At 44.3% G+C, this 131,744-nt stretch overlaps 4 protein-coding genes across 4 annotated transcripts; 3 read left to right on the top strand and 1 right to left on the bottom strand.

The window, feature by feature from the left end:
• Positions 1-1,647: 1,647 nt before the first annotated feature.
• galk2 (galactokinase 2) lies at positions 1,648-5,099 on the top strand. Its single transcript, XM_056282185.1, has 10 exons — positions 1,648-1,822; positions 1,940-2,028; positions 2,111-2,234; positions 2,392-2,482; positions 2,679-2,825; positions 2,931-3,029; positions 3,231-3,383; positions 3,617-3,827; positions 3,946-4,147; positions 4,800-5,099. Exons 1-10 carry the CDS (start codon positions 1,773-1,775, stop codon positions 5,005-5,007), a joined length of 1,374 nt encoding a protein of 457 aa, XP_056138160.1. The 5' UTR covers positions 1,648-1,772; the 3' UTR covers positions 5,008-5,099.
• Positions 5,100-10,899: 5,800 nt separating this feature from the next.
• Positions 10,900-55,019, top strand: dhtkd1 (dehydrogenase E1 and transketolase domain containing 1). The gene is made up of 17 exons (XM_056282685.1): positions 10,900-11,062; positions 18,812-18,964; positions 27,947-28,158; positions 29,269-29,463; positions 31,615-31,884; positions 38,891-39,062; positions 43,040-43,238; positions 46,578-46,890; positions 47,008-47,092; positions 47,706-47,845; positions 48,508-48,658; positions 49,319-49,425; positions 49,734-49,898; positions 50,121-50,203; positions 50,627-50,793; positions 51,003-51,088; positions 54,575-55,019. Exons 1-17 carry the CDS (start codon positions 10,900-10,902, stop codon positions 54,674-54,676), a joined length of 2,763 nt encoding a protein of 920 aa, XP_056138660.1. The 3' UTR covers positions 54,677-55,019.
• An 11,183-nt stretch (positions 55,020-66,202) lies between these two features.
• Positions 66,203-117,672, top strand: camk1db (calcium/calmodulin-dependent protein kinase 1Db). Its single transcript, XM_056282683.1, has 11 exons — positions 66,203-66,641; positions 93,182-93,313; positions 102,257-102,331; positions 103,424-103,562; positions 104,570-104,696; positions 105,354-105,429; positions 106,552-106,664; positions 106,857-106,935; positions 109,379-109,466; positions 114,924-115,086; positions 116,467-117,672. Exons 1-11 carry the CDS (start codon positions 66,547-66,549, stop codon positions 116,613-116,615), a joined length of 1,236 nt encoding a protein of 411 aa, XP_056138658.1. The 5' UTR covers positions 66,203-66,546; the 3' UTR covers positions 116,616-117,672.
• A 1,572-nt stretch (positions 117,673-119,244) lies between these two features.
• Positions 119,245-128,293, bottom strand: ucmab (upper zone of growth plate and cartilage matrix associated b). Its single transcript, XM_056282620.1, has 5 exons — positions 128,236-128,293; positions 127,946-128,017; positions 127,757-127,852; positions 121,939-122,037; positions 119,245-119,931 (listed from the first exon to the last, which is right to left on the bottom strand). Exons 1-5 carry the CDS (start codon positions 128,291-128,293, stop codon positions 119,834-119,836), a joined length of 423 nt encoding a protein of 140 aa, XP_056138595.1. The 3' UTR covers positions 119,245-119,833.
• Positions 128,294-131,744: the final 3,451 nt, after the last annotated feature.

The raw sequence follows: 131,744 nt of genomic DNA, 5'->3' as shown, positions 1-131,744 counted from the left end.
GGGGGAGGTCGACGCTTTGAAATCTCGCGCGCACGAACAGCGCCAAATGAAAACACCCGGAAGTCAGTGTTTCTACCGGACCGATGGGAACCACTTCCTGTATTGGGGAACTATGATTACTTACGTTAACCCCAGTGCGACCTCGCCATTTATTATAAATGACACAGGGAAAATGCGCTTTTTGGGTTCACTTTACTTTCGCTTTGACAAATGTCAGAAACTTCATCCGTCTCACGCACGTTTTTGGTTTCTTGAGGAAGTGCAAGTCCGTGTATAAAGAACCGTGAAAATATCAGAACAACACAATAACAGATTAACGTCAGTGCCGTGTCCATATTTCCAGAGGCTCCTGAAAGCAGCGTATCGAGCCGGCGCTGTATTGGATTTTGGCCCGGCTGGTGATTGTGCTGATCAGACGATTCATAACTACACTACTACCACCTCCCTGTCCGGGCATGGATAAGAAGACACGCTGGCCGCTAGTTTGCGAGTCTGACCCTTTAGTCGAGCGGTTAGCGATGCCTCCTGCGGTGCGGGCGATACGGGTTCGCTTCTCGGCCGCGGCAGTTCCTGTGGTTGCGTTGTCCCCCGAAATCGTTACAATACCATAGTCGCCATGTCCAATTATTATAAGCAAAGTTGGCCTTTTTCCCCAGAGTGAATATCTTGACAATATTTCCCGCCACAGGTTGCAGGTTCAGATTTCTAGGCTTGTTTTCACACTGAAGAGTGTTTTAGGCTTAATGGTGTTTGACTAAGCACAGAAGCAAGAGTGAATCTGTTGCAGACGAAATATAAGATGTCAAACATCCCCATCTGCTGTCCAGTTCTATTCACTGCATAAAAATACAACCCCCCCCCCAGAATTTACATCAGTCGCTTCAGATTTTATTAGCTACCGCTAGCATGCTTCCGTTTAGATGATGCGAACAAAACGGGCTCTGTCCTGCCTTTGTTTTTAACACTGTAATACATATTATTGAGACCCTGTTTTTCATCTAGTAGGCTGTTTGTTGTTGTTTGTTATCACTTTGTGTTTGTCTGATGCTACCTACTTTGGCCAGGGCGCTCTTGTAAAAGAGGGTTTCAATCTCAGTGAGTTTCTCCCCTGGTTAAGTAAAGGTTAATTAAATATAATAAAACTTGAAGACATGTGTTGCCTCAGCCCGATCATTAAATACAGGTTCATCTCCAATCGTGCATGACATTTAATGAGACGTGACTAAACACATGGACAATGACTATCATCAGGGTACAAGTGGTTTGTGGCGCAAGCTGCCCCCGTTTGGGTGGTTTCAGGATGCATCTGAAGCATTTTACTGAATTTATGCGCTCCGACAAAACTACCGTACCAAAACTCTATAGACTAATATAAAAAGTGCAAGCCAAAAATGTGCATCCTGTAGAGTAACCTATAATTATTATACGGCCATATTAATTAGCCTTTTCCCCCATAACATTTGCTTGCGCAGTTCAGCTCATGCTAACTTTAAAACAAACTGCACACCCGACATAACGCCACCCAAAGCCTGCACTTCCCTGCGCAAGCTGATTCTTCTGAACTACTCACGTTGAGCGCTTCCGCATCTGCTGAGCACGGTGTTTTTCATTGGGTCATCGTTTCCCCGAGCGCGACCCGAGCCCCGTACAGCAACATCCGGGATCGTCTTGTGACAGTCTGCTGTCCGGTCTTGGTCACGATAGTCGGTGACGTCTACTTTACTTGTCTGACAATAAGAAGTGAACGAATGATATTCTAACTCAGTATAGCGATGACGACGAACCCACCTAAGTTAAAAACCACCGTTGCTGCGAATGAAAGGTCAGGAATAACAGGCTTGGGAGATTTATAGGGAACCGCTTTCAGTACCAGGCGGATGCTTGCTTACTTCTGAGTTATCTTGTCTTGCCACTGTGTTTGTTCTCTACTCTTCCGCAGGGTGCAGAAATTGAAAAATGCACATGAGCAAAAATATGGAAAATCTCCTCTCTTCTATGCATATGCCCCCGGAAGGGTAAATCTAATAGGTAATCACTTTAGATAACATACATTTGTGGAAATAATACAAATGGCATAGTATCTTTGTCATAACTTTTGTTCCATTTACAGGAGAACATATTGACTACTGTGGCTATTCTGTACTTCCAATGGCCATCGAACAGAATATCCTTGCGACTGTCTCAGTCAATGATGCAGGAACAATCCAGCTGGCCAACACAAATCCTCATTACAAGTGAGCCTTGAAAACTGGTCCTAGCACTTGAATGTTCACATTTGCTCTCAAAGTTCATCCACATGAGAATATTGTGCTCTGTCAGCTGCTGCGCCTCATTAGTACAGTTTTTGAATGCTGCTTAGAGCTGTTGTGGTTTTGGGGGTTTATTTTGCAGGGATTTCACTGTGTCTTGCGCTGACATCAAAATCGACAGAGACGATCCACAGTGGTATTATTATTTTCTCTGTGGGGTCAAAGGTATCCAGGTAATAGCCTTCATCTTTACTGGTGAAGTAATTCATTCGTTGGTCACAAGAGCAGAACATGTTCAAAGTTTGCAATCCCTTATACATAGTAATAACACGACATTTTGACAAGTTGTATTGAGATTTTGTTGTGATCCCACCAATGTCATGTTCACAGAATAAATCTTTTGTTGTCTTTCAATACTGTTTTTATCAGGAGAACTTTGGGATCTCTCATTTGGCTGGGATGCAATGTGTTCTAGATGGTACCATTCCCCCAAGCTCTGGCCTTTCTAGTTCTAGTGCCTTAGTTTGTTGTGCTGGGCTTTTAACCATGGAGGCAAACAACAAGTCCCTCTCTAAGGTGATATTTTACACAGCTGCAAAGTGTTAATTCAATGCACTTTACCATACCAATAGTTTTTATGTCATTGGTAAGTGCAGTGGATGAATAATGCTCTCTTTCCAGGTGGCGATAGCTGAGATTTGTGCCAAATGTGAGCATTACATTGGGACTGAGGGAGGGGGCATGGACCAGTCAATATCATTTATGGCAGAAGAAGGAACAGTATGTCCTTAAATAGCACTTTTTTTTCTAAACAAACAAAAAAGAAGCTAACCAGCTTTACATGCAAAGCCCTTACCGTGTCTGGTTCAAATAATAAATTGTCAGAAAAGTCGGTGCTGATGGTGCATTTCTTATGCAGTAAAGAGTTTACTCTCGGAATAGCTTATTTAACTCATGCCTTGATTTTATTTGTTATGACAGGCAAAGCTAATCGAGTTCAACCCTCTGCGAGCAATTGATGTCAAGCTTCCTGATGGGGCAGTGTTTGTGATCTCAAACTGCTGCGTGGAGATGAACAAAGCTGCCTCGTCTCACTTCAACATCCGTGTGGTGGAATGTCGAATAGCCACAAAGGTACAGTTTGTGAAATGGCCCTTGGCCTTTAAAATCATGGCTATCAACTTTTAGATATAGTCAATATCATACTGATGTCAATGAAATATTGTAAGAGGATAAAAAAACAAAAACAAATGAATTCATCACATTGTTCGATGGAGTACACCAGATGGGAAGTGTGTCTATTGAATATACATTAGATAAAACCTGGTGTTAATCAATTGAAGTGAGATGTAAGGGTGTGAACTCAGATGCTAGCCAAGGCCCGGAATCTGGAGTGGAGCAGGTTGTTTAAGCTGGCCCAGGTTCAGGCAGAGCTGAAAGTCTCACTGGGAGAGATGCTGAGTTTAGTGGATGAGGTGCTCCATACCGAGCCATACAGTCGAGAGGAGATCTGCAAAACCCTGGGCATAACCCCTGAGGAACTTTGCACAGACCTGCTCAGCGCCAACACCCAGCATGGTGAGGGGCTAGATGGAAACGGCGATAAAGTTTTTGTATTTCTCATCTGAAGTATTAATCAATACCATTATTACCATTGGATGTAAAAGACATGCACACCCTCTCCTCTTCCTTGCAGTCACCCACTTCAAGCTGCACCAGCGTGCCAGGCATGTCTACGGTGAGGCTGAGCGAGTCCTGCAGTTTGAGAGCGTGTGTGATTCTGAACCAGCTGAGTCCATTCAGCTTTTAGGGGACCTGATGAATCAGAGCCATGCCAGTTGTAGAAACCTGTATGAATGCAGTTGCCCTGAACTTGACCAGCTGGTGGATATTTGTCTGTGAGTACAACAAAGTCACAGTCCAACTCCTTGTTACATTTAATTGATTTACATTCATAAAAGATTACCGGCATCCGGGTAGCGTAGTGGTCTATTCCGTTGCCTACCAACACAGGGATCGCTGGATCGAATCTCCATGTTACCTCCGGCTTGGTCGGGCGTCCCTACAGACACAATTGGCCGTGTCTGCGAGTGGGAAGACAGACGTAGGCTTGTGTCCTGGTTGCTGTACTAGCGCCTCCTCTGGTCGGTCGGGACGCCTGTTTGGGGCACCTGTCTGGGGGGAGGGGGAACTGGGGGGAATAGCGTGACACTCCCACGTGCTACATCCCCCTGGCGAAACTCCTCACTGTCAGGTGAAAAGAAGTGGCTGGCAACTCCACATGCATCGGAGGAGGCATGTGGTAGTCTGCAACCCTCCCCAGATCAGCAGAGAGGGTGGCGCAGCGACCGGGACGGCTTGGAAAATAGGGTAATTGGCCAAGTACAATTGGAAAGAAAAAGAGAGTGAAAAAAGCCAATAAAAATAAATAAATAAAATATTACCAAGGCGTTTCAAGCCGTTGGCTATTAGGGAGTCTTCAAGTTAATGGTGCACATACTTGGAACAGCAGCACACTTAATGGGCACACTACAACTGTTTGCTTTATAGGAAGTCAGGAGCTGTGGGCTCCCGGCTGACAGGTGCAGGATGGGGAGGCTGTGCTGTCTCTATGGTTCCCACTGAGAAGATGGACTCTTTCTTACAAGCAGTGAGGAAGGCATTCTACGCTCCTGATCCACGGAAAACCACCATGGAAAAACAAAGTCTCTTCATGTCAAAGCCAGGTGGAGGAGCGGCCATTTTAATTGAGGAATGAACCATGTTCTCATGCTTGATGTCTTTTGATACAATCAATAAATTTCAAATTTTTTGAGGCGTTTACACTATGGATTATTCTGAAATAAGAGGGCCAAACCATGATAGCTAGTGCATAATATACAGTTTAATAGAAGGACTTCGACTCTAAATAGTACTAAGGAAATATACCTTTGGCATAGCTCTGAGTTCTGTTAGTCTTATGGCATTATAAGTGTTGAAAAGTATAATGAAAATTGTCATTATTGGAGAGTGATCCAAGGGCTCATTACATTATGTCCAAATCCAAATAATGTTATCTAGATAATTGATATCCTATTATTTTCATATGCACACACACACACACACACACACACACATATATATATATACACACACACACACATATATATATTTATATACACACACACATATAGTATGTGTGTGTGTATACATATATATGTGTGTGTGTGTGTGTGTGTATATATATAAAACTTTGTTGAATGAAACACTCAACGGTAGGGAAAGTGCTCAACAAATAAGGAGCAAAATAATCCAGTGAATCACTGGATTATAGATATATATACACACACACACACACACACACACACATATATATATATATATGTGTGTGTGTGTGTGTGTGTGCACATACATACATACATATATACACACATACATATATACATACACACACACATACATATATATATCTATATATATATAGATATATATAGCGTTTTTTTCCGAAACCGTCAATGGTGTTGAGTGCTCGACTAATGAGGAGCGGAATATCAACACGGATACAGGAAAAAAGATTTGAATGCATAGCAGTACAGGCCTGTTTCGTGATAAGGGATTATAAATCAGAAGTAGTCGTTCCTACAAGAGATCAGTTGGTGGTGGTAACGCACCATATTTTTGTTTGTCAAAAGGAGACGTACAAGAGTTGTTCTGTCTACTTTCATATAAATAATTGCAGTAGCTGGGTATATGCTAAAGCCATTGTGTCTGTTTACTGGCATATAGGACTGCACCATGTATCATTTTTGATGTTATTGCAGAAGGAACTTCCACAATAAATACATTTCAAAGGGCCATGATATGAAAACGGCTGAGATTCATAAAGCCTGGAAGTTGAGGTAACAAATGAAAAGAGAAATGCTAAGTGGCTAATGATAATTTCTGGGGTTTAGGCATTGTGACCCTTGCTGATCGCAGACAGTCTGCAGTGATTGTGACATTTAAAGTCCAACTGAAATTTGTAATCTCACTTTCACTGTAAAAAATGTATATATCAAAGTGTCGAATTTATTGTGACTGTTTATATTTTTAAAAAGAAGACAACGCTGAAATGACATCTCGACCTGATATCGCTGAGTAGCCATGCCCATTGTATGTTTGAGTGACAGTTGAAAACCATGTTCTTGGGAGACGCTCTGTCAACTTCCCTGGTTATACAGCTATGAATGATGTTGCTTATGAAGCAATAGATGGCACACTTTTTATTATTTAATACTTATTCTCTGGAACTTAGCATGGTGAATTCTGAGAAATAACAACATTCAACTTCTGGAAGGACCAATTATGGAATTTGCTATTAAGTTTGTATACCCCTCAGACAGCAACCGCACCCAAAACTTTTTCAACTTTAGTTATTGCTACTTTTTATGGTGATATTAATCAGCAGAGGTGTGGATTTAAGTCACGTGACTTGGACCCAAGTCAGACTTGTCACAGATTTGATGACTGAAGACTTGGCTTGACAAAGCTGAAAAAGACTTGCAATCTGACTTTGATTTTAACACCAATGACTAACGACTTCACTTGGACTTGAGCTTTTTGACTCGAAAGACTTGATACCTTCTCCAAACCAGTGGCGAACTGCTTTTAAAGTGTGCAGCCAATCAACTCTTCATTTCCATAATTACAGATCCCCTTTGAACTAATGCAACTTTTAAAAAGTATCCATGATTGACAAAAAATAGTATATTAACTATTATGTTGTAAAAATGTTTATGGCATTAAATTTGATGAATGCATTATGACTTGTGTAGGACTTGTTTGGGACTTAAACTCAAAGTTTAGGACTTGGGACTTGTCAGTCTTGACTTGGGACTTGAGTGCCAAGACTTGAGTCTTACTTGTGACTTCGAATGCAATGTCTTGGGGGCACCCCGGTGGCTCATTTGGTAGAGCACATACCACATATAAGGCTGAGTCCTTACTGCAGCAGCCTGGGTTTGTACCCGGCCCGGGTCCCTTGCTGCATGTCATCCCCTCGCTCTCCCGTGCCTTTCTTGTCCCTCTCGACTGTCACTATCCAATAAAGGCGGAAAATGCTAAAAAGATAATCTTGAAAACAATATCTTGGTACCACCACTGTTAATCAGTAATATTATATATTAAAATCACATATTCAAAGTCTTACTTGTGCAGCCATAGGCATTTGTAGGGAAATCCCCTGGTTTCAAAAACAGCCTCAAACCAAACATGCCGTTTCTCGCCTGCCCCAGGTGATAAATGCAGCTAGCTTAAACTTGGTAATAGCTACACATTTTGGCTAGTTGCTCTAAAAGCTATTAATATTAGCCTCACTAAACAACAATAAATCACTATCAGTTTGCTTTCTGAAAATGTTTCCTTTTTACTCACTTTTCTTTCTTATTTAACACAGACGTGTTATATGAATTCAAGCCTTCAAAGTCTCTTGATATTGAAAACCTTCAATCAGGAGATTGATCGGCAGCAGAAGGTTTGGCGTTCTGTCAACACCTCTAGACTCATCAGGTATACACACACACACACACACACACACACACACACACACACACACCATCATCGGCGGTCACTCGGGGTCAAGTGTGACCGTCCTCCTTCTTGGTCCTTGTGGGTCTTCAGGTGGGTGAACAGGCCGATCCTGGAGCCGCATATGTTGGTGCAGTGTGGGCAGGGGTGGGTGGTGGTAGTCGTGGGATTGGTTTGGGCCTTTTTGGTGGAAACTCCCTCCTTTCTGAGTCTGCACTTGTCTTCTGCAGCACGGTGGAGATCATTATTATATGGTGCAGCTCCTTCCCGGACTAGTTTTCTCCAGGCCGCCCTGTTGGTTGCTGTGTCCTCCCAGGTCTTAGGGTCTATGTGGCATTTTTTGATGTTCGCTTGGACGTTATCCTTATACCTTTTCTTTTGACCTCCCGGGGCACGTTGTCCTGTGAGAAGCTGGGAGTATAGGACTTGTTTTGGAAGGCGAGAGTCAGGCATACGGGTGACATGGCCAGTCCATCTGAGCTGGTGATGGGCGATGGTGGCAGTGATGGCGGGAATGTTAGCCTCCTCCAGGACGCTGGCGTTGGTGGGTCTATCTTCCCAGGTGATCTTGAGGATTTTCCGGAGGCACCTCTGATGATGTGCCTCTAGTGCCTTCGGGTGCCTGCTGTATGTGGTCCAGGATTCTGATCCATACAGTAGGGGTGGGCAACACTACCGCTCTGTAGACCGGAATTTTTGTCCTGGCCTGGAGGTCGCGGTTTTCAAAGACCCTTTCCCTCAGTCTTGAGAAAACCCCACTGGCACAACTGAGGCGGTGGTGTATTTCCTCATCAATATTAGCTTTGGAGGATAGGAGGCTTCTGAGGTATGTAAAGTGGTCCACATTTTCCAGTCTGGTTTTGTAAACATAGATAGTTGGGGGTGGAGCAGGGTTATTTGTGTTGGGTGGTGGCTGGTAGAGGATCTGGGTCTTTTTTATGTTAAGGGCCAGACCAAGCTGCTTGTATGCCTTGGCAAAAGCATCCAGAATGCGCTGTAGGTCCTCTTCTGAATGGGCCACAAGAGCATTGTCGTCGGCATTCTGCAGCTCCATGATGGATATGGTTGTGGTTCTGCTTTTAGCCCTGACTCTGTTGATGTTCAGGAGTTGTCCATCGGTTCTGTACATGATTCTGACTCCTTGTGGCAGGTGTTTACCCATAAGATGGAGGATAGCAGAAATGAAAATGGAGAACGGGGAAGAGGCAATGACACAGCCCTGCTTGACTCCAGCGTGAACCCTGAAGGGTTCTGTTTCATCTCCACTGCCACTGAGTACTGTGGCTGACATATGGTCATGCAATAGTCTCAGTATCTGGATGTATTTGTCCGGGCAGCCAATTTTTGCCAGAACCAGCCAGAGAGTCTGACGGTTCACAGAGTCAAAGGCTTTGGTGAGGTCTATGAAGGCCATGTTTAGTGGTTGATTTTGTTCCCGGCATTTTTCTTGTAGTTGGCAAGCAATGAAAATCATGTCCATGGCACCTCTATTTGGGCGAAATCCACTCTGAGACTCAGGGAGAATGTTTTCTGACAGGGGGAGGAGTGTATTAGCCAAAATCCAGGCGAGCATTTTCCCAGTGGTGGATAGGAGGGAGATGTCACGGTAATTTCCGCAGTCTGCCTTGTTTCCCTTCTTAAAGATGGAGACAATGACGGCATCCCTAAGTTGTGCAGGGATTTCCTCCTTTTCCCATATTTTGAGGAGCAGGGCGTGGATGTGACTAAGGAGACACACACACACACACACGCTGAACCTCCATGGTCACAATCCCGATTAAGTCAGTGACTTTGAGGCTGTTTGACACTGGTCAATAAAACACGACCGGCTATCTTGTCTCTTCTCATTTCCCTCCTCTAGCGGCTTTGTGGCTATGAGACAGTCTTGTCACACCGACAACTGGCGCCACAAATGGAGCGTTCTCGAAGCTTTTAAGAGGATGGTCTCAGCCAAAGCCCCCGAGTTCAAGGACAATCGACAAAATGTCAGAAACTTCACATGTTCATCTAATAGACTGACAGACTTGTAGTTAAAAAGCATCCCAGCTTTAAACCGATGGACTTTAAGAAATATCTTTACCTCTAAAGTAGTTGTCATTTTTAATTTTCCAGTATTCAGATGATGCTTTTTCACCACGTGTTTTGTTTTATATGCATGCTGCTTTGTATTTAAATGTGTGTTTTGGTATCTGTATGTTTGTACAGGATGCCCATGAGTTCCTCGTCTATTTGCTGCAGCAGATGAGGTCTCTGTAACCAATTCTGAAAGGTGTAGCAGAGAACATGGGCAGAACCTACACCTGCCCTGTTCAAACTAATTTCGCCTTACGGATGCAGAGCACCAGGACCTGCAAGGGGTAGGATCACATTGCCAAACACGACACAGACTGAAAGCGTGACTAAACTCCAGACCATTTTAGTAGGTTTGCTGACGTCTGCAGGTTAAAAACCACATAAAAGGTTAAAAGCATGCCAGGCTGGTCTTGGTACTCTGTGGTGTAAGCATAGCAGGATAAACACAGCTGCAGCTAATAACATTAATAATGGATCTATTTAATGTAGGTGTACCAGCACACCTATCAGCACTGACAGACAGACAGATATCTATAACAGCTGTCAATAGTACTTTTAATGCTGGTTCATCCAACAGCTCCATTAATAATTGCAACAGGTGTGACGAAGAAAGAAGGGAACTGATACCAGTACTAAATGATGGGAAACGATATTACACCGGGGAATCTACTAGTAAAGAAACCACGCACCGTACGCGGTCTTCTAATTAATTACTTAAGCGTAACAGGAATAGAGAATTTAATTTGGGGGCAGGGGGGTTCTGCCAATCTAGCGCTCCACACTCTAGTCCAGTAGGTGGCGATAATGCATTTATAAGCTATTTTGCCGAACGCCGTTAAAACTCAAGGAAGAAGAGGAAGCGGAGTAGGAGAAGAAGAAGTGGGAGCGCCGCGTCTCAGCCAATGAGGCGGCGGTGCGGCGTCACCTCCCATCGCCGCTTTCCACATGCAGTATGGTGGCCAACCTGTAGTGAGTGTACGGCGGTACGTGTCGCGTTTTAAGTTAAGTCCATATTTAACTTTTCCCCCCGACCATGTCAGCGGCGCTTTTCCTGAGAAACGTGCCCCGGATCAGCAGACTGCCGCCGGGTATTGCGCGGCAGGCGGCCGGTTGTCTGTATCACACGGCGAAAGGTGTGTACGGATACCGGCCGAAAGAAAACGAGAGGGACCACAAGTTACAGACACTTATTGAAGGTCAGTGTCTGCAAATAAACTGATTTTGCAGGATCTCTTACAGCTAGTTTTAGTGTGTAGCCGCCGCGGTTCTGACCTACTACACCCAAGTTCGCCTGCATCATGTCTCTGTTGTCTTTTACTTTAACATTGTGACACATGCAAATGCTTCCAATTATGTGCCCGGTGTGCAAAGCATCATTCATTCGTCATACATACTTAATCCGTTAAAAATGTCTCAGCGTAACTAGTCCCGCAGCTTTAAGAGAGAATTAGAGAGAGAAAACCCATAAAAACGTGCACTTTGAACGTGTACTATGAGTTTTCTTAGCGATTCGAGTAACCATGGCGACGAAAATCGCAAAAAAAAAATTCCCATAGAAAACCAATGGTAAATCGTGAAAACGATCAAACTAATCCCTCTTCGGAACCATGTTACTTCGTCGTAGTTTAACGTAGAAACATGGTTGACATTTTAAACGGGTGACAAGACTTCAGACTTTGTTGAGCTAAATCGATATTTCGATATCTAGTACGGTTTTTGCGAAGTCATAGTTTAAAGTTTTATGCTTTTTTGGGGCGTTTGAGATAGGGGTCAAAATATATCGAACATTTACCTGCATCGCGATATCAACACACGCGATGTACGGTATCGCAGAAGACTGCTTGAACTGCGATAAGTGGTATATGCAGTTTGTGTTGACTTTGGTGCCCCCTTCTGGAAAAAAGGCGGTAGTGTCACTTGGCTGATTTCGCCTCAGTAACAAATTATGTAAAAAATAAAATTCTAACATTAGTTACTCACTCGGCAAAACTGGTAAGACATCAGTTTTAAATCGAGACTGTTACATAGTTATTTATAATATAAACTCCTAGTAGCTGCTTTAAGTAGCCCTAGTTTGAGAGTTTATAAATATTGGGTGGAATGTTCAAAGATGGAGTGCGCCACATGACCCACATTCTACTGCCATCCCTGAACATTTTCCCAAAAAACTCTTAACCTCTTAACTCCCACAATTTCCAGTCGTTAGGGGCAATTTATATGTCAAAACATAGAGAATTTTGTCTTCTCTCACCCAGTGTGACTCATTGTGACTTGGTTTACGGCTTCAAATCGCAGGCCCTTAGCCTAATCGTTATTTTGCTGTGACGTAAGCTCACAGATCTGTACTTTTTTATTTTGGCTAGGTAAAAGTAGTCAACTTCCTAGTTGTTTTTTGTTTATAAGTCAGCAGAAGTACCTTGAAGTCTGATCTAACATGGGTAGGAAGCCAGTGAAGGGAGGCAAGAATTGGTGTAATATGGTCAAATTTCATAGATTTAGTTAGGAATCTAGCTGCAGCATTCTGAACCATCTGAAGACTTTTAGTACTAGCATGTCGCAGACCTGAAAACAGAACATTACAGTAATCAAGTCTAGATGAAACAAATGCATGTATTATGCCCCTTTTCCACTGCGTGGTACTGGCTCAACTCGACTCTATTCGACTCTATTCGCTTTACTTTTTGGGATTTCGATTTTGTTTTCCACTGCAGATAGTGTCCCCTCACGGCGATGCCCCGCTGGTCATTTGTGGGTATGCTGACTAGTTTTTTTTTTAAAGATTTCATTTATATTTAAATAAATATAAATAAATGTACATATATTTATATTTATTTTTATTGTATTTATTTATTTATTTGTAGTGGTATTTTCATGTCACCTTTTAGTATCGGCTCAGCTCACTTGGAACCTCGACGGAGGTGGTACCAAAAAAAGTACCTGGGTCCAGGCACTATCCATAACTTTTACCCAATAGATAACCAGAAAAAGTGAGTAGAGTTGAGTTGAGTCAAGCCAGTACCATGCAGTGTGGAAAAGGGGCATTAGAGTCTCTGTATCAGCCATGGACAGGAAAGACAGAATTTTAGCTGTGTTATGTAAGTGAAAAAAGGCAGTCTTGGTGATTTTTTTAATGTGCTTATCAAAGGAAAGATTTTTGGCTGCCACACTTTGTGAAATCACAGACTTGTCGATTGTTATCATTACTTGATCAAATTGGTGTCTGTGTCTAGCAGGGCCAATTACCAGCATCTCGGTTTTATCCAAATTTAAAAGCAGAAAGTTTAGTGACATCCAATTTTTCACAGCAGCCAAGCAGGCCTCTAAATTAGTCATTTGAGTATGCTCATCAGCCCTTATAGACACATACATATACATATATATATTCCATAATTGCATATAATTTGGCCAAGAGGTGAAATATAAAGAGAGAAAAGTAGAGGGCAAAGAACTAAGCTCTGAGGTACACCATATTTAACGTCAGAGAATTTTGATGTAATATTACTATAGCAGACACAATGTGTTCTTCCAGATAAGTAGGACTTAAGCCAAGAGAGAGCTAAGCCAGAGAGAGAATTTTGATGTAATATTATTATAGCAGACACAATGTGTTCTTCCAGATAAATAGGATTTAAGCCAAGAGAGCTAAGCCAGAGACACCAAAATTACAATTTCATCTGTCTAATAGTATACAGTTATCAATGGTGTCAAAGGCTGCACCGAGGTCCAGTAGTAGAAGCACAGAAGTGGAATCAGAGTCCATAGCTAGTAAAAGGCCATTCACCACTCTGGTCAGAGCAGTTTCAGTGGAGTAACAGGCCCTGAAAGCCGATTGAAAAGATTCATATAGATGGTTCTCTTCTGTACGGGTTGAAAGTTGTCGATACACAACTCTCTAGTACTTTAGAAAAGAATTGAAGATTAGAGACTGGTCGCTAGTTATTAAGAGACCCTGGATCGAGGTGTGGTTTCTTAAGTAGAGGTATGACCACAGCTGTCTTAAAACTGCTGGGAACTGTGCCAGTAGTAAGTGATGAATTAACAATGTCCAACACTGTAGGTCCCAGGAAAGGCCAGAGGTCTTTAAAAAGTTTTGCTGGCCGGTCTGATGGCCGAGTGGGATAAACCACCGTTCTTGCAATCCGTTCGTCATGTGGCTGGGAGGTTTGTATCCCAGACTCGCTGTAACCGGTCACGGCCAGAGCGTTCGCGGGGTAAGGCATTCATTAGGCCACCCTTACCCGAGGGATAGTGGGTGTAGATCGGTGTAGTGTTCGGGGACTCGTTGTTCTCCAGCGGCCCCTCTGGCCCATCCAGGCACCTGCAGCCAAGCAACCGAAAGCATTCTCCCCACATCTCCTTCGCGGCCTGAGGGTAATGCAATCCGTGCGAGGCTTCAGCGTGTAAAATAGCGATATCAGCCGACACAAGTTTGAAGGAAGCTGGTGTTACGACTATCTCCTTCCTGTGGAAACGTGAGCCAGGGGAGTTATTCGACAAGAGTTCCGGCCATATGCCATTGGGTTAATTGGGTGGGATAAGGGGAAAAACTAGAAATAAATTTAGAAAAGAAAAAATTTATGCTGGTAAGGGGTCAGATAGACAAGTAGTTGGTTTAGAAGCTGACATAAGCTTAGTTAAAGTATCAAGAGAGATGGAGCAGTGACCGAGACGGCTCGGAAGAGGGGGGTAATTAGCCAGATACAATTGGGGAGAAAAGGGGGGGGGGGAATCCACAAAAAAAAAGAGAATATGTACAGCTTCTCCATTTGAAAGTGACTGGTGCATCTACCAAAAGGTTTTTTAACTGCATTCCACTCAATGGCCAAACAGTCCTTTTTCCTGCTTTTATTTTGGCAGGTTCAGCAACTAGTTCAGTTAGTTAGCTCCATTAGTTTCATCAGGCATTAAGCATTAAGTGAAAAACCTTTGAATAGGAAAAAAAAACAGAAAAGAAATATATGTACATGTATGCTATTCCAAATAAATGTAAATGGGCAACAAAAAAATATACGCATTTGTAAATATTGCAAGAAAACAATCATTAGACATCTGTACCTTATTTTCCTTAATTTATACGTTTTCTCACATCAAATGCAAATAAAGCTAGTACTCAATGTTGTCATAACTCTTGGCTCAACATCAGATAATGTATGTATTTTACCGCATTTTAACATAAAGCGTCTTACAATCATATTTAAAGTAATATTAAATTATGCAGTCCTTTTAAACAACCTAAGTCTTTTGAAGCCATCATAAAGCCATAATATGCTTCAGCTAAAAGCTTATGCAACTAACTACTACCCATAGTTTTATCATTCATTGTTTCATCACGTTTGAGACCAAAAGACACCAGAATGTGCTTCAGATGCAATTAACAAACAACCAACACTATTTTTTTCCATCTCCATTCCCCGTGCTTCTACTTGACAGGCATCATCGGATTGGCAAACAGATTTACAACCAATAGAAGCTAGATTATAGAAAATAGACAAACCAACCTGCACGCATGAATATTAAAGAGTTTAACTATCGAACCATATGTTAATGGGCTACTGAGCCCCATGGCATAAAGCTAATACAAACCCAAACTAGTTTGGCAGCAGCAGTACTCTTCGCTAGGTAAACAGTCTTTCAAATTATTATTAAGTGCAGCATCTTACTGGCTGCCTCTCTGTATTTTGTGCAGGTCTGATACACCTACAAACTTTGTCTATTATAACAGATGTCTGAAATTCAGATTTGACCAGAAATGTAAAGCGTTTTGAGTGGCTGTTGCAGCTAGAAAAGCGCTATATAAAATGCAACTTGATTAATTGATTGGTTGATTGATCTTTCCACAGATCACAATACTGTTAAGATTTTTTTTTAAAGTTTCTTCCCCTAGCGCAGTGTTTTTAGCGTGGTGTTCGTTCACTTCCGTTTTTCAAGTCAAACATATCTAGCTATCTATCTATGTTTTATATATATATACACTACCGTTCAAAAGTTTGGGATCACCCAAACAATTTCGTGTTTTCCATGAAAAGTCACACTTATTCACCACCATATGTTGTGAAATGAATAGAAAATAGAGTCAAGACATTGACAAGGTTAGAAATAATGATTTGTATTTGAAATAAGATTTTTTTTACATCAAACTTTGCTTTCGTCAAAGAATCCTCCATTTGCAGCAATTACAGCATTGCAGACCTTTGGCATTCTAGCTGTTAATTTGTTGAGGTAATCTGGAGAAATTGCACCCCACACTTCCAGAAGCAGCTCCCACAAGTTGGATTGGTTGGATGGGCACTTCTTTGAGCAGATTGAGTTTCTGGAGCATCACATTTGTGGGGTCAATTAAACGCTCAAAATGGCCAGAAAAAGAGAACTTTCATCTGAAACTCGACAGTCTATTCTTGTTCTTAGAAATGAAGGCTATTCCATGCGAGAAATTGCTAAGAAATTGAAGATTTCCTACACCGGTGTGTACTACTCCCTTCAGAGGACAGCACAAACAGGCTCTAACAGGTACTATTTAATGAAGATGCCAGTGGGGGACCTGTGAGGCGTCTGTTTCTCAAACTAGAGACTCTAATGTACTTATCTTCTTGCTCAGTTGTGCAACGCGGCCTCCCACTTCTTTTTCTACTCTGGTTAGAGCCTGTTTGTGCTGTCCTCTGAAGGGAGTAGTACACACCGGTGTAGGAAATCTTCAATTTCTTAGCAATTTCTCGCATGGAATAGCCTTCATTTCTAAGAACAAGAATAGACTGTCGAGTTTCAGATGAAAGTTCTCTTTTTCTGGCCATTTTGAGCGTTTAATTGACCCCACAAATGTGATGCTCCAGAAACTCAATCTGCTCAAAGAAGTGCCCATCCAACCAATCCAACTTGTGGGAGCTGCTTCTGGAAGCGTGGGGTGCAATTTCTCCAGATTACCTCAACAAATTAACAGCTAGAATGCCAAAGGTCTGCAATGCTGTAATTGCTGCAAATGGAGGATTCTTTGACGAAAGCAAAGTTTGATGTAAAAAAAATCTTATTTCAAATACAAATCATTATTTCTAACCTTGTCAATGTCTTGACTCTATTTTCTATTCATTTCACAACATATGGTGGTGAATAAGTGTGACTTTTCATGGAAAACACAAAATTGTTTGGGTGATCCCAAACTTTTGAACGGTAGTGTATATATGTATATATACGTATATAAAACTTAAATACATTTCGGTTCAAGTCTGTTTCGTGCATCATACACTCATCAGCTGCCAATGTGGTTAAACAACAAAGAAAAAACACACGGCCAATAAATACTATGTTGTCCCGCATCACGCCCCTAGTTACGGTGCACAGCAACCAATGGGAGGATAGAAAACATTTTTAAAAAATAACATCAGAAACTTTACAACCAATGGGGTAAGTAGATACGATGCACAGCAACCAATGGGAGGATAGAAAACATTTGAAAAATAACATCAGAAACATTACAACCAATAGGGTAGGGACTGGGGCTTGTTTTGAAAAAGCAAGGACTTAAAGGGCCGGGACACTGTTAAAAAAGCATACATTTAAAATATAACAAAATAACATCCAATCTTGTACTTTACATATATCATATAGAGGCGTGGTGCTGGAACACAGTTGGAAGAGCACACAGTTAAAATATAAAAATATAACACCTGATAAAGGTCATCACATATATATATCATCTAATTGGGAGGGGGGATAATAAAGACACTGGTCTACTTGATATGTTTTTCTGGGTCTACAGCTGGTGGCCAATTCATTTCTACTGTTCAAGGTAGACATACGTATATATCAAGCTTGCAAATAATATAATATTTCTCTACCAAGCATAGGTTACATCTTTTGTTGTTAATTGAATATGCATTGTTCTTGGTGAGGATTTTCCATGAGCAAGAGTAACCAATATTCTTGTCCACCAATGACCAAATGCGGTGGTGGCCAAATGCTGTGGCATGCAGCTGTAGCTAATTGTTGCATGCCAAATGTTCAGCGGGTTATATCATCCCACAACACAAGCATCATGACCAAGGCACAGACCCCCTCAACGCAGCCAAACACCACCAACTGCAACTGCCGTGCTAAGGCATTGTGCCCTCTTGAAGGAAAATGCCAGACAGAGGGAGTCATCTACCAGCCATCAGTGACAAGACAACTGCAAAGTGGACACTTACATTGGACTAAAAGAGGGCTCTTTTAAAATGAGGTTTAACGCCCATATGAGTAGCTTCAGGAATGAGCATGCAAGAAATACAACGGCCTTAAGCCACCACATTTGGTCATTGGTGGACATTGGTTACTCTATCTAACCAGTAATTACTGGTTAATAGCGCGTTCATTAATTTGTCATAAATACTAGTAATCAGATGTTATAATGCATTAATAACATTTCTTGGTTGCCAGGTTGGGAGCCCACATTTCATCAACACAAGAATCTCTTTAGACATTCTCTGTAAAACCACCTGACCAGTGAGGACCTCACCTGAAAATGTCATGCAAAGCATAAGTAAAAGTTGGATATTGAACGGTAACGATGAGAGCTGCAGTGGTTAGGTTTAGGGTTAAGGTTGGATAGTGGTTAAGTTTAAAACTAAGGTTAAGTAACGGTTCGGGGCTTTGCAAGCTTCATCCAATCACCTGGTTTCTGAGAGAATGTCATAATTGGTTGTAGCAACTTATTACTGATTTATAGCACATTAATAAATGGGTTAATTATTTATAAAGGAATTAGTCACCTTTGCGTCACAGTACCACTCATTGTAACTGGATTTGTTTGTTAAATCTCCATTTCTTCTGTTGGGACTAATTAAACAACATGCCAGTACTTATGAGTGTTAAGAGTTGCAGTTAAGTTTCTCCGTCAACCCACACATAGATGTTGAGGCACACTGGTTTTGGGGTCTATTTAACAGTAAGAAGGGCTTGTTTTGCTTTTTACTCAGACCATGCTCTTGCCCGTTTGGTGGAGGCATACCGAGCCCATGGACACAAGGCTGCTAAAATTAACCCCTTGTTGCCTCATAAGCCTGTGGCAGATTCCATACCAGAGATCAACCTGTTGACTGGAGCAATACAAGGACAACTCAACACCTCAGGTAAATATACCTGTATCTGGTCGTAGGTACATGTCTGTGAATGTTCTCATTCATCCAGGTCATGGTTATCCAAAAGGAGTTGAATCAATTGCAACTGGACTTGGTATATATCCGTGAAGACGTTTCGCCTCTCATCCAAGAGGCTTCCTCAGTTCGTGCCTTTCTGACTAGACCAAGCTAGTCTGACTGGCTGGTGATGAGACTCAGTATTTATCCTTTAGGAGTCGTTGTCAGAGCTATTGATATGCGTGGCTCTCCTGTGCTCCGGCTGGACATCGTCGCCGTCGCTGATGGCAACGGGTGCGGCTGGACATCGGAGCACAGGAGAGCCACGCATATCAATAGCTCTGACAACGACTCCTAAAGGATAAATACTGAGTCTCATCACCAGCCAGTCAAACTAGCTTGGTCTAGTCAGAAAGGCACGAACTGAGGAAGCCTCTTGGATGAGAGGCGAAACGTCTTCACGGATATATACCAAGTCCAGTTGCAATTGATTCAACTCCTTTTGGAGTCGTAGGTACAGGTCTATAGCCTGCAAAACAGCTTGCTTTGGCTGGACTTTTGTCACCTCTGCCATAGCAACGTTCACAAAATATGCTAAAAGTCTTTGTCAATATCACTGTACCCCATATCCCGCTGAATATCATGTACTTATGTTCATAGTATGCAGTTGTTCCTGTGTATCCATGTGTGAGTGCATGGATATCTTTCTATTTATCCATCTATCCATACATTCTAGATACATACATTCTACAGTCTAACACACACCACTGTCACTGTCCTCTTCATCTACACCCCTTGTTATGATTTTATACATGTGAGTAGGCAGAGAGAGACTTAAGGCAAGACATGTTTTTTATATAGCACATTTCAAACATAATGGCAAGAGCTTTACATAAATAAAGACATGAAAAGACATTAAAGACAAAATACAGATACATAAAGAGATTAGATAAGAATATTAAATAGGGATGTCCCGATCAAGTTTTTTGGGCCCCGATCCGATTTCGATCATTTAATATTGCTATCTGCCAATACCAATCTGATCCGATACATTTTCCTAGAATAACCAATCCAATATATATGCTTGACAGTTGAATAGCTCTGCAATGCATTAAGAAAGAAAATGCCGGCATCCAAGCTGTTCTTTAATGGGTTTTTATTTATTTTCAAAATAAACAGTATAAATATGCCTCTTCTCACAAGTCCACTTGTAGTGCAGCACTGGTTTTAATTTGGTCTTTAACAAAATAGCCAAGTAATTGTAAACAAACTAAAATATATAGCTTATTCCACTGAGTGCAAATAGTCACAAAATGCTTGTCTATTTCTCACATGTTCAGCATCTGCTCAATTGCCTGTTTGACATGCTCTGCTGTATGAGTAGGGCCCTACCAAATTCACGGTACATTTCGCTCAATTTCACGGACCTAGTTTCTCGAAAATCACAGATTTCACGGAATCTATAAGAAAAATGCGACATTTCACGGCAATTATTAAATTACACTTTTTATTCACACAGGGCCTGAATAGCCCAGCCTACTGTACACAGCATAACCGTACTGGTGGTTTAATGTAAGCACTGAGCATCCTGCGATGGTGCTTGGCTTCATGCTCTGTCTCTGCGATGAAAATACTTGTCCGTGTTTTGACACGGCCCTCTCCGCGTCCAAAGAGTTCGTCGGGATTGACAGACAGCGCCACGCTACTTTAGCAAGATGTGGTAGCCTAGATTCGGAGGATTTCCAAAAAGCTAGCGCTAGTAAAGTTGTGTCCACCTCTTGTGCGATGTGTTTGTAGTTCGGCAATTCCAGCCTACAGTTTTTGTCAAATCCAGGAATGTCCGTGCTGAGTGAGTTTAAATCCACCGTCAAAATAAGTATTTGTGCAGGGTCAAAAATGCGCACTGCTTTCAGGAATTCGGCCGCTGGTTGTTTAAATCTACTTTGCGTAATGTTCTCGTTTGACTCGTCTCCGAACCACCTTGTGGTTCTTTTTCGGCAGCCCTCTTTTTGTTTCACTTTCCAAGTGACGCTGAATCGTTGCTCGTCGACTGTGATCTAACGAGATATTACAACTCGTACAAAATAATTTCCCGCCATCAGCGTGTAAAATATGTTTTCCAAACTCAATTACTCTGTCGTCTGCAGTCGTGTTTTTTTAGGCTTTAGATTTCGACATCTTCAGTACGTTAGGGCCTAAGCTAACATGCTGGCGACAGCTAACTCAAACTATGCTAGTAACAACAATGATCATTGCGACCACCCCGGATGCTCATTTAACCAATCAATGTCTTAGACACGTGAATGCTTTTATTCGCGCATCCAAAATGTCAATCATGTCAGCACAGTATTTTCTCAAACTGGTTGCGCACTTAAATTCTGCATTTCACTGCATTTCACGGCAAATGGTCAATTACACGGGAAGAGGCTGATTTCACGGTCCGTGACGCGATTTTCACGGCCGTGAATTTGGTAGGGCCCTATGTATGAGACTCACAAAACGGATGCGCATGCAATACCGCAGACTTTAACTCAAAAGCGGAGTCGATCCAGTGTGCAGTGACATAGGGCTAACATCTGAACTCCAAATTTCTGTAGTAAATGCAATAGCCGTCACATCTGATAAAAAGACCTCGTAGGTGGTCACGAACCTTGTTGCACAGCTCCGGCAGGGCTGTGCATGACATGTAGCGTCAGGAGGGTAGGACATAACGGGACTCCAACAGCTCCAAAAGACGGTGAAAACCAGTGTCCTCTACCACAGCGATGGGCTGGTCATCCAAAGCGATAAATTCAGATACTCTTTCAGTGATCTTTTTGGCCTTGTCGCTACCGGGAGGAATTTTCTCTCTTTTTAAAAGTGCCCTCCAGTGTGAGTTGCGTCGGTATAGCCTTCGCCTTGGTTAGCTGAGTGAACTCATTAAATTTTGTTTCATGTTTTTTCAGGTGCCTAATCAAGTTAGTGGTATTGTACGCAGCTCTACAAAAACCGCCCCGTGAAATGCTTGCATTGCAAGCATTGCAAGTGGCTGTTGGGCTATTTTCCGTTTCTATTTTAAAATAATGCCACACTTCAGACATTTTAGCTGTGTCCTGGTCATGCCTGATTCTCCCGCAAATTGTGCTCCCCATTTACAACAGCTGCGTGACAGCGGACTGAACGGAGGTGTCGCAGAACAAAACAAAAGATCGGACTTATTTTCTGCTCAATCCGATCCAATCTCTTAAAAAATGCCTGGATCGGCCCCGATCCTGATCCTTAAGATCGGATTGGGACATCCCTAATATTAAAAGAATGAAAAAGATTTTTTGAAATTAAAGGACATAGGAATATAAAAAATAATAAATATGTATCAAGTAAAAGGTAATACAGATGAGAAGATTAAAATCAGTTTTAATCAAAAGCTAAATCAAAAAGACATTTTAAACCTTCCAAAGAATAAAAAGGGTTAGGAGGATCATAGTGCAAAGTGTAAAAATGGTCAGTGCAAAGTGTCAGTTAGCTGAAGTTTCAGTTAAAGACAATGGCACACATAACTTTTTTTTACTCTAGTTTAAAAGTGGTCAAAGTTGGGGCAAATCTTATCTTCATTCTATACATCCACAGTCTTGTTTTACATACAAAACTGTAGTGATACTTTGACTGTTGACAAACATATCAGATGCTTTCCAAACAATAAACCATGGATGACAAGGGATGTGAAGCTGCTGCTGAGTGACTGTGACACAGCCTACAGGTCTGGCAATGCTGAACTATACAGCATTGCCAGGTCCAACCTGAAGAGAGCCATCAAGGAGGCAAAAGCAGCTCACAGGCAGAAAATTTAAGGATATTTCAGTGAGAGCGACCCCCAGCATGTATGGTAAGGCATTCATCAAATCACAAACTACAAAGGCAGCAAAGACCCAACCAGCACCAGCAGCGACTCACTAGCTGAGGAACTCAACCACTTCTTTACCCGTTTTGAGGTGAATGAAGTGTATGAGACTGGGACTGCACTGACACCAACCACAAACTGCCTGGCACTTCATGTGAGCACAGATGATGTCAGGAGAGTGCTCTGCAGTGTCAATCCCAGGAAGGCCGCTGGACCAGACGGCATTCCAGGGAGGGCACTCAAATACAGTGTGGGTCAGCTGGCAGAGGCTTTCAGCAACATCTTTAACCTTTCCTTGTCATTATGTACTGTCCCCAAATGCTTTAAGTCTGCCACTATTGTGCCTGTCCCTAAGAAAACATCTGTCAGCAGCCTTAATGACTACAGACCTGTGGCAATCACCTCCACTGTAATGAAGTGTTTTGAGAGGCTGGTCCTAAAACACATTAAATCTGCACTTCCACCCACTCTTGCGGAGAACGCCATTAACACAGCTCACCATACTGCATTGACACATCTGGAGCACCTGGGAACATATGCGAGGATGTTGTTTGTAGACTTTAGCTCTGCATTCAACACAATAATCCCCAGCAGAATGGTGATCAAGCTGCTCGAGCTGGGTGTCAGCCAGTCCACCTGCAGATGGATAAAAGACTTTTTAACAAATCGTCCACAGACTATCAGGCTGGGTACACCAATCAACGACCCTGACACTCAGCACTGGTGCTCCACAGGGCTGCGTACTGAGTCCCCGTCTCTATTCACTTTACACACAACTGCACACCAACCCACAGTACAAATACCATAGGAAAATTTGCAAATGACATTACTGTGGTGGGACGAATACAGAATGGCAATGAGTCTGCCTACAGGGATGAGGTCCACAAACTGTCAGTATGCTGCTCCAGTAACAACTTGTCACTCAACACCTCCAAAACAAAGGAAATCATCATCAACTTTAGGAAACAGGAAGAGGAACCTGCTCCCTTATTCATTGGCGGAGACATGGTGGAGAAGGTGACCAGCTTCAAATCCCACACATCTCCCAGGACCTCACATGGACTGTCAATACAACTTCCCTAGTGAAGAAGGCACAGCAGCGGCTTTACTTTATAAGGGCACTGAGGAGAGCTAATTTGTCCCAGCTGCTGCTGGTGTCCTTCTATCACTGCTCCGTAGAAAGCAGGCTCACATATGGCATCTTAGTGTGGTATGCCAGTTGCCCTGTGGCTGATAAGAAAGCTCTGCAGAGAGTGATTAAGTCAGCACAGAAAACCATTGGCGCACAGCTACCTTCACTTGAGGACATATACAGATCCCGCTGCCTACGTTGGACCACAAACAAAATCAAGGACTCTTCTCACCCAGGCAACCACCTTCTCACTCTGCTGCCCTCTGGGAGGTGCTATAGGTCTTTCAAGACCCGTACTTCCAGACTTTTGAACAGTTTCTACCCAAGTGCCATTAAAGAACTGAACTGTGATAACAAACTCTAAGGTTACAATGATATTGTGAAACTGCAATCACACCTGTACATTTGGCATGTGCAAAAAAAAAATATAATGGATATTACACTTATTTTTACACTTATGCATACATTATTTGTTGATTGTGCTCAAATGTGTGTCTATTTGTATTTTATTTGTGTGTGTGTGTGTGTATGTATATATATATATATATATATATATATATATACACTGCTCAAAAAAATAAAGGGAACAAATAAGCAATGCAATGTAGCTCCAAGTCAATCACACTTTTGAGATATCAACCTGTCCAGTTAGGAAGCAACACTGATTTGTGAATTAATTTCACCCGTTGGTAAAGTGTCTAATTTCCACCAGGTGGAAATTAGACAATTTGCAAGACAATCCCTATAACAGGAATGGATTTGCAGGTGGTGGCCACAGACCATTTGCCTGTCCTCATCTTTTCTGGCCGATCTTTGGTTAGTTTTTCATTTTGCTAGTGCCCTCACCACTAGAGGTGGCATGAGGCGGTATCTGCAACCTACAGAAGTTGCTCAGATAGTGCAGCTCATCCAGGATGGCACATCAATGCATGCTGTGGCAAGAAGATTTGATGTGTCTCCCAGCACAGTGTCCAGAGCATGGAGGAGGTACCAGGAGACAGGCCAGTACACCAGGAGATGTGGAGGGGGCCGCAGGAGGACAACAACCCCGCAGCAGGACCTCTATCTGGTCCTTTGTGCAAGGAGGAACAGGAGGAGCACTGCCGGAGCCCTACAAAACGACCTTCAACAGGCCACTAATGTGCAGGTTTCTGCTCAAACAGTGAGAAACAGAATGCATGAGGATGGTATGAGGGCCCGACGTCCACAATTGGGGTCGTGCTCACAGCCCAACACCGTGCAGCCCGATTGACCTTTGCCAGAGAACATCTTGGTTGGCAGATTTGCCATTGGCGCCCTGTGCTCTTCACAGGTGAGAGCAGGTTCACACTGAACACATGTGACAGACGTGAGAGAGTCTGGAGACGCTGTGGAGAACGTTCTGCTGCCTGCAACATCCTCCAACATGACCGGTTTGGCGGTGGGTCGGTGATGGTCTGGGGAGGCATATCCTTGGAGGGCCGCACAGACCTCTACGTGCTAGCCAGAGGTACCATGACTGCCATTAGGTACCGGGATGAGATCCTCAGACCCATTGTCAGACCATATGCTGGTGCAGTGGGCCCTGGGTTCCTGCTCATGCAGGACAATGCTCGTCCTCATGTGGCCAGAGTGTGTCAGCAGTTCCTGTATGTCGAGAGCATTGATGCTATGGACTGGCCTGCACGTTCCCCAGACCTGAATCCAATCGAGCACCTCTGGGACATCATGTCTCGTACCATCCGCCAACGCGATGTCACACCACAGACTGTCCAGGAGTTGACCGATGCCCTGATCCAGGTCTGGGAGGAGATCCCTCAGGAGACCATCCGTCGTCTCATCAGGAGCATGCCCAGACGTTGTAGGGAGTGCATACAGGCACGTGGAGGCCACACACACTACTGAGCCTCATTTTGAATCGTCTTGAAGAATTTCCACAGAAGTTGGATCAGCCTATGTTCTCATTTTCCACTTTGATTTTGAGTATGATTCTGAATCCAGACCTTAATGGGCTAATGATTTTGATTTCCATTGATCATTCTTAGGTTATTTTGCTCAACACATTCCTCTGTCTAATAAATAAAGATTTTCAGCTGAAATATTTCATTCATCGAGGTCTATATTGTGTTTTTAGGTGTTCCCTTTATTTTTTTGAGCAGTGTATATATATATATATATATATATATATAATTTTTGTACCACTGGGGAGTTGCACTTAATTTCGCTGTGCAATGACAAATAAAGGCATTAATTCATTCATCATTCATTCATTCCAGCATTGTGTAGCACAATAACAACATGCTGCTTCACCGTGTTTTGTTTTGATGTGGTAATAGTTAGCAGACCATTCCCAGATGATCTGAGAGGTCGAGAAGGTTCATATGGTAAAAACAAGTCAGAGATGTGATTTGGTGCTAAAACATTGAGAGCTTTGTTGACAAACAACAGAAGTAAAATCAATTTTATTTGTGTAGCCCAGTATCACAAATTAAAAATTTTCCTCAGTGGGCTTTACAGCAATACAAAATCCTGCCTTTAGACCCTAACAAACCCTTTAGCGGGGAGAAAAAGTAGGAAGAAACCTCAGGGAGAGTAACAGAGGAGGGATTACTTCCCCAAAATGAACAGATGGATGTTTTATGTACAGCAGATAACTCAATTTACAGAATACAAATTGAAAGAGGAAAACGGAACTATAATGGATTTATAAGTTACATAAAGAACATGATGAGGAGGATCCCAAGCAACATCCAGATGCCACTGGAACAGCCTAGGATCTGAGCCACGTGACCACCCTCACCATGGAGACCTGGCAGGAGGACAGACTACACATAAAAAGAGGGGAGACTTACATCACACCATTTACATACACAGGAGATGAGACGAGAAAAGACGTTAGTCACATATCAGAACGAGAGAATGATACAACATTTAAACAGGATAACAAACCTGTGATGGCCTGGCGGCCTGTCCAGGGTGTCTCCCTGCCTGCCGCCCAATGACTGCTGGGATAGGCTCCAGCATCCTCGCGACCCTGACAGCAGATAAGTGGTTTGGATAATGGATGGATAGATGAATAAAGAAAGTGTTGAGGGGGACGCCAAGCAGCGTTCAGTTGGCGACCACCATCACCATGGATACCTGGCTGGAGGACAGACTACACATTAGGGATGCTCTGATCAGTTGGCCGCCATCATTATCAGCCGATTTTCCTTCTAAATAGTTTGATCGGAGCGCTCTATAAAGGCCGATCAGAAGAGCTGATCAGATGACGCAAGATACGTGAGACAATTCTCTGTGCGTGGCAAAAGAAGCTCGTTAAAATGGCTTCACGGGTCTGGCAATTCTACAAGGTGTCTGAAAAAGACAATAAAATCACGATATGCAGTGAAGCAGAAATCCTTCATGGTGAAACGCAACAACGACATTTTAATACCGCAAACTTCATTAGACATTTGAGAATTTGTCATGTCAAAGAATACGGCGAGTATGAAAGGCAAGCCAGCACAAAGTCAGTAAAGCGAGTTAACCCTTTAGCAACTCAGTCTTCCGTCACTCGGTTATCAGTTAGGGAGACATTTAAACAGCAGGAACCCTATAGCAGTGACAGTAAGAAGTCAAAAGAAATATCAGCCAAGATAATGGAATTAATTGGCCTTGATCAGCAGCCTCTTTCTGTAGGGGAAGATGAAGGGTTTCGACGACTTATTACCTACTTGGATCCACGCTATATCCTTCCAGCTTGTAAATATTTCATGGATGTATGCCTGCTGCAGTTATACCAAATAGTGTATACACATATTGATAACATTTTAAAGGACAATGTCACATCAATTAGTTTTACAAGGGACATCTGGAGTTCGAGTGCATATCCCATGTCCCTGTTAAGCTTAACGGCGCAATTTATTGATCAAAACTTCAAACAACACGGGACGTCCAGGTACCGTTAGGATCTAATCCATTGTCTACCAATGTTGCATGCTTCCAGGGCTACGACATTTTGGCAAGGCGGAAGCTTCCGTGGAAGAGGTGCTAGCCTACTTGGAGGACACTTACTGCGGCCACCTCTCAGTGGAGACCAGCCACCTGACCAGCCTAGAGGAGAGGGAATGGTTTGCCAGCCGCTTTGAGGAACTGAAGAAGGAGAAGTTCTCCACTAAGGAGCGGAGACAGCTGGCCCAGCTCATGTTGGAGTCCCAGGTAGGATCCCAGGGGGCTGAAAAGGTTGATTTTCATTCAGCACAGCCTAAGATTGATAAAAGAGGGGGCATTGTATCATTGAACATAATGGTATGACGCTGTATTTATCCTCAACACACACATATTTGTGTTCACGTATTTTGTATATACTGTTAATGCTTGTTTTTTTTCCTTCTCATGTACAATACATGTGTAAAGTTAAGAAATTAATTTTACAGGGCATCCGGGTAGTGTAGCGATCTATTTCGTTGCCTACCAACATGGGGGTCTCCAGGTCAAATCCCCATGTTACCTCCGGCTTGGTTGGGTGTCCCTACAGACACAATTGGCCATGTCTGCGGGTCGGAAGCCGGATGTGGTTATGTGTCCTGGTCGCTGCACTAGCGCCTCCTCTGGTTGATTGGGGCACCTGTTCGGGGGGGAGGGGGAATTGGGGGGAATACTATGATCCTCCCATGCGCTACGTCCCCCGGGTGAAGCAGCTGGCGACTCCACATGTATCAGAGGAGGCATGTGGTAGTCTGCAGCCCTCCCCGACTCGGCAGAGGGGGTGCAGCAGAGACCGAGATGGCTCGAAAGAGTGGGATAATTGGTCGGATACAGTTGGGGAGAAAAAGGGGAAAAAATCCTAAAAAATAAAATAAGATGAAGTGTTGTTGGGAAAATTGGATGGAGTACAAGCATTAAGGATATGTAATGGGGCTTTTAGAACAACATCTGTGACAGGATTGCTGGTAAAACTGAGGGGAAATGCCGTTGGAGTTAAGAACACAGCACATTATGATGATATATTGGCTCAAAAGAGTGGGGTAATTGGCCGGGTACAATTGGGGAGAAAAACAGAGAACCCCCCCCCCCCGCCAAAAAAAAGAAAAAAGAATTTTACGGTAAAATTTTTGTCTTATTTCCTTTGTTTCCAGTGAGCTCATAGACACATCTCATTGCCAGCAATAACCTTCTGTTGTACTTTTACTGTGTAATACTAATAGTAGTGATATTATATAAATAATGTTTGATTGATTGAGAATATGTCTCAGTAATTGTGAGGAACACCAACACGGCTGGTGGCATAGCATATCTAACCCGAACTTTCTTTCTTAAAAACTCCAGGAATTTGACCATTTCCTTGCCACCAAGTTTGCCACTGTGAAGCGCTACGGAGGAGAGGGAGCAGAGAGCATGATGGGATTTTTCTATGAGCTTTTCCACCAGTCTTCCCACAGCGGAGTGACTGACATTATCATCGGGATGCCCCACAGAGGCCGACTGAACCTCTTGACGGGGCTCCTCAAATTCCCACCAGAGGTCAGAGAGCAAAATCTCAATTATTTTTCCCCTCTTAGTCTGACTGTGTCCAAAACCAGATAAACTCTCTCCATAAGGAAATCACAGGTAGATATGGAAAGGTGAAAAAGTTCAACAAATGCAGTTCAAATCATACCAAGGAAGAAATGTAACACATACAGACATTACAGATGGTACAGAGTGATATTTAGTTTTTACTGTCGGCCAAGTAAGTTTGCACATACAAAGAATTTGACGAGGAGGAAGGCTCGCAAAAAAAGACCCGGGGGACATGACAACATATGCATGATGGAGAAAACTATGAAAATGAGACGTAGTTTGTCAAAAAAAAAAGAAAGAAAAGAAATTATATATATATAAAACTTCGTTAAAAGAAACACTCAGCGGTAGGAAAAGTGCCCAACAAACAAGGAGCAAAATAATTCAGTGATTCAAGTAAATTCTTTCTGAAACAGTACAAGCCTGTTTCATGCCATAAGCAATCATCAGCTGTCGAATCAGTGAATTATATATTAAGTGTGTGTATATAGTATATATATATATATAAAATCCAGTGAGTCAAGTAAATTCTTTATGAGACAGTACAAGCCTGTTTCATGCCATAAGCAATCATCAGTAAGCAATCGTCAATAATGCTACTCGGGAAAGAACATACCTTTTACTGCCTCGTCATGCACATCACGTGCACAACGTCCAATGGGGGAGGGAGAGGTGCGACGTTCAAAAATGCAAAAACATGATCGCTAACATTCCAATGGGGGTGGAGGGTGGGGTGGGGGGGTTGGTATTTGTCTATTGGCATGATTTATTTATAATTACAAAATAGGTGCTTATATCTATGTCTGCAACTGCTGGCCAATTCATTCCTGTTATTCAATATGGACATTTTTGGTTTGCAAATGATAAAATATTTTTCAGTTAGACATAGATTGCACATTTTACTACTGGTTGAATATGCTTTGTTCTTTGAGAGGATTTTCCAGGTGGTTGAATAATCCTCTCAAATCCTCCGGGTGCTCCAGTTTCCTCCCACCATCAAAAAGACATGCACGTTAGGGTTAATACTCCTGCCTGTGCCCCTGACCAAGGCAGTAGGAAAAAGAACTGGAGTTGGTCCCTGGTTGCTACACCACAGCTGCCAACTGTTCTTATACAATAGGATGGATTAAATGCAGAAAACAAATTTAATTGTACCCGAAAAACTGCACATTGACCAAATAAGTTGGCTGTCTTCTTCTTCTATATGCTTTTATATCAGAACATCAAAGAACAGATCCACAAAAACAGACAAGATTGGAGAGAGAGGCAGGAGAGAAAGATCTCATAGGATTTCATCTTCAATACCTTCATCTCCTAACGGAGGATTCTGAACCACCTAGGCAATATCCTACAGTTTCACTTTAATGCCTTAAGAGCTTCTAGTACTTTTTCCCAAGGGAGCTTTGTATAGACAGGATAACCTAGTGTCAATTAACTCATCCAATGACGGTCACAAGCAAGGTTTGTGTTAGTCCTCTGAGAAAGTGTTGAGAAAAGGGTTAGGCTTTCTGTATTACTACTTTATTTGAAGAAAAGTTAGATGGGGACAATGGGAAGCCTAATCTTTTTCTACTTCTTGTAATTCTTCTAATTTTTCTTTTAATTATTTTTCTTCTCCTAACTCTAATTCCAGTTCTGTTTTTCCTTCTAATTATTTTTCTAATTCTTCTTCTTATTCCCATTCAAATACTTTTATCTAATTCTTCTTCTGTTCTCTTCTAGCTCTAATTCTAATTCTGGTTTTTCTTCTAATAATTTTTCCAATTCTTCTGCTTATTCCCGTTCAGATTCTTTTATCTAATTCTTCTTCTTCAGCTCTCTTCTAACTCTTAATTCCACTTCTAGTGCTTCAAAATAGCCCCTTTCTTCCTTTTCTCCTGCATTTTTCCTCTAATTCCACTTCAAGTTCTTCTTCTAACTCTAAATCATATTCTAGTTCTTCTAATTTTCCCTCTTCTTCACATTCTTCCTATACTTCTTCTAATTTAGGTTTTAATTCTTCTTTTAATGCAAGATCTAATCATTTTAGTTATATTTCAAATTCTAATTCTTTTCATTCAAATTTTCTCCTTCTCTTCTTATTGTTCCTTCTCTTCTTCCTCTTCTCTACAGCTCATGTTTCGTAAAATGCGTGGCCTGAGTGAGTTCCCGGAGAACTCCCCCGCCATTGGTGATGTCCTCTCTCATCTGACCTCCTCGGTGGAGCTGGACTTTGGAGCTGGACAGCCTATCCATGTGACCATGCTGCCCAACCCATCCCACCTGGAGGCCATCAACCCCGTGACCCAGGGGAAGGCTCGGGCAAGGCAGCAGCTCAGACAGGAAGGAGACTACTCCCCCAACGTCACTGCCCAGCCAGGGGACAAAGTCATCTGTCTGCAGGTATCGGGTCAGAACCAGCATTTCACCTCATTTGGCCTGGCCGTCATGGAAATTAGGGGAATCGCATGTAGTCCTGTGCAATATGGAAAATATGGAGAATTTTGCATGGTATTGATATATATTACAATATCTGTATATACACTGATCAGTCAAAACATAAAAACCACTGATAGGTGAAGTGAATAACATTGATTGTCTCATTACTATGGCATCAGTCAAGGGGTGGGATATATTGGGCAGCAAGTGAAAAGCCAGTTCTTTAAGTTGTGTTGTAAGCAGGAAAAAAAGGACAAGTGTAAGGATATGGGCAACTTTGTCAAAGGCCAAATTGTGATGGCTAGACAACTGGGTCAGAGCATCTCCAAGATGGCTAGTCTTATGTTCCCGGTATGTAGTGGTCAGTACCTACCAAAATTGGTCCAAGGAAGAACAACCGGTGAATCGGTGACAGGGTCATGGGCACCCAAGTCTCATTGATGCATGTGGGGAGCGAAGGCTAGCCTGTCTGGTCCGATCTCACAGAAGAGCTACTGTAGCTCAAACTGCTAAAAAAGTTAATGCTGGCTCTGATAGACAGGTGTCAGAACACACAGTGCATCACAACTTGCTGCATAGCTGCAGTCCCCATGCTGACTGACCCCTGTTCATCATTGAAAGCGCATACAATGGGCATATCAGCATCAGAACTGGACCATGGAGCAATGGAAGAAGGTGGCCTGGTCTCATGAATCACGTTTTCTTTTAAATCATGTGGACAGCCAGGTACGTGTTCATTGTTAACCTGGGGAAGAGATAGCACCAGGATGCACTATAGGAAGAAGGCAAGCTGGTGGAGGCTGTATGATACTCTGGACAATGTTCTGCTGGAAAACCTTGGGTCCTGGCATCCACGTGGATGTTACTTATTCCACGTGGCCTCTTTCAGAGGGATAATACACCCTGCCACACTGCAAAAATTGTTCAGGAATGGTTTGAGGAACTTGACTAAGAGTTCAAGGTGTTGCTTTGGCCTCGAAATTCCCCAAATCTCCATCTGATAGAGCATCTGTGGGATGTGCTGGAAAAACAAGTCCGATCCATGGAGGCCCCACCTCCAAACTTACAGGACCTAAAGGATCTGCTCCTAAAGTTTTGGTGCCAGGTACCAGAGGACACCTTCAGAAGTCTTGTGGAGTCCATGCCTTGACGGGTCAGACCTGTTTTGGTGACACAACGGAGACCTACATAATATTAGGCAGGTGGTTTTAATGTTTTGGCTGATTGATGTTTAATATGCAAAAACACCATGTTTAAGAATCCAGCTGAGGTTCATCACATTGAACTGTTTTTTATTGTAAAGTGTAATGTCACACCAAAAGTTGTTTTCAAATAATGCTCCTGCACATATTTCAGATTTCATTTTGTCAGAAATTTTAGGTAATACATTGTTTTTATGATTAATTTTGACAACAAAATTGTGTGTTATGATGTGACAATATCCAGATTTCAACCTAATACAATACCATTGAAAGACAATAAACAATAATGTTGAGTTATTGCCCAGCCCTAATCACATTTTAATGCACAATAGCATGTAGAGCACCTGAGTCACTCTGGTGGGCGTTGACAATTGCAGTTATACTGGTAAATGTCCACGCCACATTATATTCTTCAAACAAAGACCTGTTCAGAATGTCAGAGAGCATCAAATAGCTGTAGAATCTCCCTTCTCAAAGCTGGATTGGTGCACTATGTGTACAAAAATGTAACTCTAATAGCTGGTATTGCAAAATCTACGGCCTCTTTCCACAGCAATTGGACCACTTATTTGGGTGTGAAAATGGGCAGGCTTTTAAGGGGTCTGCAAGTTCTGTTCTGTTCATTCCTCAAACAACTGCTACTGCCACCATGTAGACAGCTCACTGCTCACCATAGAATAACTTTGAAGAAAAACTCTACAGCAGTGTTTGCTCATCTACATTTATTTGGCTCTTTGGATGAAGATTGTGAAGACAATTCATTAGATCACTAAGCTCAGATTAAACAACTCCTCACCCTGCCTGTGAGTTTGGTTAATTCAGATAGGTTTATGATATGACTTGGTATCCAGAATCAGAATCATATTTATTGCCATTGTTTAAGAACATACAAGGAATTTGACTTGGTATGTTGGTGCAGGAGGGAAACAACACTGTGGTAAATTACATACCTGTGGAGGCATGGAGGTGTTTAAGAGAGATGGCAGTGGCGTTTTTAACTAGATTGTTTAACACAATCTTGGAAAGTGAGAGGATGCCAGAAGAGTGGTGAAGAAGCATACTGGCACCAATTTTCAAGAATGGGGGTGATGTGCAGAGCTGTAGTAACTACAGAGGTATAAAGTTGATCAGCCAAATCGTGATGATATGGGAAAGAGTAATGGAAACAAAGTTAAAGAGAGACTGACATGCCCTTTCTGAACACATTTTTTAACATTGGGAGTTTGAATCATAACCGAAAATGGGTGTGGTTTTATGAATTCAAAGCTGTTGGCTACTGTCTTCCTGGGTGGGTGGGGCTCGGTACCGCTCGTCACTTGTTATTTACAAAAAATGTCGGAGAGCGAGAGGGAGATCCTCTGCAAGGATTACAGTTTCGAGGAGGAGGAGTCGGTGATACAAATAACTGTTAGATAGATAGATGATAGATATTTAGATAAATAGATAGATAGACAGATAGATATATAGATAGATAGATAGATAGATAGATAGATAGATAGATAGATAGATAGATAGATAGATAGATAGCAATATGTTGTAGCAAGATCAATAATAAAGTCTCAGCAGAATAGCACAAACTCAAGACACGTAGCTAGCAGGAGGGGGTGAAAGAACGGCTTCTCCGTGGTTTTACGGCATCCCGCTATGGACACACCCTATATGCAAATTGACGGGTGTCTACGTATCCACTGGCACAATTTGTCATTGGACACCATCTACAGTCAATCACAGATCTCTCTCGAGTGGCCACGGATGTGCTGTTTTGGCCACTGAATTTCTCCATGGTCACATTCCAACTCGGAACATAGCCTATCAATAGGAATTTTCCGATTTTGATGTCAGTATCACTTTAAGAGGAGAGGTGATGATTAGCAAGCAGCAGTATGGTTTCATGCCACGAGGGAGCACTACAGATGCAATGTTTGTTTTGAGAATGTTGGAGAAGTCAGAAGGAGTTACATTGTGTCGTTGTGGATTTAGAGAAAGCATATGACAGGGTGCTGAGAGGAAGTGTGGTATTGTATGAGGAAGTTGGGAGTGGCAGAGAAATATGTAAGAGTGGTCCAGGATATATATGAGGGCAGTCTGACAGTGGTGAGGCGTGCAGTAGGAATGACAGATGGGTTCAAGGTTGAGGTGGGATTACATCAAGGATCGGCTCTGAGCCCTCTCTTGTTTGCAGTAGTGATGGACAGGTTGACGGGCAAGATCAGGCAGGAGTCTCCGTGGACTATGATGTTTGCTGATGGCATTGTGATCTGTAGCGAGAGAAGGGATCAGATTGAGGAGAGCCTGGAGAAGTGGAGGTATGCACTGAAGAGAAGAGGAATGAAAGTATGTAGGAGCAAGATGGAATACATATGCGTGAACAAGAGGGAGGACAGCGGAATGGTGAAGATGCAAGGAGTAGAAGTGACTAAGGTGGAGGAAGTTAAATACTTGGGGTCACCTGTCCAACGTAATGGGGAGTGCGGAAGAGAGATGAAGAAGAGAGTGCAGGCAGGGTGACGTGGATAGAGAAGAGTGTCAGGAAGGATTTGTGACAGAAGGGTACCAGCAAGAGTTAAAGGGAAGGTTTACAAGATAGTGAGACCAGCTACGTTGTATGGTTTGGAGGCAGTGGCACTGACGAAAAGACAGGAGGCAGCATTGAAGATGCTAAGATTTTCATTGGGAGTGACGAAGAAGGACAGGATTAGGAACGAGTATATTAGAGGGTCAGCTCAGGTTGGACGGTTTGGAGACAAAGCAAGAGAGGAAAGATTGAGATGGTTTGAACATGTGCGGAGAGATGCTGGGTATATTGGGAGAAGGATGCAGAATATGGAGCCGCCAGGCAAGAGGAAAAGAGGAAGACCAAAGAGGAGGTTTATGGATGTAATGAGGGAGGACATGCAGGTGGCTGGTGTGACAGAGGAAGATGCAGAGGGCAGGAAGAGATGGAAACGGATGATCCGCTGTGGCGACCCCTAACGGGAGCAGCCGAAAGTAGTAGTAGTAGTATGGCAAAAGTTAAAAGAATAATAAAATATATATATATATATATATATATATATACAAGACAAAATAAAAATAAATAAAAATTGGTGAAATAAGGCGTAGTAATGTAGAAACACTGGGAACATGGCAAGTACTCTGTTTACAAAATAATATGGAAAGTACTCTATTTACAAAATGTTACATAAATGAAACTTTTCAAGTATGAATTTATTTACGGAATGAGAAGTTGTTGTAGAATAAGAGTTATTTACAGGGTAGCGCGGGCTTATGCAAAGTGTCTACAGGGCACAGTAGGACAGATATATTGCGATTTGTTTGTGCATGTGAGATAGATATATTGTGATTTGTTTGTGCATGTGAGATAGATATATTGTGATTTGTTTGTGCATGTGAGTGTGTATGTCTATTAATGTAGGTGTGTATGTCATGTCATGGTAGGAAGAGAGGGTCAAAGGTAGGGGGACAGTGTCAGTATCTGTGGGTGTCTGGGAGCTTGCTGGAAAGGCCTATTTGCTGTGGGGAAGAAGCTGTTCTGCCAGAGGGGAGTGTTTTGAAGAGACAGGTCCTGGAGGGATGGCAGGTTGCAGCCAATCACCCTCTCAGCAGAAAGCAAAAATCAGACATTCATTCATTCATTCATCTTCAGCCACTTCTCCGGGGTCGGGTCGTGTTGGCAGCAAGCTAAGTAGGGCACTCCAGACGTCCCTCTCCCCAGCTATGCCCTCCAGCTCCTCCTGGGGGATCCCAAGGCGTTCCCAGGCCAGATTGGACATGTAGTCCCTCCAGCAAGTTCTGGGTTTACCCCGGGGTCTCCTCCCAGTTGGCCGTGCCCGGTAAACCTCCAAAGGAAAGCGCCCAGGAGGCGTCCTAATCAGATGCCTGAACCACCTCAACTGGCTCCTTCCGATCTGAAGAAGCAGCAGCTCTACTCGGATGTCTGAGCTCCTCACCCTATCTCTAAGGCTGAGCCCAATGGAGGAAACTAATTTCAGCCGCTTGTACCCACGATCTCACCCTTTCGGTCACTACCCAAAGCTCATGACCATAGGTGAGGGTTGGAATGAAGATTGACTGGTAAATTGAGCGCTTTGTCTTCCGGCTCAGCTTCCTCTTCACCACAACGGTCCGGTACAACGTCCGCATTACTGCTGATGCTGCACCAATCCGCTTGTCAATCTCCCGCTCCATCCCTACTCTCACTCGTGAACAAGACCCCGAGATACTTGAACTCCTTCACTTGAGGCAACAGCTCATCCCCAACCCGGAGGGAGCAATCCACCACGAAAAATTGGACAAACGTACAGAAATAAAACATCGCAGTTGTGATCCACTCTTTGAAAAACAGTTTGCAAAATAAATTTTACAAAGTTCTGGCCTAACAGCGCATTCGATTTGAGGATTTTCGGCTGTTAGGCCAATATCATGCAGTTCCGCAAAGGCTTCAATCAAGAATTATGTCCAAGCTTTAGATAGAAAAACCAAGGAGAGATATATGGAAAAACTCGCACTTATCGATATGTTAGACCAATATGTTAACAAATATACAAAACAAAAGCAGTTTCTCTCCCTCTTGTACTAATTATATTCAAACCGTGTGATTTTAAAATTTAGCTTATAACTGCTGATGATGGTTGACACACAATTGAAAAATGTTCGATGAAATTGAAATGTCTTTATTTTTAAATTCTTTTGGGTTTTTTTTAATATATATATTAACAGTTTTATACATTGAATGATATATAACTTGAAAGTTGTATCAGTCTGAAGGAACTACTGAGTCACACACATTTGTCAACGCACAAGAAACCAAGGCAATTTTATCCACCGTTATCATACCAGCACTATCCTTATTACGGGGTAGTCTGTTGGTAAAATTCCTTGTAAAATTCTAAATTTTCTCCGTACTAGGCCAATGACATGCTTCACATGGATGCAGACAGATGGAATTTTTCTTGTTGCCTCAATTTCTAAAGGACCATGCTGCTTTTTCCCTTTTTTAAAAGCAGGCATCTTAACTTCTGCATGATACTAATTTTTCATCTATTAGATCTTCCCGACTTATCCTCGATATCCATTTTCTTCTTCTTTCCTCTGACAACCTTCGAGTTGCTTCCCCTTGATGGCTAATTATCTTTGGAAATCAAAAGTAGGACTTGTTCCGCTCTCTGTCAGCTCGATTGGAACAACCAAAAACAACGCAGAAATTAACCATTGTAAAATATCGAGCCACAATAGCTGTTCTATAGGAATCAAACCTTGAAACAAATTCTGTCCACTCTGACTGTTTAGAAAGCCTTTAACATCGCACAGTGAGAGCAACACAGTATCCTGTAGATTAGAGCCATTGTCCTCCAACATGGCGGATGTGTTGCCGTCATGTGATATGTGACATAATATGAGAATAACCCATACAGGGAGAAGAGTAGAGGAGAAAGGACACAGCCTTGAGGGGAATCGGGAGTCAGAGACACATTTCCCCTGCTTCACGAGCTACTTCCTGTCAGATAGGAAGTCGGTGATCCACCTGCAGACAATCCAAAAGTGTCCATAAAAAGTCCATATCCAAAGTGTCAATACAAAGTATCATATGAACCAATTTGATTGATGTGTGCTGAGCTTTTTAGTATAAGTATTTGATCAGAAGAACATTACAGAGGAAAGACCTTAGACTAAACCCTAGCTAAAAGTAGTATACAAAAATATCGAAATTCTAACTGTATGAAAAGGTTTTGTCTGAGTTGACATACATTTTTCCCCTCTATCCACAGGTCCATGGCGATGGCTCATTTACTGGCCAAGGAATTGTTCCAGAGACCTTTACCCTTGCAAACCTCCCCCACTACAGAGTCGGTGGGAGCATCCACCTCATTGTAAACAATCAAGTGGGTTATACCACTCCATCTGAGAGGGGGAGATCCTCCTTGTACTGTAGTGATGTTGGTGAGTGAAATTTACTTATCTATCATATGAGTACACATCAGGAATGGGTAAATGTACAATTGAATGTAAAATCACAAATGCTGCAAATAAATTTATCACCAAGTTATACTGAAGTCAAGAAATGTATGTGATTAAAATATATAAAACACATTTTCATAAAAATTACAAATACAAAAACACATTAACTGGTAAATTTCTAAATTCCTTCAAATTTCTGTACTTAATTGTCAAAACTATAAATGTCTTTGCATTCGGTATCCATTGCTGTGCCATGGCGTAAATGAAGTGCATGGAATCAGAATTTGTTAATTTCTGTTCAAGGAAACGGAAATCTTATCTATTTTATATAGCGTTGTTATTTAAGTATTTTGGAATCTCAAAAGTATGTTGTACAAACATCTTATAGTTCTCACTCGAACCAAATACATATTACAGATCTCAAAACTAATTGAACGCAAATTTCACAGGCATACAATCTTAACGTTGTCTGTCACTGGCCAAAAAAAATTAATTCAGTCACTATTTAAACAAAAATAAAAACCTCACAGTTGAAGTGTGTCTTAGAAATGGGTTGGGCTTCCTGGAAGTGTGCTAAATTGGTTCAAATCTTGCATACAAGATAGGGACTACTTTGTTTCAATTGGCTGCTATGTACTATCTGAGTACAAGAAAATGACTTGTGAGGTCCCCCCAAAGGTCAATCCTCAGGCCAGTACTATTTAACCTGTATATGTGCCCATAATAATAATAATAATTATTATTATTATTATTATTATTAATAATGATAATAATAATAATAACATCTATGCCAAACGAGTGAAGCAGAAGGTAAAACACCATGGCAAGCGACAACTGCAAAAAACCTGGGAGGACAAAGCAATGCACAGAAAGTACCCAAAAAGAATGAAAGACGCTGACGTGGGCCAACAAAAGACACACGAGTGGCTGAGGAGCACCGGATTGAAAGCAGAGACGGAGGGCCTGATAATCGCTGCACAAGACCAGAGCCTGGCAACCAGATCCTATCACAATCACATCATCAAAGATGGAACAGACCCAAAATGCAGAATCTGTGGACTGTACAAAGAAGCCATCGACCACATTGTCTCAGGCTGCCAGGAACTACCAAAGACCAAGTACATATACTGGCACAACAAGGCAGCAACCTACCTGCACTGGAAGATCTGCAGGAGTTACAAGATCAAGACGACTAAGAAGTGGTACGAACATCAGCCAAAAACGGTCACTGAGAACGATGATGTCGCCATCCTCTGGGACATGTCCATCCACACTGACAGAGAAATAAAAACCAACACGCCCGACATCGTTATCAAAAACAGGAAGGTAAAGAAGTGCATGCTCATCGACATTGTAATATCATCCAAAAAAAATACCTCAGTGAAAGTCACAGAGAAGCTGACCAAGTACAAAGACCGAATGTGGAGAATGAAGACCGAGGAGGAGCATGTAAATGATAAACAAGAGAGGACCAAGTACAGAACCCTGGGGGGGACGCCTTGGGACAGAGGAGCGGTGAAGCTGGTGCAGTTGTTGATGCTAATGAACTGTTGTCTGTTTGTGAGATATGGCTTTAGCCAGGACAAGATGGCACTGGGGATGTTGAGGGAGGGTTCAAGGCGGGAGAGAAGAATGGTGTGGTTGATGGTGTCGGAAGCTGCAGTGAGGTCGAGGAGGATGAGAATGCTGAGGTGGCCAGAGTGAGGAGAGGAGGAGGCTGTTAGTGACTTAAAGGAGGGCAGTTTCTGTGTTGTGCTGTGAGCAGAAACTAGATTGAAATGCTTTGAACAGGTCGTTGGCGATGAGGTGAGCTTTGAGTTGGGAGGTTGACAATACGTTACAGTATTTTGGACAGAAAGGGGAGATTGGAGATGAGCCTGAAATTGCTCATGATATCAGGGTTGAGTCCAGTTCTTTTGAGGATGGGGGTGACAGAGCCAGTTTAAGTGTCTAGGGGACTGAACCAGAGCTGAAGGAGAGGTTAATGATTTCTGTGATGAGTGAGGAGATAGCTGGAAGACAGTCCTTAACAAGATTGGATGGGATCCAGAAAAGAAGTGGAGCTTCTCATTCCTATTTGTAAGTCTGGACAGCTCCATTGGGGACACGGGAGAACTTTGACCGGGGCTGAGTATTAAGGGGGGCGCAGTCGGGTTGCTGTAGATGGTGTCAATTTTAGTTTGGAAAAATGAAAGGAAAGAGTTACACTTGTTAATTGTGAAGGAATTGGAGGTATTGTCACTGGGTTTGAGAAGTTTATTGTGGAAAAGAGAGCCTTGGGGTAGGTGGAGCCAGGGTGTATGAGGTCTGAGCAGTAGGTGGACTGAGCTGTGATGAGAGCGTCTTTGTATTGTTGAAGGTAGTCTGTGTAGGCTTGGAGATCCACTGTTATACTAGTTTTCTTGCAGTCTTTTGAGCTGGCGCCTATGGGATTTCATTTGATGGGAGTTCAGGAGTATGACAGGGAGCAGAATGTGTGAATGAGACTATTTTGGTTTCAATGGGAGCCAGCTGATCAAGACAGGAGGAAGGTGTGTCATGATAATAATTGACAAGATTGGAGGGATTATCACAGCAGGGGAGGGAAGGCAGACATTTTACTGGCAAAGGAGGCAGAAAGAGCTGAGGGGGAGATAGATTTGAGATTTCTGAAGGATATTATGCATTTGACTTTTGGGATGGGGATAAGGATGTCAACGTCCATGGTGATTGCCAGGTGGTCAGAGATATTGAGGTTGAGACAGGAGAGTTGATGTATTGTGCAACCAGTGGAGCAGACCAAATCCAGGATGTGACCACAACTGTGAGCAGGGAAGTTGACATATGTGAAGTTGAAGCATTGTAGGAGTTCCAGGAATTCTATGGCAGATTTATAATCAGTGTCATCAATGTGGATATGAAAATCACCCAGGAGGAGGTCAAAATCTGTGACACAGCAAAGTCTCCTTACTCTAGTTCTCGGATCCTTTTCCTGGCTTCCAGTAAATCACAAATACGATTTTTAAATACTGTTCCTTGTTTCAATTTCTTAATGGTTTAGAACCAAAATACATCACTGACCTGCTGTTTTGTTTTGTTTTTTTACTTTTTATTTAATTATTTTTCAGCAATCACAATAAAAAAGCAAGATTGATGACACATCTACAACAAAGTAAATGTAAACAAAAATATAAAAAACCAGCCCCGTCAGATCCGACTATGGCAGGACTCGATGAAGCAGCAATAATTGGCAACGCTGTCTTCGGGAGGGGGGCGAAGTCGGCTTGTGTTCGTCACATGAATGCGTCTCTGTGTGTGTCGGAAAAAGCAGTGGTTCGGCCTGGATTCGCCTTGTCACGGAAGTGGCAAGGCGTCTCCTTCGAGACTGCCGGCCGAAGAGATGCAGTTGGCGAACGCATGCAGTACGAGGGTAGGTGTTTGAACTAAAATAGGGATTGATTGGCCACTAAATTGGGAGAAAAAGGGAAAAATCAGAAATAAATGTAAATATATATATATATAAAACAGAAAAAGGAGGGGTACTACTCTCAATGTACAGCCTTTGGTCCAGGCTATTCATACCGGCTGGGAACTTGACCCATCTGTTCTTTTTTATATCATCCATTTTCCCCAGTGCTGTTCATGGGTCCGTGCTTTAATCCTTAGGTAATGACTGACCTGCTTTTAGAGTATGAACCTTCCAGACCTCTCAGGTCATCTAAGGCTGTTCTGCATAAGCTCATTTAAATCCAGGTTAAAAACTTTGATGTTCACCACTGTATTTCACTAAATAATCACCCCTATTATCCTTTAATTTCTTTCTTATTTTCTTATCTTATTCTTTTAATATTCCTCATTATTCATCTTTTTATCTGAATTTCTTTTTTAATGTCTTTTTATGCCCTTATGTAAAGCACTATGAATTGCCTTTTTGTATGAAATGTGCTTTATAAATTAACTTGCCTTGACTTGTCTCCCAGGTAAGATGGTGGGCTGTGCGGTGATCCATGTTAATGGTGATGATGCAGAAGAAGTGTTGCGAGCCACACGGCTGGCCGTAGAGTACCAGCGGCACTTCAGGAAAGACATCGTTTTAGACCTGATTTGCTACCGCCAGTGGGGCCACAATGAGCTGGACGAACCCTTTTTCACCAACCCGGCCATGTACAAGATCATCCGGTCTGTTCACTTTATTGGGTTTGCATTGTATCTCAGCACACCATCAGCATTACATCAGAAGTTATAATATGCAGCATATTTAACCTCAAGAGGGGTTGTGTAGAATTTTTTTCTTCATGTTCAGTGACAGACGAGTTATTTTAATGTCTGTAGAGTTGAAGATGAGCCAGGCGTAAGGAGCAGAAATTTGGCAAAAGCTACATTTTTATCAAGCAATTTTTCTGCTGATATTGGGGGGGAAAAGATCCCACTAAATATTTTACAAATACAACGTTTTTACACTCACATGTGGTGTAAAAGTTTACCTGTTCATAAAGAAATCATGCTGTATAGTGTTATGAAAACTTTGGAATTTCTCCAACAGAAAGTAGATACTGTCAGCCTTCTCCATTTTTCTTATCTTTTTTGATGAATTTTTCCTACGCAAGTCAATTTTATTTGTATAGCCCAATATCACAAATTTGCCTCAGTGGGCTTTACAGCAATACAACATCCTGTCCTTAGACCCTTGCATCTGATAAGGAACTACTCCCTAAAAAAACTATTTAACAGGGAGAAAAAGTAAGAAGAAACCCCAGGGAGAGCAACAGAGGAGTGATCTCTCTCCCAAGGTGGACAGATGTGCAATGGATGTTGTGTGTACAGAATAAAACACAATTTACAAAATAAAACATTGAAAGCGGATAACAGAATTATAATGGAATTATAAGATATATGAAAAATATGATGTGGAGGATGCCAAGCAGTGTCCAGATGCCACTGTAATAGCCTAGGACCTGAGCCACGTGACCACCATCAGCATGTTGACCTGGCAGGAGAACAGACTACACATGCACACAGGGGAGACTTATGTCACACCATTCACATGCATAGGAGAAGAGACAAGAAAAAAACATTAGTCACACATCGGAGAGAGAGAAGGATATAATATTGAAATAGTAAAACAAAATTATATGGATTTATAAGATAGAATGTGATGAGGAGGATGCCAAGCAGCGTCCAGGTGGCGACCACCAGCACCATGGAGACCTGGGGAGGAGGACAGACTACACGTGCATATGGGAGAGACTCACATCACACCATTCACATACACAGGAGCGAGAGAAAGGAGAAGACATCATTCAGAGAAAGAAAAGAGATGTGAGAGAAGAGAACAGTTTGCAATACTCTATAATCTCGTTGGCAAAACAGTACTTGGTAGATTTATCGAGACAGAAACCAACCCGCCATGCAGCACAGGTCATGAAGTACTCAGTTTAAAGGCAACTAATTGTAAGTTAAGGGAAAAAGATGAGTTTTAAGTTTGGATTTAAAGGACTCAGCAGACTGATTGTCTGACGGCAGCTGGCAGGTTATTCCACAAGAACGGGGCCCGATAGGAAAAGGCGCTGCACCAGCTGACTTCTTTTTCACTTTGGGTACACACAGGAGCCCTGTATTTTGGGAGCAGAGATCTTGAGATGGAATGTATGGTTTAAGGAGAATAGACGGGTATGATGGGGCAAGCCCATTTAGGATTTTATCAGTCAGCAGAAGCAGCTTGAAGTCTGATCTAATATGGATAGGAAGCCAATAAAGGAAGGCAAGAATTGGTGTAATATGGTCACATTTTCTAGTTTTAGTTAGGATTCTAGCTGCAGCATTTTGAACCATTTGAAAACTTTTAGTACTAGAATGTGACAGACCTGAAAACAGAACATTAGAGTAATCAAGTCTGGATGAAACAAATGCATGTATTAGTGTCTGCATCAGCCATGGACAGGAAAGACCAAAATTTAGCTGTGTTAGGTAAGTGAAAAAAGGCAGTTTTGGTGATTTCTTTAATGTGCTTATCAAAGGGAAGGCTGGGATCAAATGTAACACCACGGTTTTTGGCTGCCACACTTTGTGAAACCACAAAGTTGTTGATTTTTACTTGATCAAATTTTGGTGTCTGTGTCTAACAGGGCTAATGACTAGCATCTCGGGTTTTATCTGAATTTAAAAGCAGGAAATTTAGTGACATCCAATTTTTCACAGCAGCTAAGCAGACCTCTAAACTAGTCATTTGCGTAAGATCGTCAGCTGTTAAAGGCACATACAGTGGAGTATCATCCCCATAGCTATGGAAATTTATTCCATGACTGTGTATAATTTGGCCAAGAGGTGAAATTTAAAGAGAGAAGAGTAGAGGGCGAAGAGCCGAGCCCTGAGGTATGCCATATTTAACGTCAGAGAATTTCGATGTAATATTATTATAGCAGACACACTGTGTTCTTCCGGAAAAGGACTCAATCTGAGAGAGTTAAACCAGAGACACCAAAATTAAATTTTAATCTTTCTAATAGTATACAGTGATTAATTGTGTCAAAGGCTGCTTACTCTGAGGTCGAGTAGTAGAAGCACAGCAGTGGAATCAGAGTCCATAGCAAGTAGAAGATTGTTCACCACTCTGGTCAGAGCAGTTTAAGTGGCGTGACGGGCCCTGAAAGCCAATTGAAAAGGTTCAAATAGATAGTTTTTTTCTATATGAGTCGAAAGTTGGTGACACACAACTCTCTAGTACTTTAGATAAGAATGGAAGATTAGAGATTGGTTGATAGTTATTAAGAGATCCTGGATTGAGGAGTGGTTTCTTAAGTAGAGGTGTAACCACAGCTGTCTTAAAACTGCTGGGAACAGTGACAGTATTAAGTGATGAATTAACAATGTCCAGCATTATAGGTCCCAGGAAAAGCCAGAGGTCAGTTGGTTTAGAAGCTGACAAGAGCTTAGTCAAAATATCAAGAGAGATAGTTTCAAAAGCTGTAATAACAGGGACTATCAGTGACTCATTGTATATCAGAATCAGAATTCTTTATTCATCCCCGAGGGGAAATTGGGTCCTATTTACAGACACTCACACTCTAGTAAAGAAAATCTAACAAGATACAAGTTAACAAGAAAAATAGAAGATAAAATAAGAAATAGAATAAAATAATACAAATATATAGATACGAATTTGGTAAGACAGGATCTGTAGAAGCAGCTGGAGTTGAAAGAAATAATTTGGAGATAATTTCCGTTTCAAATCAACTCAAACCAATGCATTTTTGTTTTTTCAACTTTTCCTATTAGAAAAAAATTGTTTCTGTATCTTTTTACTGTATCATCTCTTGATTGATACATCAGCCATTCCACCACGAATGAGTATAATATATAAATCTATATCTACATTACTTTGATTTCCATTCAACCCTTCTCATTTGCAACAAAATTTGTACAAAGTATGAAAAGAAGACTGTTACCCTTTATAGTTTATACATATAGTAATTTTGAAATCTCAAATGACCTGTCATGCCTTATTGCAAACCCTCATAGCTCCAGGAAGAGCATCCCGGACTCCTATTCTAACCAGCTGATTTCGGAGGGCCTGATGACTGACGAAGAACGTGGGGAGATTAAGACCAGACACTATGCCATGCTCAATGACAAGCTGGCCAACATGACCCTGTACAGCCCCCCACCCACCAACCTCCAGGGCCGCTGGGGGGACCTGGTAGAGCCACAGGCCAGGGTCACCACCTGGGACACTGGTGTCCCAGTTCCCCTGCTCCAGTTTGTTGGGGCAAAGTCGGTGGACATCCCTGAGGATGTCAAGCTGCACAGCCACCTGGGTAAAACCCATGTACAGGTAAAGATGAGCTGCAGTTTGGTCCTTATTTTATTTTCAGTTGGTTTCCTTGGTTAAATCATTCACTGCTGGTGTGGCCATGTCCTGTGGTTATGATGGCTGTCCTTGTGATCCTAGGCTCGGTTGCAGAAGTTGGAGGAGGGCACCAAACTGGACTGGTCCACCGCAGAGGCCATGGCTTTTGGTTCACTCCTCTGTCAAGGTTGGTGTCTGTCATGAAGGTCTTACCCAAAGAACAAAAGAGGAAAAAGTTGAGATTAAACTTGTCTTGTTTTGTGAGAGTGCTGTCTGGTATTTGTCAAAATATAGACTTTTCCATTAACCCCTAGTCCAAATTCATTTCTTCATACTTTACCTGTTTAGTTATTGAGAGAGTGCAGATACTTTTAAGAGATATTCCGAGCTTCTTATTCATGTTTTTATTGTTTCTGGAGAACTCAAACTTTGAAATTCTTAAAGCTTATCAGAATATTTCTCACTACAACAAAATTCAGTTGACAAATCTCTCAGAGCAAATTGAATTGAACTTTATGGTTTTTCTTTTTTTGTATTTACATTGAGCATCCCACCAGTAGTAATAGTAGACACTGAGCATCCCACCAAGCCAAGTCCTTCTTTTGAAAAGACCTCATTTGCTTATAATCAGAATCTCAATCTTGGTATGATGTTGCATTCCCCTGTGTCCTCACATAGATAAGAGCACTCGTGCAGAAACACAATTAACACAATAAACCAATGTAGGAACCCTGGTTCTAATTCATAATGCACCGCAGCCAGGTTTACTGACTCAGTGTGTTTTTTCCTTTACTGTGAAGGCTTTAACATCCGTATCAGTGGACAGGATGTTGGGAGGGGCACGTTCAGCCAGCGCCACGCCATGGTTGTGTGTCAGGAGACCAACGACATGTTCATCCCCCTCAACCACATTCACACCCAACAGAAAGGCTTCCTGGAGGTAAAACCATCCATCCAGTCCACATTGAGGAATGTCACTGATTTTCAAACTGCAATTGTTAAATGCTCCAGTTGTTCACAAGTCACTATCGGTGAGTCCGAGTCAAATTTAATGTTACTGGGGGACGAGTTGCAAGTTGAGTTACGGTTCTGTTTTTATGTGGCTCAATTGCAACTCGAACTACGAGTCATGAACTCAAGTCCTGATCCCTAATGTGAGTGTGTCAGGGCTCAACGCTAAGTTTTTCCCAAGGAGCACATGTGCTCGCTCCTAAATTAAAAAAAAAATTGAGGAGCACAGTAAAAAATGTTTAAGTAACACAGTGTTTCCAAATAATTGATTACATACATATTGTTACTGTGTGTGTGTGTGTGTGTGTGTGTGTGTGTGTGTGTGTGTGTGTGTGTGTGTGTGTGTGTGTGTGTGTGTGTGTTGAGGCTGAATATGAAATCTGGTTATGGGCAAAAGTTACAACAGGATACTGACATGGATGGCGTCAGTTCTGGTTTAGGCTGCCCCACAACACTACAGTGCACAAATAAGTCGTTTTTGAATTCACACAGATCATTTCATTACCCAACCATCCTCTACTGTGTTCTTTGTTCTCCATGTGCCCCTTTTTGGTCTGTTTTGTTACGATACTTATGCACATCTTCCAACAGGTGTGTAACAGCCCGCTGTCTGAGGAGGCCGTACTGGGGTTTGAATATGGAATGAGCATTGCTCAGCCCAAGCTCCTGCCCATCTGGGAGGCACAGTTTGGAGATTTCTTCAATGGGGCACAGATCATCTTTGATACTTTCATCTCTGGAGGTAAGCTCCTGACTGCACCAACTGTTTCCACTGTGAGTCGTTCCCAAGAGCTCTTCAGTTCCTGCTGGTTAATTGGTGCTGATGGGTACAAGGTAAAACAGGATCTCAGTCAACGTCAGACCAGAAAAACTATCACATTTGATGAGAGATGCCCATTCAAAAAAGTTTTATTCACTGACATGTATTCGAGTTCACAAAAATAATTTATATTTGTTGAGCTTATCTAGCCTGCACAAGCCAGCTCTTGTGAGTTCTGAGTATATCTGTGTTTATTTTTCTTATTTTTCTTGGCAATTTCTATCAGAAAATAAAAATTAAAGTGTGCAACTACAAAAGTATTGATGATTTGAATATCAGTGGATAAGCTATTGTCTTAAATACACCAGCAATAGAAAGTGTCAAAAATGACATTTGTTTGCATGTAAATCTTCAAGATTTTAGCTTTGAGTTTGATAGATATGGTTAAACAAATGCAAACGTGTTGGTCGATTATGTCATCATCCTTACAGTACATTCAATAAATAACAACTAGACTGATAGACATACAAAATGGAATACTTTATATTAGCGTTCATGGTGCGGGATGAGTAGGAATCAGTTAGTCAGACTATGGTATAGTAAATGAGATTTTCCATGTTAGTGAAATGGCTGTGTCCCCAGGTGAGGCTAAGTGGCTCCTACAGTCAGGAATTGTGATCCTGCTGCCTCACGGCTACGACGGAGCGGGACCAGAACACTCCTCCTGCCGCATGGAGCGCTTCCTACAGGTCTGCTGGACTGTTATTACTGTTATTACCTGTTTAATGGCGCTTCATCCACCATTATTTAATGATACAAAACATTTGAGTTATTTCACTAGTCAAAATTTTTAGTTTTTGATTTTTGCACTCAGTACAGAGGGTACTTATTCGTTGAAACTACTTCACTTCTTTGCCCCTCACCAAGTCAAATTCCCTTCATGTGGACACTTATTGGCTAACCCCAAGACATGAACGCCACTTCCAGAACTGAGTTTTCAGATGGTTTGCAGTGCATCTGCCATCTCTTGAAATTGTCCTGTCCTCTCCTCCCCTAGATGTGTGACAGTAAGGAGGAAGGGGTTGACGGTGACAATGTAAACATGGCTGTGATCAACCCGACCACTCCAGCCCAGTACTTCCATCTGCTGAGGCGCCAAATGATCCGAAACTTCCGGAAACCGCTCATTGTCGCTGGGCCCAAAACCCTGCTGAGATTCTCTGTGAGTGCTGTGTTGTATGACATTCTTAGTGAATTGGACGCTTTAGATTAAATTGTTCATATTGCACAAATGTTCATGTTTAATACTTAGTGATAGCCTTCTACCAAATGCCTGCAGGGACAGGCTGCAGCCCCCTTGGGGCCCAATTCAAATGAAACAGGTTTAGAGAATGAACAAATTAATGTTATTCGGATGGTTGAATGTTGTGCTTTTTTTTTTTAGGGGGCAGTGTCGAGTCTGGCCGAGTTGGCCCCAGGAACTTCTTTCCAGCCGGTGTTGAGTGATACATCAGTCTCACCAGACAGGTACAGAATCTGTATTAAACTAATAATGGTCTCAACATTAAGACTCGTCTCATGGAGTCAAACTGCTGAAGTTGTAGGTCCTTTAAAAAGCCTTAATGTTTATTTAATCAAATGATCTCAATTCCATGCATGAAAAGTTCTTTCATTAACATTAAATAAAACTTTCAGTGAAACTCTGTCTCTGCTGTCTTTGAAATATTGTTTGTTTTGGAACAACCGATTTTATTTTTTTTGGTTGTATAAGGTGAAATTGGCCCTATAGTTCTTTCTATTTGAACAGGAATATTTCAAAGTGCCTTGAATATAATAAGCTGAAAAAAAATGTCTGGGCTTGTGTAAGTATTTCAAAGTTCACAATGGGAGGGCGATTAAACTTCTCAGGACATTCACCTATTCCCGTTTCACCTCTGTACTTTCCAACAGTGTCCAGAAGGTGGTGCTGTGCTCAGGGAAACACTACTATGCCCTGCTGAAGCAGAGAGAGATATCGGCGGCCAGCCACAATACAGCCTTAATCCGCCTAGAGGAGCTGTGCCCTTTCCCTCTGGAGGCTCTACAGCAGGAGCTCCGGAAATATCCCAACGCCAAAGGTAGCGTGCAGCAGCCTGGTGACCTGAGCTGACCTCTGCTGCTGACCTCACAAAACAGCCTGCATGGGCAGCCCTGACCTCTGCTTACTTCGCCTCACCTCACACCACCTCTATTGCCAGCATGGATCTTCAATTTACATAGAAGTTAGCATGGTCCTCTTTTTCTTTTTTAATTGTTAATTGAGAAAAACACATTCTCTCCCTGGCAGAGTTCATCTGGAGTCAGGAAGAACCTCAGAACATGGGTCCCTGGTCCTTCGTGGCTCCTAGGTTTGAGAAGCAGCTGGCATGCAAGGTGAGTCACACATAAATCATAAATGATCATTCTTATTCACTTAACTGTTAATTAAGTATGATGCACACAATAAGATCAACTTTTGTCTTCTGCAAACTCAAGTCTAGTGCAGCAGTGTAGATGTAAACACAACAACACATAAAAACTTTGTCACCACGTAGTTTAAATATCACCACTGTCAAAGCTGAAATCTGCCTTTTCCTCGATCTGGCCCTCCTTCTGGCAACAAGAACCATAAACAAGGTGTTTATGCTTTGGACTTGAACCTATTTTTTTGGCACTTACTTGCGTTGTCGCCTCCTGACTAGATAGTAGTGTTGTATTAACTCTCAGATGTATGTCGCTTTGGATAAAAAACTCTGCTAAATGAAATTGTAACACTGTAATTGTAACATTTTGCCGCTTGTGTGTTGAAGGGTTGGGTACCGTTCACATTTGAACCAATACCGGTACTGCTACCTAGAATTCGGTACTGGTACCCAACGGTACCTTTTTTCGATACTTTACTCTCTCTGTAATGACAAAAATGTCATTTCAGTTGTATTTGCATCACAAATATTGTAGCGAGCATCGTCTGCATCAAGTTTGGAAAAGTGCGGGGCGTCCCAGTAGTGCAGCGGTCTATTCCATTGCCCACCAACACGGGAATCTTTGGTTCGAATCCCCATGTTACCTCCGGCTTGGTCGGGCGACCCTACAGACACAATTGGCCGTGTCTGCAGGTGGGAAGCCGGATGTGGGTGTGTGTCCTGGTTGCTGCACTAGCGCCTCCTGTGGTCGGTCGGGGCGCCTTTTCGGGGGGGGAGGGGGAACTGGGGGGAATAGCGTGAGCCTCCCACGTGCTACGTCCCCCTGGCGAAACTCCTCACTGTCAGGTGAAAAGAAGAGGCTGGCGACTCCACATGTATCAGAGGAGGCAATGTGGTAGTCTGCAGCCCTCCCTGGATCGGCAGAGGGGGTGGAGCAACGACTTGGACTGCTCAGAAGAGTGGGATAATTGGCCAAATACAATTGGGGGGAAAAAAAGTTTGGAAAAGTGCAACCATGTTCAGTTCACCATTGCCTTGACTGTATTGGACTTGAACAGGCTGCATGTTTAAAGGAGGGGTAATTTAGTCTCTCTCTCTCTCTTTCTCTCTCTCTAACGTATACTCTCTCGCCCAGATGGGCACTTGCAACAAGCGGTAAACTAGGAGGGCTTTTTCAAAAGGCTCATAAGGAATCTTATCAATATTTATTTCAATTAACAACACAACCCGGTCTCAAGGTACCTGAATTTGACATCGATTGATCTAACGTGAATAGGCACTCGGTAGTACTGATGTAATTCTGTCGGTACCTTTAAAAGTATTGAGTTTGGCACCCAACCCTAGTGTGTCATCAGCTCAGCAGTAAAGTAAAACCAAGTCTCTGGCTTCTTTTAAATCTCGTCTTAAAACTTTTCTTTTTATGAAAGCTTTTACAAGTGTTTGATATTTGTTTTTATTTATACTGTTTTTACTTTTACTTATTTGGTCTTACTCTTGTTTTTGTCTTGTCTGGTTTTATTTTTTTATTTTTGTGAAGCACTTTGTTACATTGTTTTAGAAAAGTGATATATAAATAGAATTATTATTATTATTATTAAAGACTATCCACCCTTGTCAAAATGGCACCCACAGACCAAAGCTAACACAGGCAGTCTAATGTATCACAAACTATATGAGAACACTGTTGTACTGTAGTATTGATTTTAGTATTGGTAGATTAGCTGTCCAACAGAAGCATCACCACATCATCATCACATTTCAATCCTTTTTCCTGTTTGAGAGGGAAACGTGTTTTTGCCTTTGCACCAGTGTTTGTCCTACCTGGTCAAAAATTTTAACAGCGGTATATGGAGAGCGTCTCCAACCATGTTAAAGACATAACCTGACTCCATTGTCTAGATGGATGAAAATAATTATCAATGGAGTAATGTCCTGGATTTCAGCTTTAATTATAGTTATATACATTTTCGGTACCAATAGAATATCATACACAATGGCAAAAGTAACAAAAATCGAGGCCCAATTACGACTCCCCCCACCGGGCCCTACCCTTAGTTTCGGAGCGCCCTCTACTGAGTAGTGGCCATTCAGAACAGAGCTACAAGGTGTAGAGATGAAATCTTTACCTAGGAAATGAGACACTACTCATTATGTCATCACCATTGTAATTACGTCTGTTGCTCAGAGTTGTATTAGTTGCCTGATTTTCTCTGGACATGGTTATAACATTATTGTACTATACAGTTTATATTAAAGCCTGTTGCTTGCTACCGTTGCTTGCCAGCTATTATAGTGCCAGATCTGACCAAATTTACAAGACAGATTAATCAATTGACAATAGCCAGGAAGCATGTTTACACATCGGCTATTTCAGTGTAGTCATGCCCATAGAAATCTCTCCCCTGGGTCACACAACATGAAGGAATCTTTATGAATGTTTATGACTGTTGTCTTTAAGTGTCATTTGGTCAATTATGTAATTTTTAATGCAAAGTTGATATTGTTTGAGATGTCTTTGTTGGAGCAACCTGAGTGGGACCAAGCCACTCGATTTGATATTCTTCACATGTCTGTAGCTCAAAAACAGACATCTCAAAAGATGTAAACTTTGCATTAAAAATGACATAATTGACTGAATGACACTTAATGGCAAGTCATAAACATTCACAAAGTCTTCTTCATGTTCATGACAGGTGTCATGTCACGGTTATGACAGTGTCATCTTATGCTCAGCCCTTCAGATAGTGTTATCCTGCGCTGCACTAATATCATGTGAGCAGGGAAGTGCAGAAAATTTGCAGCGGGATCATTTTTCAAGCTTCATACATGGGACATGGAAATTACTGTACTTTCACTCACAAATCGTCATTTGCACGAAGTTCTACTGACATCATGAATAGTGGTTTTTCTGAAATGCTTGTTATAACAATCCAATTACATATTGCTTTGCATCGACATTAAACTAAGATATTCCAATGGGTTTTAAAATGTTTGCATGATTATCTACCAAGTTATATACATTTATCGGCTTCTTTCCCCACACCAGTAGCCAAGTTCCATGTTATACTGCCTTAGTTCACAAAAGCTTTTAGGAATTTTCTTCTACCACTCCGTTTGGAGTCTGCCTCTGAAAATGGTCCGTTTGGAGGGCCATTGTGGAGCATTCTGACGGACGACCTAGGTGAGGAGGTGAGGTGGAGGGCCATTTGGAGGGTTAGATGACCACTACCCCTCGATCCCCAAAAGAAACGGGACACCCTACCCTACGCAGCCATGTGCAAAATGGAGGGGTAGGGCCAAGTGGTAGGGCCAAGGGGGGTAATTGGGATTGGGCCCTAGAATATTTGTAGTAAATAGAGAGGAATAAGAATTAGTTAAGATTAGCATAAAATGAGGAAAACCAAAACCAAGGATAGAAAAATGTAGAATAACGGACCCCATCCTCTTCCCTTATCAGCTTCAGTTGGTTGGTCGACCGTCTCTACCGGCTCCCGCCGTGGGCATCGGAATGCTCCATCAGCAGCAGCAAGAGGCCATCCTCACCGCCACCTTCTCATAAGATGCTGAAGCGGGTAACCAAACAGATGCTGCGCGGGGATACAAACTATCACAACATATCTAGTGTGGTCCACACAGTCTAATGTGCTGCCAAAACTAAAACCACAAACGAAGGGCTGCTGTGTTAGCCCTGTGGACTGTTTCAAGTGGATCACGTTGATCTTTTTTGAGGTTGGGTCTAGCAAACCTCGTGTTAAGACTGAATTCAAAAAGGCAGGCCCATCCAAAAAAGTGGAAGAAGAGGAAAGCCACTTTATTTTGTCATTGTACAGTTGTATGGTTACAATGACATTTGTTTTCTGCATTCAACTCATCTTATTGTATAGGAGCAGTGGGAAGTTGCAGCACCCAGGGACCAATTCCAGTTCTTCTTTCCATTGTCTTGGTCAGGGATACAGGCAAGGGTATTAACCCTAACATGCATGTCTTTTTGATGGTGGGAGGAAAGCGGAGCACCCGGAGGAAAGCGGAGCACCCAGAGGAAACCCACGCAGACCCGGGAGAACATGCAAACGCCACACAGAAAGGACCTGGTATGGTCTGGGGTTCGAACCCAGGACCTTCATGCTGTGAGGCAACAGTGCTAACCACTGGGCCACTGGGCTGCCCCGGATGGTCCAATCACAGTTTTGAGGACTGATCTGAGGTGGTTAGGTAGTTCAAACATAAAGGGGCAGAATTGTAAACAACAGTGGCAGTACAGACAAAGTCACATCAGTCAAGTCCATCTTAGTAGTGTGAAGTGTTTTCTGTGACATCAGCTGACATACACTTGCTTATTGTGCACTTTTCCTCCATCATGACTCATTCTATAATATCTGACCCTCAGCACAACTTAGTACTGCCTCTGATGGTATTTACTGTTCTGTTTTGTCACATCTCAACAACATAACCCCCATAAATGGTGGCACGTTGGCTCAGTGGTTAGCACTGTTGTCTCACAGCAAGAAGGTCCTGGGTTCGAACCCCAGGCTATACCAGCTCCTTTGTGTGTGGAGTTTGCATGTTCTCCCCGTGTCTGCGTGGGTTTCCTCTGGGTGCTCCAGTTTCCTCCCACCATCAAAAAGACACGCATGTTAGGGTTAATACTCCTGTTTGTGCCCCTGAGCAAGGCAATAGGAAAAAGAACTGGAGTTGGTCCCCGGGCACTGCACCACAGCTGCCCACTGCCCCTATACAATAGGATGAGTTAAATGCAGAAAACACATGTCATTGTAACCTGTACAATGACAAAATAAAGTGGCTTTCTTTCTTTCTTTTAAATCAGGCTCTAGAGCAGTGGTTGAACTATTCACTTTTGGGCAGGCCTGTCTTTTTGAAATGGTGCTAAAATGGGAGGGAGGCTAGACCCAATATAAAAAATATTCACCATGATTGACTTGTGTGATTGGTCTGGATCAGGAGGTTACTGCTGTATGTAAAACACTTGGAATCCAGAGATGGCATGAACGTCAGCTTAAAATTAGTCAGAATCCTTTACTGTAAAAACTAAATAAGGCCAGCTGTTAAGAATTGTATTTTTGAAATTTTCTTACTGGTCTCATCCTAGTTTGGTTTTGTTCATGTTTTTTTTGTTTTTTGTTTTTTCAAAGCAAGGCCTGTATTCTAATCAGTACTCTGCCAACGTTCTCTCTCATTGGCTCTATCTCTCTCACGCGCAGCATTAGTTCTGAAGTGATAAAGACTTGAATCAAGGCCTTAGAGGTGAAGTTTACAGTAGAGCTGCAAAAACAAGGGCACTTCAGCACGTCTATCGACACCATGTCTGCTTTAAAAGGGCTGAGTTATCTCCTGTGTCAACTTCGTACAAGACACTAATGTTTGTACCATAGCAAATGTCATAACATCAGTTAAAGTAGCATTTGTGAGTGGATGAAAATATTAATATTTTGTATTAAGGTTTAAATTTACAGAGTAAGATGAACAGTGTTTCTGATATATGTGACAGTAGCATATTGATAGTGTTTGAAACCATTCTGTGGTTAGTGTGTATTATGGAGAGAATTTAAAGTGGCTTTTTTTTTAAATCTTCAAACTTGTTTATCTCTACACAGGTACAAAGAAGAATTCTAAATGAGATGGCTCTTTTCGTGTTATTTAAATATGGTTTAATCGAAAGACGCAAAGTGCACATCGTCATAATAACGGGCTAATGTAAGGGTAGAGTTTCTCCAAATAATGAGGGACAAGATCATTTTTCTTGGATTTGGACCTACAGGCCTGAATACCAGGTGTGCTATACTAGGAGTAATTATACTCTTACGTTACCTAGAATCAGCATGACTCCTGTTAAAGGGCTAATGTATGTGAAAAATGTCTCCAAATAGAAATATTTAATAATGTCAAATAAATTTAATTTCACAATTCTGTGTGTCGTTTTATCTCTTCACCGGTCTCAGTCTGCTCTGTGAGCAGCTAAACACACTACCTCTTTTGTGAGTTTTTCTATCATATAAAGGTGAAAGACCATCTTTAAACTGATACTGGGCAAAAATTTTTTGTAGTAATTTATTAAGATCTGGAGCATGTTCCACTTTAATACACGTAATTCCACGGCTTCTTCCTCCAATGGTCTGGAGAAGAGAAGCACAGACAGTACTGACAGACAGGTGACTTCTTGATTTTAGTTCTTTTAAACTTAAGTGCTGCCTTTGAAACAGTTGATCATAGTATCCTCTTACATTGCTAGCCTTAGAGACTTGGGTAGGCATCAAGGGCTCTTAGTTTATTATGCTCTTACCTCACCAATGGAAGTACTTTTCTTGTTGTTCTGGGTAACTACTTCCTCAATGGCGCAGTTGAGTTGTGGTGTCCTTCAAGGCTCAGTTCTTGGCCCTCCTTCTGTTATATATATATATATATATATACACTACCGTTCAAAAGTTTGGGATCACCCAAACAATTTCGTGTTTTCCATGAAAAGTCACACTTATTCACCACCATATGTTGTGAAATGAATAGAAAATAGAGTCAAGACATTGACAAGGTTAGAAATAATGATTTTTATTTGAAATAAGATTTTTTTTACATCAAACTTTGCTTTCGTTAAAGAATCCTCCATTTGCAGCAATTACAGCATTGCAGACCTTTGGCATTCTAGCTGTTAATTTGTTGAGGTAATCTGGAGAAATTGCACCCCACGCTTCCAGAAGCAGCTCCCACAAGTTGGATTGGTTGGATGGGCACTTCTTTGAGCAGATTGAGTTTCTGGAGCATCACATTTGTGGGGTCAATTAAACGCTCAAAATGGCCAGAAAAAGAGAACTTTCATCTGAAACTCGACAGTCTATTCTTGTTCTTAGAAATGAAGGCTATTCCATGCGAGAAATTGCTAAGAAATTGAAGATTTCCTACACCGGTGTGTACTACTCCCTTCAGAGGACAGCACAAACAGGCTCTAACAGGTACTATTTAATGAAGATGCCAGTTGGGGACCTGTGAGGCGTCTGTTTCTCAAACTAGAGACTCTAATGTACTTATCTTCTTGCTCAGTTGTGCAACGCGGCCTCCCACTTCTTTTTCTACTCTGGTTAGAGCCTGTTTGTGCTGTCCTCTGAAGGGAGTAGTACACACCGATGTAGGAAATCTTCAATTTCTTAGCAATTTCTCGCATGGAATAGCCTTCATTTCTAAGAACAAGAATAGACTGTCGAGTTTCAGATGAAAGTTCTCTTTTTCTGGCCATTTTGAGCGTTTAATTGACCCCACAAATGTGATGCTCCAGAAACTCAATCTGCTCAAAGAAGTGCCCATCCAACCAATCCAACTTGTGGGAGCTGCTTCTGGAAGCGTGGGGTGCAATTTCTCCAGATTACCTCAACAAATTAACAGCTAGAATGCCAAAGGTCTGCAATGCTGTAACTGCTGCAAATGGAGGATTCTTTGACGAAAGCAAAGTTTGATGTAAAAAAAATCTTATTTCAAATACAAATCATTATTTCTAACCTTGTCAATGTCTTGACTCTATTTTCTATTCATTTCACAACATATGGTGGTGAATAAGTGTGACTTTTCATGGAAAACACAAAATTGTTTGGGTGATCCCAAACTTTTGAACGGTAGTGTATATATATATATATATATATATATATATATATATATATATATATATATATATATATATATATATATATATATGCTGCCTCTTGGCCAGGTTATTCAAAATCATGATGTTTTACCATTTTTATGCTGATGACACTCAGTTATACATGCCACTAAAACCCACAGATCCTAGCGGCCTAGCAAATCTCACAACTTGCCTCTCTGACATTAAATTCTGGATGTCTGAAAATGTTCTTAAATTTAATGATGATGGGTGTCCAGGTGGTGTGGCAGTCTATTCCGTTGCCTACCAACACGGGGATCGCCGGTTCGAATCCCCGTGTTACCTCCGGCTTGGTCGGGCATCCCAACAGACACAACTGGCCGTGTCTGCAGGTGGGAAGCCGGATGTGGGTATATGTCCTGGTCGCTGCACTGGCTCCTCCTATGGTCGGTCGAGGCACCTGTTTGGGGGGGAGGAGGAACTGGGGGGGAATAGCGTGATCCCCCCACACGCTACGTCCCCCTGGTGAAACTCCTCACTGTCAGGTGAAAAGAAGCGGCTGGCGACTCCACGTGTATCGGAGGAGGCATGTGGTAGTCTGCAGCCCTCCCTGGATTGGCAGAGGGGGTGGAGCAGTGACCGGGATGGCTCAGAAACTTGGAATAATTGGCCAAGTACAATTGGGGAAAAAATCCCAAGCCAAATAAATATTATATATATATATATATGTGTGTGTGTGTGTGTGTGTGTGTGTGTGTGTGTGTGTAAGTCTGGGGTCATTCTGTTCGGTCCCCCAAATTCCATTAGCCCTTTTGGTACTAATCTTGGTGGTCTGTCAAGTAGTCTGAAACAGACTTGTAGGAATCTTGGGGTAATATTCGATGCTAACCTCAGTTTTGATAATCAAATCAAACATGTTGTTCAGTCATGCTTTCTCCAGCTCAAGGTAATCTCTAAAGTTAGGCCATTTTTATCAATTGCTGATCTACAAAAAGTTGTACATGCTTTTATCTAGTCTCGGCTTGATTATTGCAATGCATTGAAAAGACATGTATGGGGTGTCTGGGTAGCGTGGTGGTCTATTCCGTTGCCTGCCAACATGAACACGGGGATCGCCAGATTGAATCCCCGTGTTACCTCGGGCGTTCCTACAGACACAATTGGCCGTATCTGCGGGTGGGAAGCCGGATGTGGGTATGTGTCGTTGCACTAGCACCTCCGCCAGTCGGTCGAGGCGTCTGTTCTGGGGGGAGGGGGAACTGGGGGGAATAGCGTGATCCTCCCACGCGCTACGTCCCCCTGGCTAGGTCACTGTCAGGGGAAAAGAAGCGGCTGCCGACTCCACGTGTATCGGAGGAGACATGGCAGTCTGCAGCCCTCCCTGGATTGGCAGAGGGGGTGGAACAGTGACCGGGACAGCTTGGAATAGTGGGGTAATTGGCTGGATATTACTGGGGAGAAAAAGGGGGGGGGCATAAAAAAAAAGACATGTGAGTTGCGGTTAGTACTCCTGTCTGTGCCCCTGACCAAGGCAATGGAAAGAAGAACCGGAGTTGATCCCTGGGTGCTGCAGGTGCCCACTGCTCCTGTATAATAGGATGGGTTAAATGCAGAGAACAAATTTCATTGTAACTGTACTGTAACATGCCTATAAACGCCAGAGTAGACCGCTTAAGTTTTACACACTCAAACTGCTTTAATCACCCTTCCGTGCTAAGTTACAACTGAAGTCGCTACTTGTGTACGTCATAAGTACTCGCCGGTAATTTAAAGTGACCACACCATAACCCTACATTCTCCCTCTTCTAGATGTAACACAAAATGCATTACAGCAACACAAACGACAGCTATGTTGCATAACTTGACTGGCACAGATCCCTGAACACAACAGCATGAGTGAGGTACAGCACATAACAGGAAACTGACAAACTCACACACCAGAAAAAGACGACATGGAATGTGTAACTAATAAGGTACAGAATAACCAACCGTAATCAATCACGGGAAGAACTATATTTCTCAGAGTGCACACATTAGTTTTATCGGTCACTGGGGCTAAGTGGTGGTGTAATCCTGATAATGCTGGTTGGGGTGGCTGACTCTTCCTGAGTGAGTCACCACAAGTCAAGTCAAGTCAATTGTATTTGTATAGCCCAATATCACCAATTACAAATTTTCCTCAGTGGGCTTAACAGCAACACAACATCCTGTCCTTAGACCCTCTCATCGGATACGGAACAACTCCCTAAAAAAAAAAAAAACCTTTAACAGGGAGAAAAAATAGGAAGAAACCTCAGTGAGAACAACAGAGGAGGGCTCTCTCTCCCAAGATGGACAACGTGCAATGGATGTTGTGTTTACACAATTTACACAATACAACATTAGAATAGGATGAATAGAATTATAATGGACTTATAAAATTCATGAAGAATATGATGCGCAGGATGCCAAGCAGTGTCCAGACGCCACGGGAACAGTCCAGAACCCAAGCCACGCGAGCAGCACCATCATGTAAAAAAAAATTATAGGGATTTATAATATACACTACCGTTCAAAAGTTTGGGATCACCCAAACAATTTCGTGTTTTCCATGAAAAGTCACACTTATTCACCACCATATGTTGTGAAATGAATAGAAAATAGAGTCAAGACATTGACAAGGTTAGAAATAATGATTTGTATTTGAAATAAGATTTTTTTTACATCAAACTTTGCTTTCGTTAAAGAATCCTCCATTTGCAGCAATTACAGCATTGCAGACCTTTGGCATTCTAGCTGTTAATTTGTTGAGGTAATCTGGAGAAATTGCACCCCACGCTTCCAGAAGCAGCTCCCACAAGTTGGATTGGTTGGATGGGCACTTCTTTGAGCAGATTGAGTTTCTGGAGCATCACATTTGTGGGGTCAATTAAACGCTCAAAATGGCCAGAAAAAGAGAACTTTCATCTGAAACTCGACAGTCTATTCTTGTTCTTAGAAATGAAGGCTATTCCATGCGAGAAATTGCTAAGAAATTGAAGATTTCCTACACCGGTGTGTACTACTCCCTTCAGAGGACAGCACAAACAGGCTCTAACAGGTACTATTTAATGAAGATGCCAGTTGGGGACCTGTGAGGCGTCTGTTTCTCAAACTAGAGACTCTAATGTACTTATCTTCTTGCTCAGTTGTGCAACGCAGCCTCCCATTTCTTTTTCTACTCTGGTTAGAGCCTGTTTGTGCTGTCCTCTGAAGGGAGTAGTACACACCGGTGTAGGAAATCTTCAATTTCTTAGCAATTTCTCGCATGGAATAGCCTTCATTTCTAAGAACAAGAATAGACTGTCGAGTTTCAGATGAAAGTTCTCTTTTTCTGGCCATTTTGAGCGTTTAATTGACCCCACAAATGTGATGCTCCAGAAACTCAATCTGCTCAAAGAAGTGCCCATCCAACCAATCCAACTTGTGGGAGCTGCTTCTGGAAGCGTGGGGTGCAATTTCTCCAGATTACCTCAACAAATTAACAGCTAGAATGCCAAAGGTCTGCAATGCTGTAATTGCTGCAAATGGAGGATTCTTTGACGAAAGCAAAGTTTGATGTAAAAAAAATCTTATTTCAAATACAAATCATTATTTCTAACCTTGTCAATGTCTTGACTCTATTTTCTATTCATTTCACAACATATGGTGGTGAATAAGTGTGACTTTTCATGGAAAACACAAAATTGTTTGGGTGATCCCAAACTTTTGAACGGTAGTGTATATAAAAAGAAAATGTGATGAGGGGAATGCCAGGCAGCATCCAAGTGGCGACCACCATCACCACGGAGACCTGGGAGGAGAACCGGCTGCACGCGCACACAAGGGAGACTCACATGACACCATTCACACACAGAAAAAGAGAAAGGAGAAGACATCATTCAGAGAGAGAAAAGACATGTGAGAGAAGAGAACAGTTAGCAGTAGTCGATAATCTACATGCTATAATCTCGTTGGCAGAACAGTGGTTGATAAATTCAGTGAGACAGAAAACCGACCTGCCATGCAGTACAGGTTGTGAAACACTCAAAGGCAACTAATTGTAAGCTAAGGTAAAAAGATTAGTTTTAAGTTTGGATTTAAAGGACTCAACAGACTCTGATTATCTGACAGCAGCAGGCAGGTTATTCCACAAGAACGGAGCGCGATAGGAAAAGGCCCTGCCACCAGCTGACTTGTTTTTAGCTTTGGGTACACACAGGAGCCCTGTATTTTGAGAGCAAAGAGCTCGAGATGGAATGTATGGTTTAAGGGGATCAGACAGGTAGGATGGAGCAAGCCCATTTAGGATTTTACTAGTCAGCACGAGCACCTTGTATTCTGATCTAACATGGATAGGAAGCCAATGAAGGGAGGCAAGAATTGGTGTAATACGGTCAAATTTCCTAGATTTAGTTGGGATTCTAGCAGCAGTATTCTGAACCATCTGAAGACTTAGTACTAGAATGTGGCAGACCTGAAAACGGAACATTACAGTAATCAAGTCTGAATGAAACAAATGCATGTATTAGAGTCTCTGCGTTAGCCATGGAGAGAGAAAAAATGAATTTTAGCTATGTTACGTAAGTGAAAAAGGCAGTCTTGGTGATTTCTTTAATGTGCTTATCAAAGGAAAGGCTGGGATCAAATGTAAAATCAAGATTTTTGACTGCCACACTTTGTGAAACTACAGAGTTGTCGATTGTTATTGTTACTTGATCAAATTGGTGTCTGTGTCTAGCAGGGCCAATGACCAGCATCTCGGTTTTATCTGAGATTAAAAGCAGAAAGTTAAGTGACATCCAGTTTTTCACAATAGCCAAGTAGGCCTCTAAATTAGTCATTTGAGTATGATCATCAGCCCTTATAGGCACATGCAGCTGAATATCATCAGCATAGCAATGGGAATGTATTCCATAACTGCGTATAATTTGGCCAAGAGGTGAAATATAAAGAGAGAAAAGTAGAGGGCCAAGAACGGAGCCCTGAGGCACACCATATTTAACGTCAGAGAATTTTGATATTACTATAGCAGACACAATGTGTTCTTCCAGATGAGTAGGATTTAAGCCAAGAGAGAGCTAAGCCAGAGACACCAAAATTGCAATTTAATCTGTCTAATAGTATAAAGTGATCAGTGTTGTCAAAGGCTGCACTGAGGTCCAGTAGTAGAAGCACAGAAGTGGAATCAAGAGTCCATAGCTAGTAAAAGATCGTTCGCCACTCTGGTCAGAGCAGTTTCAGTGGAGTGACAGGTCCTGAAAGCCGATTGAAAAGGTTCATATAGATAGTTGGGTCAAAAGTTGTCGATACACAACTCTCTCTAGTACTTTAGAAAAGAATGGAAGATTAGAGACTGGTCGACGGTTATTAAGAGACCCTGACTTGAGGTGCGGTTTTTTTAAATAGAGGCTTAACCACAGCTGTCTTAAAATTGCTGGGAACAATGCCAGTAGTAAGTGATAAATTAACAATGTTTAGCATTGTAGGTCCCAGGAAAGGCCAGAGGTCTTTAAAAGGTTTTGCTGGTAAGGCGTCAAGTAGGGAAGGAGTTGGTTTAGAAGCTGGCACGAATTTAGTCAAAGTATCAAAGAGAGTATCAAAAGCTGTAATAATTGGGACTTTCAGTGACTCATTGTATAGATAGGAATTTGGTAAGACAGGATCTGCAGGAGTAGCTGGAGTTGAAGAACTAATTTTGTTTAAGATCTCATCAACCTTATTGCAGAAAAAATCTAGAAATTCATGGTGAGGAGTGTGTCCGTATTGGGAAACTCAGAACTGCATCGCTGCTCCTTGCAGATGATGTGGTTTTGTTGGCTTCACCAGAACGCGACCTCCAGCGTGCACTGGGGTGGTTTGCAGCTAAGTGTGGGATGAGAGTCAGCACCTCCAAGTCTGAGGCCATGGTTCTCTACCGGAAAATGGTGGATTGCTCCCTCCAGGTTGGGGAAGAGTTGTTGCCTCAAGTGAAGGAGTTCAAGTATGTCGGGGTCTTGTTCACGAGTGAGGGTAGGATGGAGCGGGAGATTGACAGGCGGATTGGTGCAGCATCAACAGTAATGCGGACGTTGTACCGGGCCGTTGTGGTGAAGAAGGAGCTGAGCCGGAAGGCAAAGCTCTCAATCTTCGTTCCAACCCTCACCTATGGTCAGGAGCTTTGGGTAGTGACCAAAAGGGTGAGATCGCGGATACAAGCGGCTGAAACGAGTTTCCCGCATTGGGTGTCTGGGTTCAGCCTCAGAGATAGGGTGAGGAGCTCGGACATCTGGAGGGAGCTCGGAATAGAGCCGCTGCTCCTTCGCGTCGAAGGGAGCCAGATGAGGTGGTTCGGGCATCTGATTAGGACGCCTCCTGGGCGCTTTCCTTTGGAGGTTTACCGGGCACGGCCAACTTGGGAGGAGACCCAGAACTCGCTGGAGGGACTACATGTCCAATCTGGCCTGGGAACGCATTGGAATCCCCCAGGAGGAGCTGGAGGGCGTTGCTGGGGAGAGGGACGTCTGGAGTGACCTAAGTAGCTTGCTGCCACCGCGACCCGACCCCGGAGAAGCGGCTGATGATGAATGAATGAATGAATGAATGAATGAATGAATGAATATGAGAACAGACCTCACAAATAAATGCATTACTGACAGTAACAGAACTTTGTTATGTTGGTGAGTGAATCACGGGAGACGAACGAACTGCTATTTCACTTTATTTAGCAACACCTCGCTCTCATCCAACTTTCTGTTCTCGCGCTGCTTGTTCTTCTTCTGTCCCCTTACAGCAGTCCCTCTCCGCAATCGATCGTCTCACAGCGCCATCCAGTGGCGATGGAATGTGGTTTCCACAAACACAACACACTTCATACGGAAGCGGTATTCAACAGGGTACATTTGAGAGTCATACGTGTGTGCAGGTTTTCCTTCCCACCCAACACCATCTGATCTCACCGATGAGCCCTCTGTCTGGTTAAAGGTGACATCAGCTAGTGGTAGTGGGTTGGAGAGAAAACCTGCATACACATGACTTGGGTCTGCACTGCCATCCGCCACGGATGTCACGGGTTGCTGCTGATGGAGGACAGATCGGAGCGTTTTAGTATGCAGACGACATTTACAATGCTGCCGCTTGCTGCACGATCGCATCCCTCTGTCCGACGTGCACGATGACAACAGGTTTACCGGTGTCGCGCGCGCGCACACACACACAAACTCCACGGGTCCGAGGTGTTATTCTTGGTTTCATTCTGGAGACAACATTACAAGATACACAACAGTTTCTGCAGGTGTCTGTTCCATTTTGGTGCAATGCGAACGCTTTAAAAAAAACGTCCGTTTACCTCCACCTCTCTGTCTGTCTGTCTGTCTGTTTCTCACTGGCGGAGGATCAGCCTCCCACTTTTGCATCGTTATAACAGAACCCGAAAGGGCGGTCGGTGTGTGTGACTCAACAACGTGCGCTGCGAGGTTCGTTTTCAGACGCCACCGACTTCTCCGACCGTCATCCTGCAAAAGCAACCCGTGCGCGGCGCGTGCGCGCGCGCATGTGTGTGCGTTCAACTATGCGAGCAGACTGAATCGCGGGGAGGCTCCGAGTCCGCTATACGTCAGACAGATTAGTCAGACGGCAGGACTTACCTTCCCTCCCCGCAGTGCGTACGGGGCTGAGACGAGCGGCGCGGATCGCCGCTGACGGATGGCGAGGGGATCCTTCTGACAAAACAAGAGAGGAAGAAGTACCGCCACTTTGGTCTGCGTGGAGAGAGAGAGAGAGAGCGAGAGAGAGCGCGCGCTCACGACCTCCCTCCTTCCCTTCCTCGTCTTCCTGCCCCCCGGTGAGACATGGCGAGGGAGAACGGCGAGTCCGGCGACGGATCCTGGAAGAAGCACGTCGACGACATCAAGAACATATTCGACTTCAAAGAAGTCCTGGGAACGTGAGTAGCGACGCGGCGAGCCGCGAGAACGGAAACTTCCCATCCTCAAGTTGCGCCATGTAGCGCCAGTCAATCAATCAATCAATCAGTCAGCGAACCAATCAAACAACATCGACCGATCAAACTCCGCCGGTGTTCCACGTCGCGTCCGTTAAGACGCGGCGTCGTGCCGCCCCGCGCTACCGTGTCGGTGCGTCACGCGCTGTGTGCAGATAAACGCTCGCTGACAGCTGTTGAATATTCCCTCGGTCGAGGCGAGCAGAGCCCCAATGGGTCGCTGCTTTTTGGAAAACAAACAAACAAAACAAAACCGGTTATTTGAAAGGGAACTGGGTGATTGATGTCGCAGCTGTGGAGTGCAATACTTGTCGGTGGGGTTGTATTTTAAACGGAGTTGAGTAGGGGGGGACATGGTGCGTGTCTCAGTGTGTCACGCCTAATTTATAACGAGAGACGTAACTTTCAGATCTGTCCTCCAGTGGCGGCTGGGGCTAAAAAAAATTGGGGGGGGGGCGCAATTTACCTTGGCGCAGCACACCTGACAGCTGCTTTAATGGCCACACGGTCGCCGTTATTAAGAAGCACAATGCAGCCTATAGATCTCATCAGGGTTCGTAGACGGTGGATGATTGACAGTCGACACGAGGCGTGGTGGTGGGTGTGAACATGATTGACAGCCACGGGAATTGTCCGGTCACATTAGACCAAAAAAAACATTAAAACAATACCAGTTCGCTGCCAATGGAAGTGGGAGTGAATGGAAAATCGGAAGAAGCCAATCAGACAGCAGCCTTAAGTCACCAAAAGTTTGGGGGCTTACATAAGGTATCGTTTGGCCGGCGCCCCTCACCCAGGAAGTATGTGTGTTCAGACAGAAATCAACCAAATACCACTTGGAACCAATATTGAATGGCTGCTGACAGGCACTCACAGCCTGAAAACACTTTTATTTCACAATTATTTGCATTATACAACTAAATTATATTTAACATGTTGAAGCAGATTTTCATCTCTTGATGTTTGAAGGGGGGCCCCAGCCAGGGGCGGATCTACAGGGTGGCAAGGGGTGGCAGCTGCCACCTCTGGGACACAGTCTTGCCACCCCTGTTGCCACCCCATTTATAAATCAGATAATGTGTTTTTAAAGTATATTTTATGTACATGCATGGTGAAGGTCAATGAGACCCGCACCAAACTCATCTCAAACAGAAGTCGCCGATTTAGAATCCCCCTCCCCCTCACAGGCGCGGATCTACGGGGTGGCAAGGGGTGGCAGCTGCCACCTCTGGGACACAGTCTTGCCACCCCTTTGCCACCCCAGGAAAAAATCTCTAGATCCACCACTGGCCCCAGCGCCCTGTACTGGCCAGCCGCCACTGCCTAGTAGTGGGTTATTCAGTGTAAAATCTAACGACAAAACGGACAGAAGGGCCCAGTTTTTATTGCACAAATTGGGGGCCCCCGCCAAGCTAACATAAGACTGACCAGTACATAAGGTCCCTTTTTTTGTTTTTTACATGGGTCCACTGTAAAACAGACAGAAAACGGGAGATTGTATTGTAAATACTCACTAACCCAACACTTGAACAGAGACCTTGGTAACAAATTGTCTGGTTTTATGACAACGCCTAAGGCAGAGACACTTATTCTCCCCGTGAGGGTGCTTAAGCACACTTACAAGGCTGATGTGGACTCTGGGCTTTAGTTCCCATGTTTTCTTAAGTTAGAAAGCAAGAGTTTGGGTCTACTTAAAGACCTCACAAGTTTATTCTCCCGCGCTTGGACAGATGAATGCCAGAGTTTATTTTTGGGCCCCCAGAGTTGGCTCTGCTTGACTCAGTGTCTTTTTCTACAGCGGGTGAATTATGAGGAGGAGAGTTAGCACTAAACGTTCTTATGAGAAGTTCCCTCAAATGGAATACGCAGAAGATGGGAATGTTGTAAAGCATAGCTGAGAGACAGACAAGACATGGGCCCCACTGTGTGCTGCGATAAAGCAGATTTATTTCATGTTTATTTGGAAATCCGTCCACAGTTCAATCTGTGTATTTTTCTGGTTTCATTTCTTGGGGGTAGGACCCATTGCCATCTTTCTCTTGGCTTGACTGGGAGGAATTTGATTGTGTCAGTGTTTGTTTGTCAGTGTTGGGTGGGAGGGCGGGTGAGTCTCCCTGGGGAAATTTGGATTTTTTGGCTTGGGAAACTGATGTCAAGCCAAACCCCAAAGTAAAGGTCACTGGCCGATGCGGTCCTCAGGAAACTGGACTGCGAGTCCCCATTCATAAAAGTAAAACACAGTGTGAGCGTGGCTGTTCCATATGATCAGAACGACACGTGTGCTGTGATGAACCGCTGTCACAGCACAACATTATAGTGACACGTCTCTGTCCTCAGACAAAGATGTATGACTTGTATTTGGTCTCTTTTTTGGGGGAGGGTTATTATTATTATTATTATTACATCCCGCTACTACTTTCCATCAGCCTGTAGAACCTGCTAAAGCTGGTCTACGTGACCAGAGGCCTTTTTTTCCCCTCCGCCAAAGGACAGCAGCTGCAAAATACCGTTGGGTTTCTGATTCATAACGCTGCTGTACTTGACACATTAGCTGTTCCACTCAACAATCAGAGGGTTCTGAATGCAGGCAGTTTCGACTCCTACCACCACCCCCACCCTCCTCCACACCCCGCCCCCGCCGCTGTCATGTATCTGTGAAGGACCAGTGAGTAACACCAGTGAATCGTCATGACTTTATTCTCTAAACAACGGCCAGGTTTAGAGATGCAGACACCCTCGCTCACTGAAACACACACACTTCTACAGAACTGATTCGCTCACCACTCTTGTTTTCATGTTTCCCAGCATGCACTGTTCTGTTTTATGAGTTTTGGAATAAATCCCACTTTAAACACAGGCGTCTGTGGCCTGGGCTCTTGCTTTATGTATCGGCGGCGGCACTCCGTGCCAGGTTGCAACAGGTCACCCCCAGGAGCCTAAAAGCTACCACACTGCTGTCCTCCCCCACCCCCCTTCATGGCTTTACCAAGGGTGATGGGAAGGGTGGGAGATTAAGAACAGACTGATCTAGGAAGGAGGGCAAGCAGCAGAGGAAGAGATGTAGATTATCCTCCCGGCTCTCCACCCCCATCTTCCTTACAGCTTGTTCCTCTTCAGGACTCCCCTTGTTGTTATGCAGAAGGGATCATCCCTTTGGAGCGCCCTTTACTTCCTGGCAGCCAAAACTTCCCCCAACTAACTCCAGTAACTCCTTCTTGTGTCATCCTCTGTGTAATCTGGCACTGATTCCCTATTGACGGTGGTATGTCTGAAGAGTCATATTGTTGATGGCAGCACTAATATCTTTTCACTGCCGACATCAATTCCAAGTACAAATCTTAAGTATAGGCCAATACCAAGCACTGAACAATAGTATGGGGTCAGTGGGCAAAATAATTGAGATATAATCTTCTTTTTTTTTTTTAAAGAAGTGCAGGCTTCCGTGTGCCAAAACTGCAGTAAATCAAGCCATTTTGCGTTTCTTTATGAAGTTTTATTCATGGTTTTGGTATTGGATTTCAGTGTTGGGTATCTATCCTTATAAAATCTATCAGTTTTAATCTGGTATCGGTCCAATATTGGTATTGGTGCATCCCTAGTGGTATTCCAATCTTCTTTTTTTTTCCCCGTTTTTGTCGACCCAAGATTTTATATGAAAAACAATGCACTTTGCGATTCAGGTTATATGCAGAGAAATACCTTAGATTTGGATTTTTCTGTGGAGTTTTACCCTCATCTGAGTCGAGGGTTGAAAGATAGACGATGCTATGCATTGTTGCTTACTAAACTAGAGGAGTGCCATAGTAGAGTGCAGATCCCTGCCAGGCATATCTCCCCTTCTCCGATATTCGTACCTGGTGACAAACCAGCCAAGGAGTTAGCAACCAATTGCGGTATAAAACAAGTCTTTCACTCGTGTGCTAGCGATCCACCGGCATACTCAGCAAACTGGATTATCCACTCTGATACCTCCCAACTGGAGTATTCTCTGCCACGATTTCAGGACTATCCCCGACATCTCTTTTGGACCTGTCATCCTGCTCTGGCTTTGCTGCTGCGCCGCTGCTGTGTCCGGGGCTGGGTGCGTCCTCCCCAGCCTCAGCAGCAAGCTGGCACTCCCCTGTTGCTGATATGGTGCTCATAAAATACTTTGCACTGGAACCCCCGAAACCTCATCATCACATCACTCCGAACTCCCTCGCTGACATTACATCCCTCGGACTCTTGCGCCGGCACCGTTATGCCCAAAGGGCCTCCTGATGTAACTTTGCTTACTCAGATCACGCTATCCCATCGGTACTGTCTGACAGGCATCCTCTCGCACCGTGACGTCGACGTCGTCACAGCAAACCACACATTCACACTGGCAAACTGAGGCCCCTGGTCTGTGTTGACAGTGTCGCTCCTCCCACATCACCTGCCTCAGCATCTACAAACAACACTGTCATGTTCATGTTCTTGCTGAACACTTGCTCCCTAAAAAAAGCACTAATCCTTGACATCATCAATGACAGAAAAACTGACTTTCTATGCTTAACTGAGACATGGCAAAATCAGCAGGACTTTGTGACACTCAATCAGGCCACACCCCCAGGCTCTGTGTATGTATAGAAACCTCGTTCCATGGGTCGTGGTGGTGGGTTGGCTGTTATACATTGCGCTGACGTCCTGGTTAAAGAACTTCCAGTAATCAATGTCTCCTCATTTGGGTGTGTTGCTTTCACACTGGCTCGGTCAACACAGCTCCAGGTGGTCCTTGTCTACCACCCCCCCCTAAAACCTCCCCTACCTTCATGTCTGAGCTATCTGAGCTACTCGCCCTTGTCTGCTCCGTATCTTCATCTACACTCATGCCAGGTGACTTCAATATCCATGTGGACTCCAGCAGCTGCATGTTTGCCGCCGAATTTCTGTCACTGCTGGACTGTCTTAACATCACACAGCATGTTCAAGGTCCCACCCATGCCAGAGGTCACACGCTGGATCTGGTATGCTCTACTGGTACAACTCCCTCCCATCTGCAGTGCCTGGACCTAGCTGTATACGACCATCATGCGATCCACTCTACTGTTCCTGTCCCCCTGCCCAGTAAGTGCCCAAAGCATAACATCACGTTCAGGAGCATCAACACAGTGAGTGCACCAGCCCTGACTAACAAGATAGCGACCCATATGGCCTTAGAGCCTCCTGACACCAAGGTGGATGGCTTGGTATCCCACTTCAATGCAGCCTTACCCCTCAGCCCTTGACTGTCTTGCCCTCCTCAAAACCCATGCTGTCTCGTTCTCCCGTCCTGCCCCCTGGTTTACCACCGAATTTTACACCATGAAGGCCACTGGTCATCAACTGGAGAGGCTCTATAAGAGGTCCGGCCTTACTGTCCACCTCGAGGCATTTAAAGACCCCGTGAAGAACTATAAAGAAGCTGGAATATTACTCTACTCTCATTGGCAACCAGCAAAATCACCCTAAAATGTTGTTCTCCACCGTCATCGCTAAATCATCTGCTTTCTTTCGCCAGAAAAACATCTCCAGACTCTGGCCATCACTCTCAGACTCCATGGCAGAGACCCTCATCAGTGACTTCATCATCCCATCTGGATTATAGCAATGGTGTCCTGTCCTTGGTACCCAGCAAAGTGATGGACAGGCTTCAGTATGTGCAGAACTCAGCTGCCAGGGTTCTCACCCACACCAAGCCCTGGCAGCACATCACCCCCACCCTTGTCCATCGTCACTGACTCCTGGTCAAGTCCCGCGTTTCCTACAAAATCCTCCTCCTCACCTACAAATCCTTCCATGCCTTTGACCCCCAGTACCTATCAGACCTCCTCCACCCCTATATTCCGTCCCGGAATCTGAGGTCCACAGACAGGCATTTTTTCCATCCTCCACACCAGCCTGCTGACTTTTGGGGACGGAGCCTTCAGTGTGGCAGCCCCCCGCCATTTGGAACTCTGTCCTGTCAGAGATCCGCAATGCTGCGTCTTTGGTCAATTTAAAAAAAACTCTTGAAAACTCACCTGTTCATGGTCTCTAGTCACTTCTATCACCCACAGCAATTTTTGCTATTTTTCTGTTCTTGTACTATTTATTTTGTTTGCTCCACTATGTGTAAAACATCCTTGGGCCACTTGAAAGGTGCTGTATAAATTTAAGCTGAGAGAGAGGTCCTTGATCAAACAGTCATAATTGTGCTCAAAAATTTTTAGGCTGACGGGCCCAGTAGTTATGCAAGATTAGCAGCACAGTAGTGTGCTGCTAATCTTGCTAATCTAGAGTGCATAATTTTACAACTCAAGTACCCCTTTCCTGAAAAACTCGAGTTCTCGAGTACTCGTGTGTGTGTGGGGGGGGGGTCGTACGGGAGGTGTCTTGCATCAGTTACAAGACTGCTGCTATGATGGGGCTGGTCTCAGCACACAGAGCAAAGCATAAAATATATGATATGAAGAGCTGGTCTTACCTTAGTCTTACTTTACGCAAACGCAGTGTTGAAGTATGGATGATACCGACAATATTTTAGTTATTGTTACAATAGCTGAAGATAGAAAGTTCAGTCAACAAAGTGGGTTTTTTCACTAAGTGTTTTTATCAGGGGCGCCGGAATGGGGGGGGCCACTGGCCCCCCACTTTTACCCTCTTTCCACATTTTTTTAAAGTCAGGAATCCCTGTATCCCGCTAATGCCCCTATATTGCAACACTTACGGTAAAAAGACGTTTCAATCATTCCCGTCCGCTCTAAGAAATTAGGTCAAATAAAGCACGCAGACATATACCGCTACGCTGTGGGCAGGCAGCACAAAGAGTGGGATTTCAAAACTGAATACAATGTATCGCTTAAGCGCTCAAGCTCAGCACAGAACGCTACATTGAGATCGCCCAACTGCAACAAAGTAAAGGGATGGGGCGGACACGTGTCTTCAATAACGTGCTTTATTGTATTAAAACCGCAGGCATACGGAGCTGCGCTCCGCTGTGCTCTTATAGCCCTATATAGTACACCCCTGCACACGCATCTATATCATTGTTGCCCGCCCCCACTTCTGAAATGATTTCAGCGCGCCTGGTTCTTGTTCTATTTAGATATGGCTGCTTCGTCTACTGGCGCCGTCCTTCCTCTTGTTTACCGAGGGCTGTACGGGCCTGGATATACTCCAGAGCGGACGGCTACGCGGACAGCTGCGGACTCCGCGAACGCCGTAGTACTTCTGTTTATATTGCTTACTGGAGTCCGCTTGGCGTACGCGTTTCGCACATGCGCAGTAGATCGGCGTTACGTATTTCCGGGCAAAATGGCGACATACGTGCAAGAAGAAGAAGAAGAAGAGCTGCTTTGTTTGTTGTATTTAGCGCCATTAGAGAGAAAAAAGAAAAATGGTGTGTGCGGCCGCTCAATCGCAACAGGACCAAGGAAGGGGAGTTCAGCACGTTGGTGCAGGAAATGCGTGTAATGGACGAGGAAAAGCACCATCAGTATATATATATATATATATATATATATATATATATATATATATATATATATATATATATGAATTTGTGCACATCTGGTTATCTTTGTAGTGTTTTAATGACGAATTATGAAGATGAGGGTAACGACGGACCTCTTCACACAGCCTCTCTTTATAGTCGGCGTCCATTTTTGTTTACAAGCGCATGCGCAATTGCGCCCTTGTCCGCGCGGACGCAAAAAAAAAAGGAGATACGCGGATGTCCGCGCGGACCCTACGCGTACACCCTCTGATGACGAAATTTACGTCATGCGGGCCCTTGCGCTTAGTTGGAAACTGGGTGTGCGTGAACTGGAAACAGAGCGCGTGAGATGAGCAGACAGATAGGCGCACACATGGACAGAAAAACCAGTGTTTCTCCTGCCATCATAAGACTTTAGTTTGCGAGATTAGCCGCGGACAGACTCACACACACAAACCTGCGCGCACAAGCGACCAAACGTATAATTCCCTCCAGGCTTCTGCCTGGCGGGGATAATTGTCCTGTTTTTGGAGAATGTAATGTGAATGTAAAACCCTTTGGGAGCATAACTGTGATTTAGGGCTATAGAAATCAAATTGGCTTGACTAGATTTGAGCTCGCATTGGTGATTGATCACCACAAGAGTGTGGCGACTTATTGTTTTTCCCCAAATCAATAGCTGTTTGGAAGTAGGAGGCCAGCAGCCACCGTCTGGCGATGCCTCTTCCTCCTTGGTGTCAAGTGGTAGCTATTGTGAGCTAATGAGATCTGTACCATCAAAGCCAGGCTGCCTACATGGCAGGCAGCTGTCTCAGGGCTAATTTCAGGGCTTTAAGCCGCTGATATTCTAAGGGAGCAAAAGTAGCCTTGTTGCGGACTCCTTTGACGGTCCCAGAAGCGGGAAGTGATTTAAATGGATGGCATAAAGCAGGGCGGTTGCTCATATCAATGATGCTGAGATGCAAGGCTTTGATTCTGGTAGCATCTAAATGCCCGAGTCACTTGGCATTCTTAAAGAGTACACATATGTGTGTGTGTGCGTGTGTGGTGAAAATGGGGGTTGTATCAAAAAGTAAAGCTGCCCCAAAATGTTGAAAATCTTCCCCTTTTGCACCCCTCTTGAGTGCTTTGTCGTGTTTTTGATCCAGGTTCTCATTAAAAGGGCTGTCGTCTGGTCCCCCCTCAGGGACTGTGTGGGAGAGTGGTTTCCTGTTACCTTGGTTTCCAATACAGGGCCAAAGGGGCCCATCCATCCATTTCTCTTTTCACAATTTTTATTGATTTTCACTACACATTTTTATGCACATACACATGAATATATATGGAACTACATAACCATAAATGCATTATACCTAATCCATATACATAGATTAGTACACAGATTGCACATATATGTTGCCGTACATATATTATTCATAATACACACGTAGAAAAAAAGGAAAATAAACAGACAGCCAAAAAAAAAGGGGGGGGGGAGTTCTCTGCCGCCTCAATCTAACTCTAATCTTCCTTATTGAGTGGGATTTGTAAACTCTTGTAATAGTCGAAAAAGGGGCTCCAAATCTCCATGAACTGAGGTAAATGGCATGTTTACATGTGCTTTACCTTTAAGGGTACGAGTTTCTGGAGCAGAACCAAATAGGGCGCGTATGGGGTTAGGGGGGGAATGTCTTTTTGAAGCATCTTGCTGTAGGCGTTAAACATACTGGTCCAAGATGTGTTAAGGTTTTGCATGACCAGAACATGTGTGTGAGATCTGCTGGTTGGCTTTTCCAGCGAGGACAGGAAGGGTCTGCATTAGGGAAAAGATTTTGCCAGTCTAGCATTGGTCAAATGTGCTCTCAAAACAACCTTTAGCTGTGTTAAGCTGTGTCTTGCACATGGTGAGGAGGCGTGTGTTAGGCCAAGTGCAGCCTCCTGGTCATCATCCGTCATTTCCCTTCCAAGGTCCTCTTCCCAAAGTCTCCGAACAACTTGCGATGAATGAGGGGACATATTACTTATTCTGCCATGAAAAATTGATATCAAGCCTTTGCAGTCTGGGGATAAAGAGAGGATGTGATCGATTGTATTGTTTGTTGGCAGATTTGGAAAAGAAGTAATGTTTTTCTGCGCAAAGTGTCGGATTTGGAGATATCTGAAAAACTGAGATTTTGGCGGATTGCCCAGTTGAGAAAGTTGTGTAAATGAACCGAATTTTCCATCAACGTATAAATTAGAAAGTGACTTGATTCCCTTTGAGAACCAAACTCCAGAGGTGGAATCAGAGGGACCAGGGTGGGAAGTTGTAATTATTCTGAATAGGGGGAAGGACTGATGTCGTATGCAACTTAAAATGCCTCCTAAACTGTGACCAAATTCTAACTGAATGGCACACTATTGGGCCTCCATCCATTTCTACATCACTGCCAGTTCATAAGATCACTATTTATTATTTCTTGTTTGTTTAACAAGGAAATTGATCAACCGTATTGGGCAGATATTAAGGCTGCAGAATAAAATGCAGTTTTCTTCTTTTCTTTTCGTTGCTCACATCTTGATTTTCCTAGGTGAGTCAAAATGAGCCCCACAAGCGCCACAACTCCCACAAACTCTGGATAGTCGTCGGGCGGAACTTAGGTAAATGTCGATGAAGAAAAATCTTGAAATGGATATCCGTAATCTACTGCTTTTGTGTTTGAATTTGTCTCTCTCGCTTTGGTTTGTTGTTGCTGTTCATATCGTTGAACAGAAGAGGTCAGGAATCGAGTAGAATTACAAAGCTTGCTTCTTTCTTTTTTTTGAGGATTTTTTTTCCTCCCCGTTTTTCTCCCCAATTATACTTGGCCAATTACCCCACTCTTCCGAGCCGTCCTGGTCGCTGCTCCACCCCCTCTGGCGGTCCGGACAGGGCTGCAGACTACCACATGCCTCCTCTGATACATGTGGAGTCGCCAGCCGCTTCTTTTCACCTGACAGTGAGGAGTTTCGCCAGGGGGATGTAGCGCGTGGGAGGATCACGCTATTCCCCCTAGTTCAGTTCCCCCTCTCCCCTGAACAGGCGCCCCGACCGACCAGAAGAGGCGCTAGTGCAGTGACCAGGACACATACCCACATCCGGCTTCCCACCCGCAGAAACGGCCAATTGTGTCTGTAGGGACGCTTGACCAAGCCAGAGGTAACATGGGGATTCAAACTGGCGATCCCCGTGTTGGAAGGCAATGGAATAGACCGCCATGCCACCCGGATGACCACAAAGCTCACCTTTTTAGGTTTAATCTTGTAATTTGGTATCAATATTGTGGGTTACACCTGTTTTGATTCTTCTGTCCTCTTATCTTTTTTAATCATTTTGTTCCGTTTTATTTTGTTACTCCTCGCTGGCTACCATGTAGTAATTGGCCATGGCCTTGTAGAGATCAAGATGTGTGGCTTTTATAATGGCTAACCAGCAAAGTTAGCATAGCTGTATTGGCCTGGCTTGCATCACACATGACATGGATAAAGAGCACAATTATAGTAAAAGCTTTGCTACGAAGAATCTCTTACATAAATGGCCGCCGTTCCCTGGCTTTTTTTAATCACAGCATGACAGTAAAGTGCATCATGAGCAGTGGATGAACTTGTATCATGAACTTGCTTACTCAGCTTGATGTGTTTTTGGTTTCACCTCTCGTCATGACATCTTCAGTCACATGGATGTTTAGCCAAACTGAGAGAGAGAGACAGAGGGGGGCACTGTCACAACTTTGGGGAGTTATGGCATGGTCAATGGCCATGACACCCCCCCCCCCAGACACACACACACAAATACACAGACTTGTGTTCTTAAAAGACAAATTTGCTTTATTTGAATATTTTTAAAGGGAGTGAACAGGGAGGGCTTTCCATCAGGTGTCAGACTGACACCAGATGGAAAGCTCCGCACTACCATCTCCTGTTCTGTTCATTGATCAGTTATTGTTAAGGAGCCTCTTTGCCCCCCACCCCAAAACAGGCTGACTGAATCAGAAATGGTAGCCAGTCTGAAGCATATTCTTCCCATTTTCTTCACATCATACCGATGAGACTTCTTAATACTCTGCAAGGCAATGCTGCATAGGTTGTTGCACAAGTGACCGTTTGTCTTCATGTCTCCTTTGCCACAGTGCATTTACTCATTCACTCTCCTGTTCGTTCCCTGTGTTGGAGAATGTAATGTGACTCGGCAGCCTTCAGACACTTAAATGTGATTTTAGGGCTATACAAATAAATTTGACTTGACTACAGTTGCACACAACTGCTGTGAGTCATTCTGGGAGATGGAAGCGTCCCAGGCAACATCATGCTCTGTGGTAATGGTTTGTAGAGGATGCCAGTTGGGGTGGCAGTTACCAAATTAGGTTTTATGCAAATATGAGACTTCAGGAACCCCCAGATAGGTTTCAGTAAAAAACAAAAAAAAAAAAAAACAAAAAAAAAAAAAAAACCCTGGCTCCACAGTCTCTGACACTTTCTGTATTTGTCAAACTGTTGATCAGCATGAGCTCCTGTCAGGGGTTGAGCCGACTCTGAGAGATCCCGCTGATTATCTGTCGTGTTTGACCAACAGTATGGTTTGACACAGAGCTTATAGCCCAGTAGGTCTGCCGCCGAGTCCTTGGTGCTGCTTTTACAGCAGACTGATGATACCCCCTGTAGTGATATAACGCCATGTATATCCACTGGAACTACACTAGGTGTTATGTACTACCCGGACTGTATGTATGGTTATTACATCTGCCTACTGAGCCACGATTAAACCTGATTTCTATAACCCGGTGTGGTCATTGATCCTCGACCAATACTACCCCAAGTATTACTTCATGGTGGCAGCGGTAAAGTACTCTCTATGAAGAATGAAGATAGACTGATAAAATTGTCCGTGGATAATTTCTGTCATCATTCAAGCAAGAGTGCGCCGGAGCTGAGCTAGCCGCAAAGCTAACTAGCTAGCTAGTAACAGGAGACGTCATGGCATCGCATCTACCGACGATGAATTGGTCCGACCCGGACCTGGGTGAGGCAATTTCACTGTATAAACAGAAAATGACTCTGTATTTAGAAGATGAAGAAATAAATGGCGCAGCTAAACAAGCTAGGAAAATATGTCGTGGAATCGGAGATGAAGGATTAAAAAGACTGAACGCCAGTGGTCTCACCGATGATGAAAAGAAAAAGCCTGCCAAACTATGGGACTTCTTTGAAAAACAGCTAAAGTTGAACGTAAATTTCAGAATCTATAGACTGCAACTGATGCAACACAGACAGAAACCAGATGAGAATATTGATGATTTTGTGACCAGAGCCAGAACACTAGCACAGAAATGTCAGTTTTCAGACGAAGAGCTTAACGAGCGTATGATTGAGCTTATTATTGCGAGCACTCCCCATGATGCCCTGAGGAATGATCTATACAGCAAACCAAAAGGATATTCCTTAGCAGAGGTTCTGGCCGAGGGACGAAAATATGAAGCCCTGACAGCAGGCAATGAACAGTTAGACAAACTTAGCCTGTCACACAATGAGAGAATCCACGCTGTGGACAGGGACCGCATATGTCGAAACTGTGGGAGAAGCCACAAACCACATCGATGTCCTGCATATGATGATGAATGAAATGCGTGTGGTGCAAAAGGTCACTGGGAGCGGTGCTACAGGAAGGCCAAACGAGAGTGCCAGGAACACTCCAGCCAGAGCAGGAGCGGGGGAAGTAAGTCCCACACACCACAAGACAAACAGCACAAGCGCAAAACCTATATAGACAAAAAGCAACAGAGCAGGACTCGCATACATGCTGTAGAGAGTAGCAGTGAAACAGACAGTGAGAACGAAAGTACTTACCAGAAACAGTTCCACTCCATAACTATCAGTGAAAAGTGCATGCATAGCATAGACAGCAAGCCGGCCAGAGAGGAGGCGTACACAGTCCTGAAGGTGACACCACCTGATCTACCTGGTCGTGGATACACACTACGTCTGAAGATAGACACAGGTGCGTCAGGCAACACACTCCCATTGCGTACCTTCAAGCAGATGTACGGTGAAAATGCATGCACCCAGAAACGACTGAAAAAAGCCAACAGGAGGCTATCTGCATACAGTGGTCACGCCATCCCCTGCCTAGGCACCATTGACATTCCATGCCAGTACAAACAATCCAAATGGATCAATGCAAAGTTCTATGTTGTAGACGTACCAGGGCCAGCCATAGTTGGGCTGCCAACATGTGAACTGTTAAACCTAGTGACTGTCAATGTAGATGCAGTGACCGAGAAAGGACATGCAAACCAGAAAAAAGTCAACACAAGACAGACAAAACCCAAAATTACCATATCTAACAGTGCAGACCTAAAGAGAGCATACCCAGAACAGTTTGACAAAATTGGCAACTTCAGTGGAAAGGCCAAGCTCTTCCTGAAAAAGGATGCTGAACCATTCATAGACCCACCACGTAAGTGCAGCATTCACATCAAAGACAAACTGAAAGATGAACTGAATAACCTAGTCGAACAAGATGTGTTAAGAAAAGTAGAACAGCACACAGACTGGTGCTCGAGTCTGGTATACAGCACAAAGAAAGATGGTTCCCTTCCTATATGCTTAGACCCCCAAAGGTTAATGCCAGCCTTAGGAGATGCCCACACAAGATTCCCACTGTGGAGGAACTGAACCCGAAGTTTGCAAATGCAAAAATATTCCGCAAACTTGACGCAAAAGCTGGATATTGGTCAATACACCTAGAGGAAGAGTCACAACTGCTAACCACATTCCGAACTCCATTTGGTAGATACTGCTGGAAACGTTTGCCATTTGGTCTCAGTGTCTCTCAAGATCTCTTCCAGGCAAAGATGGACCAAATCCTGGAGGGGCTCGACGGTGTCGTCAGCATAGCCGATGATATCGCAGTCTACGGAGCAAGCGAAGAGGAGCATGACAGGAACCTGACCAACCTGATGGAGAGAGCAGCCAAGACAGGTATTGTGTTCAACAGTGACAAGTGCACAATCAAACAGACAAGCATCTCATTCTTTGGCAACCTGTACACAGACAAAGGTATCAAACCTGACCCAGCCAAAATCAGGGACATCCAGAAAATGCCGACACCCCAGAACAAAGATGAACTAAGCAGATTCTTGGCGATGCTGACCTACCTGTCACCCTACATCCCAAAGTTCGCAGACAAAGCACACACACTGAGGGTGCTGCTGAAAAGTGACGTGCCTTGGACATGGGACACTGACCACCAAAAGAGCTTTGAGGACCTGAAATCAGTTATCAACGAACATGACTGCCTGAAGTACTATGATCCAAGCACACCTCTGACACTTGAGGTCGATGCATCACAGAAAGGACTGGGCGTGGCATTAGTGCAGAACAAAAGACCCATAGCTTTTGTCTCAAAGACACTGGACGACTGCCAATCCAGGTACAGCAACATAGAGCGAGAAATGCCGGCCATAGTCTATGGAATGCAGCAATACCATACCTACCTGTATGGGAAGTCATTCATTGTAGTTACAGACCACAAACCCCTCGTTACCATATGCACAAAGCCACTGCTTCCCGCCCCGCCACGGCTTCAGCGAATGCTGATAAAAACACAAGGATACAACTACGAGGTCACGTATCGACCAGGAAACCAGATGGTGCTGGCAGACACACTCAGCTGACTACCCAACCCTGAGAACAACAGCAACATCGAGCTGGACGAGCGCATTGACGGAATAGAGGCAGAAGTCGAGGATCCAGAGATGCTCACTGTTGAAATGATAAACTTTTCTCCCAAGAAACAGGACGCACTCCGCACGGAAACCACCAGCAACCCCAGACTCAATGCACTGAAAGAGCTGATCCACCAGGGATGGCCAGACAACATCAAAGCTCTACCAAGACAACTACGTGAGTACTGGTCATTCAGAGATGAGCTCGCAGTTGAAGCAGGAGTCATATTCAAAGGCAGACAGGTGCTCATCCCAGACTCCATGACTGATTCTATACTCGAACAGCTGCATGTAGGACACCAGGGGATCGAAAAGACACGGCGACTGGCGAGAGAAAGTGTCTACTGGATCAGAATGAACGATGACATCGAAAGAGTCTGCAGGTCATGTAGCGTATGCGTGGAACATCAGGATGCAAATCCAAAGCAACCTCTCAACCCACACAACACACCGTCAAAACCATGGCAATCCCTAGCTTCTGATCTATTCGAGATCGATGGACATCAGTATTTACTGATTGTGGACAGATATTCTAAGTTCCCTCTAGTGGATGAAATGCCCATGCCTGTGTCCAGCTGGGCAGTTGCACAAAAAATGGAAATGTACATGTCTCTTTTTGGAAGGCCTGACGAGATACTTACAGATAATGGACCCCAGTACACAGGGCACGCGTTCCAGAAATTCACGGCTGACTGGGGAATCAGGCACGTGACAAGCTCACCCCACTATCCAAAAAGCAATGGATTCACTGAGAGGCATGTGCGACACATCAAATCCATTGTGAAGAAAACCATGAGACAAGGAGGTAACATACAAGTGGCCTTACTACAGGTCAGAGCAACACCCATCGACAGTAAACTACCATCACCAGCAGAACTGATCTTCGGAAGGCCGGTCACCACCCTGCTGCCGAGTCGAGGGGACCCAGGCAAGGAGGAAAACCGACTCCACCTGGAGCAGAGAACAGCTGACATGAAGGAACATCATGACCGCAGCAGCGGCAGAGAACTACCTCCAGTCAGTCCTGGACAGCACGTATCTGTCCTAAACAAGGAAAAGAGGTATCCAGCCACCGTCATACAAAAGTGCGATGAGCCAAGGAGCTACATTGTGCAAACATCAAATGGGAACAAACTCAGACGTGGCAGGAGCCACCTGCGGGAAATTCACCACCCCCATGCACTGAGGAGCGCAAGAACCCGCTTCACAGAACCTCAACGGGACACTCATGCAGCTGGAACTTCTTCCAGCCAAACCTGTGAAACACACAAGACAGTACGCACAAGATATGGAAGAGCTGTTTCCAAACCAGCTCACTACAAGCACTATGAGTAGAGACAATCACACACAAAAGGAGGGCTCTGAATATGTTTATTGTTTTTTGAGATGGACAATTCTGAGTGTGTTGTCTAAAAAAAAAAAGAGAAGGCAACCTCTATGTAATGAAAAAATTGAAAACTAAACAGGGGGGATGTAGTGATATAACGCCATGTATATCCACTGGAACTACACTAGGTGTTATGTACTACCCGGACTGTTATTATGGTTACACCACTACCATGTATGGTTATTACGTCTGCCTACTGAGCCATGATTAAACCTGAGTTCTATAACCCAATGTGGTCATTGATCCTCGACCAATACTACCCCAAGTATTACTTCACCCTCCGCCCCACTCCCAACCCCCATCCACCTTCAAGATGCTTCAGAACAACAAAAACAACCTGTTCATGTCAATGCATCCCCAACTGCAGAGAAAACAGTCAGTCCAAACCCCGGTATTCAGCCTACATTTTTATGATTCGGTGTTGATGCTTGCACACGAGGGGAAGCATCATGCTCAATAACCCAGGTAAGAAAATCACAGACAGTTGAATCAGTTCATCTGGATACAACTTTTATTGATAGACATGTTTCATCACTCACGTTTCACATTGTAAGCATTGTCACCATCTTACAACGCTGTGATTGCAACATTCCCTAATCCTCTGTGACTAGTACACATGGCCATTGAAACTCTAGTTAATGGTCACACCCATATTTGCATATGTGTTGACCTCCTAGGGGGTATCCTTTCCAATAGAATGTATAGCCCTCTCCCACTTCGTTGAGCGAGCCCTCTTCAAGGAGCCTGGTCTCACTGAGTGCCGCCACATCCACACAATAGTGCTTCAGCTCGCTGGCAATAAGTGCTGTTCTGCGTTTAGGTCTGTCTGTACCATGGCTGACGTCCAGGAGTGAAATTTGGATGTTCACCCAAGTTTCTCACCATCCTTGGACAGTTTCACTCAGGAATGATGGCCCGAGTGGTAGTGAGGAACCACAGTTCTGAGCCCCTTGGTGTGCATACTAGAGTCAGACAAGGCTGTGTGCCAGCCCCAGTCCTGTTCAATATCTTCTTAGTCTCTGTTACAACATTGTTATGAAGGAGGATGGAGAAGCAGGCCGGAGTCACCATTGACTTCAGGCTCGATGGTAACCTATTCAACATCAGGAGGTTCCAGGCAACCACCAAGTTGACCTCTGAGAACATCATTGAGCTACAGTATGCCAATGATTGTGCCCTGGTAGCCCACACACCAGAAGCCCTACAAAACACTCTGTCGGCAGTTGTAACTGCATACAGTAGAATGGGAGTGATCATCAACACCCAAAAGACAGAAGTAATCTGTCAGATGAGTGCCGATCTCCCAAGCCACCCAACAACCTTCACAGCAGAAGGGCAACAACTGGCCACTGTTCCTGCCTTCAAATATCTGGGAAGCATACTATCTGACACCTGCACAATGGATGAGATCCAACACTGCCTCAAACAAGCCTCTTTTGATCGTCTAAGGAGAAAGGTTTTCCAGAACAGCAACCTCAGTCTCCACACCAAAGTGCTTGTTTACAGAGCAGTATGCATCTCCATACTACTATATGGATGTGAGGCATGGACCATCTACAGCCACCATCTCAGAAGCCTGGAGGCCCTCCATGTGAGATGTCTCCTGAGGATCCTCAGCATTAGTTGGGAGGACAGAGTGCCACACACAGAGGTGTTGGAGCGGGCTGGCAGTTGCAACGTGGAGTCTACCCTAAACCACCATCAACATATCATTCGCATGCCCAGCCAACGACTCCCTCGTAAAGTCCTCTACGGCCAACTACACCTTGGTCAACGCACTGCTGGTGGGCAGAAGAAGCAGTTCAAAGACCAAATGAAGACCACACTGAAAAGATGCCAGATCAACCCCTCTTCTTTGGAGGAACCTGCCTCCTGCTGCACCATCTGGTGCTCTCACGCCTCATAGGGATTGAAGTATATGGAAAACCAGTGCACGCAACACCGTGTAGCAAAGTGTGCAAAGAGGCATGCTCGCAAAGCTCCCCCTGCCTGGTCTGCAACCGCGGCTGTGCATCCAGGATCAGACTGTTGAGCCACCAAAGGACTCACAAATAGGAGAAGATGGTCCTCATCGGATATGATGGACAACCAGCATTTGCATATGAAACTGGTCGTTGGCTTCGGTCGTTATGCAGCTGTATTGTTTATAAGGGTGGGGATATCTGCAGTCAGTTTAGACCGAAGAGGTCACTTAGATGAGTGATGAAATGTATATCAGTAAACATGGTATCCAGATGAACCGATTCAACCTTCTTTGATCCTGCTGTTTGGTGTTGATGGATCCAGAAAGGCTCTTGTTGTTTCTTCATCCGTAGTCATTTGCCACACATATCCACCTCAGTCATAGATGTGACTGAAGGTGCCATTACTCTGATGAAATTTGACTGACGGTGTGTAGCGGCCAACACCACTGCCAACTCCACCTGGCTTATCGAGTCGCAATGTTACCATCGCGTACCTTACATAACGGGCTTTCCTGATGCGTCTTACACAAGATGATTCAGTGTGATTACTCCACACTGACACCACACAAGCACAGGCCATGGCTGTCAATAAGCCAGGCTCAGCCCCCTCCAGAAACAGACCCCCTGGGGGGGATTCAGCAGTTCTTGTTTGCGTCAAGAGAGTCCTGCATTATCGTAATTACCCAGGGTTGTTATTTTTGGTGAATGGCCCGAAGAGTCCTTCTGGTTTGGTCTTTGGAATATGACATTACATCTGCAGTGTCATTCGCCCGGGTTTCACAGGGAATAGATATGCTTTAGTCAGACAGCGTGGCTATCTGGTGAGTGGTGTACACACACACACACACACACACACACACACACACACACACACACACACACACACACAGCTTACTCCATCTCAAGAGCAGAGAAAGGAGCTCGGCTGCTCTCGGAAGCACCCGGGATGCCAACTTGAGCCAAACAGCCGTGTAAAATGAAGAATACCTACTTTATTGATGCGTTTACCATAGATCAGCTTCACTCGTCTGACCACAACAACCCCCCTTCCCCCGAAATGCATGAATCATGTAATGCCCACCTGCAAAATCCCCTTTGCTTGTTTTTCTGTGAGTGTCCTTGACCTACATGTTCTCATCTATGTTGTTTTATTTCGCCGTTGAAATGTTAATACGATTTTGGTTTTGTATTCTTTTTAAATTTCACAGCACTTTTGGTCTACGTCTGTATGATTTGGATGAGTAAGTTTGTCCTGACTGCTAGATGAGGGCTCCGGGTCTGAGCGTGAACTATTTTCACACTGGCTCAGAAAACTCTCTGCTGTTACACAATGAGTTTTATTCCACTCCTGCGAATTGAAATGAGCTTCAAATCAAGGGTCCAGTTCACTTCCTTAATGCTTCCCAAGCATAAACATCAGATTATCGTGAGGCCGGATTTGGATGGAAAGGTCGTAACATGTTTTTGAACCATGCCTGACTTGGGGTTCCCATGGGTTCTGGAAAACCTGGAAATGCATGGATTAGTTATATGGTCATGGAATTACCCCTAGAAAATAATCAGATTGGTCAATTGTGGTGGAAAGGTTATTGATTTGTATTCTTATCCATCGCGATAGCATATTTCTATCCATATTTCTATTTGCCCAGGTTGCACATCAGTGCTCGAAATTTGGGCTGTATAAGTTAAAAAGTATCAATATAACTTTTTTAATAATTTTATTTATTTATTTATTTATATTGTATTTTTTTTATTTTATATTTATAATTTTATATTCATAATTATTTTATTTATAAGTATCTATTATTTTCGAATATAATAATGTAATAATTTATAATAACAGTTAATAGTAATAAATAGTAAGTAAAAGTTTAATTGGGAGTGCCGAAGAAGGACATGATTAGGAACGAGTATATTAGAGGGGCAGCTCAGGTTGGACGGTTTGGAGACAAGGCAAGAGAGGCAAGATTGAGATGGTTTGGACATGTGTGGAGGGGAGATGCTGGGTATATTGGGAGAAGGATGCTGAATATGGAGCTGCCAGGGAAGAGGAGAAGAGGGCAGGCCAAAGAGGAGGTTTATGGATGTGGTGAGGGAGGACATGCAGGTGGCTGGTGTGACAGAGGAAGATGCAGAGGACAGGAAGAGATGGAAAGGGATGATCCACTGTGGCACCCCCTGATAAAAGTAGTAGTAGTAGTAGATTCAGTTAAAAGGTACACAGTCCATTTAGAGACTGTTGTGGCTTCCTTTGGGAGGTAATACTGAATAATATGAGCTCCTGTGCAAAACTCGTGGAAAATCCCTCCCTAAAAAGAATGGGAACCCTGGTAGGTGTGCATGCATGCAGAGGTGGATGTTGGTGCCACCATATACACTGCTCAAAAAAATAAAGGGAACACCTAAAAACACAATATAGACCTCGATGAATGAAATATTTCAGCTGAAAATCTTTATTTATTAGACAGAGGAATGTGTTTAGAGCAAAATAACCTAAGAATGATCAATGGAAATCAAAATCATTAGCCCATTAAGGTCTGGATTCAGAATCATACTCAAAATCAAAGTGGAAAATGAGAACATAGGCTGATCCAACTTCTGTGGAAATTCTTCAAGACGATTCAAAATGAGGCTCAGTAGTGTGTGTGGCCTCCACGTGCCTGTATGCACTCCCTACAACGTCTGGGCATGCTCCTGATGAGACGACGGATGGTCTCCTGAGGGATCTCCTCCCAGACCTGGATCAGGGCATCGGTCAACTCCTGGACAGTCTGTGGTGCGACATCGCGTTGGCGGATGGTACGAGACATGATGTCCCAGAGGTGCTCGATTGGATTCAGGTCTGGGGAACGTGCAGGCCAGTCCATAGCATCAATGCCCTCGACATACAGGAACTGCTGACACACTCTGGCCACATGAGGACGAGCATTGTCATGCATGAGCAGGAACCCAGGGCCCACTGCACCAGCATATGGTCTGACAATGGGTCTGAGGATCTCATCCCGGTACCTAATGGCAGTCATGGTACCTCTGGCTAGCACATAGAGGTCTGTGCGGCCCTCCAAGGATATGCCTCCCCAGACCATCACTGACCCACCGCCAAACCGGTCATGCTGGAGGAAGTTGCAGGCAGCAGAACGTTCTCCACAGCGTCTCCAGACTCTCTCACGTCTGTCACATGTGTTCAGTGTGAACCTGCTCTCATCTGTGAAGAGCACAGGGCGCCAATGGCGAATCTGCCAACCAAGATGTTCTCTGGCAAAGGTCAATCGGGCTGCACGGTGTTGGGCTGTGAGCACAGGCCCCAATTGTGGACGTTGGGCCCTCATACCATCCTCATGCATTCTGTTTCTCACTGTTTGAGCAGAAACCTGCACATTAGTGGCCTGTTGAAGGTCGTTTTGTAGGGCTCCGGCAGTGCTCCTCCTGTTCCTCCTTGCACAAAGGACCAGATAGCGGTCCTGCTGCGGGGTTGTTGTCCTCCTGTGGCCCCCTCCACGTCTCCTGGTGTACTGGCCTGTCTCCTGGTACCTCCTCCATGCTCTGGACACTGTGCTGGGAGACGCATCAAATCTTCTTGCCACAGCACGCATTGATGTGCCATCCTGGATGAGCTGCACTACCTGAGCAACTTCTGTAGGTTGCAGATACCGCCTCATGCCACCTCTAGTGGTGAGGGCACTAGCAAAATGAAAAACTAACCAAAGATCGGCCAGAAAAGATGAGGACAGGCAAATGGTCTGTGGCCACCACCTGCAAATCCATTCCTTTTATAGGGGTTGTCTTGCAAATTGTCTAATTTCCACCTGGTGGAAATTAGACAATTTACCAACAGGTGAAATTGATTCACAAATCAGTGTTGCTTCCTAACTGGACAGGTTGATATCTCAAAAGTGTGATTGACTTGGAGCTACATTGCATTGCTTATGTGTTCCCTTTATTTTTTTGAGCAGTGTATATTCATCTAACCGTGGTTGGTGTGCTGCTTGTTGCTAATGTCAGGAAGTGATGTTGCGGTGTCTCATGGTAGTGAGATGGAGGGTGGGGTGAGGGGAGGTGTCACCGTGTCACTAAATGCCTTTACACAGAGCTCGCAGTGCCCACAGCTTCCTGTGGGTTTCACTGTTGTACGCCTCCTGCTGCAGCAGAGAGCGGAAGGAGCTCTTTGCGAAGATGATGCGAGCGAGTGTTCACACGCCCAGCGTGAAATGTGACCCAGGGCATCTACAGGAATCCTGTTACCTCCCCTTCTGCCAAAGCAGCTGTGGACGCTCGATGGCACGCACCTTGTGGAAATGACAGCTGTTTTGCATGACAGTACCAACCAAGGCTGAATATCGAAAAAAAAATCCCCATTGCAGTATTTTTGTTCTTTGCAATGTGTATTGCAATATTAAAGTATGAAAATAAACTAGATAATTTCACCGGATATATGCAGCTTTAACTTTTAATGAATGTGTCACTGGAGCAATGATTGGGGTGATTTCAGAGGAGGAAATGAGGCAGTTGTCCAAGAAGGCATTAAATCAGACCAAATTATTTGTCGGATGTGATGGAATATTTTTCGTCATCAAAAAGCAGATCTTAGTAGATTTTGTTTTGTATCAAGCAATGAGAGCTTTAGCCTAGCATGACCGAGGGGCCCATTTTGCTTTAAATTGCATCCTCTACAGTCTGACTATTACACATGATGCAATGTGGATTTTGAAACGACACATTGTTCGGCCCTGTAGTACCAGATGCAGGGAGAGGATAATGATGTGATTTGGCTTCGCATCCCTTTACCTACAAAAGCCCTTGAGATTTCCATATCCCCGCACACTACAGCTCAGGGACAGGTCAAAGGCAGAAGGGGCAGGTGCTCGGAGTCCTCCCAGCTCTCCTCATTTACATTCAGTTTGCTCCAGCTCACCTGCCCCCGGAGGGCCCTGGCTCTGTGACCAGGTAGTGGGATTGGGGTTTGTCTTCAGCCTGTGTTTGTGTCCCTTTGGTCCATTTGACCCCCCCACCCCCCACCCTGCTGAGGGTAGAGTGGAGGATTAGCATGGATTTGATAACCGGGTGGGGCGGGATGGGGTTATAACAGACTGAGCACCACTGAGGGTAAAGCCCGCTGGAACTGATTACATGACGAGGATATAACGGACCCCCCTACATGAGCCTCGGCACAGAGGTGAATCACAACTCTGGTATATTGGTACAGGACTGTGTGTTTGTGTGTCCCCCCCCCCCCCGTCTTTGTAGGGCCGATGATGTTCAGCAAGCCACTTGTTTCCACTCACAGTGAGATTTAAAACAATATAATAATATAATATAATAATATAATGGACAATATAAGCATATTAGAGGGGAGTAAAAGTGATGGAGACAATATTAAATCCGTCCATTATCCAAATGGCTTATCCTGCTCTCAGGGCCGCGGGGATGCTGGAGCCTATCCCAGCGGTCATTGGGCGGAGAGACGCCCTTCAATTGCTTGCTACAACATTAAATACAGATCAAAATTGAAACTTATTTTTCTAAACATCACTCATTACTTTAATCGTCGTGCACTTTGTAGTCTCTGTCGATAATTGTCGTGCATTTTGTGCTTCCTGTCTATTGAAAAATATACAAGTCTAAAAGGCAGAATTCAGTTTTTCTCATTTTAGGAGATCCCCCTAGTTAAACTTCTTCGACCATCTTTTTTTCTGATATTCATGATTTCATCAGACACTCCTTCACATACGGCCAATCAGATCAAGTTATGAGACCCCACCCATGCTTACTGCCAACCCTTGTTTGTGCTTGTCACTCAAAGGTCGGCTCATGAATATTAATAAGGACTAGACCACTCCCTCATAGTGCTTGACAGTTGATAGCGGTTGTAGAAAAGAAGTAAAAACACACGAGTCATGTATGAAGAAAAAATTTTGCAGAATGTTGCATAATCCTAGTTTACGGCCTCTATATATAAATATGTACCTTATTCGCCTTATTTGAGCCGTGAAAGTTAGCAACCCATCCCCCGGTTAAGGTTGGATTACGAGATTCGTTGCAGTAAAGTACATCACATTAAATCTCAACGATAAGCTCGTTTTATTTTTCAGGTTTGTTTGCGTTCAGCCCCCTCCCATTGCTGGGTTTTTACTCTTGAAAATGTCCTTTTTTCAACTTCTGAACCATACCTTTAAAATGTTTTTGAACATCTTTGACGGTTCAAATGAATGTTGGGTTTACGCTGTTCACCTTCTCAGTCATCGTCTCCACAGTTTGTGTCCCTTTACATTCCCATTCGGCTGAGTAAAAAAAAAAAAGCCACTATATTTGACATTGTATTCTTACAATAAATTGTATTCTTACAATGAACGTGTTCTCTGCATCTAACCCATCCTGATGTATAGGAGCAGTGGGCAGCTGTAGCGCCTGGGGACCAACTACAGTTCTTCTTTTCATTGCCTTGCTCAGGGGCACAGACAGGACTATTAACCCTAACATGCATGCAAACTCCACACAGAAAGAACCTGAGACGGCCTTGGGGTTCAAACCCAGGACCTTCTTGCTGTGAGGCAACAGTGCTAACCACTGGGCCACCGTGCCACCTTGCAAAAATAAATAAATAAATAAAAACTTGCAAATGGCATTATTTGCTCTGCATTATACTCCTCCAACACACCATGCTCCTCCAAGGCTTTCAGCTGTCAAGAACAGCACAGCTCTTGTGCTGCTAGGTGGAACCGTTTCATCTGCCATTTTTTTTCTTTCTCTTCTGTTAAGTGTCTTATTTACATTACAATACATCACAGGTCTGGCTATCTCTATATCGGTCTTACCTTATTCAGTGATAGGTGAGCTTTATGCAGCAGCATTCGGTGTCTACAGTAAGCCTGATTTAAAGCCAGATTTAAGTCCAAGACTCAGTCTGACTTTATGCAGTTGGCCCCAGGACCCCTGGCTGTGTAGGAGTGGAGTTGATGAAAGCACAAGACCAGTCTTTCAGTCCAATTGATAGATTATCATCCATAGCCAGTGTGTGTTACGCACACAACAAAGCAAAAAAAACACAACAACATACTTAAATGCAGAGACACACCTGCCTGGTAAAACACACAACATTCACATGAGCAAAGGTACTGATCCACGTGGGCGTACAACAAAGAAACACCAGAATGATTAACCCTATCACACAAACGACAACGTAGAAGGCAAGCACTGATATGGGGTGGTCAACTCAGTCGGTCAGATCACAGCGTCTATTAGGGTCGAGGTGAACCTCTCGTGACCAGGGACCCTCGATAAATGATCCATCTGCGAGATCTTTTTTACATCTGCTCCTTCCAGGGTTGGGTGGAGATGCAGAAGTTGCCTGTTTAGGTGTGGAGTAGAAAGCGAGGAGGCAAAAAAAATAAGCAATTATGTCTCCATCTGAAAGGGATTCATTAAGATGGGCTGAATGCAGTATCATGGCAACAGATACAGATTGCTTGAGCAAATATTTCCTTAATTCCATATTTGCTTTTGAAGGCTTTCATGTATAGAGACAGATGGCCGAGGAAGCCACACTATCTATCGTCCTAAATGGGTGTTTTTTTAGAGGTTTTAAAAGTGTTTGCTGTGCTATTGGCCACACGCAAGCACAACACATGGCGCCCATCATGAGCCAACACACGCTCGCAGTCATCGAGGATTTAGCTGGTTCTCAGTAAATATTCACAATATGCTGTTTGTGTACTCGGAGAGCTCCCTATTCACCGAACATAGGTTTTCTGTGTCAATATTCACCCTTGCTTATGCAAAGCTGGCCAATATGTTCATTCTCTCTCTCTCTCTCTCTCTCTCTCTCTCTCTCTCTCTCTCTCTCTCTCTCTCTCTCTCTCTCTCTCTCTCTCTCTCTCTCTCTCTCTCTCTCTCTCTCTCCCTCTCTCGCTCCCTCTCTCTCTCTCTCTTTTTCACAGTGGGGCGTTTTCTGAGGTGGTTATGGCTCGGGAGAAGGCCACGGGGAAGATGGTCGCCATCAAGTGCATCCCCAAAAAGGCACTGAAGGGGAAAGAGACCAGCATTGAGAACGAAATCGCTGTGCTCAGGAAGTATGTATTGCACGGCCAACCTGTAGGCCCACTGTGGAGATTTTAACTGAAAAAAATAAAATAAAAAAATGGCGGGTTGGGGAGGGGACTCAAATCACCTAGAAAGAGACTTAGTTACTATACTTACTTATGCTGTAACTTAGTTACTATACTAGTTTTCTTAGTTACTATACTATACTCTTATATTATATAGTATATAGTATATATATATAGTATATAGTATATAATAACTAGTTAGATACTATACAATACTCTATACTTACTATATGCTACTATATTATACGCTACTATACTATACTATACTACACTATATACTCTTAGTTACTATACTAGATGGCGAAACAACACAAAAATGCACTGACTACATCAGGAATCAGGAATCAGGGACACTTAATTTGTCATTTCACTTCATGCACTTGTGTACATGAAATGAAATGACATGCCGTTTCCCCCATCCCACAGCAGTACAACACAATGACAAAAAACCAAGAACGCACATATCCAAACTAACACATACACTCACCGGCCACTTTATTAGGCACACCTGTCCAACTGCTCGTTAACGCAAATTTCTAATCAGCCAATCACATGGCAGCAACTCAATGCATTTAGGCATGTAGACATGGTCAAGATGATCTGCTGCAGTTCAAACCGAGCATCAGAATGGGGAAGAAAGGTGATTTAAGTGACTTTGAACGTGGCATGGTTGTTGGTGCCGGACGGGCTGGTCTGAGTAATTCAGAAACTGCTGATCTACTGGGATTTTCACGCACAACCATCTCTAGGGTTTACAGAGAATGGTCCAAAAAAGAGAAAATATCCAGTGAGTGGCAGTTCTGTGGGCGAAAATGCCTTGTTGATGCCAGAGGTCAGAGGAGAATGGCCAGACTGGTTCGAGCTGACAGAAAGGCAACAGTAACTCAAATAACCACTCATTACAACCGAGGTATGCAGAAGAGCATCTCTGAACGCACAACACGTCGAACCTTGAGGCAGATGGGCTACAGCGGCAGAAGACCACACCGGGTGCCACTCCTGTCAGCTAAGAACAGGAAACTAAGGCTACAATTCGCACAGGCTCACCAAAATTGGACAATAGAAGATTGGAAAAACGTTGCCTGGTCTGATGAGTCTCGATTTCTGCTGCGACATTCGGATGGTAGGGTCAGAATTTGGCGTCAACAACATGAAAGCATGGATCCATCCTGCCTTGTATCAACGCTTCAGGCTGGTGGTGGTGGTGTAATGGTGTGGGGGATATTTTCTTGGCACACTTTGGGCCCCTTAGTACCAATTGAGCATTGTGCCAACGCCACAGCCTACCTGAGTATTGTTGCTGACCATGTCCATCCCTTTATGACCACAGTGTTCCCATCTTCTGATGGCTACTTCCAGCAGGATAACGCGCCATGTCATAAAGCTCGAATCATCTCAGACTGGTTTCTTGAACATGACAATGAGTTCACTGTACTCAAATGGCCTCCACAGTCACCAGATCTCAATCCAATAGAGCACCTTTGGGATGTGGTGGACCGGGAGATTCGCATCATGGATGTGCAGCCGACAAATCTGCAGCAACTGCGTGATGCTATCATGTCAATATGGACCAAACTCTCTGAGGAATGTTTCCAGTACCTTGTTGAATCTATGTCACGAAGGATTAAGGCAGTTCTGAAGGCAAAAGGGGGTCCAACCCGGTACTAGCAAGGTGTACCTAATAAAGTGGCCAGTGAGTGTATATCCAAACTAAAAAAAAAAAATCACTGTCCATGGGAACGAACGCCAGCCAATACAATGTGTTCAGAATAATGGAATATGTTCTATTGTTCTCAACAATTTGAGAACAATAGAACATATTCTGTTGTTCTCAATTTTTTTATCACTATTTACTGACTACTTACCTTTATTAGCCTGTCTATGAAGTGTTGTAAAAAGGATGTCAGCAAGTAGATAAAAACCCACAATGAGCAGAGGCAGAAAGTATCTGTGGCATACAGTGGTGTGAAAAAGTGTTTGCCCCCTTCCTGATTTCTTATTTTTTTGCATGCTTGTCACACTTAAATGTTTCAGATCATCAAACAAATTTAAATATTAGACAAAGATAACACAAGTAAACACAAAATGCAGTTTTTAATTAAGGTTTTTATTATTAAGAGAAAAGAAAAATCCAAACCTACATGGCCCTGTGTGAAAAAGTGATTGCCCCCCCACCCCTGTTAAAACATAAATTAAGTGTGGTTTATCACATCTTTGGAAAGCTGAGTTCAATTTCTCTAGCCATACCCAGGCCTGATTACTGCCACACCTCTTCTCAACCAAGAAATCACTTAAATAGGACCTGCCTGACAAAGTGAAGTAGACCAAAAGATCCTCAAAAGCTAGATATCATGCTGCGATCCAAAGAAATTCAGGAACAAATGAGAAACAAAGTAATTGAAATCTTTCAGTCTGGAAAAGGTTATAAAGCCATTTCTAAAGCTTTGGGACTCCAGCGAACCACAGTGAGAGCCATTATCCACAAATGGCGAAAACATGGAACAGTGGTGAACCTTCCCAGGAGTGGCCGGCCGACCAAAATTACCCCAAGAGCGCAGCGACGACTCATCCAAGAGGCCACAAAAGACCCCACAACAACATCCAAAGAACTGCAGGCCTCATTTGTCTTAGTTAAGGTCAGTGTTCATGACTCCACCATAAGAAAGAGACTGGGCAAAAATGGCCTGCATGGCAGAGTTCCAAGACGAAAACCACTGCTGAGCAAAAAGAACATAAAGGCTCATCTCAGTTTTGCCAGAAAACATCTTGATGATCCCCAAGACTTTTGGGAAAATACTCTGTGAACTGACGAGACAAAAGTTGAACTTTGTGGAAGGTGTGTGTCCCATTACATCTGGCGTAAAAGTAACACAACATTTCAGAAAAGGAACATCATACCAACAGTAAAATATGGTGGTTGTAGTGTGATGGTCTGGGGCTGTTTTGCTGCTTCAGGACCTGGAAGACTTGCTGTGGTAAATGGAACCATGAATTCTGCTGTCTACCAAAAAATCCTGAAGGAGAATGTCCGCGCCATCTGTTCGTGACCTCAAGCTGAAGCGCACTTGGGTTCTGCAGCAGGACAATGATCCAAAACACACCAGCAAGTCCACCTCTGAATGGCTTAAGAAAAACAAAAGGAAGACTTTGGAGTGGCCTAGTCAAAGTCCTGACCTGAATCCGATTGAGATGCTGTGGCATGACCTTAAAAAGGCGGTTCATGCTCGAAAACCCTCCAATGTGGCTGAATTACAACAATTCTGCAAAGATGATTGGGCCAAAATTCCCCCACAGCGCTGTAAGACTCATTGCCAGTTATCGCAAACGCTTGATGCAGTTGTTGCTGCTAAGGGTGGCCCAACCAGTTATTAGGTTTAGGGGGCAATCACTTTTTCACACAGGGCCATGTAGCTTTGGATTTTTTTCCCCTTAATAATAAAAACCTTCATTTAAAAACTGCATTTTGTGTTTACTTGTGTTATCTTTGTCTAATATTTAAATTTGTTTGATGATCTGAAACATTTAAGTGTGACAAACATGCAAAAAAATAAGAAATCAGCACTGTATCTCCTGCCGCCGGTAGGGGCGCTAATTGTGGTCGTATGGGTTGGGTGACTTGTTGCCCAGAAACTAGGGTACATGTCCGGTAGTGCTGAGCGATTATTTTTTTTTTTTTTTTTGTGAGTTGGGTTTGATTCTGATTTGGTTGGTTTGGAAATTGGTTTTGAGTTCTATCATTTTATTTATTTTGATTATGACCAGTGTTAAGGAAAAAACCTGTCCACCAATAACAAAATGACATTTAAAATTCCAAATACCATCAAAATACCATGAATTTTAGCCAAATATTTACATCCATTATGAACGTAAACCAAACTTTTCATGATCACCTCTTCTTCAGCCGTAACACATTTGCTACCTCCTAATATGGACCGACGGATGTCAGGAACTCCTAAAGTGTTCTGATTGGTCAGACATATCCCGCCCCTTCCCCTCCAAGCCCACGGCATTACGGATTCTGACGGGCCCCCTAAAAACTTTTCAACGTGGACAAGTACGTCAGAATAATCGATCACCCTCTCTTCAAAGCACGTTTGACTCATTGTGTCAGCAATGCCAAAGATTTGCAGAGAGCATGTGTTAACCATTTAGTTTCCAACAGCGGTGTCCTTGCCTGTTTGCTGAATGGCGACAGTGAAAGCCTGGCTTTTCAACTATGGCACTTTGGGAGTTAGCTTAGCAACACGCATCACTTGCTCTAATGGGCCCGGTCATTTACAGTACTGTAACGTGCATGGATAAGTAGACACGTTGGTCCTTGACTAAGGGTCGGGCCCTTAAGTCGATTGGTTAACGTTGTCGCTTGCGGTGCAGGAGATACGGGTTCGCGTCCCGGCTGTGGCGGTTCCCGGGCTGCCCCCCGAACTCGCTACATTGGTGTCAGAAGTGGGATGGTGCAAACGTGAGGTCATCGGAAGCGCGTGCGTGAGGGGGCTGATATGCTGAAGCGCGGGGGCGCGCTTCCCGAAGGTGGGGGGGTAGCGTAACGTGCATGGATAAGTAGACACGTTGGTCCTTGACTAAGGGTCGGACCCTTTAGTCGATTGGGTAACGCTGTCGCTTGCGGAGCGGGAGACTCGGGTTCGCTGTGGTGACGGCCTCCCAGACTGCCCCCCGAATTCGCCACAGTACATTTACAAGTCTACAGTATATTGGTGTTTATGCCACCTTCGAATAGATTGTGCTTGTTTCTCTTTATTATCAACATCACAAAGTTGACAAATGGTGACGTTGTTTGGTGGAGTCTTGTCGAGAGACTTCTCCATTAACCACTTGCTGAAATCAAGGCTAGCTACCTCCCGCAATAGCGCTGTGTATATACTGGAAAACGCCGGTGTGCACGATGGACTATGGTCATTGTTGCTGTTGCAATGCTGAACTGTGTTGAATATCTCGCTTTTGAAACTACAATTTCCAGTAGGCTAAACACTGCAAGACGTATTGCTTCGCTATACAAACAGAATTGTAGTGAATTCAGCGGGCAGCCGGGAACCGCCACAGCTGGGACGCAAACCCGGGTCTCCTGCACCACAGGCGACTATGTTAACCAGTCGACTACAGGTTCCGACCAGTTAGCCAAGGGCTAGCCAGTCTAGTCAGTCTAGTCATTCGTGGTCGTTGCAGTTTGTATTGCATGTCCTTTTTTTCCTTCAGCATTGAACTAAGCATCAAAGAATTAACCAAAATGTTGTTAAATTGCTCAGGGCTACCATCTGATGACGTGTCATTGGGAGAAAGTGTGTCTCGCCCTCCTGTGTGGAGCGTTTACACATTAGTAATGACTTGGAATTTGAAAACACGGCTTAAGTGTAGTTTATTCACAAGTCGTTGTCGAACAAAGTGACTTCCCTGTCAAATCCTGTTCCGTCAATCGATTCTATATCGAACACTTGAATGCACACGCACACGCACACACACACACACACACACACACACACACACACACACACACACACACACACATAAATACACAAACTCACACAGACTGGGGGACTTAACAAGATTGGGCTGACAGCAGGTTTGGGCTTTGATAGCTAATAGCCCCGGAGAGACTTGATCATCAGTCACTCCTGACACGAACTCGCTAGTTGTTGGTCATAGTTGCCTGGTTACAGCTGCTACCCTTTGAGTTCATTATGACCCTTCCCTCGCTTCCTTCCTCCCTTTCCTCTTAATCTGTCTTTTCTCTTTTCTTCTCTCTTTCTCTTCTCATCCTATTCTGTGAACCTCTCTTGCCTTTTTTTGTCTAACATGTATGAAGCAACGCGCTGTGTTGTGGGTTTGCACTAACACTCAAAACTGCTCTGAGAGGGGAGAGAGAGAGAGAGAGAGAGAGAGAGAGAGAGAGAGAGAGAGAGAGAGAGAGAGAGAGAGAGAGAGAGAGAGAGAGAGAGAGAGCGTGGAAATGGTTGGGTAACTTGACACCCTGCCATCTGAGTGAGCACTGTCATCATACCATCTACTCACGAGTTCCCTCTCTCTCTCTCTCTCTCTCTCTCTCTCTCTCTCTCTCTCTCTCTCTCTCTCTCTCTCTCTCACACACACACACACACTTGCTTGCTGGTAGTCCATCGAGTCTGATGATGACATCCCCTCCTCGTTAACGGTGTGTTCTTTGATGACTGTAGAGTCCAATTCTTGATCCACAAATTTTATTGCACATTGGGCATATGAAGTGTGAGTTAGTGGGGGCAGGCATGTTTGTGTGTCTCCTTGGTCTTTTCTGTTGTTTTTTCACATTCCTCTCAATTTCCAGCTGCTCTATACCTCTGTGGCAGATCTCCCGCCAGTTGGAATGGTTGACGGCAGCTTGCTCCAGTCTCAAGGGGTCGATACAACACTTCTTCAGCGATGTTTTTAGCTGGTCTTCGTATCGATTGTGCTGACCACCTGCGGACCAGCAGCCCAGATGAAGCTGTCCATACAGGACTTGATGTGGCAGGCATTCTTTAGGCATCCTGATGACATGCCCAAGCCGGCGCAGTTGGTCTTCAGTGACTGTGGCTTCTATACGCTCTTGCAGTTTGTTCTAGCAAGAATCTCAGCATGAGGAACGCGGTCACGCCACATGATCCCCATGATTTGCTGCAGACACCTTATGTGGAACTGCTGCAGCAGCTTTAGGTGGCGGCTGTATGTGACCCAGGCGTCACAGCTGTATAGGAGAGTTGTGATGCAGATGGCTTTGTAAATGGCAGTTTTGGTGTACAGGTGGAGGTGTTTGTTTTTTTGGAAGACCTTACGTCAGAGTTTGCCGAAGGCTACAGAGGGTTGTTTGATTCTATTATGAGTTTTGTGATCAGTGTTGCAGCCCTTAGAAAGGATGCTGCCCAGGTATTTGAAAGATGGAACAACTGAGAGTGGTTGGTGTTCTATAGTGAAGACAGGTGGGGGGCTTGACCTCCATTGGCATAACACCTCAGTCTTGGTGGTGTTGACTGCTAGACCCAGCCTGCTGTAGGCATTCACAACTGCAGCAAGGATGGTTTGCCAGTTACAAGTTCTGGTGTGTCAGCTACAAGAGCGCAGTCATCAGCATACTGCAGCTCAAGAGTCTGCACTGCAGACAACTTGGTGGTTGCCTGGAACCTTCAGATTTTGAAGAGGTTTCCATCTAGCTTAAAGTCTATTGTGATCCCACTACTGTCTTCCAGATCTTTATGAAAAAGTTTTGTGACACATAGGAGGTAAATGTTGAAGAGTACCATTGCCAGCATACACCCCTGCCTCAGTCCAGTGCATACATTAAAGGGGGCAGATTCCTGTCCTCCTATAGCCACCTGCGCCACCATCCCATCATGGAACTGTGATAGAATGTTCACAAATTTGCTTGGACAGCCATACTTTCACAGGATTTTCCAAAGTAGCTTTCAAATTCAGTGTCAAAAGCTTTGGAGAGGTCGACAAAAACCATGAAAACGTCCTGATGTTGTTCGCGGCACTTTTCCTGTAGCTGTCTTACTGTGAAAATCATATCTACAGCACTCCTGTTTTTCCTGAAACCGCATTGTGACTCTGGCAGCAGATGTTCTGTCAAGTGCATCACCATCCTGCATAGTAGGACTTTTGGTAGGACCTTGCCTGCAACAGCTAGTAGGGATATGCCATGACGGTTGCCGCAGATGGACTTGTCACCTGTTTTTGTCCAGGGTGACAATTTTAGCATCCCTCCATTGTTGAGGGACACGCTCCTGGTCCCAGACCTGCAGGATGTACTGATAGATCATTCTGGTGCACAAGTATGCCCCTTGTTTTAGGGGTTCTGCTGAGACACCAACACTGCCAGGAGACTTATTGTTCTTGAGGGAGTTGATGGCTGCAAGTACTTCTTGAAAAGTTGGTGAGTGGTCAAGGTCTGGGATGGGCGGACAGATTGGCAGCTCTTCCAGGATGGATTAGTCAGTTAGTGAGTGCTGGTTAAGTAGGGCTTCAAAATGTTCAGCCCACCTTACCAGGATTTGCTTTTGGTCTTTCAAGGTTGTCAGTCCATCTGCTGATTTTTAAGGGTGTGATAGGGCAGTTCCGATACATGTGGAGTCACCAGCCGCTTCTTTTCACCTGACAGTGAGGAGTTTCACCAGGGGGACGTAACGCGTGGGAGAATCACGCTATTACCCCCAGTTCCCTCCCCTCCCCAAACAGGCGCCCCAACCGACCAGAGGAGGCGCTAGTGCAGTGACCAGAACATATACCCACATCCGGCTTCCCACCCGCAGACATGGCCAATTGTGTCTGTAGGGACGCCCGACCAACCCGGAGGTAACACGGGGATTTGAACCGGAGATCCCCATGTTGATAGGCGACAGAATAGACTGCTATGATACCCAGATGCCCCCTGGCTCCCGGAACCTAGATACCTTGATTAATAATTTTGATTTTGATTTCTTTTTTAAATTTTAGTTTATTCTCTCCTCTATTCTTCAGGTGCTTCTGCATTGTGTGTTGTGTGGTTGTGGGGGCTGTTACTGCATGAATCAATGATTAACATGCAATATGAGTTTCTTCCATGCCTGCATGAACAGTTTGTATGCAGTACAGAGTTGGCTAGGAGTATCACAAGCATACACGATAGCATGCTTGCACAAGCATGCCCACTCACACACACACATACACACAGAGAATGTAAACACAAGCAAGGTAGTTGGTTCTCCCCAGTGCAAACACACTTCATTGTAAGAAATGATGGATGCGATTTAACACTGCAGGGATGAATTTCAACAGAAGAAAGGGGTAATTGCGCAGTTATTGTGACAGTGTTGAAGCGAACCTAGACTGTTGATGAAGTGAACAAACTTCTCTCAACTTTTCCTTTTGTCCTTTCGTCTTTGTTTCTTTTATTGCTCCCAGGATAAAGCATGAGAATATAGTGGCTCTAGAGGACATCTATGAGAGCGCAAACCATCTGTATCTCATCATGCAGCTGTGAGTACATCATCATGTCCAGAATCTGCATGAGTCACCCCTTGTTTTCTGTCAATTTGGTAATCTGCCATAATCTTTTTTTTTCCTGAACAAGCACTGATAACATCCCTGAGACACCTCTTCTCTTAGATACTCGCTAAAATAACTTTAGGGAATACTGTTGTGCTGGCATGTACTCGTACATGTTTGTGTCGTAGGTTTTTTGAATGGTATATTTTACACAGAGCGGCACTTCCAGATAGCATCCAGATGTGGGCCACTTCAGGCAACAATGCGGCACTGATGGTCTTCTTCTGGACCTGACAAAATGGATGTGAGCCTGAAGTGGCCCACATGTATAATAGCAAATATGGCCCAAATATGCCAAATCAAATGTGGGCCTTTTTTGGCAAAGATGCGGTGCTCTCGGCAATATGTAATCTGGGTGTGACCCTGAAGTGGCCCGTGTGGTAAATGGTGAATATGGCCCAAATATCACAAAACAAATATGGGCCACTTTTGAAAAATACTATGTGGCACATGCGGCATTGCTATGGTTTGGTTCTGACCCAGATCTGGCAAACAGGAGCGGACTGCCCAAGTGCAATCATTCCATGCGGTATGTGGGCCGGATGAAAGGAAGATGAAAGTCGGGTGTGGGACGGTCCGGGCCACAGCAGTTTTGCTATCTGGGCTGTGATTTAGTGGCTACCTTTGTTAACTTACAGCAGAAGTGTTTTGGATTCAATTCCTAGCCCGTCTGTGTGGAGTTTGCATGTATTTTGGGGGGTTTCCTCCAAGTACTCAAATTTCTTCCCACAGACGAAAGACGTGCATGAATGAATTGGAGAAACTAAATTGCCCACATACTGCCCACAGGGTGCACCCTGTGATGAACTGTGGACCTGTCAAAAGTGTCACCCTGCCCACTGCCCAATGCATGCTGGGATAGGCTCTAGCATCCCTGCGACCCTGAGAGCAGGATAAGGGGTTTGGATAATGGATGGGTGAATGGATACATGAATGCATGAATAATTTGTATCACAGGATTCAAGCCTGAACAATAACTGCAAGAATTTAATGTTTTATTGATTTTTCTGTGTACGGTGACAGGGTGTCAGGGGGTGAGCTCTTTGACCGTATTGTAGAGAAGGGCTTCTACACAGAGATGGACGCCAGCCGACTCATCCGGCAGGTGTTGGACGCAGTCAACTATCTCCACTCCATGGGTATAGTCCATCGTGACCTGAAGGTATCTCAGTCCTTTATGTTCAGTCTCTCGGATACACGTGGCCATGAATGAATGGCCGCAGACCTCAGAAGCTGTTTTATCACTTAACTGAGTGACACATAAGACGAAGTTGACTTATGCTCTCATAATAATATACAGGACGTAGCACCACATGTTAAGGTACAAAATGGAAAACAGAAAATGTACGCCAATGTTTATTATTGACGCCGCCATTCCTTGGCTATAGGATTCCCTTGAAAACGTTTTTTTTTAACCTCACTTCATCATTTTATAAAGGTTAAACAAGAAAATACAGAAACTAGACTGCTGTTTTAAAATGCCTCAACTAAAAATGTCTCAACTAGGGTAGCCAAATTAAGACTTGTATCCAAAAGTGACCTTCAGCAGAGGCGGTGTGTCTCAGCCTACAGGCATCTCGGAGCACCGAACAGAAATCATATCATGGCAAAGCGTGGATGTCATGTCAAGTGCAGTTAGCGTGAGTTTGCAACCAGCTGATCATCTGTAGTGACGTGTGAAATAAGACATGCAAATTACAAATTAGCTGGACAATGCTGCAGATTAGTATCAATATTGTCAACACTAACTTGACAAATGTCATGAATATAGCATTTAATGTCATGAGAAATTGTGCCAATGACCTCCTAATAATAATAATAACAATAATAATAATAATAATAATAATAAAAAACAAAGCAAAAACAGTGCTTCTGCCCTGCAAGCTTGAACCACCAAAAAGATTTTTGAATTACAAAAAAATCTGACTAAGAATATCTGAGATGGCAAAATGAATTTAGAGAATAAAAAGTTATTTTCCGCACAGAGTGCCAAAATGATCCATTTTGCAAATGGGAAAAGTCTTTAGTTAGCTGGTCTCTGCTATGCGTCGCGTATGAGCAATGTGCCCTGGCAGCCATTAACGGCGTTATCTTGGATCTTCTCCCTGACAAATGCATCCTGTACTGTATGTATACCTGCACAAGTGCCACATTCTCTGTCTTTTCCAGCCGGAGAACCTGCTGTATTTCAACCCCCATGATGAATCAAAGATCATGATCAGTGACTTTGGCTTGTCCAAGATGGAGGGAACAGGCGACGTCATGGCCACCGCTTGTGGGACACCAGGATATGTGGGTGAGGTTGCTCTGTCGGCTCTGAGCTCATAAAAAAATATTTGTGACACAATGAGGTGGGGGGCAGCACGGTGGCGCAGTGGTAAGCGTGGTCGCCTCCCAGCAAGAAGGTCCTGGGTTCGAGCCCCAGGGTAGTCCAACCTTGGGGGGGGGTCGTCCGGGTCATGCTGTGTGTGGAGTTTGCATGTTCTGTCCGTGTCTGTGTGGGTTTCCTCCGGGTGCTCCAGTTTCCTCCCACAGTCCAAAGACATGAAGGTCAGGTGAATCGGCCGTACGAAATTGTCTCTAGGTATGAATGTGTGCACCCAATCACTGCTGGGATAGGCTCCAGCATCCTCGTGACCTTGAGAGCAGGTTCGGATAATGGATGGATGGATAATGAGGTGGACCAGTTGGCCGAACGTGGCCTTATCTAAATGACAATTAGTATGACTAATCTAACCCTTAAACTTAGTTGAGTGCCACCGAAACAGGGAAATAATGCACTGTTTAAGTTATGAATGAGAAGCTCTTTTCTCATCAAAATAAACCATTCACACATGTAGCGCTGGTGTGCGATAGTGATTTTAGTTGGCCCTCATCGCTGTTTCAAGTGTTTTGCTCTGTCCATACCAGCTGGTGCTACCCCATCTGTTTGTGATGACTCTATTTTTTCCAGCTCCTGAAGTTTTGGCACAGAAGCCTTACAGCAAAGCCGTTGACTGCTGGTCTATTGGGGTCATCGCTTATATTTTGTAAGTGCACAATTTTGGTCAAAGATATGCAATTTTCTTTAACACTTTTAAGGATTTTTAGTTCATAATCAAATTGCCAGGTTAAATGCTTATATGCAGCTACAGTGAATACAGTTAATTTGGTCAGGAATGGACATATTCTCAAAACATTTTATGGCCTTTTTTTTTTAATTGTTTCAAGGTTTTAACCGTTAATCTCTTGACAAACCCCTGTCGGAGGGTCATAATAGTTGGAAGAGTACCCAGAATGCAACAGACATATGACAGTTTAAGCAGAGCCCTAGAAAGAGAGAGTTACGTCAACTCCGTAGACGTCAATGGGCCAATTATTTAACAGCAATGGCGGATCATGGGAGCCCCAGATAGTTCCAAACAGTGCGCATAGAATATGTGTCACGTTGGAATATATCTATATCTATATATAAATGTAAAAATCTGAAAATATTGGTTAGTAGTTACCAGAAATCGCGGCTAAGCAGTTCATTTAAATTACCCGCCAAGCTTTGTTTGGAACTATTCGGCGGCTACATGAACCACGTGACCCTCTCGCGTTCTGACCCCTCATTGACACAACTCTCTCTTTCTAGGGCTCTGAGTTTAAGTAAAGTGGTGCAGCCTGTTAGCAGAGAAGGAAAATCCCAAGCCTTGTTATCCATCCATTAGGTGTGAAACTCGTTAAGGTAATCAGGTGGAAGAGTTTCTGATGCCCTCACAAATGAGTGGTCCATGTGGGGGATGGGGGTGGGGGGCACGCGGGCGGGCATGTTCTCATGCAATCATAATCACTCGCCACAAACACCACAGGGTCAGATCTGCTTCTGGATGCTTGGTTGTTAATAGGCATGGGTTTGTGGTGCAGATTTGCAGTGGACGTCCATCTTTTCTGAATCGTATGAAAGTGGGCGGTTTCTTACCATCCCTTCTCTCCTCTTGAGTCGGTCTTTGTGCCATAATCCCCGTTAACTGACTGATATGACATGTAATATGAAAGATCAAACCATCAGCAAATGAGATTAAGCCAAAGTAAATCCTTCTAGATAAGGGGTAAAGTTTCAAATAGCAGTGGAATGATGGCACTCACATTGTTGTGTAATCATCTATGCCCCCCCCACCCCCCCGCAGGCTGTGTGGTTACCCTCCTTTCTACGACGAGAATGACTCTAAGCTCTTTGAACAGATTCTCAAAGCAGACTACGAGTTTGATGCACCATACTGGGATGACATATCGGACTCTGGTAAGCACTACGCTGTGTGTTTGTGGGTGTGTGCGTGTGTTGGGTCTTACTTGCATGCATACGATACCTGTGCACAATTCTTCCAACACTGCGATTTGTAGATGTGATTGAAGACTACCATATTTTGCCACAGGGAATTACAGCGGGCAATTTTCACCCATACGTCCTCTGACCTTTTCGCTCCCTCCGCAGCCAAAGACTTCATCGGCTGTCTCATGGAGAAGGACCCTGAGAAGAGGTTCACATGTGACCAGGCCCTTCAGCACCCCTGGTGAGACTCTATAACCACCGCCTCCCAGATGCTTAGTGACCAGATAATCACAGGGCAGCACACACTGTTGCTGCAGCGAAACAGCAGTGTGACGCAAATCGCCAGAGCTGACGCATGTGTCGCAGACAGCGTTTCCTCCCACTATCGGCTGTCGCCATGGCGCCAAGCCCCGAATCCTGGCTCCGCTCGGCCGCGCCAGCCTTTCAGGGAGGTGTTCTGCTGAATAAACGGCCACCAATTAGTGGCTGGTGTCCTGAAGGATCCTTGAAGAATGCAGAGGCTCTAATAAACAATTAGAATGTCTTGCCAGGCCTGAGCCAGACGCTAACAAGAGGGAGAGTGTGTGGGCGGTTGGCTGTAGCTGAGGTGGCCAATATGAATTGCCCTGTTAGCCAGTAATGGGTCTTTCAGGTGCTGGACAGTTGGTCTATCTGACACAAACATGCTGATTGTAAAAACTGTAACTGGTGCCACTGTGAGAAATGGCATTTATCGAGAAAGCATTGGACCTTGATTGGACACAAACCCATCATGCTGAAGGGGACAAAAAATATGATGTGAGGTCCCTTAAAGGCGTTTTTCATCAGCTGAACCATACTCAAGTATATTGAAGGGGAATATAAGCTGATCAAGGACCGAAGGATTCACATTAATTGGGAGATAATATGATTGTTCGAAGCTTTGATGGAAAAAAATATAGCATACTATAGACTAGCAAATACATTTGTTATATATTCTGTATGTAGCATAAATAAATTTGCTTTATGGCATCTTTATATAGGATATACACTCACTGGCTACTTTATTAGGTACACCTTGCTTGTACCGGGTTGGACCCCCTTTTGCCTTCAGAACTGCCTTAATCCTTCGTGGCATAGATTCAACAAGGTACTGGAAACATTCCTCAGAGAGTTTGGTCCATATTGACATGATAGCATCACGCAGTTGCTGCAGATTTGTCGGCTGCACATCCATGATGCGAATCTCCCGGTCCACCACATCTCAAAGGTGCTCTATTGGATTGAGATCTGGTGACTGTGGAGGCCATTTGAGTACAGTGAACTCATTGTCATGTTCAAGAAACCAGTCTGAGATGATTCGAGCTTTATGACATGGCGCGTTATCCTGCTGGAAGTAGCCATCAGAAGATGGGAACACTGTGGTCATAAAGGGATGGACATGGTCAGCAACAATACTCAGGTAGGCTGTGGCGTTGACACGATGCTCAATTGGTACTAAGGGGCCCAAAGTGTGCCAAGAAAATATCCCCAACCCCATTACACCACCACCACCGGCCTGAACCGTTGATACAAGGCAGGATGCGTTTTTCCAATCTTCTATTGTCCAATTTTGGTGAGCCTGTGTGAATTGTAGCCTTAGTTTCCTGTTCTTAGCTGACAGGAGTGGCACCCGGTGTGGTCTTATGCTGCTGTAGCCCATCTGCCTCAAGGTTCGACGTGTTGTGCGTTCAGAGATGCTCTTCTGCATACCTCGGTTGTAATGAGTGGTTATTTGAGTTACTGTTACCTTTCTATCAGCTCGAACCAGTCTGGCCATTCTCCTCTGACCTCTGGCATCAACAAGGCATTTTCGCCCACAGAACTGCCGCTCACTGGATATTTTCTCTTTTTCGGACCATTCTCTGTAAACCCTAGAGATGGTTGTGCGTGAAAATCCCAGTAGATCAGCAGTTTCTGAAATACTCAGACCAGCCCGTCTGGCACCAACAACCATGCCACGTTCAAAGTCACTTAAATCACCTTTCTTCCCCATTCTGATGCTCGGTTTGAACTGCAGCAGATCGTCTTGACCATGTCTACATGCCTAAATGCATTGAGTTGCTGCCATGTGATTGGCTGATTAGAAATTTGCGTTAACGAGCAGTTGGACAGGTGTGCCTAATAAAGTGACCGGTGAGTGTATATGCTGTACAAATATATACACATGTAGCAAATATAAACATAGCATGTGTTTATATATTTGCAATACAAACATGGCATTTTGTATACATATATATATATATAAATATGGCATATATATTATATATATAAAAATATGGCATATATATATATAATATATATTATATATATATAAATTCTTTATGAGACAGTACAAGCCTGTTTCACACCATAAGCAATCATCAGCTGTCAATGATTGACAGCTGATGATATATAACTTTGTTAAAAGAAACACTCAATGGTAGGGAAAGTGCAAATAAGGAGCAAACAGGCTTGTACTGTCTCATAAAGAATTTACTTGACTCACTGGATTATATATATATCTGCTGGGAAAGGCTCCAGCATCCCTGCGACCCTGAGTAGGATAAGCAGTTTGGATAATGGATTGATGGATGGATGGATGGATGAATTGGAAATGTTGTATTCCTTTGATAGTGCTTGATGATCCTTTGGTTGAGTTAAAGGACTCTGACTTTATTTTTCAGGATTGCTGGTGACACTGCTCTCTGCAAGAACATCCATGAATCTGTCAGCCGACAGATGCGGAAAAATTTTGCCAAAAGCAAATGGAGGGTAAGTACATTAGTTTTCAGTGTCCTCATGTACAGTTTCTAAAGGCTCTTTCCCCGTGTCTGAGCACTTTTGACCCCCAAACTCCAATTCATCTGTGTAGTGCGATTGCTCCATACCGTGCTCCGGTACAGTTCAGCGAACCGTGCTATGGCCCACTTGAAGAGGTGGGTTCTTTCATGGTATGCATCAAGTGTGATCGCTAACCGTGCTCGAGCATGGAATTCAAATGCCATGATGTCAATTACGCAACTGTCCCATTTAAAAAAACATGGCAGCATGAAAATTGCTGCGTTGCATAATTGATAAATCTATAAGGCATGTGAGAGGGTTGTGCGTCACCGCACCCGGAACAACTCCAAATAAGCCACAAGGTAAATCAAATTATGAACTCCATTGTGCTATGCAAGAGTGCTTCTCTTCAACACAAAAAGTCGCATTGTGATAACATAAGCGTGCTTGGGCCCAGAACTAAGGTGCAGTGTGAGTGCAGGCCAGCAGAGGATTGGGAGCGGGGGGGACAATCATGCTCAGGTACCATTCAAGGCAACCATGCCTAGTGTGAATAGCCCAGATAGCAAAGAATCTTTGGCCCAAATATGGCCCACATTTGGCCTTGAATGATGGCGTTGACCCAGGGTGAGTGTGGCTGCCACAGGTCCAGGTGTGTGGGCCTCTTCTGACCCACACAGCATGTGCATTAACTAAAGTCAAGCCCGGTTCATTAAATTTGGGCCACATCTGGCCCACATAGTATGTGCTGTAACCCAAGTCAAGCCTGGTTCATTACATTTAGGCCACGTCTGGCCCACACAACAGTTGCCTGTGCAGTAACTGAGCCGTACCAAAAGTGTCCCAGATTAGGCCCAAATGTGTCTGCTATCTGGGATGCCCTTGTCTAGTGTGAGTATGCCCTTAAGGTGCGTTTTAACAGAATGTGAAGCGAAAATTACAAGCAGCGCAAATGCATGAAAAGTCAATGTTAGGAGACAAATGGGCAGAGTTATGGTATGGTCACACATGCACGAAATTAACATTGGCAAATATTTGCCTCTCATTCTCTTCCATTCTATGCCAGCAAAGGGGATAATAAAACATTAGCTTGGTGGTGAAGAAAGTTTGCATCTTCGCTTCGTGTGGAGTTCAATTTTGGTGAACTTTGACCGGCAAATCCCCAGCCTTGCCCAATATAGCAAAGAAGTATGTGGTTGACCCCACTTGGTTGTTAGTGGCTGTAGTTTCTTTGTGAGCCAGGACAGAGGAGACTTTGATGAATACAATCAGTTTTTGGGGCTATTAATTGGATATAGCAGACTATCTTGTAGAAAACCTTTACCAAGAGATAATACAACATCAATAAAACTCAGATTCAACCATATTTTTTTGCGGTGTTGGGGAAGGTGCATTCATTTAAAATGGATCTCTTTCCACTGCAGTTACCAGTGTCAACCATAGGTTTGAGTAAGTGAAAAGTTCATGTAATAACGTGCCACAATAGCACCACCCTGGTCAGGACTCGCAACTGCAGTCTTAGGCTACGGTCACACATGCGCGAATGCAGGCGAATGATCATCCCTTGCCGAGGCAAAATTCGTGTCTTGGGCTGAATGTGGGCAGTGCAGAATGTGATTCTACGTGGGGTCAACCACACACACTTCTTTGCTATTGGTTGAGGCTGCGGATTCGTAGGTCAAAGTTCACCAAAGTTGAACTCCATGCGAAGCAAAGATGTGAATTTCCTTCGCTGATGGAAGAGAATGTTTTATTCGCCCCTTTGCTCGCATAGAATGGAAGTGACTATTCGCAAATGTATCACTTCCTGTCCGACACTAAGATTTCCTGCCAATGTTCTTACCAGTACACCAGCGATTAGAATAGGCATTAGCCAAGGGTCTCCAGTTAAGCCTGTATGAGATTCTATGAATCTCACCGAGCCTGATTAAACCATTAATAATAATCTCATCTCATCATCAGTCACTTCTCCCGGGTCAGGTCGCGGTGGCAGAAAACTAAGTAAGGCACTCCAGACGTCCATCTCCCCAGCAGTGCCCTCCAGCTCCTCCTGGGGGATCCCAAGGCGTTCCCCGGCCATAGTGGACATGTAATCCCTCTAGTGAGTTCTGGGTTTACCCTGGGGTCTCCTCCCATTTGGACCAGCTCAGAAAACCTCCAAACGAAAACACTCAGAGGGCATCCTAATCAGATGCCCAAACCACCTCAACTGGCTCCTTTCGACGTGAAGGAGCAGTGGCTCTACTCCGAGCTCCCTCCGGATGTCCAAGCTTGTCACCCTAATCTCTAAGGCTGAGCCCAGACACCCTACAGAGGAAACTCATTTCAGCCACTTGTATCTGCGATTTCGGTCTCTACCCAAAGCTCATGACCATAGATGAGGGTTGGAACGAAGATTGACTGGTAAATTGAGAGCTTTGCCCTCTGGCTCAGCATCCTCTTCACCACAACGGTCCAGTACAACGTCGGCATTACTGTTGATGCTGCAACAATCCGCCTGTCAATCTCCTGCTCCATCCTACCCTCACTCGTGAACAACGTCCTGAGATACTTGAACTCCTTCACTTGAGGCAACAACTCATCCCCAACCCGGAGGGAGAAATCCACCATTTTCTGGTAGAGAACCATGGCCTCAGACTTGGAGGTGCTGACTCTCATCCCAGCCATTTCACACTCAGCTGCAAACCGCCCCATTGCGTGCTGGAGGTCACGTTCTCATGAAGCAAACAAAACCACATCATCTGCAAAGACCAGAGATGCAATTCTGAGGTTCACAAAATGGACACACTTCTTGCCTTGGCTGCGTCTTGAGATTCTGTCCATGGATATCACAAATAGAATTGGAGACAAGGGACAACCTTGGCGGAGTCCGACACCCAGCGAAAACATGTTTGACTTTGTGCCGAGAATACGGGCACAGCTCTCACTTTGGTTATACAAGGACCAGATGGCTTGTAGCAACTGCCCCAGTACCCCATATTCCCACAATACCCCCCACGGAGTGCCCCGGGTACACGGTCGTAAGCCTTCTTCAAGTCCACAAAACTCATGTAGACTGGCTGATCAAACTCCCATGCCTCCCTCAACACTTCCGCAAGGGTAAAGAGTTGGTCCGTTGTTCCACGGCCAGGATGGAATCCACATTGTTCCTCCTGGATCCGAGGTTCGACAATCAGTCGGAGCCTCCTTTCCAGCACCATAGAGTAGCCTTTCCCAAGGAGGCTGAGCGGTGTGATGCCCCGATAATTGGAGCACACCTTCCAGTCCCCTTTTTTTAAATATGGGAACTACCACCCTAGTCTACCACTCCACAGGTACTGTCCCCAATCTTAGCTTGCCACTTCGACAGGCACCGATGACCTTATGACCACAGCTCCTACCTGCCACATCTGCAATAGAGGCTTTGAACATGGCCCACTCAGACTTCATGTCCCCAGCCTCCCTCGAGATACATGAGAACTTCTTCTGGAGGTGGGAGTTGAAGACCTTATGGACAGGGGCCTCTGCCAGATGTTCCCAGTTCACGTTCACTACACGTTTGGGTTTGCCAGGTCTGTCCAGCAGCCTTCCTTGCCATCTGATCTAACTCACCACCAGGTGGTGATCAGTTGACAGCTCTGCTCCTCTCTTCACCCGAGTGTCCAAAACGTACGGCCACAGATCTGATGATACGACCACAAAGTCTATCATCGATCTTCGGCCTAAGGTGTTCTGGTACCAAGTACCCTTATGAACTACCTTATGTTCGAACATGGTGTTTGTTATGGCCAATCCATGACTCGCACAGAAGTTCAATAACAAGGTACCACTCGGGTTCTGATTGGGGAGGCTGTTCCTCCCAATCACACCCCTCCAGGTTTAGCCATCATTGCCCGCATGAGCGCTGACGTCTCCCAAAAGAACTATAGAGTTTCCAGGAGGAACCCTAACCAGTACACCACCCTGAGACTCCAAGAAGGCCGGATACTCCAAACTGCTATTTGGTGCATAAGCACACACAACAGTCAGCCTTCCCCCCAGCGACTCGCAGTCATATAGAGGTGACCCTCTCATTCCCTGGGAAGCACTCCAACATGGCGGTGCTCAACTGGGGACTTGTGAGTATCTCCACACCAGCCTGGCACCTGTCACCTTTGCCAACTCCGTAAAAATAGAGTCCAGCCCCTCTCCAGGAATTTGGTACTAGAGCTCATGCTATGTGTGGAGGTGAGCCCAACTATATCTAGTTTGTACCACTCCACCTCCCACACCAGCTCAGGCTCCTTGCCTGCCAGAGAGGTGACATTCTACGTTCCGAGGACCAGTCTGCAATGCCAGAAGTCAGCACGCCCCAATCCCCGCCTTCGCCTGCTGCCTGTCCTACATTGCACCCTACCCCAATGCTCATCCCCGCGGGTGGTGGATTCACAGGGCATTAATAATAACTAAAAGTTAATATTTTACCATAAAAAAGTGAACACATGGCGCTTTACAGAAACGTTGATCATCAGGAGTTGTGGTGTTTCCATCAAGCCAGTTTATGCGAAATTCGACGTTTTGAATGGGAAAAGGCCAAATGGAAACACCAAATTAAAAAAAAAAATCCCCGAAAAAGTTTATAAACCTGCTTGAGATGGTTTTTGCTTTTGTTGAAAAAAACATTCTTGTGCTAATTGGCTGATGGAAACACATTTCCAAATTTAAAATGAAAGCGATACTAAACACTTAACAGTGTTTTTTGAGCTGTAAACTACGTAAATGATGTGACTGTACGGTGATGAAACACATCAATGCTGGTATTAATATTGACAGTTCTTACCAAATTTATAAAAATTGGCCTTTCATGGGTTGAAATTGGCTCAACACGCCATCTACTGTTTTAAATCAGCCCTGAACCATGCAAGGCCAATGCTGACTAAGAGTCGACCAGTTAGGACTTATCTACGTCATAAAATTTCAGAAGAAAAAAAAAAGAAGATTAATGACCTCGAAATCAGAGGTGGGCGACCCATCTCCCCCTTTCGTCTGCAGCGGAGCCGCGTTGCGTAAGCGGGGCGGTGTCTGACCCCAAGCTGGAAGGTGGGCCGGCGGAGGTGACCACGGCGGTGTGCAGAGGCAACTCTAGACACGCGCCGGGCCTTCTCGCAGATCTCCCCAGCTACTCCTGCCTCATACGTCCACCCTCTCAGCCCCTTGCCCACTTTTTAGCATTTTCCAAAATTATGTACATGATCAGCTGTCTTAATAGGTCCATCTCTGTCGTGGGTGTTAAAGTACAGACACGTAGGAGACGTAAATCAACGTTCACGGTTTTATTCGCCTAAACAGATCTGATGGAAATGCAACTATTTCACATTTTATCTTTAATATGTTCGCCTGACAATGGAATGGAAACATGCCTAGAGTTGCTTTTAGTACATTTACCCTCTCTCACCGGTTTTGCACTTTGCCTCTCTCTCTTTGTCACAGCAAGCCTTTAATGCCACGGCTGTGATTCGCCATATGAGACGTCTGCAGCTGGGCACAACCTTTGGCAGCAGCGTGGACAGTGCCAACCCTTCAGCCAATACCCAGAACCGGACACCAGCCAAAAGCCAGTCTGTGGACTGCGCTCCGCTTTCCCACAAGGACTGTGAGTGATACTCCAGAAGCTCCCTGCACACCTTTTACTATCCAGACATTTGCACCACACCACTGGGCTCTGTTCATTTTGGCCATTCTCCACCAACCCAGTTTTGCAGTCTTTACAAAAATCAAGCCTGACACATAATTATGAAATTGATATGCAAAGGTCCCATGAAATGAAAAACGCATTCTCATTCTTGTTACCTCTTTTAGCTGCACTTAATCAGAGTCAGAATCAGAATACTTGATTCATCCCCGAGAGGAAATTGGGTTCTATTACAGACACTCACGCACTAGTAAGAAAAAACGGAAAACTAACAAGAAACACGACAACAAGAAAATAGAAATAAAATTTACGGCTATTTACAACTATTTGTCCTAGAAATTATTTTTTTTTTCTTCTTCTTCATAAGAATAATGCAGGGCGGCACAGTGGTGCAGTGGTTAGCGCGGTCACCTCACAGCAAGAAGGTCCTGGGTGCGAGCCCTGGGATAGTCCAACCTTGGGGGTCGTCCCGGGTCATCCTCTGTGTGGAGTTTGTATGTGCAAGTCCACGTGGATTTCCTCCGGGTGCTCCGGTTTCCTCCCACAGTCCAAAGACATGTAGGTCAGGTGAATGGGCCATACTAAATTGTCCCTAGGTATGAATATGAATATGTGTGTGTGTGTGTGTGTGTGTGTGTGTGTGTGTGTGTGTGTGTGTGTGTGTGTGTGTGTGTGTGTGTGTGTGTGTGTGTGTGGGCCCTCTGTGATCGCCTGGTGGCCTGTCCAGGGTGTCTCCCTGCCGGCCGTGCCCAATGACTGCTGGGATAGGCTCCAGCATCCCCGCGACCCTGAGAGCAGGATAAGTGGTTCGGATAATGGCTTGATGGATAAGAACAATGGTTCCCTGACAAATACAATCATTTTTAGGTACATCACCCTGCACACCAACAAAAATGTCCAATGAGAGAGATTGAGAGAGGACGAGTGATCTTCTGCCACCAAATTCAAACTAGCCAATAGCATATCGATGTCCATGTTCTTCTGAAAATGCCCGGCCGTGATTGGCTGTCAGTCGAATTAAACTCCCTCCCCTCATAAAATCCCACCCGACCGCTCTGTGTCGTTCAGACATGCGTCAAATCGTGGAAGTTTGCTGTGCTCTAAGCCATACTTTTTTTTGCTGTATCCAGCATTATATGGTGTTGTATGAGATGCTTTATGCTGGTTCAAATTGTTGATTCTTTGATTCTTGTGGAGTTGAGTGAGTGAATGAATGGGAGACACATACACACACATAGAAAGTGAGAGAGAGACACACACACACACAGCGATACAGACAAACACACAGAAACACAGAGAGAACGCTAACTCCAACTGTCGAAATTGTGGTTCACCTTCTAGGCTCTCCTGCGGCTCCTTTGTCCGCTGGTGTTAAAGCTCACAGCAACCGGAGTGCGCCCTCTGCTGAGCAGGAGGAACCACAGCTGGTGGCCGAGCCCCCCCGGCCCCGGCCATCCACCGTCACGGTCATCCACACGGGGACTAAATGACGCCAGGTTCCACGGGAGGTCAGCTGGGAGACCACAGAGCTCTGAGAAGACGGTGGAGGTGGAGGTGTGGGTGTCCACCACCCAACCAACGCCTCTTCCAAATGCCTGAATTTCAACGTCGTCGCCCGGTATGCCTGTCCCGCTACCTCCCTCCCTTCCCTCTGTCGGCCACTTCTGAACTGGAAGGGAAGGGGGGCTTTTAAAGCATCAGTTTGGCTCCATGTTAGTAGCACCGCACCCAAGTACTTCCCCTCCACCTGTGGCGGGGCACCGCTGGTGTAGAGGGAGGAGACAGTCTCGCTGTGTCACCAGACCAAAGGTTATCATTGGTGGAGGCCATATTCCCTTGTTACAAGGATATCTAATGGAAACAAATGAAAGAGGTGGCCTCTGACCTGCCACCCAAAGGGAACCCTGTCTTCAGGTCTCGACTGAAGCTTGTTGTTATTTTAACTGTGGGCATCTCCGGCCAGAGATCCTCCGTTTGTACACATCTGTGTGAATATAAACCTGCCGCGACTTCGTGGAGTGGAATAATGTTTAAATAATAAAAATAAGTTAAACGAAATTTGAAAACCTTTTTGCGCCACGGTGAATTTATAGTGACTGTGTGGTTTGGAAATTCTAGTTATCCTGTTGACAGCTTTCTGTACCGGTGGTTGACAGAGTCGTGAGTTCCAGCGGTCTGACGGAAGTGGTGTTTTATCGCTTTACGATTTCTAAATGTAAGATATGTTGAGGAATCTTGTTCCTTGCTTTAACTCTGTGTGTGTGTGTGTGTGTGTGTGTGTGTGTGAGTGGGGGGGTTCATTTGGACTGAGGAAAGGAGGAAGGAGGAGGAGTCATGGCAGTTGTGTGAGTGAGCGTGGAGAAGGGCTGTATTAATGGTCAGTGCATTGTGCTAATAATCCTAGTTAAAATGTTTTGAACTATTTATTTTCTTACAGTACAGTAAAACTTTTGTAAGAGGACCGTCACTAACGGAACTGTATGCATGTGTGTGTGTGTGTGTGTGTGTGTGTGTGTATATATATATAAATCCAGTGATTCAAGTAAATTCTTTAATGGACAGTACAAGCCTGTTTCATGCCATAAGCGATCATCAGCTGTTAATAATCTGTCAGTAAGCTGTCAATAATGATTATTGATGACTGTTGATCGCTTATGGCATGAAACAGGCTTGTACTGTCCATTAAAGAATTTACTTGAATCACTGAATTATTTTGCTCCTCATTTATTGAGCACTTTCCCTACCGTTGAGTGTTTCATAAATATATATGGTTAATATATATATATATATATATATATATATATATATATATATATATATATATAAAATAGACTGCGTCGTTGCAATGTAAATGTTGTGTCAACCGACATTGATATAGTGGATATAGTGTAATTGGCCTAATTGCTGTCACATCACCATTCCTAAATTTGATTAATTACGTTGACGTTACTGTGAAGTCCTTGTTGAACACAAGAAGGCGACAAAGCGCACTAGTTTTGTGACCAGTTCTCAGGGATACATGTAAACTTTGAAAGTTATTTAACCAAACCGCAGTGAGAATGACAATGCCGGTGTTTGTTGTGACAATAGAGACATGTTTAATGACTGAAACCCCCAAACCCTGCATATTATTCTAATGTGCCATTGGGAGAGGTTGTCAAAGGATTTTTTTTCAACAGAATTATAAATATTGTGTGGAAACTTTAGATAATGCAGGGTTTTTTTTTGTTAGAGTCATCCGGGATTAGAGGTTTGAACTGAAAAGGAAATGTATTCATGTGTCGTCATGTCTGTAGTTATATTTCAAACTAGAAGTTACAAACCTGAGCTCACCAACAGTTGTGTACATATTAAAAGTTTGAAAAATGTGCTTTTCTTCCATGCATAAAGTGGCTGGTCCCAAAACAGCTCACATACTTGGCTTTTTCATACCAGCCCTTTGAATTTAGCAGCAAGACGATGTCCCCTCCCCTCACCCCGGGGGCCTTTAGCTGGGTCATACACAGAGAAATGTGAGGAATCCATCTTTGAACTATCTGTATTTTCTCTGTGGTGCTTTTTATTTTGTGTTGAACTTGTTGCAGACTGACGCATGAATCAAGAACTGTCCACACAAACTTGCACTCGATACTGTGAGCTTTCCACCATCAAGTGTCAAACTTGTGAACATAATCATGGAAGGCGAGCCTCCGTGTATTGTCAATATAAACTCTCAAAAACAAGGTGTGCTTGGGTCTTGGGTGTTTTATTTATTGGGTCCCCTATGGTTTTAGTCGAAAGATTTCGGAGGGGAAAAAAAAGACGAAACGTGAAACACTTGTAAATGTTTCAGAACACACCACTGCAGAAATGTACATACGTGGTTTTTATATTTTTTGGCAAAGTATCCATAAATCACTACTAGTAAAATGGAAAGTAGTATTCAACAGACATTTTCTACATGTTACTTAAGGTAAATAGTGTAAATAGTACCTATCCCAGATAGCAAAATTGTTGTGGCCCGACCTGTCCCACACCCGACACTTCGTCCGGCCCACATACCAGGTGGAATGATGGCACTTGGGCGGTCCGCTCCTGTTTGCCAGATCTGGGCCAGAACCAAGCCATAGCAATGCCGCATGTGCCACATACTTACCAAAGGTGGTCCATATTTGTTTTGTGATATTTGGGCCATATTCACCATTTACCACACGGGCCCCTTCAGGGTCACATCCAGATCACATGCTGCCGAGAACACCGCATCTTTGCCAAAAAAGGCCCACATGTGATTTGTCATATTTGGGCCATATTTGCTATTATACATGTGGGCCACTTCAGGCTCACATCCATTTTGTCAGGTCCAGGAGAAGGCCATCAGTGCCGCATCATTGCCTGAAGTGGCCCACATCCGGATGCTATCTGGGATAGTATAAGGCTCTTAATTTCTGCAAGTGAGAGACGTTCTCAGATCGACATTTGATATGTTGACCTTGGGTAAAGCCTGACCCCTGACCCTTAGCCCATTTCTAACACGAGTAAGATTGGATGAATGATATAATGAATGGCCAACAGAAACGTCATTTCAGAAGTTGATTTGAGAACATCTCTTGCATGAATCAGGAGTAGCATAGGCGGAGGTGTTTCCATCAAAGTCGAGTTGCTCTTGCCCTTCCCTGTATCGCGTCTCTTCCTCGGGTTGGGTTTATGGGCGAGGGCGTCGCTGCTGGTCTCAGATGGACTGGCGGTTGTACTCATGGGGAGGATGCATCCCATCGTAGTGAAACTCCCTCCATTGCTCTGTGCTCTCCCTGCTCCTCTCGTCCTGTTCTGGAAAGTCACAGTTCAGAGGCCGGAGCATCAAATAAAGGAATAGTTTGGAATTCCTGAAGTCTATCTCTACTTTATTCCATCACTCATAATATGTAGGTAGGTTTCACTCTCACAGTCATCCGTCCTTTTCTTTATACCGGACACAAGTCCAGCTTGCCATCTACACTTCTATGCAATTAATGGAGGAGAAATCGATCAATGGAAGAAAAAAAAAACTCTGTGGTTCAACTAAAGACAACATCATGCTACAGCAGTCTATCATCGTGGATTCAGGTTGTTATTTACAAAATGCACATTTGTTTTTATTGCCAAATTCCCTTTTAGTGTTTGCTTTTCTGTGTCGCGGTGGAGTGACCTCTGCTAGTGATCTCTTGCAGGCTGTGCAGGAAGCAGCGCAGTAGGAAATTACCATAAAAGCTAAGTTTTTAAAACGACTACTCAAATTTGCCATCGCGGACTGCTGTAGATGTTACCTATGGCTGAACTTTGTTTCACTCTGAACGAGGATAGTGGATTGGTCTCCCATTAAAACGATCGTTCACCCCCAAAATGAAAATTGTGTTTTCTTACCCACTCCCCCTCGTGCCAGCTGAAACCCAGATTGCTGTTCTTTTCCCATACTACTCTGAAAGAGTTATCCAGAAACAAATGCCCATAGAGCAGTGAGGGGGGCAGGGCCAGTGGTTCTCAGTGACGTTTTCATATTCAGTCCACCTGGTGGACATTTTATTTTAACAATTACCAACAGAAACATGGTCGTCTTCCGGATGATTAAGCGATAATACAGGATTATTCCATGGCCGTTGATTATAAAGGTTTCAACTTTGTTTCTGAGAAATCACTGTTTTTTTTTTAGCTGCTCGGTATGTCAAAAATGGTAGTACCCGTGAGCCTCGACTCTACTGTGCAGAATGGACCGATCCTTGCCAGAATAAGTCGAAGTGGGAGAAGGCACAGTGATGCGTTTCAGACCGGTGGTGGAAGTCAGGAACCAAATAATACCTCATAGTTCTTCTTGATGAATTGACCAAAATCCCTGCTGACGTGTCTCACCTGGAGAGCTTAGCTAGCTACAAAGCTTCACCAGTGTGGGCAACAGAGTTTTCTTTTTGGCTTTTTTACCCCCCCCCCTTTTTCTCCCCAATTTTACCCAGCCAATTACCCCACTCTCCGAGCTGTCCCGGTCGCTGCTCCACCCCCTCTGCCGATCCGGGGAGGGCTGCAGACTACCACATGCCTCCTCCTCCCATACATGTGGAGTCACCAGCTGCCTCTTTTCACCTGACAGGAGTTTCGCCAGGTGGTCGTAGCGCGAGGGAGGATCACGCTATTCCCCCCAGTTCCCCCTCCCCCTTGAACATGTGCCCCGACTGACCAGAGGAGGCGGTAGTGCAGCGACCAGGACACATACCCACATCCGGCTTCCCACCCGCAGACACGGCTAATTGTGTCTGTAGGGACGCCCGACCAAGCCGGAGGTAACACGGGGATTCGAACCGGCGATCCCCATGTTGGTAGGCAACGGAATAGACCACCACGCCACCCGGACGCCCGGCAACAGAATGTTGTGCCCATCTTTTCCACTCGCAGAGCTATCATGTGGCCTTGGATTGTGCTGTACAAGTCGTTTGGGGTACTTTTATGAAGATTTTTTTTTATTGTCATTTTTGGAGCAGCTACAAACTGGCCGCCAGCCACTGCAAATATCTGGAAGAAAGCTGCTCTGGCATGTTGTCTCAGCTGCTCCTTCAGGGTTATCAGAATCATTACTTTGCAGGTGAACTGTCCCTTTAACTGCACTGAACTGCAGACGGCAAGCTGGAATTTTGTGTCCAGCAGTGGGAAAAGTGTTGATCCCTGGGAAAATTAAACGTATGTAGTACACGAGCCGCGCGTAATCAAATAGAGACAGACTTCAAAAATTCCAAACCATTCCTTTGACATCTCCCGCTCTGCCGTCCGTAGAGCGGTTATGGAAGGCCGCGTATGGAAGGAGTAACGTACCGTCGTTTTCCTCTTCGGCGTAGCTCTCGAAGGCGTTCCTCTTCTCCTCGTGGTACTCTCTCTTCCGCTCATCTGCTGCCACAACCTGCTTCTGCTCGGCTGAGGGCGGGAGAGGAATAAAGTGGCACATGACAGCAAAGGAAATACAGAATATGGAAAAATGATTAGAAACAGAACAATGTTGGTGTAAATCTAGCTTAGGATAAAATTTACATAAAAGATGTTGAATAGTCTACAGTCTCCTTAACAAAACGAACCTTCAAAGAAAAGGAAAAGCTAAATTTTTGAGGTCTGAAAGACGCCCGGTGCTGATATTGACCCTTTATTGCAGTGGTTCTCAACCTTTTTGGGGTCCTGGACCCCCTGCGTATTTTTGATCTACCCTGAGGACCCCTCCACCTGATGTTGGGGGAGGGGGGTTGCAATTTGTAGAAACAGTAGAAACGGCATTTTAAATTGCATTATAGCATTTATTCACTCTTTGGGGCAAAAATAAGAGCTTTCAGTTGTAACTTAGATATAGTTAACAAAACAGAATTCTTATGCAGTAACTTTCAGATATATGTAACAAAACAGAATATGTATTCAGTAACTTTCAGATATATGTAACAACAGAATTTTTATGCAGTAACTTTTAACAATGCAAACGGGAGCGAGATCTCTTACTAAAATACAATAAATTACACTTGTGAAACAGATGTAATTAGAGAAAAAAGTCCTGTTACCCTTTATAGTTTAGGTAGATAAAGGTCTCAGTCACATTTGAGTAAAATAATCCTATTTCTATAAATGTCATAGGATCTTTTTTTAAAAAATATTTTATTTTCACGGACCTCTTGCCATTACACCACGGACCACTAGGGGTCCGCGGACCCCCGGTTGAGAAACACTGCTTTATTGGCTGTGTGTGGCCTGTCCTGTATCACACAGGTACTTCAATGTCTTCGTCTGGTGCAGGAATGAAATTGTCAAGGAACATTAGTAGACCCCAGAACCGGTTTATATTGCAATGCAGCCAGCAGGTCATGACCTTTGACCTGTTCTAGGATCCACAGCACATGTTTGTGCTTGAATTATGAGCTAAGCTTCCCTGGAATTCACCTTGGACATTCAGGTAAATAAGCTGTACGGTACAGCATGATGAAAGGGATTTACAACTAAATCGCTTTTGTTTTGTTTGTTTGTTTTGGAAGTGAAGAATACAAGTTAAGAGATATAAGCGGCAGGCATGATGAACCCTGCCATCAACCAGCTGGGGGTTTTTTAACCCCCACCCCTCCCTTTTTTTCTCTCTCCAATTGTACCTGTCCAATTACCCCACTCTTCTGAGCCGTCCCGGTCGCTGCTCCACCCGCTCCGCTGATCCGGGGAGGGCTGCAGCCTACCACACGCCTCCTCCCATACATGAGGAGTCGCCAGCCGCTTCTTTTCACCTGACTGTGAGGAGTTTCACCAGGGGGACGTAGCGCGTGGGAGGATCACGCTATTCCCCCAGCCCCCGAACAGGCACCCCGACCGACCAGAGGAGGCGCTAGTGCAGCGACCAGATCCCCATGTTGGCAGGCAAAGGACTAGACCGCTACCAGCTGTTATTCTAGGATGGTTGTCCTGAGCACACTTTGCACAGCAGGGTTAGTTACTGGTCCGTCAAACCCTCCTTTATACAATCCGCCACTTTCAAACCAAAACCCGCAGCCAGACGCTGAGGAGCTGTCAGGTAGATTTCACACCATCGCCCCTCTCTACTTTTCCCAGTGTCAAACCTTTTTATCATATCCTCACCTCGACCACCGGTGTGGGGATAAACACACACACACACACACACACACACACACACACACACACACACACACAACAAGGGACTTTTGTCTGCTAATTGCTTCCGAGTGTGTTGTGGTTTGGTGAGCGGCCTTGAAAAATTAAAGTTGCACCAGTGACTTTGTGGATCTTGGCGACACAAAGACGCCTCCTTCATTTGCTTCGTTTGCTTCATAGCTTTGCAGCGAGACATGTGCGTTCATTTACAAGCCGTAGCTCGAAAGACTTCCAGGGCAGAAGTGGAGCCGTGCTCCCAGACGAGGTAAAGTACGTCTGATATACACGCATGTGTGCCCTGAGCCAATCCCAACATTTCCGGTGAGGTTGGATGAAGGCCCCCCCCCCGGCAGACAAAATGCCCCCACCCCCCAGCAGACAAAATGCTCCCCCACCCCCCAGCAGACAAAATGCCCCCCCACCCCGGCAGACAAAATGCTCCCCCACCCCGGCAGACAAAATGCCCCCACCCCCCAGCAGACAAAATGCCCCCCCCGGCAGACAAAATGTTCAGCGAAATCAAGGCTTCTCGGGATGTGATCTGAACAGCGATTGTGTCTTTCTCCCATAGCCACCATGGGAAGCCACCACAATGACTTTAATATGTTAAACACTAGAACACCAAGATGGCCACTGTGAGCGTTTTGGATTTTCAAAGTTTCATACCTTTGTGGGGAAACAGACCGGTTGCTCCATGAATTCCCCTTAAATGGCATTTGCATTAAAACGAGTTTTAGATCAGTTGCAAAAAAAAGAAGAAAACATTTATAAGATCTACCAAAAACGACCATGAGCGGTCAAAAAGACCGCGTGTAATTTGCGCGTGGTCGTGCGCGTCATGTCACTACGTATGACGTGTGTCGGTCGCGTCATTTCCTTCGCGAAGTTCACTGCTCTGTCCTAGAGGCACACTAGCGCCCCCCAGTGCGGAGAAATAGTCTGGACTTGATTTCTGATTATTTCCAACATGTCTGGTGACAGACGCCGTTACAGACGCACCATGACTGCCACCCAAGGGTTGCAGTATTTACAGGTGTCGGACGGCGGCCATTTTAAATTGTTTGAAAAAAATAGTATTAAAGTTGTTAAAATGTTAATTTTGGTGTCAGTCGTTTCCTAACGGACATACTAACATATGAAATGCATTAATATCTCAGCTGGGTTTTTATCTTGATAGAAGATAAGCGTTTAAAAACCGTGGCGGTCAAAATGACCGCCCACGGTCGTTCTCGTAGTTTTCACGTTCCGGTCGTTGTTTGGGACCGTTTCGATGGTCATTTTCAGTTCTTTTTTTTTGCATTTCACGTTTTATAGGCCTTGTTACGTTTGTTAGATTAGCAATATGTTTTCAGTTTTTCAATTTTGCTATTCAAGTTCGACCATGTCTCTCTGAAGTTTAAATTTTTAAAAAAATAGTATTATAGTTGTTAAAATGTTAATTTTGACGTCGGTCGTTTCCTAACAGACATACCAACATATGCAATGTGTTAACATCTGAATTTGGGTATTTATCCTGACAGAATATAGAGTTTAAAAACCTGAACCTGGTCATTTTAGGTAGGAGTGAAAGCCTGCTCGCTCCCTGGTGCCATTTGAAACATGATTTACTTTCCTTTCTTTCCACCTACAGCAGCTCTACTTGCTCTCGTCTGACCATAGCCCCTCTTCTTCTGCCACCGTCTTTAGAACAACGGCTTATTAATGAACGCATGTCTGTGTGTTGTTGCTACAAAATGAAGGACAAAGACGTGTCCCGGCTGTGTTTGTTACACTGACCTAGAAGACATTGCCGAAATCCAACAGAATTACCTGGTGCCGCTCCAAGTGAGCGGGCTGTCCTGATTCATTGGCCAGCAGTGCAGCAGTTGCATAACGCCACTTCATAGGAACGGCACTCCAGTTCTGCTGCTCTCTCTCACCACACTGTCAATACAACCCAACAAAACAGCGCTTTGCGCCTGTTTGGGAACTGCAAACACCCTACAGTATGTGAATTTTCACAACACTTAATGCTTGCCTATGCTTTTTTTTCGGTGAAAGTGGGAGTAAAGTGAGAGTGCTGCCATAACCGTGCTGAGTTGAGGCAGGTGTAGCGTCCTGAGTTTTCCTCCATGCTGCCCTGTGGCTCCTGCGGCCGCCTCCAGCTCTGTAGTCAGGGTTGCTGAAACGACTGCGGCTTGTCGGTGCAGTCTGGAAAGGCTTGGCATCTCGGGGCTCCGGACTGAAGTTAATAGCCCCTGCTGCCCACACAAACCCCAAGCCCCCTGCCAACACCAGGTCCAGACAGCCATAGCAATCATGTTTGACATGCTCTCTGTTCAGTCAGAAAGCACTGGGTATCAAACTGAATGGCTGAGGGAATGGACAGCTATGGATGTCAAAGGTCAATGCGAGAGTCGTGCCACAGCCAAACCATTACTAGGAATGAATGACATCATCACCCAGTACCACATACACACAACCTCATACCACATAGCTGTATACCATGTACACACAACTGTATACCATATGCAAACACTTGCATACCACACAACAGACGCACAACTTTATACCACATACATGCAACTGAACACCATATACACACAACCACAAACTGCACGCAAACAACACACCACATATACACTGATGAGCCAAAACCTTATGACCACGCACAGGTGAACCGAATAACAATGAACGTCTGGAAACAAAGGTACATGTCAAGGTCTGTGTAGATTAGATGTAAACCGAAGACTCGGTTCTCGTAGTCAACGTGTTGGATGCAGGAGAAATGGGTGGGAGTAAAGACCCGAGGGACTTCGACAAGGGCCAAATAGTTATGGCCAGAAGACTCTCCCAGAAGACTCTGAAACAGCAAAGCTTGTGGGGTGCTCCCGGTCAGCAGTGGTGAGTACCTACTGACAGTGGTTCAAGGAGGGACAAACCACAAACCAGCGACAGGGTGATGGGCGCCCAAGGCTCATCGATGCGAGAGGGCAATGAAGGGTAATCCGTCTGGTCCGAACCAACAGAGGGTCTACTATAGCACAGGTCATAGAATATTTTAATGATGGTTACGGAAGGAATGTGTCACAACACAGTCCATTGCACCCTGCTGCGTATGGGGCTGCATAGCCTCAGACCGGTAGAGTGCCCATGGTGACCCCTGTCCATGATCGAAAACACCTACAATGGACACACAAGCGTGGGAACTGGACCTCGGAGCAGCGGAAGATTGCCTGGTCTGACGAGTCCCATTTTCTTTTCGAGCACATGGATGGCCGTGTACATGTGCACCGTTTATCTGGGGAAGTGATGGCACCAGGATGCACTGTGGGAAGATGACAAGCTGGCGGAGGGAGTGTGATGCTCTGGGCAATGTTCTGCTGGGAAACCCTGAGTCCAGCCATTCATGTGGACGTCAGTTTGACACGTGCCACCTACCTAAACATCATTGCAGACCAAGTACACCCCTTCATAGCAATGGTATTCCCTGATGGCAGTGGCCTCTTTGCGCCCCGTCACACTGCGCACGTTGTTGAGGGATGGTTTGAGGAACACGATAAAGTGTTCAAGGTGTTGCCCTGGTCTCCAAATTCTATATGCGGGACCGACGAGTCCGATCCACGGCAGCTCCATCTCGCAACTTACAGGACTTGAAGGATCTGTTGCAAAGGTCTAGGTGTCCGCTATCACAGGACAACTTCAGGGGTCTTGTAGAGTCCATGCCTCGGCAGCTTGACGCCGTTTTGGCAGCACACAGAGGACCGACAGCATATCAAGCAGGTGGTCATAATGTTTTGGCTCATCAGTGTATACACAATATTCAGCTGTACACCACAGCCACACACCACACACACTCACAGCCACATGCCACATATACAACCACATACACATACACACAACCATATACCACATACTCAGAACTGCACACACAGAACACAAACACATCACCCTGGCTGAGCAGACCTGAGTCCAAAACAACAATGAAAACATCCCAGGGCTGACGGGGTGGCAGCCTCCTCACCATCAATCTCATCCTGAGACTTCACTCCTCGTCTGCTGCGCCGTCTGAAGAAGCTGGAGGCGTCCCTCTCCTGCATGAAGATCCTCCTCAGAGGACCTGCAGGGAGACCCGGAGGAAGGTGAGTTCATAGGGAGCCCGACTGGGGGGAGAAGGTACATGGATATGAGGCGGCATGGTGGATCTCCTCACCTTGCGGGTCTGTGGCCTTAGTGCCGCGCTCCTTCCCATCGGGCACAGCTGCGGTGTCTGCCTCTCGAGACACTAAGAAAATGTACAAAACAATAAAAGTACACATCGAGAGAGCCTGGGCTCTCCTGCCCACCTCGCTAAAGTCGTAAACGCCACAAAATACAGAAATCATTGAGCATACATAGACCACATCTGTGCACCTTACAGGTTTCAGAACCATTTATCCCACAAGTCTGCAAGGTGCATATATACGGTCCTCAAATCCCAGTGTCCCCTTGCATTGGACTTACAGGACAGAGCGAGGAGCACCGAGACGAGGGCGAGGAAGGCTGCGTGCGTCCGGGACATCTTTAGTTCTGCGTCTGAGCCGCTAAGAGATACGGGAAATGAGGGAGAAAGAGAGAGAGAGAGCGGGAGGGAGGGAGGGGGGGGAGGAGGGGTGGGGAGGGCGAGACGAATTTCAGCGCCTGAAGGGGTGGGGTGGGGCTCTGGAGGAAGGCCCTCACGTGGAATCTAAGGATTATTGACTGTTGGCTAAAAGAGGTGGGTGGTGGGTGGTGGGTGGGGGCACCGAGGAGATCTGATAAGGTGTTAAATGGTCCTGAGAGAGGCGCTGCAGGAATCCCCAAACAGAAGTTAATTAATCACACGATTAAACAAGAGCCGTTGTGTGATCTGCATGGGGAGCTTGGTTTGCTGAAACCATCACTCGTTTTAATTTCTTTTATTTCTAACTCGTGTACATTTCATGTCGACTAGATTAGCATCGAGCCCCATCCTGTAGGTCTGCATAAGACCTACACAGACCTACTGTATATGGATGCCCCCCCCCCACCATCCTTAATTCCAATGTAAGCAGAAGGGTCACCCTGCTACCAGAATCCAAAACACAGGATTGGAAGCTGCTGAGTTTTAATGTTTCCTCCGCTGTAAATGGTTTGCTTACATTGGCGATGTCTGTAAATAATAGAGTAGAAAACAAAACCCCGCGATTGGTTTAGTAAGACACAAAATGCTCCTTTTCAGTCTTTAACTCAGACGCTTCAATTATGTTTGTAAATATACATCGATTTCATATGATCATATAAATCACAAACTGTTCCTTTGACCTCATTTTAATTCTAATGTGAACCCTAAACCCAAGTCCTGACCCTAAAGTACACCCTTAAAGAAGGGAAGACCGACCAAAATATCCTCACTTTGCAAAAACGTCCTCACTCTGATGGTTAAAAACTCAAATTTGTCCTGGCGGCCTGTCCAGGGTGTCTCCCCGCCTGCCGCCCAATGACTGCTGGGATAGGCTCCAATATCCCTGCGACCCTGGGGGCAGGATAAGCGGTTTGGATAATGGATGGATGGATAAAAATACAAGCCAACAAGAATACACACGCGCGCGCACACACACACACACACACACACACACACACCATCATCATCGGCGGTCACTCGGGGTCAAGTGTGACCGTCCTCCTTCTTGGTCCTTGTGGGTCTTCAGGTGGGTGAACAGGCCGATCCTGGAGCCGCATATGTTGGTGCAGTGTGGGCAGGGGTGGGTGGTGGTAGTCGTGGGATTGGTTTGGGCCTTTTTGGTGGAAACTCCCTCCTTTCTGAGTCTGCACTTGTCTTCTGCAGCACGGTGGAGATCATTATTATATGGTGCAGCTCCTTCCCGGACTAGTTTTCTCCAGGCCGCCCTGTTGGTTGCTGTGTCCTCCCAGGTCTTAGGGTCTATGTGGCATTTTTTGATGTTCGCTTGGACGTTATCCTTATACCTTTTCTTTTGACCTCCCGGGGCACGTTGTCCTGTGAGAAGCCAGGGGTATAGGACTTGTTTTGGAAGGTGAGAGTCAGGCATACGGGTGACATGGCCAGTCCATCTGAGCTGGTGATGGGCGATGGTGGCAGTGATGGCGGGAATGTTAGCCTCCTCCAGGACGCTGGCGTTGGTGGGTCTATCTTCCCAGGTGATCTTGAGGATTTTCCGGAGGCACCTCTGATGATGTGCCTCTAGTGCCTTCGGGTGCCTGCTGTATGTGGTCCAGGATTCTGATCCATACAGTAGGGGTGGGCAACACTACCGCTCTGTAGACCGGAATTTTTGTCCTGGCCCGGAGGTTGCGGTTTTCAAAGACCCTTTCCCTCAGTCTTGAGAAAACCCCACTGGCACAACTGAGGCGGTGGTGTATTTCCTCATCAATGTTAGCTTTGGAGGATAGGAGGCTTCCGAGATACATAAAGTGGTTCACATTTTCCAGTCTGGTTTTGTCAACAAAGATAGTTGGGGGGTGAAGCAGGGTTGTTTGTGTTGGGTGGTGACTGGTAGAGGATCTGGGTCTTTTTTATGTTAACACACACACACACACACACACACACACACACACACACATATATGAGGGGCTGTACAAGCCATAATATATTCTGGCCCTCTCATATACATACATTCTCCTTTCACATACATATATTTTCACTCTCACAATCTGTGAGAGTGAAAATATATGTATGTGAAAGGAGAATGTATGTATATGAGAGGGCCAGAATATATTATGGCTTGTACGGCTCCTCGTACACACACACACACACACACACACACACACACACACACACACACACACACACACACACACACACACACACACAAAGAGTCACTGTAGGCAGTATGGGTCTTGTTAGGCTGTGTCCTGTCAAGCAGGAGGTGGTGTTCGGTGATGTGCTATGACATTGTTCAGACCAACACATTTGGAAACAGGATGGGAGCCTCACGGCTCGGGATACAAACGACGCCGCGGGGCCGGTGCGCAGCCGCACAGTTCCGCTTTAGGGCCGTCACAGACGAGAGATGGATGACTAACAACGCCGCGCCTCCTGGGAAAGGAGTGTCAGAGAGCGAGTGAAGCACGGGGTTTGACAGGGTTTCTCGCAAAGTGCCCCCTTCCAGATTGCAGCTGAATGGGCCTCTCAACAAGGCTGCTCTCTCTAGTCTGCTCCAGCTCCAGCCGGAAAGTATGCAGTCTTCTGTTTGCTTGAGTTTTTTTTCGTCTACCTGAATCCTGGCCCGTTGCCCCAGCTAAGAGTGAATGTGTAAATTGTTGGCAGGGATTCTGGAGTTGGAGTAATTGTCACACAGGGAGCCAACGAAATGTGAAGGGCGAGTTTGAGAATATGCACAGTTGGTAGGAAGGTCTGTATTTTTTTGCGGTGAGTGAGAAAGCATACGGAATGAAGAAAATTAAGCATTCTGCCCACTTTCACTAAATGGAGACTTTTGTGAATAGGATATTGAATGATTAAAAAAAAATTTTTTTTTAGTTTTGACACGCATATTGATGGTGTGTGGAGAAGGCAATTTGTTTTCACATTTGGCCGTTTTCCAACGTTTGTATGTAAGCATAGGAAAGGACTGTAGCGTGGACTGTACAGGGGGTGCGAGCTGAATTTCGTACCCCTAAAAGAATATGTCTCCCAAAGAAAATGTTCGCGAGCCCATCGCTAAATGAGAAACATATCCTTTTTTCAATACATTTCGAAGTTTTTTCTTCTTCTTCTTTACTTTTTTTAAACTGTCAACACTATTTTGTAAACAGAGTAGCGTGGCGAAAGCAGACGAATTCCAGCTGTTGTTTGTTTATAAAACCGCGTGAAAGACTATAGAACAATAGTAAAAAAAACAACAGTGACAGTAGAAATTAGTAAAATAATAGAACAGCTGTGATTTTCTATTCTTAATTTCTGTACCTGGAGCGTAAATATAGCAAGGTCGTGCATGCGCATTCCCGCGACGTCACTAACATACGGGACGGTA

Source organism: Lampris incognitus, chromosome 6 (genome assembly GCF_029633865.1).
Source record: "Lampris incognitus isolate fLamInc1 chromosome 6, fLamInc1.hap2, whole genome shotgun sequence".
In the NCBI taxonomy this organism is placed as follows: domain Eukaryota; kingdom Metazoa; phylum Chordata; class Actinopteri; order Lampriformes; family Lampridae; genus Lampris; species Lampris incognitus.
Note: the sequence above shows the minus strand (reverse complement) of the source record. Positions and strands in the feature narration are given on the sequence as shown.

Bases quoted from the DNA above. Each gene is read 5' to 3' on its own strand.
- ucmab (XM_056282620.1), bottom strand. From the start codon at position 128,293: ATGTCCCGGACGCACGCAGCCTTCCTCGCCCTCGTCTCGGTGCTCCTC. The intron at 127,853-127,945 runs GTGAGGAGATCC...GTCTCCCTGCAG, and splicing joins TAAGGCCACAGACCCGCAAG to GTCCTCTGAGGAGGATCTTC. The intron at 119,932-121,938 runs GTACGTTACTCC...GTGACTTTCCAG, and splicing joins CGCCGAAGAGGAAAACGACG to AACAGGACGAGAGGAGCAGG.
- camk1db (XM_056282683.1), top strand. From the start codon at position 66,547: ATGGCGAGGGAGAACGGCGAGTCCGGCGACGGATCCTGGAAGAAGCAC. The intron at 103,563-104,569 runs GTATCTCAGTCC...TGTCTTTTCCAG, and splicing joins TAGTCCATCGTGACCTGAAG to CCGGAGAACCTGCTGTATTT. The intron at 115,087-116,466 runs GTGAGTGATACT...TTCACCTTCTAG, and splicing joins TCCGCTTTCCCACAAGGACT to GCTCTCCTGCGGCTCCTTTG.
- galk2 (XM_056282185.1), top strand. From the start codon at position 1,773: ATGACGACGAACCCACCTAAGTTAAAAACCACCGTTGCTGCGAATGAA. The intron at 3,030-3,230 runs GTATGTCCTTAA...TTGTTATGACAG, and splicing joins TTATGGCAGAAGAAGGAACA to GCAAAGCTAATCGAGTTCAA. The intron at 3,828-3,945 runs GTGAGGGGCTAG...TCTTCCTTGCAG, and splicing joins CAGCGCCAACACCCAGCATG to TCACCCACTTCAAGCTGCAC.
- dhtkd1 (XM_056282685.1), top strand. From the start codon at position 10,900: ATGTCAGCGGCGCTTTTCCTGAGAAACGTGCCCCGGATCAGCAGACTG. The intron at 46,891-47,007 runs GTAAAGATGAGC...TTGTGATCCTAG, and splicing joins TGGGTAAAACCCATGTACAG to GCTCGGTTGCAGAAGTTGGA. The intron at 47,093-47,705 runs GTTGGTGTCTGT...TTTACTGTGAAG, and splicing joins TGGTTCACTCCTCTGTCAAG to GCTTTAACATCCGTATCAGT.